Source organism: Myodes glareolus, chromosome 2 (genome assembly GCF_982192425.1).
Source record: "Myodes glareolus chromosome 2, mMyoGla1.1, whole genome shotgun sequence".
Taxonomy (NCBI): Eukaryota; Metazoa; Chordata; class Mammalia; order Rodentia; family Cricetidae; genus Myodes; species Myodes glareolus.
Window position 1 is genome coordinate 87,568,509 of NC_142027.1, and position 144,179 is coordinate 87,712,687.

The following is a 144,179-nucleotide window of genomic DNA, read 5'->3' on the forward strand; positions in this document are numbered from 1 at the left end:
TTTAGCCATCGGTAGGGAGAATCCAGTGTTTTCATGTATACACTAGCACATTTTTGGTGTTTTCAGTGTAGGACTTTACTTCTTGCCAATAGAGATATTCGTAACTGTCCAAATTCAATCACAATTAATTGAAAGCTCCTAACTGTGTGAAGACAGAGAGTAACTAGAATCAAAGTATTAAAAACGATTAATGAGTAGTTTGACTTACAAAAGAATACAGTCATCATGACGGAGTGTTCAGCTAACTCCCTGCTGGGTTCTTCTCCAGTCAGTGCCTACACAGCAGATGGGCATGACATTTTCTGAAAGCAACGTCTCAGTGGTAATGGGGACAGAACCCTAGCTGCTGTGCTTCACACACCAACTGGGCAAGTGATAAAGACACGGGGCACGCCCAACTAGCAACAGAGTGCAAAGTGAATGGATTTTAAAAGACCCAGAAAAGTAGAAAATTAATTGTAAAATAGATTAAACAAGGCTTAAGCAATTATTGACCTTTAAATCACTCACAAAATGCACTACAATTTTTTATTTAGTTTACAGAAGGAATCTATTAAGTACAGGTTGCAGAAAGAAAAAGTTTAGTACTATTTACATTCATTTTAAAACTCTGTTCTATACAAATTTAATTCTGATCAGTATGAACAATATTTTCGTAGATCTACTGCATATAAAGCCTCTTCATCAACGCATTAACAATGAATAAAGTAACCTGATTGCATTTAAACAAAGATGACCATCGAGACCATTGACACTTAATGCTGCTGAGAGCTAAGAACCCTCATTAAATACAGAACACAACGCAGCCTGCAACTTCATCTTTAAAAAGGCTGGATAAAGTTATTGATATGGAATACTGGTCTATATGCTACACGCCAATCTATATTTGCATTCTACAGTTAGATATTTTATGTTTTTTTTATTAAATATAATCTACACATATTTGTAATTTCATCCAGGAATATTTCTTCCCAGTGAAAAAAATATAAAATCTTTTTTTTTTACAGGTTTAGATGAAATTAGCTCATGCTTTAGTGCTGTGCAAATTGTTTATTTATAGCATATCAATTTTTAAATTATTGGTAAAAATAAGAGTGGTGCTACTAATCATGTATGCCTTAAAAATCAGCTTGTGATCTTAATACAACTGCAAGCACTGATTCCAAATGCAAACTACATAAAGTAACAAAATTAGTATCTGGAGACTGTTTAAAAGGATTCCTCCGTCCTAGTGAGTAAGCATAATGCAGGGCGTGGTTACGGATGACTGACAGTGGCGGGAGTTTCCAATTTTCTGATATTCAAATACACAATCGGATCTGCTGCTGAGGCTTCCTACCGTTTCTGCGCAGTGACAGCCCCTGAGCGACTGGCCCTCCACATTAAGGCTAGGGACACACTGCTGCCTGGCCTCTGTGCTGTCTGGATGAGCCCCTTGCCAAGAGGACTCAGGGCGTAGGCAGCAGAGGTATTCTCTGCAGAGTGCTGGGGGCAGCAGGCATGGCTTTTCCTTTGCTGCAGTGAGGACAGTCACGCCCAATTGGATATCCTGTGAGGACAGCCACAGTGGCTGACTTTGGTAGACTTCACCCAGCATTTTGGATCCCTTCCCATTTTCCCTGTGCGATTGGCCTGGTGACTAACTTCAGTGATGCTGAGTGTCCTCCAATGCAGACGGTCACGGGGTACTTCTGGGCACCACAGGCGCTGGCAGATTCTGCTGATGAGGAAAAGAATCTTTTTTCACTGCAAACTGTACTTCAACACTTGATTTCTGACTTGTGCGGATGAGCCTCTGTGGCAGCAAGGCGACTTCCCCTGGAGACCACTGTGCATTTCAGACTGCTCAACACAGACAAGAGAGACAGGAATAAAGGACCAGATGAGAGTGTTCTTGGTTCTTTTTACTTTATAAGAAGAGATGACAGAGTTCCCGAGTAATTCAGCCCCATGGATGTGCAGGTGACTGTCCTATAGGTGTGGGACGCTGTTGAACCTCCTCTGTCCCAGCAGCATCAACAGACTCGGCACATGCTGGCGACACGTCACAGGATCACGCAGCAGTTGCTCTCCCCAGTCTTCTCCCGATTCCTCTGGCCTGGGGAAACAAAGGCAGCCTGTTTTAGCCAACTGGGTCTCGGGTGGAGAGGCAAAAGAAGAGGCATAGTCAAAACAGCCTGAGCTTGGCCCAAAGCTTGCTTTAAAAAACTACAGCCCTGTAAATAAGAAACCTTTTCATCTTGGCATGCTTCAAAACCACCTGGTTACTTGCTCCATAAGCTCAATTCATATACTATGAAAACTTCCTTCTCAGCAGAATGTCTAAGTGGAAGCAGGCATGATGTCTTGATGGCTCAAGTTAGGCATCTTCCAGGGTAGGCTTACCTTGTGAGTTGGGCTCTGGCAGGGTCTCTCTGGCCACCAAATGCATCACCGTTGTTTTGCCAAAAGGAAGTTTTAATGCTATATAAAAAAAGAAGGAACAAACTGTTACACACACGTCATTCTGTGAAATCACTAGCCAGGGATGAAAGCACTTAGAAACACTGCCGGTTTCTGAATGGCTTCAGGTTGTGGCTCCTCCACAAGGGGACATTTCCTCATCCCAGGGGAGTGTACAGTTACAAGTGACTCTCATAGCTTCAGCACTGGAAAGACTCAGGAATCTGTCTTATCTGAGAGTAAGCACATACTTCTACCTATAATCTCACTGCACTAGTCTGTGCCCTGCTTTTCAAGGCATGCTCTATGCAGATCTACCAACTGCTAGCTGTCCGTGCATTGTCACTGACTCACAGCTGCATGGCTGGCACTTCTCTTCTGCACCCAACTCAACAGCAAACAGGAGGCACAGCTACTGGCAGCAGAAGGTAAAGGAGAAGCCAGAAAACTGGAATGCCCTCCTTCATGGAAGACCTTTTTATACACAGGGCAACATCCAGAAGATAGGATTTCAACTTATCCTTTACACCACCAGCATTTCAACTCCAAAGTTACACTGGTGGAAAATGGTTAAGTGCAGAAATCTGCATTTAAATGATTATCAGGGTTGGGGCTGGACTGTTAACTCAGAGGCAAAAGACTTGAACAGCATGCATTAGGCCCTACACTCCTAGCCACACAAAAGTAAGTAAGTGAATGAGAATGAAGGAGAGTGCCCTGGTGATGACCCACTCTCTCTGGTCCCCAGAGACTGTCAGAGGGTCAGCTGACCATCATCCTCACAGCGGAGCTATCATCGTGCCTCTCCTTCAGTAGAGTAAAATTCCATGTGATTAACTCAAAAGAAGGGGACTCAGGAATGTTTAAAGAGACCCAATGACCACAAATTTAAACTTGAAACTGAGTGAATCACAGAAATTCACAGAATGACAGAGCCAGCTGTATGGACCTGTAATGTGGGATTCCCCTTTCTATTATGTGAATATGTTTTATTACCACTGGTTAATAAAGAAGCTGCTTTGGCCTATGGTATGGCAGAATATTAGCTACATGGGCTACTGAAGGAGAAAGATGCTGGAACCTTACCAGTAGGCCACTGCCTCATGGTGATACACAGATTAATAGAAATGGGTTAATTTAAGATGTAAGAGCTAGATAGAAATATGCCTATCGGCCAAATGGTTGTGTAATTGATATAGTTTTTGTATGATTATTTGGGTCTGGGCGGCCGGGAAGCGAATGCACAGTCTCTACTTACATACCCGTAGTCTGACTACTCAAGAGGCTGAGGTAGGAGAGTTGCTGGAGCCTATGCTAGGCTAAGTTGCACAACACAGTGAAACCAGGTCTTAAAGTGGGTGGGGAGAGGCAAAGAATGAGCAGGCCCAGCCCTCCTCCTGTGTCTGCCTGCCCCAGTGGGAAGGCTGTCCACCTGCCTGGAGCCTCACTGGTTCCCCTTCCCCACTGCTTGAACAGCACCTACAACAAGGACTCCTTTTCTTCCCATAACTGGGCTGTTCTTTTCTCTGAGCTGGTGAGATGGCTCAGCAGGCAGAGGTACCTCAGCAAGAAGCCTGCCGACCTGAGTTTGATCCTGAAACCCAGGTAAAGCTGGAGAAGAGAACTGACTCTATCAAGTTTCCCTGTCCTCCATAGCAACAAAATAAAAAAATTAAAAATACTGTTGTCAACTATTTTTGATTCTATTAAAAAGCCTACAATTACCTCTGCCTTTGATCTGTAGCTAGGTTCTAAATCTACTTCACAAGTTACTGAGCAAGTTCACACTTTCAGAGCAGCTGTGGAAATACTGGAAAACACCTGCCACTGCTGTACAGGTGACAAAAAAGGAAGCCTGCAGCCTAGAAAGCAGACAGCGGAGTGCTAGCATGTGGTCCAAGCAAGCACCCAGCGGCACTGGCCTGTGGAGTGCTAGCATCCGGCCTAACCAAGTCCCAGGTGACACTGGTCAACCAAGGGCTACCGTACTCCACACCACCTGTCTAAATCATGAAAGCTGCAAGGCCTTTAATTTGCTTCCAAAAAGATTGGTGGCCACACAATGGTCACAATGAGAAAAGTCATTTTGATGATTATTCTAAAAGTTTTTAAAAAATAGTTTTAAAACTGTAATTTAATGAAAATGAATGAACCATCTTGATTTTAGCACAAATCCTATGAACTTTAACCTGACCCCAGGACACTGGGCTGGCAGAAACTGCTTAAGAGACCACTGTTCAGAGGGAGATGGAGACTCACTCAGAGTCAAGAGTCAATCCAACCAAAAATCAGTTTTTTTTTATTTATTAATTTTAATTCAAGGTCTTGTTTGAACCATAGGAATTAAAAAAATAAAAGATGGCCCCACCATTAATATATGCATAAAACATTCAGGAGGCTAACAACAGCCAACTCTCACCACAGGGTTGATCTAATTAGGCAAAACTACAGAGAAGCAAGCCAAATAAATTCTACATCTAAATGGCAGTTACTTCTTATAGACTACAGTAGTTTTTGGATCAAATTTAACCCTGTTACAAACTAGGCTACATGTGAGCCTAGACTCGGAAGTAATTCACTAATGTGCCCCTGTCAGTCACTGAAGTCACCAGCTCTAACCCTCAAGTCTTTTTACAGAGGACTTTATTGTCCCATGTAACAGAGCAACCTGAAGAGGGGGCAGGTAGGTGTCTGGTCATATTCAGTGCTGTAGAGGTTTATTAGTGCAGATGCATAAAAAAGCTCAACACACACACAGTAACCAAATGCTAAGAACAATCTGCCTGAGGAAGAAGAGAGTGCAGCTCTCAAGTTAGGCTTAGAAGACAAAGTGGCTATGTTGAAGTGAGGATCACTGTGTCCACAGCAGCTACTTACTTTATACCCACACAACAAGCAATTTCCCAATTCACATGAGAAGTTGCTGTCCTAAGTGTGTCTGGTCTGTGATGGGTTTTAGCTTAGGAGCATCACATCTAGACTATATCATCCGGTAGCTCAACAAAATTCACCTGGAACACAGTAGGTCTGCACACTGGCAGGCAGGGCTCATCTGACAGGGAGAAGGCACACCCAAAGCAGGGGACCTCAAACTTGATTCTCAAGTCATCTTTTTTAGTAAATGTAAAGGCACTGTCATTTAAAATATAGCAGGAGAGAATATCAATTACCTCCTAACGTGACGTTCCCGTGTAGAAATCTGCCTTGGTAGATGAGTCGCAGGATGTTCGGGCTGCTCACCTGTTCTTCTTCCCAGTCTGAAAGAGACGAACTGGTTAGGGGCCCACAGCACAGCAGGGGCTGTGCACTGTCACATTCCATGGCCCAGAGTGTCCACCGCCCAGGCACTGCAGCCCTTGCTCCTTCCACCTTCCTTAAGAAGTAGCAAAGAGCTGCAAAACACTGTCTGCCTCTCAAAAATCTGAAGTTAGACAATGAGCTGGGGAAAATCTGTCTTAGTTAAAGGGATCTATCATTTGAAAATCAATTTCCGTTATCAGTAATTAGCAGAAAGTTACAATGTTTCAGTGCCTGGCTCAAGGGCAGTAACAAGTTCCTCAAAGACTTTCTTAGGGCTCCTTACGTTAGGTGCTGAGGGATGTATTGTCATGTCTTCGCCAATTGACCAACATGACATGGAAGCTGGGACAAACTGCTGCCAGTGGTAGTACGGGTGGCTCAGTAGCTACTGCGACTACCATCTGAAGACCTCAGTTCACAGGACTGCTGCTCAGGCAGGATATGCTTTCAATGGCAGTTCCCATCAGCTTGCTGCTGCAACAACTGAAGCTCTGTGTTTAGTTAAGATTTGAGAATTCCTATTTACCTTTCTCAGTAACTCTAGGTTTGCTTTCAGTGGGAGATAATGGAAACAGACACAGTCTAGAGTAATGGAAAGGAAGGGAGGCAAGCTTCTACCAAGATTTTGTTTTGTTGAGTGTTCAAAACAACTTATGTGCATGCACTTGACAACATCACCTGGATCCAGGTACTCAAGTCCAAGAGAGTAACTCTTACTCATTTCCAGGCACCTGTGCTATGCCTGCCTTCTCCTAGGCCCCCTCTTTTCCTGGGCATTCTGACTGCACTGTGTCCTCTAGATCAGATCAGGTGATCCACTCTGCTTCAATACGAATTACTCTGCATGTACTGCCTTTAAAATCATTGTTTACAGAGTATGTATGGCCAAGCATTCCTTTGTTATACAGACTAGTGACGGTAATTTTAATCCATACAGAAGAGAGGCTGGAACTGATTTTGCTAAACATATAATACAGACTCGGTATGGTGGCACATGCTTGTAATCCCAGATACTGGAGAGGTTAAAGCAGGAGGATTCCAAGTTTGAGGGCAGCCCAGGGAATTTAGCGAGACTTTCTAAAAAAGAGAGCAAGGGATACCGCTTGGTAATCGGGTACTTGCCTAGCATGCACAAGGTCCTGGGTTCAATCTTTTATACTGGAAACAGTTAAATGAGACGGGCTAAATCAGTGGTACCAGATGGCACATGCCATGGGCAAGCTCTAAGGACTTACTGAAGGCAGAGCATCACTAGACAGGGAGGAGCTACCACAGACACACCCCCAAAGTGTTCACTGTGGTGGAGCTGAAAGAATGCAGAGATTTCGCTCTTTCTGGACCCTGTTCACAGAAGGCATGCAACATAAACTGCAGGTCAGCTTTGTTTCAAGCTTCTTTTTCAAAAGGCCACACATGGAGGAGCCCACGGGGCCTGCTGCCACAGTAAAGAGTCTCTTTCCTTCTGTGTTTTGGTATGAAGTTGATTCACATGGAGGTGGATGTGCACTGAACACCCTGCTAGGCCTATGGCAAACATGGCCTCTGTACCCCTTGCTCCTTCACTGCTTTGTGGTGAGAAAGGCAAAATCTAGGGGAGTGGCTCCGTCAAGAATCAGTATTATGCCCTCAGTACTTCTTCAAAACGTGTCAAGCAAGTTGGGGACAAAGAACCAAGCAGCCTGTACTCACCCATGGGCCAGTTGTCATACACATGCTTTGCAATGTCAGAGGCAGAGTCGTTTGGAGAGAAGAGGAACTCCTTCGTCTTTCCACTCACCAAGATGAGGCGCAAATTAATCTGTAAGTAGACAGCGATGCTCTGAATAGACATCTCAACTTGAAAACAGGATGGTTTGTACAGGTTTTCACTGACACAACATTCTGAGTTGTTGCCAGTGCCACTGTGGGTTTTTCATTTCAATTTTTAAAATTATTTAAGTCATCAGACAGAGTCAGAGTTTCATTATGGCATTTTTCATACATACATCATTATACTTTTTTTTCTTATTCTGCCTCCTGCTGAAATGTCCCTGCCCCGCCTCCTGCCATCCCCTGAAACTCTAATAGGTCTCCTTCCTCTCCAAAAGTCCCACCCCCTTCTACTTTCATGTCATATTACTTACACAAATTCTTTCAGAGTAGTTCTTATAATGGGATTGGTATATAACTTTTACGTCCTGTTATTTACAATGAGCACGCCGCAGGTACAATTGTGAGTAAAAGCAAACCAAAATCAAGGGTCCTGGGGAGATGGCCTGGTTGCTGCAAAAGCATAAGGACCTAGAGTCAGACCCTGGGCTGCTGTCCAGCCAGTCCAAGCTAATGGTGAGTCAGAGCTCAGTGAAAGACTATCTCAAAAAAGCAAGGGAAAAGGATGGAGGAAGACACTTGACACTGACCTCTGGCCTCGGCATGCACACAGGTGCATGTACACCCATACACATGTACACGCACAGAAAACCAAAGCCATTATGCTTCCGAATATATAACAGTGTCCCCAACTAAACTGCAGCTTATGACTGCTATTATAGAATTTGCTTTAATTCAAAACGTAATAAAAAAAAAACCCATCAACCTTAGAGGACCTGTTGCTAAACAGGAAAGCAAACAAGAATAATCCATCAATTTTGTTCTGCATTTCTTAGATTTTGTCAAAAGCCAAAACGTACTCCAACTAAGCAAATATTTTGAAAAGTTCACTGTTTTACTACTGTTGTTAAATTCACTGTATCTACTCATTTCCCTATAAGACACAGATGTAGGTATGGTTTTCTACATCTTCAGGTCTCTATTTTAAAGACTTTAGTGGGGCTGGAGGTAAGCTAAGCAGTTCAGAGCACACACTGCTCTTGCAGAGGACCCAGGGTTGAATCCTGATATCCATGAGAGATGACTCAGAGTTGACTGTGACTCTAGCTCCAGGGATTTCAATGCCTTCTTCTTATGGACACAGACATGGACACACACACACACACACACACACACACACACTTTTTTCTTGTTTTAAAAAGACCTTACTAAAAAGTTGGGTCTGGTCCCAAGCTGAACATTAGACATTCTAGTCTGGCTTCTTTACATATGACCAGAGAATGTCGCTGAATCAAGGCGACTGTGACAAGGCCCAGGTTACCTTCTCTCCTCTTCAGTTACTAATATGTACTTTCTAAAAATTAAAGCAATCAGAAATTCTCTAGGTCCGGGAGTCAATATATGCAGATCAGCACTACCACAGCACTGCACTCCTGCTTTCCCCTTTAAATCAACCATGGCGACACCACCTCTGGTACCTAATCACACAGAAAATACGCTGAAAATTGTAGAATATCTACCCTTGAGAATGGGTACTCAGCAATGCAGAATCAACTGGATTCTTAGACAGAGTGGACTTAGGTTCTGAATTAGAATTTGTATTCTAACTGTATGGAAACTCAACAGAAGAGTAAAAGGAACTCTATGGTACAGTGAGAAGCTTTCAATACATCAGTAAGAATTTAGAGCTACTTAAAAAATGAACTTAGACTAACAATCTTAATATAGGAAAAGAAATGAGTTGCACATTGTAAAGAAGCTCATGCTGAACATACCTCCCCTAAAGCTGAACCTTTCTGAATACATTTCAGACTGCGGATCCTCAGCTTAGGGATGGCCCACAAGTCAAATCTCAGGCATGCTTCAAACTCTGAACTATCTCTGGCCCCAACCATTCAAAAAAGGTCCTCTCAACCTGTGCTATGCAGAAATTGTCTCACTGGAACAAGCTCAGGTGGCCATCTATAAGACTTAAACTGTTAGTTAATCCCCAGCATTTTCTTAAGACATTCTTCTCAAGACTGAAAAAGTAAAAAGCTATCACTGCCCCCCCCCACGGTGTGTGTGTGTGTGTGTGTGTGTTAAAATGGAGAGGGGACACATACACATGGGAAATCTGTCTTCCTCTTAATTTTGCTATCAACTCAAATTGCTCTTTAGTGTTTTGTTTTGATTTTTTTTAAAGAGCTATGCATATGAATATAGAAATGTAACATTTTAACACCAAGTTATAAAATATTCCTGGTGTCCTCTCAAGATTCTTCACTGAGCCTAAATTAAACATTCTGGCTGAAGAAACCACAACACGCACATGCGCACCCTACTCTACAAATACACATTGTGTTCTCAGCACTTTCCATTTAAAACTTGCACCATCATGAACCAATAAGCTGATAATATACTTTTTCACAGTTCACAACTGTCTGTTATCTACTCACAATACTAGAATCTTCTGCCCTTTACATGTATTTGGTACCATCTTAAAAGAATTATTTTTCTTGGATATTTATGGGTGGACACACATTTTTGGTTACACGGCCCTACTAACCCTCCTTACTTGTCTAGACCATTATCATACCTTTAGTATCCTGCTTCGCTTCAGAAAACACCTAAAACTAGAGGAGTCTGAAAGTGGCTTGGGAAAACTATAGAAATATAGAAGCAGGAGACTATGACAACTCCAAGGCCAGGAATTTATCAGTCTCACAGTTATAAGTAGCTAAACCTGATGGAGGCCGCGTCAAGGAAATTAGAAACAAAATGGTAACAACACATGGAAGCACTGGGCCGCATAAAGTAACTCGCTGCCTGAAGCACCTGCGGTGCCTGGCACAGGTGGGTGCCTAGTCAGTTGGCTGTAAGGATCCCCACGGAGATGCAAACTGGAGAGATCATAAGGAAGGCATGAAGGAAGCCACGCCTCAGAGTTCCTGATACCAAGGTGTACAGGGGTGAGTGATAACTTCTAGGAAGTGCTCTGGGTGCATGTGTACTCCTCAGAGTTTGTGACATGCCAGTTAGACTGCATGCTGTCACTGAATGAATATTCTGCAAAGTAAATCCATTTCTATGCTACCATGCACGTATTTTGACCCAGCTTCTAGATGAAGACAGAATGATTATTAATATAGCCAACTTGGTCCCACACCAGAAGTGTAACCTGCCTCGTACAAGGCCAGATAGTCTGGGGTTGTTAACACCGACAGAGGAAAATACTGAATTTCAACCACTCAGATGAGCACAGCACGCAGGCTGGCCAGCAGTTAACTGTTCCTGTATTGTAATAAAAATCTACTCAGGAACAACCGCCCCCTAGAGGTAATAGAGTCCTCCACATGGCAACAGGGTAAAGACTCTTCTTTAAAGCTTATGCACAACACACTTCATGCACATGTCGAATAAATGTTTATCGGGACAAAATGACTTGGTATGAGTGGAGCAGAATGTACCAGAAATCTCAAGAGGTGGCATTCAGAGCTTCCAGATGAACTGCATGCTGAAAAACTACTTCTGAGGTAAAGCAAGGCAAGATGACTGTGACCACTGCTGACTGTTCATGGTCCACAGCCACTGACTACAAGGCCAATGGAACAAGAGGCCCCAGACTTTCAAACCACCATCCCTCTCTGAGAAAACATAAATTTGGAGACACCTCATTTAAAGCTTAATCACATAATTTGTTTAAAATGATCAGGATAGAAAATTTAGGTGAGTCAAAGAATGGAAGACAGACCTGACTAGAGAGAGGACCAATAGAAATGAGACCGTTATGTAGGTAGACAATCCCCTTTAAGAGGAAGCAGAAAAGGAATTCACACTTCCTGATTGAAAGCCTGAAGGGGTAAGCAGTAAGGCCTGGGCTATGTCCCCAAGTTTCCCTTGGGAAACAAGAGAAGCACAGCTGCCTCCGTGCTGTGGGTCTCCAGATCCCATGTGCCCTACCCTGCCACCATACTTTGATAAATGGCCGTGGCCAAGTGGTGAGTGGAAAGACCCTAGATGACCTCTTAGCAAGTCACTTTTAAAGGCACTCAGCACAGCTCAGGGGAATTCTGCTGGGTGAGGGGAGGACCCCAAAGGTCTACACTGTGTGAGTTCACTTAGAACCTCTTCTACTGACAGAACTGGAAAAGGAGAGCAGGCCAGCCTTGGGGAGGAACGAGGAGAGAGCTGTATCTATGGAAGTGGGCAGGGGGAGCTGTGCATCTTCCTGCTCTAGGTCATGATGTGCCAGTGTCCCAGAAATGACATGTGATAATGCTACACAGAACTAAATACACTCATCTACCGCATCCCCGTGACATAGCAAGACTGAACACCCCGTGAATCTTACCAATATCTGATTCTGGTAGTGATGTCATGGTTATTAAAGGGTTACCATTAGGGAGACCCAGGATTTGTTATTTCTTACACGTGCGTGTGAGTTTTAAATTATTTCAAAATAAAAAGGTTCTTCACTTAGGTATGCCAGTGGTGCCTACAGTTGGTATTGCCTACCATTGAGGGAGAGAGGGAGGCAAGTGAAGACTAGCCTGGGTGATATCTCAAGAAAAATCAAACAACAAATAATGCAAGTACCCAACTTCTTAAACATGTACATGAGATTTAATGTGCATCTGTTTTGATTATTTTTCTTATTTCCACTTGAAGATGACAGTATTTTTAAGTAGTTACTTAATTTAGAAAAAAGATGCAAGCCTGTATTAGTGACTTGTCTTAAGACAATATAGTAAATTGAAAATAGATATGTGGTTTTCCTTTCTTTAGAACTGAAGGTTAATAAATAGCAGATTTTAAATTTTGTTAATGCTTCTATAAAAGCAACAAAGAATGAGGGAGAGTGTAAGATTGATTTAAAATAAAAATTATCCAAATACTTCTACAGTACTAAAATATGAAAGCTATGTATTTAACAAACTCATTTCCCATCCACTCAGACATCTGGAACATACCGTTATGTGTTTGCATCATGAAAAATTTAGTATAAAAGTAGAGTTTCCTAACCTTCATTAAAAGAGTTATTTTAATTATATGTATTTGAGTGTCTATGTGGGTGTGTGAACACGAGTGCTGGTCCCCGTGGAGGCCAGAGACATGAGATATCCTGGTGCTGGAGTTACAGCAGTTGTGACACAACTGGTGTGTGTGCAAGGGACCCAACAGACATCCTCTTCAAGAGCGGTACAAGTGCTTACACATTGGGCCATCTCTCCAGCCCCCGAGTCACAGTGCTGAAGACAAGAAACACGCCAAGGAGTGAAGAGAGGAAGGAGGGCTGTCCAGGATGTGAAAGTAGAGCTGCTCACTAAGGATTTGTTGAGTGCGCTTTAATAGGAACCAAAGAGGAAGCATTTATGGGTTGAGTCCATAGGAGAGCACAGCACAGAAAAGCCTACCGTGTGCCACTTACTGGGACATTTCACATCGTATTTAACCACTCCATCTTGCCCACTGCCAAAGCAGAGAGAGACCACAGCCTCACTTTACAGCCATGGGAGGGCTGGAGGCAGTGCCTCACAGTGCTTGGTCCCCAGGCCCTGCTTTTTATTCTTCACAATCATTCTGCCTGTTTAAAGCACGGGCATCTTCACTCAGTCCTTAAAAGCACCAAGGTCCTACTTTCTTCAAAGCCTCCGCACAGGTCGTCCTTTACCTGGGATGCTCAGCATTTCCCACCCCAAGGACACACCTAAATATCAGTGCACAGCTCTGCCAGACTCCACTGCCTACGACCAAACTGCTTCTGTGTGCTTCAGAGGGGAGAGCATAATAAGTAACCCAGTCTCAAAATGGATAATCACTGCAGATGATATACTAAAACCACATTACGGAAAAGAATTTCAAGGAGAAACTGGAGAAGCCCAGTAAGTGTTTATAATCCCCATTGAAAAGCAGCTCCAAAAATATTTGTGCAGTTTATTTACTCATGACATCTATGAATGTATTTAAGCTACATATAATACACCCGAGTTCCTGCCTGTGGCCTCACCGACCTTCCAGTAGACTAAAGCCCAGAGACATGACTAACCACACTGGCACCTGCTGACTGGATGTTCTCAACATGGTTAGCACCTTAGGTGACATAGATTCTAATCATACGTTGCATATTAAGTCCTGAAAGTGGGATGTTCACTCAGTGAAGTATCCTGTTTCAAATTTTAGAAACATCTGCCTACTGTAAGTGGAGATAAAAGATCAGAAAGGTCTCTAACAAGTTCTTTTAGAACAATGGTTCTCAACCTGTGGATCGTGACCTCCTCAGAGCGGCATATCAGATATTCATGTTACAATTCATAACAGTAGCAAAATTACAGTGAAGAAATAGGAAAAAAAATAATTCTCCGGTTGGAGGTCCCAAAATGAGGAACTGTATTAAAGGGCTGCAACATTAGGAAGGTGGAGAACCATGTTCTAGAAAGTATTATATTTCCCCATTTCCTTGTAGTGTGTATTTCCAGAATCACATTCCAAAGAGTATTTTATATTTCCTGAACTGTTCAACTATTTATTGATTTATAAAAATTCCAATCACAGCACAAACAAGAAGCTATGAAGCTGTGAAGATGAACTGATGGTAACAGTGGCTAGCTTACTTGCTTTCATATGTAGATTTATTTTTCTATTGCCAGAATAAAGAAAAGAGGTGTTTATATGTGCAGTTTAGACTTTATATATGTAGTACAAAATAAAGTATCTAATATGTTACATGGTAAGTACTAATTCCCTATCAACATAGATTACTGAACATTGCAATAACCATATTCAGCCTAGCAAGTCACTAAACATTACTACAAAATATTCTTCTTTTAAGTACTTTATAATATACATTTATTTTGAAATAAGTTTGGGGAACTCTGGTAAAATTAAAATTCTATGAGAAGATTGACAGTGAATAAGGCTTGGGTATTTGTGTGTGTGTGTGAAGAGAGAGAGAGAGAGAGAGAGAGAGAGAGAGAGAGAGAGAGAGAGAGAGAGAGAGAAAGAAAGAGAAGGAGAGGAGTCGAGGGAGACACCACATACTGGGATATGTACACTGTGTGAAGATGGAATGCTGTGATTGGTTTAATAAAAAGTGGAATGGCCAATAGCTAGGCAGGAGGTATAGGTGGAACTTCCAGACAGAGAGAGGAAGTAGGAAATATTCAAGGTGAGCAAGGGAGATACCAGAAGATGCAGAGCAAGCAGGATGTGCAGGAGGAAAGGTAAGAGCCATGAGCCACATGGCAGAATGTAGATTAATATAAATGGGCTAAATTAAGTTACAAGAACTACTTAGGTGCCAAGCCTAGGCTATAGGCCAAGCTTTCATAATTAATAGGACGCCTTTGTGTCATTATTTGGGAGCTGGCAGGACAGAGAAAGACAATACAATCTGCCCCCTTTTATAGGTCAGGTCTCATTGGCCTGGCACTTTCAGGGTAGACTGAGCTGCCTGGCCAGTTAGTGGGTCTGCCTGTCTACAACTCCCCAGGGCTGGGAGTGTGTCAAACAGCTAACTACTTCTTATGCCTTCTCTTACAAGTATTTTATATCTCTTCTAGCCTCAATGCTTGAAAATTCTTGCAAATTACTACTGGAAATGTAAAATTTAAAAGTTCCCAATGTTATAAACTTATAAAATATGTTTCTAAAATCACGTTCTGGCTCTGCAGTGCATTAAAGCCTGACTACAGGCTATTCCTTTAAGATCCGCACACAGGACACCAACTAGCTGCTTCAAACTCATCCTAATATGCATGGCTTTTACATACACTGTCAACTAAGGAACAGATGTGAGAGATACTTACCTGCTCTGGGAAGGACATACAGGGAAGCCTTTGTCCTAAACAGGATTCTTACATCCCACAGTTCACTAGAGAACGGCTGTATATTCAGGACAGCTGTCCAGGAAACTAGGTACTGAGGATACTAAGTAAAGACAGGAGGAAGGGAGTTGGCAAAAACATGGTAGTAGAGAGCCCCTTGTCATACACTGAAATGTACTCCAGAAGGGGGACAACTCCCTTTCTCCTGCCTGCCTTCTCTTAGAGAAACACAGCAGTCCAATTTGTGTGTGTGTGTGTGTGTGTGTGTGTGTGTGTGTGTGTGTGTGTGTGTAAGTTGGCCTGAAATCACAGGAAAGGAAATCAAACACTGTCAATTGGCACTGAGGTTTCCCTTATGTATTCCCCAAATGACTCTAGCAGGTTGTATTGGTGTACTTTCTCCAGTCCATCTCCAGCCACTTAGTCACACAGGCAAATCATGGCATGACATGGGAGAGAGCTCTCAGGGACCAGTCTTAAACTTGTCTTGGTTTTGTTCCATCATCAGGTCTTCTACACCATTCCCTTTGTCTCCATCTCTTCTACCCACTCAGATCATCACTAAGCTCGCAGCGCTACATCAGATCGGACAGTAAGGGAACTAAGAGGCCAGCCATCAACAGCAAAGCATAATGAAGACCCCAGGTTTCTCCTAGATGAGGGTTTGCTGCGGTGCTCCTTAACTACGGCCAAGCCCTCTCTCCATTCCCCTAGGACTTCCTCAATACCTGACCTCAGTCTTCAGTCACACAGAGGGTTTACTTTTTCTTTCTAAGAAAACAAGTTCCGAAGCAAAAAAACAAACCTCTTTAATTTGTGACATACAAACTAAAATCTAGTCTTGCATTTCTCTGAATCATGAAACTTCAGAGGAATAAATTCTGAGAGAAAAAGAATTATTTACTGTAAAAGAGGTTTAGAAATGTACTCCCTTAAAAATCGTTAACCAAGTCCCAAGCTGTGGTGCTAAAGTGTATGAGGAAGCCAGGAGAGATTCACAGAAATGAGCATCAGAAAAGGTTTATTATCTAGAAAAAAGGAAGTTTAGTTTTTTTGGTTTGTTTTTTGTTTAGCATTATCAGTTTTGAAAACTCAATCTTAAAAATTTATTTCTGGTAGCACCAAGCATAATTATCATCTATACCATGAATTTTGGAGATGAGGTACCTTTGAACACATTGTTTCTTGATTAAATCTTGCTATCAGAACAAAATAGGGGGGAAATGCATTTTAAATAATCCATACAGTCACTGCCTAAAAAGAGAAGGCATTAAAAAAAAAAAAAAAGACAGACTTTCTGTCCTGGAGTCACTCTGTGGGCGAGGCTAATCTGAAATTTAGAGATCACTGCCTCTGCCTCCCAAATGCTGGAGTTAAGGGCATATACCACCACAGTTTTTGATTGGACGGGTGAATCAGTAACAGACCACGGTATGTCAGATTACAGCAGGATTCAGTGTCAACAGTTCAGTGACATATGCCTTATATATAAGAGAGTAATCTACTAGAAATCACTAAGAAAGTATTGTTTTCTACTACTTTGCTATTAAGCATGATTAGGTAAAAAGAAATCTCACTATTCTACATGCATTCTAGGATGCAAACTCTGACAAAGACCACAGTGATAATAGAAGACAGTTGCTCTGAGAAGTTTAAAAACCATCTAATTCTTTACATTATGTCTGTCAACTCATTATTCCAATGTGCTAGCAAGCACTCCTATTTATGAAGATGTTCTGTCTGGCTATGAAGAAAGCAATTGTTTCACGCTGCCTGCACTCTACAGTCCTATTCAGCTTGCATGAACAATTTGCATCAACCTGTGACTAGTGATACTGTCACTTAGTGGTGCCCCAGATAGCTATGACCTCATGGGCTCTTAATATTGAGGCTCTTATTTATTAATTAATGTCTCTGGAACATTCGTAAATTCTATCTTTAATACAATGGTGTTTTATTTATTATCATTAATTAAAATTTAAAACCCAAATATACTCAGGGTAAGTATAACAAATTATTCAGCAGGAAGGCTCATAAGACACAAACAAGGACAGAAACAACTAAATAATGGACGCATCAATGTTACTATGTAATATTAAATACAATCACTGGGAAAAATGCAGCACAAAACTGTGCTTCTGTGGGAGCTTCCTGAGCTAAGAGAGCTGCCCAGCATGAGCACTGGTGCCAGTCAGGGAGGTGACTGCTTTAGACTATCATTTAAAGATCCCTGAATCATTAACTATACTGCGGTCACGTGGTGATGGTGCACACCTTTAATCCCAGCACTCAGGAGACAGAGGCAGGTGGATCTCTGTGAATTTGAGGTCAGCTTGGTCTACAAAGTGAGTTCTAGGACAGCCTGTTACACACAGAAACCCTGTCTTGAAAAACAAAACAAAACAAAAAGTTATTCTTGCTACAGACAAATTCAGCAGCACTGAAAGCATTCATCCTAAAGTAGAGCTGAATGGAGGAAGCAGGTTTGTTTCCAAGAGAGTCTATCCGTAAAAGTCGGACATGCTATAATGAAGGCTAAAAGTAAGACATAAAGCAGTTCTCCAAGTGAAAAGGAACAGGGAGGGTCTCTGAAGACCACAGGGGTGATGTGTCAATCACTTGCTGACTGACCCCTTAAGTTGCTGACAACAGGCCAGTAATTCCAGTTGAACCACTGCATATAAGAGCAGGACGGTGAGGCAGTGGCTTGCCCTCTGACTAAGATGGAAGAGCAGCACAGTTGGAAATCTGCCCCCCACCTCCACTCCCAACCCAGAAGTGCAAGAGCAAAAGGGTAGGATGCGCAGTGTGAGAACAGAGGGGGCGCCACCTCCGCCTGCATTGGCTTCAGAATAATCAGAACCCTCTTAAAGTGGTGTATAACCCTTTGTGGATGGACCATGTTGGTATCTTCAAATCACACTTGTAAGTGAATTAACTTGTCCCAAACTACTTCAAAGTCTCTAGCAAGGATGTAGCATCAGTATCTAGGATCACTTCTGTACATTTTGTGAGTGATACTAAGTAGGAAAGGTGTCTGTTTCTAAAAGAAATAGCTTTAACACTTTAATTCAAAAGAAATGAGTTGTTTCCTAGCTCTTATGACAGCTAAGCAAAGACCAAAGAAGGAAGAATTAAAGACACTGCAAATGGAGGTGCATGGCAACACGAGAAATGGGGCTCCAAGGCTGCCTCTGTGCAGAGAAAATGTCACTTCCAAGTCTCTCTTAATTTTGGTCCTTTACATTAAAACCCGACTTACAGAAGAAAAGTTATAAACCATGACATAGTCCTCGTCTTAAAGTTAGCTCTAAGTTTATTCCAGTCTGTGTATGTTATCACTGATCGGGGCTTTGATTAGCTAGTCATACCTCCATGAACAGGACCAACTAAAGGCCAAAAATATTCAGAAAAAAACTGCATCTGAATTAAATACTCAGGCATTTTTCCTTGTCATTACTCCATAAACAATAGGACAAAGCAGTTATTTATATATTTCACATTAGCTGTTGCAAGCATCTACTGGGGACTCCACTGCATGGAGAATGTGTTAGGTTATGCACAAGTACTACCATTTCATAGGGGTCATCAGATTTTCAGGGTCCCACTGGGGGTCTAGAAACTTCTCCTCCTACACCAAAGTACAGTTGTAATTAGACTTTAAATTACAATTATAAACTGACATTCTATTTCCTTTTAAGGTATTTTAATGATCTGACCAAATCTTCCCAAATAACTGAAGATTCTTTCCAATGTAATAAACTAAATTTAAGAGCACAGGAGATCTTAAATTTTAGTGAACACAGCATTGAAATCATACTGAAAAGATCAGTAGCTGCACTGCCTAGTTTCATATCAACTTGATGCAAACTCGGTCATCAGAGAGGAGGGCGCTTCAATGAGAAAATGCATCTATAAATTCAGGCTGCAGGCAACCCAGTAGGACATTTTCTTAATTAGTGATATATGGGGGAGGGTCCAGCGCATTGTGAATGGTGCCATCCCTGGACTTGGTGGTCTGGGTTCTATAAGAAAGCAGGCTGAAGAAGCCATGAGGAGCAAGCCAGTAAACAGCAGCCCTCCATAGCCTCTGCATCAGCTCCTGCCTCCAGGTTCCTGCCCCATCGCTTTTGATGATGAACTATTATATGGAACTGTGAATGAAATAAGTCATTTCCTCTCCAACTTGCTTTTGGTCATGGTGTTTCATCACTACAAGAGTAACTCTGACTAAGACAGTCCAATGCTTGTTTAACATTGCAAGTACACAGAGCAGGAAGCACAAGAAGAGATGGCTGAGCAGGAGGAAAAGGAAACCATTGCAAACACATCAGGACGACTCCAATCACAGAAAAGGGCAAATAAGAGTTGGCGCGGATGTGGAAACTACAGCCCTCAAATGCTGCTGAGTGTGAAGGAGTGACCACTCTCCACAACAACTGCAGTTGCCCCCTGTGATTTAGGACCGCTAGACGGTGCAGTCCACTCTCCTGACTGTGCTAACAAAGCAGAGGGCACAGACACCTTTACCTGTTGGGGATGTTTTATCTGATGACTCCGAGTAAAATGACAAGACAGATTAAATTTCTTAAAATAGAAAATTAAAAACAAAAAGGGGGAGGGAAGACAGTGAGCAGGCTAAGGGTATTTGCTGTAACTGTGGGTGACATGAGGGTTCACCAGAGTAACTTCCACTTCCAGCAACACTTGAAACTTTCTACAAGGAAAACAACTGAAAATTGTTGTTAGAAGGTGGCTGATGATTTCCCAGGGAGGAAAAGACCTTTTTCTAGAAAGAAAATAATTCTATCAGAATTTAGGGACTTTTTCTATGGAATTCTTAGATTGCTACAGTGTCTCTAGGACCCAGGAGGCCTGTTGGGTTAAAGATGATTCCTGCCTACTCAAAGCCAGCTGTTGTCAATGACTCCCTCCCTAAAGAGACAGGTTCAGTACCTGCCATGAACCTAAAAAATGTCTTCCCTGCTATAGGCAAGACCCTGATTACCAGCTGCGGGGAACTGTCAGAATCACACTTCCCAACAACTCTAAGAAAGCTATGAACAAAATCTCTCAAGGATTCCTTCGCTATGGGTGGTACTCACTGTAAACAACTATTCAAACACACACAGGGACACACTCATACCCACTTTGCACATACTCACAAACACAAAATCTCTCAAGGATTCCTTCGCTATGGGTGGTACTCACTGTGAACAACTATTCATACACACACAAGGACACACTCATACCCACTTTGCACATACTCACAAACACATACAGGCACAAATTTCTCTGTTGACTGGAGGAAATTCATAGACTTCTCTTGTCTATGACACTGACTAATTTGATATTCATTCGAATCTTAAGATACATAAACACTTTCTGATAAAAACTGTACATATAAGCACTGAATTTTCTAGAATATACATGTTTTCAATATTTCCCATCTTCCAGGGCCTCAATTCTCTTAGGTAAAATAACAAATGATCTGATCATGTCAGTCTCATAACTTGGTCTGAACTCTATCACTACAGGGCAGAGGTATCATTTGCAGACTGTTTGTAACCTCCTACAGGACACTGAATTTAACTAGTATCCTCCAGAACTCATTTTCTAGATTTAGAGAAATTACAGAAAGACATTATGTGAGGGAACACGAATAGAAAGAGAAAACGGTTTGGTGCCTTTTATTCAAACAGTGACACAGCAATTACAAATTACTAACAAACAGTAAAAATATTTTCTGATGACACATCTTATGAAATAAACTGTAAAGAAAATGTTTCTAATGTATTTTCTTGTTCTCCATATTTTATTTCCTGTTTTCTGTGGGTCTGTAATTGTTTGCTGTAGACACAAAAACTCATCCGTCAGACAGATTAAAGGGAGGCTGAAAGAAAACTAAGAGTGAGGCACTCGTCAGATGAGACATGATGCTCACAGTCAGCACAGCTGTGTGTGGGGCCAGAGAAACCCAGTATTAAGGCAGTCATTGTGTCTGTGTGCGGCTGTCAGTCTGACAGGGTTAGCTGAGCCTCCCAATGCACTTCTTCTCATTGGGTGCAACAGCGAAGAAAGAACGATTCTAATGCTAGAACATTTTCCTAATGCTGTGACCCTTTCATACAGTTCCTCATGTTGTGGTGACCAGTCATAAAATTATTTTGCTGCTACTTCACAACTGTAATTTTGCTACTGTTATGAATCTGCGTTGCTACAGAAATGCAGGATATCTGACATGTAACCCCCAGGCTGAGAACTGCTGTGTTAGAGTGAGCGAAGCAATGTCTGTCACAGTTCCAATGCTGACATAACTTGCACACTAGTCACACTTGGGAACACTTATAGAAGTGTGTTTACTGAAAGATTAAAAGCCATAAGAAACTTACTGTGAAGCTTACATCTTCAAAGTGTTGTGAGTCTAGATTTGTGTGTGAAGAGTAATTAGCATCCATGAGAATGGCTGCCCCTTACTCTTCTTACCTGACCCTCCTGGTCTAGCATACATTTAGTCCTGTAAAACCTGAGTGCAAATTAAGTAGGCATGCACACTAAACCTCCACAACTAGACTGCAAACCCCGTGAGGGCAGAATCACAATGCATTTGACTCCTGGTTCTTTGCTCCTTTTTACTCTTCTTCCCACTATTAGCCAGTTCTTCACAGTATCTGTGGTAGCACAGGCAATAAATATCCTCAGGAAACTCAAACAAGAACTGCACCAGCTGATCGTCCTCCCCAAAGTACGTCAATAAAATCACCAGGGGCCATTTAGAGAGGAAGGGAAATGCCATGATTGCCATGGCAGACTGGGTCTCCCACAAGCCTCAGTGGCTGAGTTCCCATAGTAAACACATAAGGTCCTCTTAAGAAGCTAGCAGCACCCTACATTTTCAGTGTCTATAATGGTCCTTTGGACCACCTCAGTATAAATAAGCATTCATGAAGCACATATGGTTAGAAAATACAAAGAAGGCAAGAGCCTCTAGTGGTCTCATTTGCTGCAACACACCAAGATATAAAGACTATTACTTAGGAGATAAGGGGTATCTTTTGCAGAGTTCTTCATTCTTTTAAAACTATTTTTTCAAGACAGGGTTTCTCTGTGTTAACAGCCCTTGATGTCCAGGAACTCATTTTGTAGACCAGGTTGGCCTTGAACTCACAGAGATCTGCCTGCCTCTGCCTCCCAAGTGCTGGGATTAAAGCTGTGCGCCACACCACCCAGCCTCTAATTTCTTACTGGGTAATGTTTTGAATTCAACTGAGATTTCCTATTCTAGATTCATGGACACTAAAGAAAGTTGTTAGAGAAAACCCCTAGACGAGGGGACACACATTGTAGAAAGAGAACACAGTTCAGTGTCTCCTCTCTTTAAACACGGGCATGCCAATTACAAATTACTGATAACTAGTAAAAAATGTTTTCTGAAGGTTCACCTTATCAAATAAGCTGTAAAGAAAACCTCAAGTTTTAGGATCTATTTAGGAATTCACCAAACTTCATCATTTTAGTAATGTATGATGTATTTTAATTGGTGGTGATAACAGCAGGAATCATAATACTTATTGTTTACTCTAATGTTTGAAACTGCTGCCTATAATTATTCAAGGTAAAGATTGTTACCCTTGTTTTCCATCGACAAACTCCAGCTTCAGTGAATTCAAAGTGGAATATCCACTGCAGCTCTGTCTTACATTGTTGAGGATAAGCCTTTAATATTAGCACTCAGGAGGCAGAGGCAGGCAGATCTCTGTGAGTTTGAGGCCAGTCTCGTCTACAGAGTGAGTTCCAGGACAGACAGGGTTGTTACATGATAGAGGGGATTTTTAAAGGTATTTAAATCCTTGGAAAAAACCCAGTGACCCACCCTTCTCTTTGAGGAGCATGCTGTGTGGTGTGTATCTTCTCAGAACAGTCACCTACAGAGTCTCCCCTACTTAGTGCAGCTAGAAGAGCCACTAAGAAGCTCTTCTCAGAAGTCTGTCTTCACGTATTCTTACTGTATGGAAGGATGAAATGAGTGTTAACACTCAAGATGTCAAGCTGTAGCTGGAAAGATGTGCAACCATGAGGACCAGCAGAGCCCAGCACCCACATCACAAGTCAAGCATAGGCTCATGTCATGCTTGTGTCCTCAGTGCTGTGGGGTCTTTCTGGTTGTCAGCCTCGCCAAAAAATAGAAGCTTTGGTATGAAGAAGATTGCCTCAAAGAGGGAAAGCAGAGACTGATAGAAGACACCACACATCCTCCCAGGCCCTGGGCCTCTGCTTGTACAAAGAGTCAGTTGTACTTGCACACACACACACACACACACACACACACACACAATAATTTTGTATATGTGTATAAGAGTAAAGATTTGAGAAAACTACGGGCTTTAGAAACACACCTTCTATATCAGCAAATTATATACATGGTATCCAATGGATAAACTGCTGTGGAGAAAAACAATTCCACTAATGACAGTTTTCATGTATAAATAATGACTGACTGACTCATTAACCTTTACATTGTTCCTTTTCAAAAAGGAAAAGACTCAGAAAATACCTAATGCCAGGCTGGAAAACAGGGTTCAACACTCTGCCAATTCCTACTGACTTATAATAGCTTCCAGAAAAGCAACACAACAAACTACTCCATTAAGGATCGGATCCTGAAGCCATCCTGGGTCAGTGTAAACAAGCTGTGATTAACAGTCATGCCTGAGATGATCACAGTGTAGTGCTGCAAGGCCATTTATGTAATGCCAATTTACAAGGCAGTCATTAATAATCTACTCTATACCATTAAAATCACCTCCCAAAGTCCTTAGCAATTTGAAGAAATTACATTTTATTTATGTTTTTGCATATGTGAGGGCACATGTATGTCAGGGTACAAATGGAGATTAGAAGAGAACTTTCAGGAGTTGGTTCTCTTTCTACCATATGGGTCCTAGAGATCAAATGAAAGTCATCAGATGTGCTGGCATCTTTAGGCACTAAGACGTCACTGGCCCCTAAGATGGAAAAAGACCAGTTAAACACTCAGTGTGTGGCTACTGTCCCACCGTCCTACTGCACACTGCGGCTCTACAAAATATCTGTATGCGTGTCAGTCCACAGGGTGCCACCCCCTCACTCCTCAGCTTGTAGGCCACTCACCAAATAGGTCTATCTGAATTATGCAGGAAGCAGTGACTCCAATCCCCAGTTACGTCTAGTTGTAAAACTGCAAGCTAGGAGTTATCCTTTTTTCTATCAGAAAAGTTAATTGAAAAGAAATAGATTTCTTTAGGGCCTGGGACACAGTTCAATGTGGAACATCTCCCTAGCGTGTGTTCAATTCACAGCACTGAAAAAGATTTCCAGTTACCTATAGAACATTAAAACACAGCATATTTAATTCAGTATCAATTTGTCTTCAAAATAATATAAGTACTCATCATCCATTCAGGAGTTCTTTGTAGCATCTGTCATAGACACACTGGCAACATGGAGTGAGAAGCAGCCACAGGCCTCTGTCAACACGTTCACTGTGGATGCTGTGTGGCCATGTGGCAGGGAAGGCAAGCCTTTAGCCAGGCAACCGCACACAGCGCTCCAGTGGAAACCACAGCCTTCTAGAAGAGGGTACTTGGGAGGAGGTGGACAAAGCCTTTGTTCAGGCAGCTCTAAGGTCAGAAAAGGGAGGCAGTTGTGACTGCACAACACCATACTGCAGGCCATGAAGACTTCAAGTTAGGAAAGGAAAGTACTTGGCACATTTGGGGAAACAGACAACAGTAGCAACTTGTGGGAATTCACATATTTTTTTTTAAACAAAGAAGCAAATTACTGTCAGTAGGAACCAAAATCTGAATAAATACTAAAAACCAATGTAAGCTAAAGGCAAGTACATCTTGATAAAACACAAAAAGTTGTAGTCACTAACTCAAGTACTATTCTTTAATTCACTCTGTTTAATTCACTGTTTCAAATGAGAATAAAGGAGCCTTCGGTCAGTGCAGTGCTTGTGTGCTTGGGGAGGTGAATTGGAGCCACCTTTTGAATCCTGAGGTAAGTAGCAGAGGAAAAAGACATCACAGAATTAGTGACACTTCTCTGAGTATCTAATGAAATGAGGTTCAGAATTATAAAAGTAGCTATGTGTTCCAGAAGATTAACTTCTATTCTGAGTAACTGGCCTACTCTAAGGGAAAATAGTACCTTTGAGGTCCCATTTATAATGTTTCTAAAATTAGAATATGTAATTTTGCTACAGGTTTTGTGACCTAGTTCCTCAAATATTACAAGCAATGAAGTTTGTCAACAGTTACATATTTTAGTGTTTACCTAAAACTGTATTCACTTACAGATTTTTATCAAGAAAAACAAATATATTTTACCAGACAGCAAGCTTAATTTAGAAAAGAAATTCATGGCAGTAATGTAAAAATGCTAAAAATAAACCAGAAATTCCTGTTGTTCACATAAAGAAACCATTTTCTACACAGCGAGAGACACAAGTGCATAATGAAAAACAATGATAATTTCATTTCTGAGGTGCCAGGCCAAATATTGCACACAGGCAGAGGAGAAAAGACCAAGACAGTTTACAGTCAGTCAAACACGGGTACACATCCTCTCTGAAGCACTGCACCAGACTCAGGACTCAAGAATGACACATTCATGATCTACACCTGTGTCGTCAGGCCCTGTGGCAATGGCCTAAATTTGGTGAAGGTGGTTTGTGGGGCTGCTGTCTGCACAGAAAGCTTTACGGTGGACAGTGCAGCACTGCTGCTATTAGCTGGGCACATGTGCTAGCAGTCAGACAAAGTTCCAAGACAGAATAATATAGTCTTTACACAATACATTCTATTACCTAATTTTAATGTCTACTTCAGGGAAAAAAAGCTGTCATGTCTTGTGAGCTGTCTTGCCTATTTTAGAGAACTGGCCCACACTGGTAGGTAGGAACGACTCAGGAAGGCATCTGCTTCTGCATAGAAATGTTATTAAAAGAAAATCAATTTCTTCCTCTTCCATTAAATACATGTTGAATAAATATTTAAAGAATATTATTATTAGCTCCCAGATGACATGGTGTGGACCATCCCTAAGCTCAGGAGCAATTGCAATGTTGCTGCAGTGTGACTAAGAACCAAACAGAGTTGTCAATTGTGGCACACTGCACAGCAGACCCCCAGGAAAAGGGCTCAAGGGAGACTCCTCTTTAGGAGCTGCTGAGAGAGAAGGCAAGGGGGAAAACGCTCCTGATGAATCAACCTACTACAGACTTCTGATATCCCATAGATGGACTGCTTTAAAACAAACACAAGCATTTGAAATGGTCATGAATCTACTATAGAGTCAAGAAGCTAACACAAAAATTCCTGTACCCAAGTTCATGCTTTCTGACATTAAATTTGTTAACGTCCTGAAAAAAAGTAAATTTGAAAGCTCCAGGAGCCAAACAATATTCACAATGCGCAATTAGAAAACAAAAAGCCTCATTTTACTTTTGTTCATCTAAAGGCCACTTTAGCCCCAAACACAAGCTGTTTTCTCAGTCTACAACCACAAACAGCAGCTAGCAACGTTTGTGGGGTACAAACATCTGGGTGAATTCTTGGTGTACTTCTCAGGTTGCACACAAATAAATTCATATGGGGGCTTCAGATGGGTTCCCCAAATACTGAACAACTCTGACGTAGCAGGTTACAGTCCAAAGAGAAAACTACCAAAGACATCTAGAAGCCCCTCCTTCCTGCAGTAAAGGACAGGACTTACCTTACTTTCCGGGGCTACCTCAAATTCGATAATCTACACACATTTGTAATGTAGGTAATTTCAGCATCCTCCCATAGTTACCATTTTTTTTTTGATTTCCTCCCCCTACTGTCAGCAGGGTTGACTTAGACTAATGACATGTAAATGAAATAGGAATGAAATCATTTGAACTGTGGCCCTTCTATAAACACTGCAATAGCAAAGAATTTTAGTATTACTTCTATGCTATTTTGTGTATAGACCCTTTCTTCTCTCCAAGCTACCTGGCCTTGGGGATGCTGTCTAGGCTGGGAAAAACAGCCATGACCTGTGGAGTACTTATCTTGGGAAACAACCATTCTCACAGAAGCTATCTGTCGGGACTATAAGTGCAAAGGTCTTGCGATGGGCTGAATTTTTAATTGTCTAAACTACCAGCAAATACGTCAAAAGGAAAAGGGAAAAGGATACTCCATGTTAACCTCTGAGAACGTCTAGGAGTGTATTTTATAAGTCTGGTTACAAGAGTCTGTTTTTGCTGCTGGAGGGCAGAGATTGCTGTAAACTGGAATCATCTAGACTGTCTTCCAAGACGTAAAACTCCATAGAACTCAGGTTTTATTGACTGCTTGCTATGATTCCCCAAACACAAATGCTCAACCAATGCTACTAGGCTGATTTCTCAGTTATTTTAAAAAATAGGATCTGTAACCCAAGCCTTACAGTAGAGCATAATTAGAGATGCTTTTTAAAGTTACATCATCAGAAGATTAATACTAGAATCAAGTTTGTTTAATGAAATATTTAAATACAAATCCACACACGCATATATGAATGAATTGTGTATTACATGTGTTCAATTCCTCCTCCACAGCTGCCAGTTTAGCAAATTACTGTGGTTCATTCAGCAACTGTAGCTGAGGTCCTCATTTCAAGTCCCCAGGATAGCACACATTATGTGCAAATGCACTCCCCAGAAGCTGCACTACACCACCACTTAGCTGGGCAAGGAAGGAAAGTAAGAGAACAAGACCAGATCACCCCTCACAGGCTTTCTTCTTCACGATCAAGACATCTAAATTTAAACCGAGGGGAAAGGATACTATCACCCGCATCCTTTTCAGTCAGGAAGAGAAAGTTAATATCTATAAAGCCTTCACACCACAGGAACCCAGAGATACTTCCCATCAATTATTTAAGAAACAGCTAGTCTCTTACAGAGCAGAGAAAAAAGAGGGTTAGGTCACTTGATCAGAGTATAAACACTATGTGCTTCCTTCCTTTTCCTGCCAATAAAATGGCAGAGGCCTAATGAGTTCTCAAATAAAGCTAATCAATCATTTTAAGGATATTTCTCTGGCCAAGATCTATTTCTCAACAATGATGTTTTTCTGTAACTGTTAAAGTTACCATATTTTAAAAGTACTTATTTCATACAACATGTATGAAACAAATGTGTTTGTGATCAATACTGAGTATGTAACAGTTCGCATACTCAGACAGCAGACTTAAATAAAAACCTAAGAACTGGAAATTCCCTCTGTAAGGCTCTCCCCCTTTCTCAATGTTCCCTAAACAAAAGCCACTTAAAGACATTCTCAAATGTTTCACTTTTCAGAGCCTTCAATTCAAATTGCTAAAAGACAGTGTGACTATATAAGCTTTGTATCTAAATTCTTGATAATATTAATGTTCATGATTTTTAAGGCGTGATTAGGGAATTATAGATTTTTTGGTTTTTCAAGGAATTATAGATGTTTTAAAATAACTATAATACAGTTATATAATCATACATTTTGTTAGCTTTCTTTTTAATGCACATTTTTCAAAACCATTCTTCCATCAAAAAGGCCACCATTTTTTGTAAAGAAAAAAAGTTAGAAAAGAACCATATTGGCAAATTAGAAATAATTCAGAAAGAACCCCAAGGATGTGCTTTCACTCAAAGAATTAATAATCAATCTTCATCAATGTCAAGGAACAGACAGCAAGATCTGAGACCTGTCACTGGAGAGAACTCAAGGACATCCCACTCCCAAACTTTTCTATAGGGAACTACAAAGCAAATGTCAGTCTTTCAAGAACCCCGAAAGGTTCCATCTCCAATGGTTAGATAAAGTCTAACAAGGTCTCTTATTTAACTCACAGCACTAACAGAGCCTGCTTTCTTGCTTTGTGGGGGTAGTTATAATAAAGTTCCCAGTGACAGCAGTATGTCAGGAAACTACAATGAGGTTTACGAGGATCAACAGTCTCAGGGAGAGACCCTCCGCCACTTTACAGTAGAACAGATGGTCCACAGTCCTTGCAACCCATGAGCTTTTCACTCATGATTCCTATTACTTGAAACTGCATTTTATATTATGTGTAACTTTTTTCTTGTGAGCTACTTTCTACTCTATTTTTGGCCTGTTGTCCTAAAGCCTTAACAATGAACAGCACTGAAAACAGTCCCGTGTGCAGTGGACTTTGACCACACGCTAAAGACCCCAGGCTGAGCCATGTAGCTGTTCCATTTCTGTGTTACATGAGCGCTGTCTCTGATGTTTGGGTTTCCTTCTCCCAGACAGGGCTTACTATGTCCTGCAGCCCATTCTTTGGCTCTTGTCCTCCTTGTTCAGATGTCAGGGCTGACAGCACCACTCGCAGCTTAATGCTGCCTACCTTATCGTAATAAATAGTTCAGTACACCTTCCTTGAGTCCTACCAAGTTCTGGAAAAAATGCCTGGGTTTCAATCCTGGCTTCATCACACAGCAGCAAGTTGCTTAAAAATCTCTTTTCGGTTTCCTTACCTGTAAAATAGAGTAATGCTACCTCAGAGAATTGTAGGAAACGTAAGTTAACATGTATAAACCACTTGGACTAGTGCTCGCTGGCCCATCAATACCTGCTCACTGAACTGTATGTATTTAATTGCTGAAAGTAATGTGAAGCAAGGAGATGTAGATCAGAAAAGGATCTGTAGTAAAAAGCTATGAAATGTTTACCATTTCCTTACTCTGTTAACAAGACAAGGATGTGATTACACCAACTGCATTACAGAGTCTCCCTTACGCCACTAAATTGACCACGGAGAACAATGGAATACCCAACTCTGTGACACAGAAAAGACACACACACACACACACACACACACACACACACACACACACACTTAAAAACACTTTAAAAAGTCAGACACCCACTCACTTCATTGAGAAGGCTGATTGTGTAAATCACATTACTACCTTATCCAACAAAGTAGCCAGCAGCACATGTTCCTATTTTCACTCTAACTAAATACAATCCTCCATGACACTAGCCAAACAACAAGTGCTCAACAGTCTCAGGCGACTAGTGACTAGTTTACTGCAGAGTTACAGGGCTAGTTAGCATTTCTGAGTATTCACTGTGCTAGGTACTGATAAACCAGTCTGCCTCCATCTTGAAAGCCATCAAGACAAACTAGGTCCATCCCTGTTTATGATTAAACCCGTTTCTTGAGGACTGAACAATATCCCACCTGTAACCTTAACTGCAAATAATTCTGTACTACCTATTCCAGGAATAACAATCATGTCTTGTTTCAAAAAGTTGTAATGGCCATCTTGTGACCTTTGTTTCAAAAGGTTATGACTGCCTTGATTGCTTGTTTCTATGACTGCCTTGTATGCCCACCTTGCAACCAACCATCTTTGTTTCAGGAGGAGGTTGTAACTATCTTGTTGTGCTTATGTTCTGCTCCTGTAACCCCACCTATTTTGCCCACCAAATCCTCCATTTGGAAACCCCCAACTCCTGAGCTACAAAAGCTTTGATTCCCACACATCCAATGCTGACCTCTCGAACCCCGCCTTAGGGGAAAATAGTCCTGGTACAGGAATAAAAAAGCTTGCTTAATTAGTTGCTTGTTTTAATTTGGAGATGATAATTTGGGTTGGTGGTCTTTCTCTTCAAATCTTTGAATTAACAGTACTATAGCAAGCACAGGCAGGGGTACAGAAAGGTAAGTCATCTTTGTCCTTAAAGCACATACGTACACTCTGTCTAATGGGCAAACAGCAATATTTACAATTGCTACAATAAAGGTAGCTGTATTGAGAGCAATCATTTGTGGTGCCTGCTCTGACTTCTAGAACAATGAGCACCATTCTCATCCTTTATCAACTCCTGATCCTGTCTTCATCCTGCAGGCTGGACTTTGTTCATGCAGGCTTCCACAACAAGTGATGCTGTTACTGCTCTCTACATATACACCCCTGAACCATCAGAACCAGAGATACCAATATCTGGGCAGAATGTTAGTTCTGTCCCTCGGGTGCTTTACACTGAAGGGAAAAACCACCCTGCCACTCTGGTGTTTTTCTTGTCTCTCCGAGGAGACAACTCCAAGGAGACAGCCTTGACCGCCTGTCTCTGCTGGATTACGGTTCACAACGTATGACGTACTAAGTGGCTGATGCCTGGCCACACTATAGATAAACTAACACTGCAAAGGAGGAGAGGCACATTTTAGGCGGAAAGGGAAGACTAGACTGCAAGGAGGAAAGAGAAGGAAAGAAAGAAAAGCAGAACAGCAAATGGCAAGATTTGTGGACAAGCAGGGCAACTGCAGGACAGGAGACAGGACTGTAACCCCAAATGCCTAAGCCTGAATGCTTCCCTGGCTAGGAGCCTAGTCCTATTAGCCAGTGAATGAAGACCAGTCATTGTCAAGCAAAACAGTAGATAATGAGGCTTTCAAAAAGAAAACCTAGAGAAATGATGCAAGGCATATAATAACAGAAAGAAGTCTCCTGGAGGTTAAAGGTGGTAAGAACAACATAAGAGAATTGATTTAAGAGACTTGGAGGAAAATAATTGGCTCCAATCACTGACAGGCTCTACCTAGCACAGTGGCATCTAAATATGTTGCTGCCAAATTAATGAGGAAAAAAATGAGATCACTTTATATTAGTAACAAACAAAGCTGGACACATAACAAAACTTTAAAGGACCGGCAGAAGAAACAGTGAAGACTGGGCTACAAGGGACCAGTGACATCATACCTAACTTTCCACTGAAAACTACAACATTCTGTGATCATCACTGTCACTAATAATCTGGCTCTTTGAAAACACACACACACACACACACACACACACACACAGAGAGAGAGAGAGAGAGAGAGAGAGAGAGAGAGAGAGAGAGAGAGAGACAGAGAGAGAGACAGAGAGAGAGAGACAGAGAAGGCAGGAACAAAGGCATGGGAAGATGCCATCGTCTCTAGACCCTTGCCAATGATTAGGAAAGGCCCCAGAGGAAGTGTAACCCATTTTTACTGGCTCAAAAATACAAGTTCTGGGATTCTGTACTACCAAAATAGCCAGAAATGGAGGACCCCATGGTTAGTGGCCCATATCTTTAACCCCAGCACTTGGGGGGCAGAGGCAGGTGGGTATCTGTGAGTTCAAGACCAGACTGGTCTACAGAGTGAGGACAGTCATGACTACACAGAGAAATCCTGTCTCAAAAAATCGAAAGAAAAAAAAGGAAAGAAAGGAAGGAAGGGAGGGAGGGAAGAAAGGAGGAAGGGAAAGGAAGGGAAGGGAAGGGAAGGGAAGGGAAGGGAAGGGAAGGGAGGGAGGGAGGAAGGAAGGAAGGAAGGAAGGAAGGAAGGAAGGAAGGAAGGAAGGAAGGAAGGAAGGAAGGAAGGAAGGACAGACGAACAAGTGAGCTAAGAAGGGCTCTCACCTAGCCTCACTAACTATACTTGAAATTTAGACTTTACCAAGAAGAGGCATCTTGGTAAATACACCAAACTTCAACTGAGACCTTAATAGGGCCACACACCAGAAGAGAGAATATCAGAAGAAGCTGATATTCGGCCACATGTCATATATCAGTCACAGATGTATGCACTTGAGACTGTGTCTCTAACTGCTAGGTGAGAATATAAGACCCTACCTGGAGAAATAGACATATTCAGATTTTCTATAATTTTTCATCAAAATCCAAGGAAAAACAAACAGATAATTAAAAAGAAGAGCATAGAAACATTTCATAACAACGAGTAATGAACCCAAGAAAACATGAGCTCATCATGAGAAACTGAACCTACATGTGCTTTAGGACTGCACATACAAAACTGAGTAACTGGGTACTGGAAAGAGAAGATAAATGAGCCACAAGACAGGTTGGCAGAAAATATCCAAACAGTGAAAGGACACAATATTCATATAACGCAAGTCTAAAGTATAAAGGGGACTTAATATACTTAATATTACTTAATGTAGGCACACCTATAAACATGGCACTCAGCTGAGACAGGAGGCTCATGGAATTAAGTCTACCTAAAGCTACACAAAAAGACTGTCTCAAAAACTAAAGGAGAGCACACACTAGGAAAATTTCCAAGTGACAAAAGGTAGCAAACTCAAGGAAGGTTATCTACAAATTGCCAAATAACTACCAGAAACAGCTCTACACAAATCATAAAGCCTGAAAACAAAAGACAAATAATAATCCCAAAGGCAGCAAAGAGAAACACTAGCCACAAAAGGGATGAGAGGTGCACAGGCTGACTTGAAGGCACAGGGAGGCCACATGCACTAGGACTACCCTGAGGGCACTCAAACTACAGGGCCTAAATTTAAAGATCAAAGAAGATGCACTGTTAGCCAGACACAGAGGAGACTTGTACAATACAAGCAACACTGAAAGGACTTCTTTAAGTGAAAGCAAAATCACCCATGTGCAAATGTAGCAACACAGAAAGAAATGAAGATCCCAGAGTATAATTGCTGGAATAATTTAAGTACTGATTTTTAAACAACTGCATCACTGCTATTACCATTGTTACTATTATTTCAACAACAATGTCTTTGGGTTTAAAATAAAGCTTAAAGAGGAGAAGACTGGACTAAGATGTAATAAAGTCCATTGATTACTTAGGATTGAAGACAGTAACTTTAGCCCAGGCCCAGTAAGGCAAAGAGCATGGTCATCTTCAGCGTAAGCAGTGAAGACAGTAGGAGGATTGATAACAAACACACTAGAGAGCGTAGATTAAGTACTTTACGCTTCCAAAAAAAAAAAAAAAAAAAAAAGCAAAGCAAGAAATAGGAAGGACTGACGGTGGGAGTGGAAAACCAACCCAGAGAAGGCACTAGTAGTTATCACACTGGAGCAGAGCCCACTGGGTGATGACACTCAGATTTATTTCAAGGCCAAAGAAAGTTGTAGAGGCCAAGAAGGAAAGCAGAAAGATGGCAAAGGTTGTAAGTAGACTGCTCCAGCAGGAAAATGGAACACCCATGAATGCATTCTCAGCCAATAACCCAGCCTCACTGGCACAAGGCAAGGTCTGAGGACTGAGAGAGCATACAGTCAGCAAAACCTGGAAACTGTAATGCACTTCTTTCTACTGAATGTTGAGGGGGGAGTCACTAGCAAGCTACAGAGTGTGAACCCTAGAATCGCAAAGCAAAAAAAAAAAAAAAAAAAAAACAACAACAACAAAAAACCCCTGTATATTTACAGATAAAATAGATTAGGCATGATTAGTAAATTTGACTTAGTTGGTATTTATGGTACATCACACCCAGGTTCCAAAAACTACAAAGCAGGTTGACCTCAACAAATGACCATTTTGTGAAATCATAGGACAAATGGTTCCAGGTAATAACAGCATTAAACATGGTGTAAAAAACAAAACAAAGAAAGTCGCCAATGCCAAAATGCTATCTAACACATTTCTAGGTAACTCATAGGTCAACAGAAACACCAGAGTGGAAATCTTAAAGCATACTGAATTATTTTTTGAAATTTAAATACACTTTGATTAAAGGATAATAAAAAGAATAGAGACTGAACTTGTGTGATCTAGCTAAATTTGTATTTAGAGGGAGATTTCCTACATAAACAACGTATGAACTAAAATGGGACTGGCTGGTAATGAATGAATGACTAAGAATAACAAGGTAAATTCTGTTAAAGGAGAAGGGGAAAGATCAAACAGAAACTAGCAGAAAATGAACTTTAAATTGGCTTCCTGAAATCACCAAGATAAGGAAACACAAGTTACTAGTAAGCAAATAGATTTTAAGAGCAGGAGTCATCAAAATGACCAGAATACTGAAAAAATTCAAGGTGAGGTGAAATTCAGGTGAACAGTCAGAACCCTGAAAAAGCAAAACCTGATACACTAAGAGTCCTGCATGTGCTGAAGAAACAGTACCAATAATCTCCAGAGAAAACCCCAGATGGTCCTGCTGCTGAATTTCTTGGAACATTTACAGATGAAATAAAATCAATATCCACAAATTCTTCCAAAAAAATTCAGAAACATTTCCCAGATTATCTTATGAGGTAAATATAACCTTGACACTTAGATCTCCCAAAGATTTTTTGTAAGACATTAAACCTGCTAATCAACCTTTTCCATGAACAAAATTATAAACATTTGATGTGATGGATAAGTTACCATACTGAAAAATGTGAGGCTGAAGAGATGGCTCAGCAGTTAAGAGCACTTTGCCAGGTTCCGTTCCCAGCACCCACATGGTCATTCATAACTATCAGTACATCTAGTTCCAGGGGATCCAATGTCTTCTTGTAACCTCTTCAGGTACCAGGTATGTATGTGGTGTGCGCATGCACACATGCACACACACACATATAAAACAAATAAGTAAATCTGAAAACAAATTATTTTTAAAAAGAGAATGCAGCTAGTCATAGTGGCACATGCCTCTCTAATACCAGCACTCAAGAGGTTGAACCAAGAGGATCAAGTCTGGGCTATTCAGACACATTGGAGATGTGGTCTAAAACAAAAACCAAAGGGAAGTGAGGAGAAGGCACAGTGAAATGGCCAGAATCATCTGGAAGCCTAGAATTTTTTTTTAAATTATGAAATTGGTACCCTCTCCATCTACGACTCAATAAATTAGCATGTCTGCTGGCACAGTAATACATTCCTAAGAACTTTATTTTAAGGATTACTCACAAGGCAGGAGACATGTTTGGTAACAGCCCTTATACTACGGCTTCCCACAGCTTTTAAATTCCTGCTGTGAGCTGAATGTGTCCTGAAGAGCCAAGGATAGGCACTCCATCCCCTAATGGGGCACTGGGAGAAGTGGAGACTTCAAAAAGGGACTAGGTCCTCTCCCTACTCTTTCCATTCTCCTCCTCTTCCTCAGCATCCATGTGTTCTCTAGATTTACAGCTACAGGAAATGGAACAAAGCAAGGTTTGCAAATATACAATCAGCTAAAGAACTGACATCTATTAGAATCAGCTTAAAATTACAGTGTGGTTCGATCCGTATTTGTATGGATGATGTTTATAAAATACGACTGCATGAAAAAAGATTATTTCTAAGGCAATATTTACTTCTCTATTAAAGAAATTAAACATAAGAAAATTTTGTCTAGACATAGTGAAGTATTGTCTAAATTAAGCACTAAATTGAGATATAAAGCCAAACTTCAACAGTTTTCTTCACCAGGAAGAACATTTTCTCCTTAAAAGCTAGTCATTACAAAAAGAAAATCCAGTCATGGGATATTGCCTAGAGAAGAGAGACAATACAAAAATGCTAGTGGGCTTGACTCAGTCAGACAGTCCACATTGTAGATAAGAGACTATAGCATGAAGATGGAAGAAAAAGGCTCGGTAGCACTTAGCTCTTCACATGTCAACCTACGTGCTACATACATGAAGTATTCCAACAGGCAACCATACAGGAAGAGTTCTACCATGTAACAAATGTGAACATAAGACTCAAGGTGCCAACATACTTAAAAGAAGCTCCAAGTCCAGCAATTAGTGATGCAGCAGGCTGTTCAAAAATCATGTGAACCCTGCCGGGCGGTGGTAACACACCTTTTATCCCAGCACTTGGGAGGCAGACGCAGGCAGATCTGTGTGAGTTCGAGGCCAGCCTGGTCTACAAGAGCTAGTAGTACCAGGACAAGCTCTAAAGCTACAGAGAAACCTGTCCTCGAAAAACAACAACAAAAAATCATGCCAACCCCAAAGTCACCAAGCATGCTGCACAACACGGAATTCATCTCAACTCTAAACAATCAGCAGTGATCCGAAGCACTGTCTGGGAAGGAATCTGAGGCGTCAGAAGGAAATGTGCCTGAGGAGCTCAGCAGTATCTGCCAGGGTAGGGGAGGCACAGAAAGCCCATTTTGATGCCATTAGACCCAAATTCCCATCGAGACTCACTGCTCCTAGCTATGAAACCTCAAGTTTCTTGTCCTCTCTGATCCTGGGGTGTAAGAAAGTAGCATGAACTCTGTTAATAATCCCACTGCAAGTTTGGAGGACGAAAGAGGCAGCCAAGAGAAAAGCAACAGTGAGATTTTCTAAGGCCACACTACAACTCAAAATGACTAGCAAGTCTCCTCTCAATGTGGTCCCTACTTTCGACACTGTCTCCCCAGCCTCCTTATTCCCTGCCATCCGAGCAGACTGCTGAAGGACCCAGTTAGTAACCTCCCTCCACTTCCTGCATGGTGATGGTCAATCTTACTCTCTTCTAGTACTGAGTGAGAGTCCTCAGGCAGAAACAGCCCAGGCCCCTCTCCTCTTCCAGAGACTGTAGTTCCTTAAGCAGTGTCCTTGCTGCAAAAGCAAACCCTAAGTTCTTTCATTACATGTATCTCTGGTGGTCTTTTCCAGGTGGGCACAAACAATTTCTCCACGGGTGTCTATGCAGTGTCTCTGTAAATGATACCATGAAAATACCAAGTATCCTCTCAGTAAACAAGTATCCAACAGTTTAAGATCACTATGAGGTCAAGGGAAAGTAACAGCTACATAGATAGGATGGGCTCAAATTTGTGATTGTCCTGCCTCAGCCTCCCTTTGGCTGGGATAACTGACATGTTAAGAGCTGTCCTAAGGCAAAATGAAAACCCTAGCTCACAAAGATGCGTAGATCAGGAGCAGAGCACATCACTTACTAGCTCACAAAGTCATCATAGTCTCCATGCCATTACCAACTTTATCTTAGAAGCCAGCTATCTAATGCAATTGTTAATAAAATTTCATTTTTCCTGATGGCCTATATTTTTGAAACTAGTTTTGTCTTTTGTTTCTGATGAGTCAAAATTCAATGGAGTTATTTGCAGATAAGGCCTTTTAGCATACAGGCTCTTGGAATGTTCTCTCTACAGCACTGGATCTTCAGAGCAGTAAGACTTTCTCACTTTGGATTCAAAGTCTTTGAAAGTAAAGTTCTGCCGTCATTCGAACACTAAGTCAACAGCAGGTTCTATTAACTAGATGCCGTGGTGATCAGTCACAAAACCCTCTGAGCAGCTGCACTTCTCCTCGTCCAAGAGTTCCTATACTTTCCTCAGCAAACTCCATTCACAGTTAATCTAGAGAGCAGAGAGGAAGGAAGGCGGAAAGCTTACCTACACTGTGGGGCAGAAGATATCCAGAAGGACAGCAAGTTCTAATCGTTTTATTCTCAGACCTTGACTGACTTGCCTCACTTCACTTTATAAAGCAGTGATCCAAAACGGGCAGAAAGCTCAGGGCCTCACATTTGCATACAGAAGTTTGCAATTACAGAGTCTGCAGCAAACTCGGAACACAAGTGAACAGCATTCAAATGTTGGCTGTAAGCCATCAAAACTCAGCTAGACAAGCTTGTGGCCCACATTATAATCACAGCACTAAGACTGAGGCAGGAGGATTACTACTATGAAGCCAACCAGGGCAACATAGCCAGTACTTGACTCAAAAAGTCAAAACAATGAAAGTACATGACATTCTATTTTATCCAAGCAGCAACTCAAAAGGATTGTACTGGCTGTTTCAAAACACAACCTTCATGAAGGGGGGGGGGATCACCAATCCAAGGTGCCTGCCCGCGTTATTATGAATTGAGGTCACTTCAATTTCTTCTCCCAAAGAAAGGAACTTGAAAGCCCAGTGGTAGTGGTAGTGGTATACACCTTTGATTCCAACACTTTGGGGGGCAGAGGTAGGCTTCTGTGACTTGGTGGCACCCTGTTCTACAGGGTGAGTTCCAGGACAAGGATACAGAGAGCCCTGTCTGGAAACCTCGAGACACCCTCCCCCCTTTAAAAGGAACCTGAAAACCAAAGCACATGTGCTCCATATTAGGAAGACTAGAAGAGCCAGCACGGTTTATCACTAATATAAGGACATCCAAGCTTTAATATTTAACAGTGTGCTTTCCACATTCAAAGTGCTAGTCACAGCAGACAGAATAAACTTCTGATCTATAGTAGGTGTAGAATGCTTTTCCTTTTCTCTAAGCAACAAACTATACCACTCCATAAGTCAGAAAGTTTTAAACACCAATCTGATTTAGAAATCAAGGAAGACATAACACTCTAAGACACCGGTCCCGACACCTGACCAAGTATAAGACCATCAGCACAAGCTTCAAAGACACGATTTAGAGAAAGGAAAGTCCACTTGGACCTAGAATGAACTAAAATCCATTTCAACTCAAAAGCTGGGAATCAGTCAAGTAAAGCCTGAGAGAAGCACTCAGCAGAGAGATGCTGCTCACTGCGCTATCATCAAGTCACGCTGTGGACTTGCGAGCTGTACTCATTTGACTCCTGGGCTTGAGTCGCTCTCTTTCGACTTCAATCGAAAAAACACTATATGTGGCAGGAGAAAGAAAACAATAAAGGAACTGTACGCAGGAGGGAGTCTGGCATTTTATCTCGGATACTTTTCCCATAGTCAATTCTGTTCTCAGGATCTTGTTCTAGGCATGGCTCCTCCTCACAGGTCATTTCACTTTAACTTAGGAAACTGATCAAAGTTCACATTGAAAGAAAACTTATTTTAGTTATTTCCTGCCCACTAGAGGGCTCCAAAAATATTTCTTTCGTGAATAAAAGAAATAAGACAAGCATTACAAGTAAATTATTCTATTAAACACATGAAAAGTACTGACAAAACTGTCATGATATCTTTGTCCCCAAACTACAATCTGTTGATCAGTAGCTGTCATCAACCTAGCAAGCAGTTAGATACAGTCTGAGATCACTGTCCTCAAACAATTTCTTTTGCAGATAGTTTCTTTTTCTTTCTGTTTTCTCACTATGTAGCGCTCATTGGCCTAAAACTTACTATGTAGAACAGGCTGGCCTTGAACTCACTAAGTAGCCCAGGCTCGCCTCAAACTCACACGATCTGCCTGGCCTAGCCTCCAGACCACTGCACTAAGGGCAGCGCCTGCCACACCCAGCTCACTGATGGTTTGCAGATAGTTTTTGATGTAACAGATGTCATAAAGTAATAAAGTATAATTCTAGTTCAAAGTCCTAAGTGGTCTTGCAAGTGAAGAAACATTTTTACGTACATGTGTACACGTGCTGAGACATTTCCCAGTCCAGAGTGAGGTCATCACCTTCACCTGGTCCCCTCCCCATTCCTCTCTTCACAGTAAATGTCTTTTCGTGGGGCAACTCATGTCACTACATAAACATAAATAATGGCTAACGTTCAAGGAAGACCACAAACTGAACTCAGTTTTTAAAAACATAAGGGGAAGTACCATTTAAATATGATGCAGTCTAAGGAAATTCTGCTCCAATATTTTCAGCTTTCTTCCCAGACAGGTTGCTACACTAAGATATCAGTAAACATACTTCCAACTCTATCATTTTTGACAAGAAAAAAACCCAATATCTCCTGTAAATACACTTATGTTTCCAGAACGTGCACATGTGCACACGCAGTATGTGTGTGTGTACTGCAGAATGGTGATTCCTTGCAAATTATTTTATGGAACGTGCAACAAATGAACTCATTAAAGAGGCACTTTGTCCTTCTAAATTTGGATTATAAAAATGTTTTTATAGTAAAACAAAAACGTACTTAATATTTAAAAGCAAATTTTAAATGAGAATTCTATTCAAAATGTAAACTGGTGTTAATATATGGGTTGCAAAATGAGTCACAATGATAGCCATAAGAAGACTTTACCCAAATGTCAATTGATTTAGCAATTATCATCTGTCTGGAAGGAATTACCGCAAATGAAACAGAGCAGGGGTTCTAACATCAGAGCTCCACCCCACCTCCTGGGCAGGATGTTCCTAGGGCTGACAGCACCATTAAGATGTAAAGGAACAGAAGAACATTTGTTTCTCCGAAGCACGAAGGAGCTGTCAACACTTGAAAGGTTCACATTACAGCACCTAATAGAAAGGCGATGCTGCACTTGCAAGTTCAAGTTCAGAGGTCTGTGACAGCTCCAATCCTAATCAATTTAGAGTAGGTTTGCAAGGAAATGTTACTTTGTGGGAATATCTGTAGGAGTAAAGAGATGGCTTTCAAATTGAAAAGTGGTAAACTGTCCTCACTTTAAGTCACTAATGCAAACTCAAATTGTCAGTTATTGGCATGGGGAGTTTAACTACGAAACACTAAATCAACAACTTCACACCAGTATTTAATATTATGTACGTACATACATACATACATACATACATTTGGGGAGGTTAGGAACTTTCAAACAAAAACACTTCTGAGGGAAAAGTAAAATTGAAGTAATGTAAGATGGAGGTTTAAAAGGTCTTCACAAACAATCGTATCCTCCGGCAAGATGAATGGGAGACACAAAACCCACTTAGAGCCTGGAAGTCTGCACAGCGTCAGGCTACCTCTGAAGAGCATCACCAGGCATGCTATGTTTATTACATAATACTGCTTTGCCCTTGCATATCACCTTTAATCAGGGATCTCAAAGAACCACTGAGTCATCAGGGTCTTAACACACAATCTCCAACAGACAAGCAGTTATAGTTTGTAATTGCAGCTATTAATAAAACCGTGCCCCTACTTCAGTCCCCCAGTCCCAACACAGCTTCCAACCTTCAAAGAAAACATTCCCCCAAAACACCTCAATGTGTGCCAGATGCTGTACGCCCCACTTTTTTTTTTTTTTTAAGTCACTGGGTCTAAAGAAAGTAGTGGTACTGCTTTAATGACACAAATCTATTTCATTACAACTTCTCTGACAGAATAAATGGCACTCAGGTGGGTGTAGCCTGCACTGTGTTGATGATGTAAAATGGAGGTTTTACAAAGAGCAAATCTTTGCCAGAGGCTATGAGCCCACAGATCACTCATCAAACAGGGGAAATAGCATTTGCAGTTCTGTGCAGAGACCTCTCCAGGCAACTTTGAGAACAGTGTAAAGGGAACCATGGCAGCCACTCTAGCAGGCAAGAGACCATTCCCTCCGAGCACTTCAAGAAGGAAGAACAACTAGAAGGACTGAGCCGGAGTTTAAAGACTCCGGAAGCGAAGGCTGTGTGCGGTGAGGCCGCCCAGGAGACAGACCCAGTGGTTCCTTTGCATTTGAATGGGGTATTAAGTGGAAAATCAAACAAACAAAACGTCTGTAAGCCAAGGTCAAAATACAGTTTAGTACAGTTTAGGGTCACTTTTCTTTTAAAGACCTGTAAAAGAGGTCTCCCCACCCCCATAGAAATATTTGACATTTTAAAAATGTAATCATTAGCAAAGTTCAATTTTGGTTTTGCACTGTAATACACAGACATTTAAATGTCAACTTGATATAAGTGGGCATGACTACATTAACTTCAATTCTTTCATAAACAGGATTATTCACCTCCCTGTTAAATGCCCTGGGGACTGCAAAGTGTCATTTCACAGTCCCACAAACCCACCCCTCAGCCCTGTAGGGCTACAAAGTAACTGTCGGCCAACACACTCACAACCCTAACCTTTAGAAACCCAAGGGAAAAGACTCAATAAACAAGAGCACTTTTTGTTTCCAGTTCTAGATGCCCAGTGATCCAGGCTCCATAAACATGTTTCATTGGTTTAAACAAACAAACAAAAACCTAAAATGCAACCCTGCTAAATATCTGTTACCAAGAAACCTTGGGATATCTATATAAAAAGGGGTCCTTTATGCGATCAGCCTGAACTCGAAAAACATCCTAAATAGCTCGGGTCACCAGAGCTGTTCCAAGGTCTCACAGTAAGACTCTTCCAGAGAGGTGCTCCTCAGTCCCTGAAACGTAGCAGGTGTGCACCTACTGCCCGAATGATTTTGTCTGTCACTGAGCGAAATCGCCTCCTCCTGCCCTAGGCATCCAGCACGGCGCCCGTCCCCGGCTCTGCCCACACTGGCCCTGACGTTTCCCCGAGACGTTTAAATCCAAGCCTAAAGAGCCTTCTAGCAACCCGAGAGGAATTTCCTTCGCTTCCAGCTGCATTTCCCTGCCTCCGGCGACTTAGAAAACAACCAAGCCAGTGACTCCCTGTGGTTTTTTTTTTTTAAAAAAAGCAAAACCACACCAAAACCCAATGTTTCCTAAAAATAATAATAATAAATACATAAAAAATAAAAAAGGAGGGGGAGGAGGCCAGAAGTGCCAACTTCTCCAAGCCAAGCGGGGTGGCTTTGACACCAGTGCCGTAACCCCCCACCACCCCGGCCCCAGGAACTTCGCCCTGACGCCGGTGTCGTTTTCGGATTAAAGCAGATTCGAAACCACAATGCAATCCGAACGTCAGAACTTATCGTTCACTTACCATATCCGCCGGGACATGACTGGACATCTTGCCTTTTGAGAGTGGCCCAGAGGTTTACGCAGAAAACAAAAAACAAAAACAAAAAACCAAGAGCAGAAGTGCTGGAGCTACGGGAAATCAAAACCCTTCACAGTTCTGATCGGTCTGTCGCTGAGCTTTTCCAAAAAGGAGGGGAAAACAAAAAAACAAAAAGTAGAAGTTACGTGGGAGTCCAAGAGGTTCTGGGGCGAGAGGCGCGAGGGGAGTCGATCGTCAGTAGCAGTGGCAGCGCTGGGACCCGCCGCGCCAGGTGGACCGAGCCGAGTGACACACGGACATGGAGCGGGGTGGGAGGGGGTTAAATGCGCCGTCCTCCTTCCCGGGCCCAGGCGGTGATTCACACGCGCTCGCGACTCAGGTCCTCATTAAAGCCCGGCGACGAAGTGTACAGATAACTATGTGCCTACACATCGAGCGCGGGGCTGAGGGCGGCCGGGGCCGCCGAGAGGCTCAGCGCGCGCCGCGGGGCCGCACAACCGGGCCGCGCGCAGCCGCGCTCAAGGGCATCCACTTCGCCGGCAGCCGAGCCGAGCCGAACCGGGCCGAGCCGAGCCGAGCGCAGCGCCGGGGGGCTCAGGCCGCGGGCGCCTTAGCGCAGCCGCGCGGCTCGGGCTGCATCGCGTCCAGGCTCTGGCCGCCTCCGCTCTGCTGCCTTCCGCGGCGTCTTCCGGGGGCTCCTCCCTCAGCTAGGGAACAGCTCCCTCTCAGAGCCCTGACTCTCCGCCTCCTCCTCCACTTCTCAATCCCACACGCCCTGGCCTCCTCCTGTCATCGCCTCAGCCCAACATGGCGGCGGTGTCAGCGGCCGGAGCCCAAGAGCCGACTTGGGAATAGCGCCCCCTCCTCGCCCTCCCTCCCACCCCGTCCGCTCTCGTTTCCTTCGTCACAACGGAGCCCTCTCCGAGCATCATGGGAAATGTAGTTCGTGCACGTGAGGGGAAGGGACCCTCAAGGGCGTCCACGCTGGCATCGACGCCACGCCCCCGCATAGCAACAGTTGCTAGGATAGAATAGCTCCCTTGTTTCGCCTTAGCTTAGCTGGTCTGCCCAGGAGTTAGGACCTACCAGTGTCCTGAAATGCTATGATCATGGGGTTTGTTGGAGGAAAGCAACTTGCACGGAGAGAATCCCTCGCGCACGACATAGACATAGTTAAACTAGGACACACCTTGGTGCAGGAGCATGCGTTTTAATTATTGCAAGTTCGCCACATCCTGCAGTCTCAAACCATTTTATTGAGTGAGTGAATCTTTAGGTCTCCTCAACCTGACAGTTTGAAGATCTGAAGAAATCATTGATTTACAATCAGGCCATGTAAGTTCAACAGAAACAAGACTCTCATGAAGCAGAGGCAATGTTTGAACACACTTCCTGAAGACCCAGGGCCATAAAGCTACAATCTAATCGAAATGACCAGAAACTGTATTGGACACAATAATGCTACCATGCGCGATCTGTAGCAAAGTCTACGTGTGGATTCACCCACTTGCCAGCCTACCCCCTGTTTAATCCAGTGATGTAATTGTCTTATGAGTTTAAAACAGCATGATATAATGCTGGTGTTGGGAGATTTAGGCAAAAAAAAAAAATGCCTACCACAGATATAGGATTAGGATAGAGAAACCACGGGTATCCAGTTGACCCTTGTTCATATCTCAGGCCTTTTGGAAGGGCAGTCTCACCATGATACCTCCTCTCCCACCTCCAGCCGTGTGACCTCACCTGTGAAGCAGCCCTGCCTACCTTCCAGGGCTCAAGTCTGAGTACCGTAGAAGATGAGTTCATGCACGGCACATACGTCATTTTGTAAATAACAACACATCTTCTGACGTGAACTGTTGCTACTCATTCCCTCTCTCCACAGGTACTCCTCGGCCGCTGGGAGCTCAACCAGGAGCTATGCAGTCCCTATCCTCAGGGAGCTCGTTGTCTAGGAGCCTGTGACATTCCCCATAACCATCTCCTCAGTCAGGTTTTTCCTCATCGGATGGGAACTCACAGGACACAAGAGTACCTACCTGTCCCTTGAGTAGCCTCGCTGAAGACATTTCATGCACTCCTAGGGGCCTGTATCACAGAAATAGAGACCCACTGAGGCTTCCATACTCTCGCTCTTTCAGCATCTATGGGTTCCATGATTTGCCACAGCCTCTGTTAATATGGTCTCTCTTTCTCTGTGTTTAATAACCATAGGACCCTTCTCCACCATTTAAAGACACTTGCCAAAGTTAATTCCCCATTCCACGCTTATTTTTTTCCGTAGTTTTCCTGAGCATGGATCTGTCAGACCTAAGCACTATCGAAAGGCAAGAGGCAGAAGGAGGCAGAACAAAGCAAAGCCCTCCACCAGCCCCATTGCCAGGGATATAATGACCCCTACTTCGAGCCCAAGACCGGCATTTCTGCTACAGGATGCTGTTTGCCACTGCCCCTTCTATATAAGGCCACATCTTTCCGAAGTGAACTCACTGAGCCTGGTTGCATTTCTAATTACTCGAATATTATTACCAGCAAAACTTATAGAAACCTTTCTCAGACATAATTAAGGCATGAAAGACTGTTCTGTCTTTATTGTTGGGCACCCAGGCTCTAGAGAGCAAAGGGAGAGCCTGCAGAGAGGAGCCTGGCCGTCCACAGCAGGGAAGGGTAACATCGTCTGCGCGAGAATCTATTGCCAGCCTCACTCGGGAGGAAGTGAATGACACAGCATTTTTGACATGGAAAAATGAACCTCACAAGAAATCAAAGCGCTAACTCTGCCACAAATGAGTTGCGTGGCCTTTGCTAATCTGCTCTGTCTTTCCGAACCTCTTCCGGGGAGCCTCATCTCCAAGGGCCCTCCGAAGAATCTGTGATGACACTGTGGTCTGTCAGAAATAGCACCCTCGAGTTTGGAGAGATGAAAGGGTTTTCTGGAGGGGCATGGGGATGAAGAAAATGTCAGAAAATGAGGTGATGGCAACGGTCACAGCTGGGTACGGTGACAGAAGCCTGTAATCCCAGCACTTCAGAGACCCAGGCAAGAGGATTGCCTGGAGTTTGAGGCCAGACTGGGCTGCATATTAATAACAGGACAATCAGGGTTACATAACAAGACCTTGTCTCAAACAAAACAAAACAAAAATTTGCAAAACTGTGAACACTCTAGAAACTACTGAATTGGGCACTTTAGAAGTTCTTTTTAATGCTTTTAAATTTTATTTGCGTGTGTGTGCGTGTGCGTGTGTGTGTGTGTGCGCGCGCGCACGCATGTGTGCCATACGCATATGGCTACCCTCAGAGGCTGTTCAAGGGCATCAGACCCTCTGAAAATGGAGTTACAGGCAACTGTGATCTACCTTTTGTGGGTGCTGGGACCTGAGTCTGGGTTCTTTGCAAGTGCAGCCAATCTTAACCATGGAGACATCTCTCTTGCTCTAGAAAGTTTTTGTTTCGTTTTGTTTTTTGTTTGATTGAAACAAGGTCTCTGGGTAGCCCTGACTTGCTAGAACTTGCTCTGTAGACTACGTTGGCTTTGAAGTTTGTTTTTCTTGTTTTGTTTTTTGTTGTTGTTTTGTTCAAGACAGAATTTCTATGTATAACAGCCTGGCTGACCTGGAACTTGCTCTTGTAGACCAGGCTGGCCTCGAACTCACAGAGATCCATCTGCCTCTGCCTCACAAGTGCTGGGATTAAAGAAATGTGCCACCACTGCCCGAAGTTAGTTTTTAATAGCAGCAATATACACGTAAATACAACTGACCACCATAACCGTCTTAGTCATACAGCTCTGTGACATTAAGTCCATTCATTGTGGAGGACTCCTCCTCTCCACCCCTCTACTCTGTCTTCTTCATCTCCATACTCAGTAGTCAAAAACTCCCCTACCCTACTCCTTACTTTCTCTTTATACGATGGTTGTCAACTCTATTTCAGTACCTCCTGTGAAGGGAAAGAGCATTTTTTGTGAATGACCTCTTTCCTTAGGCATAGTATCTCCTAGGTTTATCCATGTTGTTGTCTGTGAAAAGTTCGCCCTCATTGTTACGGATAAGTTATATTCCATTGTGTGCTTATCTATGGACAGACCCTCTCACTATTGAGAGCTGGCTGGATTTAACACTCTCTTCTAGGCCATATCTGACTTTGTGGAAACGGTTTTGTTGAGATATGACTGCCTCACAGAGGGTCTAAAGCGAGTCTCATCCCAGAGCCACTCTTTGTCTTCCCAAGGAAACTGGATGAAAGTGAGGCTGGAGAGCAGGGTGGAGAACAAAGTCCGGAAGGCCTTACAAGTAGGCTAAGAAATTAGCATAGGAGAAAAACCTGCCAGCCAGGGCCGCCTAGAAATGGCAAGAGCCACAGGTACAGTCACAGAGACACTCCAGGGTGTCTGAAGGTGACCTGTGGCTCATGATCTACTAAGCTGCACGTGCCTGGGTGGAGATTTGAGATCATTGAGCAGACATGCGATGCATGGAGCAAACAGCATTCACGGAAAAGCTTGTGCTGTGTGAATGGTCCCCAAAGCCTCTGCTGTGTGACATGGAAGCTCTAACCCATTGTCTAGTGCAGCTGCTGTGTTTCTAAGTGGCTCTGCTCCCGCCTGCTTTATCCTCTACCACAGTCCTAACAATCTGCCCCAGTTTTTGTGACCATCAGTTTATCTCTCTGATCACTTTCTTGTTCTAAGACACAAAGGCCTGGAACCTTTCTGGACATGCCCACCAGACCCAGATATCCACCTGGATCTAAATATGGCTACAGTCAAAGAGTGGCCTCTCTGTTGCCGCTGACTCAATTTCCCAGTCAGGCCGTGTTGGGCAATAATTTAGGCTGGGGAGACAGTTCAGTCAGGAAAGCATCCATGGGACCTGGATTAGACCACCTGCACTCACATAAAACAGCCCAGGGCTCACAGAACCCTAGGGCAGGGGAGGAAGAAAGACAGACCCTCTAGCCAGCCACTGTAGCCAATGGGTGATCTCTGGACTCGGAGAGTCTCTCTCAAAACCTAAAGAGGAGGGTAAGGAGATTGCTCAGTACGGAAAAGTATTTCCCACAAAGTCCAGGGGTCCGAGTTCAGAGTCTCAGAACCCATGGAAAAACCAAATATAGTCACTTAAGAGGCTGTAAGAGACTCAGTGGGAGCTTGGAAGCTCACTAGCCAGCTAGCCTGAGTTATATAAACTGGAAGAGACCATCTAAAATAGTGGCTCTCAACCTTCTAATGCTAATGCTAACCCAGTTTCTCATGTTGTGATGTCCCCCAACCATAAAGTTGTTTTCCTTGCTACTTCATCACTGTAATTTTGCTACCATTATGAATTATAATGTAAATATCTGTGTTTCTCACTGGCCTTAGGTGACCCCCGTGAAAGGGTCCTTCGACCCCCAGAATGGTCACAACCCACAGGTTGGGAACTGTTGATCGTTCAACAAGGTGGAAAGATGAACACTGGCTAGAAAAGATCTGGTGATTGGCCTGAATGCACAGGCCAATACATTCAGGAGCCAACAGCACAAGAGTATGCATGTGTACTCACATACTCGTACATCACACATGCACACATACACGCAGACACATGCACACAAATCATGCATATGCGCATATACACACACACACTCTTCATATCACATGAGTGAGTATAAACTCTTGAGTCACACATGGGTACACACACATACACACTCATATACTTCCACATCATGCACGTACAGACACAAAACACACATATACACTCACATACACACACACATATTTAAAAAAGTGGAAAGTGTTTAAAGAAAACTCCTGTGACATCCACATACATGTACTTGCATAGACAAATAAAACAAGCATAGAATCAAGGGGCAAATGAATCACAACCTCCTGCGAGGTATTTCGTTATGCGGTCATCTCATGATGCTGTTCGCTGCCTTTTACAAAAGGTTCAGACAATAAGACAAGCCCCCAAGATGCAGAGAAAGGCTTTCACAGTGCCTGGGGGTGAGGGGACCCAGTGGACATACCACACACCGTGGGGGTGGGAGGATCTGGGCTTGGAATATGGCCTGGGCCACCTCTATCTGAGTGTGTGCAATGCGATCCAGTCTACAGAGCCCAGAACCTACCACGGACCAGGATTTTCCGGTTAATGTAAGCCTCCTCACTGAGTCAAGCCAGCCTAAGAGTCACTCCAAATATTTAAGTGTAAAGCCATCTCATGCTTATGCAATGACCTAAGACGTAGAGACAAAAGATTCCATGAGTTTGGAAGCCTCTCTCCATGCTGTGAGCACCCAGCTTATCAGGACAGTCCCCACCTCACTCAAAACCTTTTGATGTCCCCCATTCCTCTCAGAGAGTAACCCCCAAACAGCTCATTTGAATCACTGTCCCTCGTGATTGCCTCCTCCCTCTAGCCTTTCCTAACCCCAGTGTAAACCCCAACGTCTAATGGCCACTTCCCCTGCTTGCCCCGCTTGCAGGACCCCTTGAGACTTGGCACAGGCTTTCTCTTCCTGGCCAGCCATCTGTTCACTCATCCTCCTCAGGCCTGGATGTCACGAATCTCAAGGGTGCTTGGCCTTGTTTCCCTTGCCCTTCCAAGTGCCACTGCTTGCTCCTATGACAGCGTCCATGCCCTCATGACATTGTGCTCGAATTTTCACCTACACCTGTGTCTCCTACAGGATCTCAGTAAAGGACGGTGGGGACAGGGACTTGGCTGGTATCAGAGAGAGCTCACTGTCTTGTCGTTAGATACTGAGGAGGGAAGAGCAAAGAGCGGTGGGACTTGATTCTCCTTGGACCGCTGAGCTACGGCCACGGGTACCTTTACAAACACGTAATGGTTTAAGCTGGGTGGTCCAAGAACCCATAGACACGAGAAGAGGGTTGCTTGTGTTTTGTCCTATTCCAATGTTCCGCAATGTATTTCTTCCTGACATGACCCCACCTTTCTCTACACGGTGGGGTCACCGGAACAGCAGTGCCTGCTGGGGAACGAAGCTTAGCAGTGACATCATCTCCATCTTTTTCGTTAAAACAAATGAGGAAATGACGACTTCTTGAGAAGCAGTCACATTTTTCTCGGTGAGTTTTCAGGCACCTGAGAATGTGTTGCCTCTAAGGTGTCCCGAGAAGCAGAGATGGAGGGACTCCTTCGGTGTTGTGGATTTGTTGAGTTATTACATAGCTTTATAAAAACTCATGACAAATATGTCCCCCAGTATAGAATTTACTACCAAATCAATATCATAAGACACAATGGTCATTATTCATGGTTTGCACTGCCATAGCGATCATCCCACAATTATAAGACGATTTTCTGAAGGCGTGTTAATGCCAAAAGTAGTAAAATTCTACTCAAGACGTTTTCAGACTCTGTGTACGCAATATACTCCCTTCAGTGTAGGCAAACAAATTCTCCTTAAGACTAAGGTTGTAGTTTTGTTTCTCGTGGGCCCCAATAAACTCTATCCCGACCATGGTATGTAGTTTTGTGAGTGTTTTATTTCTATGTTTTTGTTGATAGAGTTATTATCCATCACTATTCTGCCCATTCAAATTTTGTTCTTCTGCAGTCCCCAAGGGGGACGCCAAGTTCTAAGGTTCCATAACCCCAGTGCTTGAGAAGCTAAGATAGGAGGGTAACAAGTTTGAGGCCAGCTTGAGCTCAAATAAATACATAAGTGAATAAAGCTACTGAAATTACATTGATATTTAAAAGAGCTGCTTTGAGAATCATGGTATATTTCTCCAAACCCAGCTTACCCTTGAAGGTTTTTCATTGGCAAGAGGTCATGACAGTTGAAATATGACTACAGTCAAAGAGTGGCCTCTCTGTTGCCGCTGACTCAGTTTCCCAGTCAGGCCGTGTTGGGCAAGGGCCCACGTGTCTGAGTGGATATCATGACCGTGCTTCCTAGACTGAATAACCCAGTTAGCATGCACCTTCTCCAGCTCACCGACAGAAACATCAGCTCAGAGCCGATCCTCACCAGCTCACGGGGCAGGGACACAAAGAGCTGATCACCCTCAGTCTGGCTGCCGGGAACCTGCCTATCAGATTACCTGCTCATCTTTTCTGAAAGATTCAGTGATGATTAATTGATCAGCATGTCAACCTTTGACTTGATGCCACAGAGAAGAAAGGACCTGCCGGGGGCGGGGGGGACTATTCTAAGAGTGTAGGCCTGTCTTTCAAAACATGGTTGACATTTACTAGATGTGGAAGCTGGGTAACTTCCACATCAATCAATGATTTAAAAAGTATTAAAATAGATCATTTCTTCAAAACATACAAATTTGAGTCTGGGGAGATGGCTCAGAGGCTAAGGGCCTGACTGCTTTTTCAAAGGATCCAGGTTCCATTCCCAGCACCCACATGGTGGCTCAAGGCCACCTGAACACCTCTTTCAAGGGATCTGACATCCTCTCCTGGCCTCACTAGACACTGCACACACATAGTACACACATAAATACGTAAAATAAAGATAGTTTTGAAAATCATTCAGATTTAAAGCTTAGGACATTTTTCAGCTTGTCATAAGCATTCAATAAGTTACTGTTAGAATCGTCTTAATGAAGCAAGCTGCTTCTTTTTACATGTGCTAAGACCTCAGCCGAGTCAGCCCCTCACACTGTGTTTTTACCCACTCCTTCAAGTCCAGCACAGTTCAGACTCATGCTGTCTGCCTTCCCTTGTAGAGATAAATAGGAATGTATTATAGAAGATTAGTTCAGGGCTAAAATGGTAAGCAAACAAGGCTGGGAACATACATTAAAACTGAAAGCCCCATGGAGGATAGCATCAAGTCAGGGATTGTAGGGATCTGGAGCATGTGCTTGGCCATTGACATCCACCCTTACATGTTGTAGTCCATAGGGAACCTTCCCCTCTTCCTCCCAGGTCCCCACCTCTACCCACTTTAGAGATCCACTCTGTCTCAGAAACTTTTCCCAACAAACCAGCTTTCCTCTCTCTTATAACTGCCTGCTTTCTTTCTCTCCTGGCTCTTCCACTGAGAGTTGACTGTAGCATGCATAATTCAACCAAGGAAATGGTAGAGGAAAAGGGAACACGATTGATAAATATGCCAGCAAAGTGGGCAAGCTGGCTCAACCCCACATAAACTAGGGGATTCCTCCTTAAAATGGAAACACGTTGCAATTGTCTTTTTAAAAAAATACAAACAAAAAACCAGACTAACTTGCTTCTGGATGCTCTCCTCCTCTCTCCTCCCCTCTTGTTCCTATCCTTAACATCAAGAATCTCAATCAGCCACTGTCCATATCCCAGGTTTTCACATTCATGGAGTCAACTAACTATGCATTGAAAAATATTTGAAAAAGAACGCAGAGTTGCATTTGCATTGAATAGGTGCACACTTCCCTCCCCTCTCCTTTGTCTGATTCCCCAAATACCACAGAACATCTACTTGGGCAGTATTTCTACCATGTGAAGTCTTACCTATAAATGACAGATGATTTAAAGTACATGAGAAGATGTGTGTAGCTTGCTAGACAATACTGTGAGCTTTTATAAGGGTGCGCGAGCATCTGAGGGTTTGGGCATCTGCAGTGATTCTGTAACCACTCATGATGAAATGCCTTGCATTCTTCTGGGACTCAAAGCTCCTGTATGGCGACATACAGGAGGGGTCACCCTGAAACCCACATGCATGGTGTCCCCGGGAACAGTGCAACAGCCAAGGTCAAAGCCATGCTTTGGGGCTCTACCCTTGAGCCCCAAATGTCAAGGAGCATCTGACTTCTCACATCCTGCACACTTCACTTAGCTCATGAGCTAAGATGCTCAACTGCCAAATACCAAGGACATCTTTCCTGTTTTGTCACCCTTGGATCACTGCCCCAAGTTCTTGACATCATGGGCCGCTCCCTCACCTGTGAATGAGCTCTGGAGTCGGAATGAATTCCAGCTTTGCCACTCACTGGCCCCATGGACACATTTACTGAATCTAGGTGAAATGTGAGCGTCTAGGCTGTAAAATATGGCCATCAACTGACTCTGTTTTATAGGGTTTCCGTGAAGGCCAAAATAAGTTGGAAGGCATTCAGCACAGTGCAGGAGAGATAAATGTTAAATCATCATGATGGTTATCTTTTTAAGAGGGGCATGGGGTTTAAATGAGGGCCCCCTTTTCTTGTTTTTTAGACCACCTCCTCCTCCCTTCTCCTTCACTTTCATTAATGTTTATAACTGTACTTGGATGTGGATGTTCTCCATCCATGTGGCTAACTGTCGACTCTTCTCATCCCATCCCTCCCTTCCTCCCTCCCTTCTTTTCTCCTCTGTTTGCCAGTCTGAACATCTTCCACTCCACAAGCTGCCAATATCTCATTGACGCTGTCTGATTTCACGACTCAGGCATAGCCTAGCCCCCTGGGCTTCAGCCAGACACCCTGGCTTCCTACTAGACCTTTTATGAGGTTGTCTGGCTGGAATCCCAAAGCCAACACATTGCAAAGCAAAGCATCCCACATTTGTCCTAAGCCTCCCTCTCCACCTTGTTGTTCAACTTCCGTTTCCGTAGCATTTTCCCATGGCTCAGCTCCAGCACCCACATCCTACCCAGTCTATCTCTTGATATATCCTATGCTGACCAATTGCATTTCATTGGTCATCCTTAATTTCTTTTCATCCTTAATTTCTTTTCATCCTTAATTTCTTTTCATCCTTAATTTCTTTTCCCACCATTTTTCCTGGGATCGATCGGCACCTATAATGTGCTCCTGTGTACCCAGGCTCATACCATCTAGTTAAGTCTGGGTGTCAGAGGTCCCAGGTACCAGACAGAAGGGTCACTAATCTGTGTCCAAATGTTGAAAATAAGGCAACACAGTTTTCACATAGAAAGCGTTCTCAATTTACACAGTTTCTCTTTATTTAAAAAGAAGATTTTTCCTTTTTTGATTTGTGTGTGTATATGTGTGTACATGTTCAGTGTATATATGTGTTTAAGTGTGTGTGCTCATGTGTATGGAAGTCACAGTCCTGGGTGTGCTTTCCCAGGAACAACATCTACTTTAAAGTTTTTGTTTTTGCTGTTTTAAGGCAGAACGTTCTCTCTCTCTCTCTCTCTCTCTCTCTCTCTCTCTCTCTCTCTCTCTCTGGAACTCAATAGGTAGGCTATGCTTGCTGACCAGTGAGTCACAGGATCCCTATATCTCTTCCTTGCAATGCTGGGATTGCATGTATTGGCCTTAGCACTAAACTTTCATATGGGTTCTGAGGTTTGAACTCAGATCCTCCTGCTTGCAAGATAAGAATATAATAACTTAACCACACACAGACAGATGCACACACACACAGACACACACACACAGACACACACACACACACAACCCTTCCTTCCTGTCTTTCTGATATTAAAATTATTGCTTTTGAATCTTGGACCCATCTATAGTCCATCAGAGATGGGAGAAGGGTTCATAGTCCCAAGACCTGACCTTCCAGGGGAGCTAGTGGAAGTTAATGGTTGCCAGAGAAAGTGAAGTCTTTTTCTTCAGTGGTGTAGCTGCTGGTTAGTTGCAATAAAGAACTCCCCTATGTTCACACAAGAAACCCTGATTAACCTCAGTGGGACACACACACACACACACACACACACACAGAGAGAGAGAGAGAGAGAGAGAGAGAGAGAGAGAGAGAGAGAGAGAGAGAGAGATACACACACACATATAAACACCCACACATAGACATACACATATACACATATGTAAACACACACACAGTCACACATATACACACATAGCTGGATGGCGGTGGTGCATGCCTTTAATCCCAGCATTTGAGAGGCAGAGGCAGCAAAGGCATGTGGATCTCTGAGTTCGAGGCCAGCCTGGTCTATAGAGTGAGTGCCAAGGCAGGCCCCAAAGCTACACAGAGAAACCCTGTCTCAAAAAAAAAAAAAGAAAACAAAAAACCAAAAACATAAACACACGCAAACACACACACACATACACACACATATATACAGACACAAACACACATACACACAAATACAGATACACACATGCACATACAGACACACATGTAAACACAGATACACATATCCACACACATAGACACACACACATAGACATACAAAAAGGCACACATATCCACACACACACACACGCACACATATCCACACACGAGAGTAGAAGACACATTGGGAAGAAGAGGTCAAGTGGGAATGGGAAGGAGACAAGAGAGGGCAATGGGGAGGTGAATCTGATTAAAATATATACGTATATAGGTATGGCATTATTAAAGATTTTCTTGAGCCTACATATAAATAAACATATTGCACAGAATACAAGTATATTATCTGACAGACGTCCATCATCCTGTGGGCCAAATGATCTATATGAAGGACCCCAGTCCCAATTCAGGGCTACCTCCTCTCTGTCAGTCTGACTCCAATAGCTTGCGACCTTTCACATCTGCAAATTCCACAGCCCATTGCAAACACTGTTCTCGTTGCTGGTCCTACCTAGGCTTGGATGTCCCTGGTCAGCTTGGTGGTCTGCATGTGGCTCACATCCATGATAGCAGTCCCCCAGTGGTCTGACGAAGGCTATTATGCAATTTGTTTTTAATCTGAAAGGACATTGATTCAGCAACAATGACACATTTTAGAATTATAACCAAGTGAAAAACAGCCAGTTCCTCAGTGTTTCCAAACTCAAATCAGAAACTTTGCAGCAAATGGATGGGTTTAGAAGGTGTAATAGTGGAGGCTGGAGAGATGGCTCAGTGATTAAGAGCACAGGCTGCTCTTCCAGAGGTCCTGAGTTCAATTCCCAGCAACCACATGGTGACTCACAACCATCTGTATGGGTTCTGATGCCTTCTTCTGGGATAAAGGTGCACATGCAGATGAAACACTCATTAAAATAAAACATATAAATCTCTTAAAAAAAGAAGATGTGATAATAAACAAAATCAGCCAGTCTCAGAAAGAAAGAAACTGATTGCTCTCCCTCATATTTAGATCCTAGCCTATAAGGTTTTATGAAAGATCCTAGCCTATAAGGTAACCATATGAAAGAATCTAAAAGCCCAACTTTGCTGTCAAGGTTTAAGTAATAGTAACTGTTCAGGAGATGCTGCAAATTGGATTGTTAAACAGACAAGATAAGAAAGTGTTAAAAAATTGGTTGAGTTTGTTTTGTTTTTTTGTTTGTGTTCTTTGTTGTGTGTGTTCTTTTGAGAGTCTCCTGCCATCTTCCCGTTAAGAAAGCATTCCTTCATTGCATTCATTGCATTGTCTCGGAAGCAGGAAAAACAGAAGTGGGGAGGGGGTGGGATGGAGGATAAGGTTGTGGAGGTGCAAGGGTGGGGATCGGCTTGGAATGGGGTGTGAGTGGGAGGTTGCTGTTTGGGACTGAGGATCAAAGTTGACCTCTGCCCCCGGAGGAGGCACAGCCTGGCAGTTTCAAAGTTCTGCAGGGACTTGGTAGGTTTTTCTCCAAAGGCTCCTTTCTATACTATTTTCTCTATTGTCACCTGCCTGACCCCAATGGTACACCCAAGTGACATGAAAGTACAAAGACTTCAGTGGGGTGCTCATGGAAGAGACGGCAGCACTGTGACTGGGTCTTTCTCTGTTGGTTTCAAATTTAATTGTATATACAGGCAGGTTTGTACACGTGTTTATGTGACCACCAAAGCCAGAGACATCGAATTCCCCTGGAACTGGAGTTACAGGCAATTGTATGGTATCGGACATGGACACTGGAAGGCAAACTCAGGTCCTATGCTACACCGTAGGCTGTCTTGAGGAACCATCTCTCTAGTCCCTGCTTTTGTTTGATCTTTTTTATTATTTCGTTTTTACTCTGTCTAGGGGTTTTGTCTGTGGGCACATCTGTGCACCACATGTGTGCTTGGTGTCCACAGAGTTTCTGAGAGGGTGTTGGATCCCCTGAAACTGGACTTACAAACTGCTGTGAGCTGCAGCATGTGGATGCTGGGAATCGGACCTAAGTCCTCTGTGCGACAGCCAGTGCTCGAGACCATGGAGCCATCTTTCCGATCCCTGTTGTTTTAAAAGCCAAGAGACACACTTCACCATGCAGGGAACGCATGCTCAACAGTGCTACAACAGGCCAGAAGTCACAGAGGTTTAGATTTACCTCGAAATTGAAACACACAGGTTCAAAACCAACCTCAGACTCGAGAGTAAAGGTTCTTTATTGTTCACAGACTATTCAACATGAGGGGTTTCCCTAAAAAGACCATTCTTTTGTAACTATACAATACTAGAGTAATTTGCACAAGGCTATATTAGGTAGCATCCTATGCTGATCAGAAGATGTAAAACTTTAGCCCCAGGCATTTCCACTATAGTTAACATGTAACAAATTATCTTCCCCTAGCTCTTAGTGAGCTCAGATCCCACTTCACCCCAGAAACTTCAGGGTGCAACATTGAATCCAAGTTGAACACTAACAGAAATAGAAGGTAGTGAGGAGTGATACACTCAGGCATGAAGTTTTCAGAAGAATAAGCCAACTGAGGAGAACAGCATCTGACATGAGCAAGAGGCAAAAAGGGCATGGGTACCCACGCCGACCTTGTCTCTCCTCTGAGGACCCAAGAGCAGATGCTGACTCTCTCCATCAGTCTTCTGGTCCTCAGCTCCCATGTTGCAACTTGCTTCTGAACTGCTTAGTTACCTTGTTCAAGAGAAATCACACCCATTCCAAGGGCAAGGATGGGAACCAATGCTTGAGCCCTGTGCATACCTCTCATTCCTCCTGCGGCTTCAGAGGCTTCAGCAGAAGGGAAAGAGCCTAGAACAGAGGTTCTCAGCTACTGGGTGACAACCACTTTGAGGGATCAAATGTCCCTTTCATAAGAATTTCATATCAAATATCCTGCATATCAAATATTCACATTATGATTCATAATGGTAGCAAAATTACAGCTAGGCAGTAGCAACAAAATAATTTTAGAGTTGGGGGTCACTGCACCATGAGGAACTATATTAAAGAGTTGCAGCATTAGGAAGGTTGAGAACTATGGGTCTCCTTCCTCAAGGATCTTTGGCCACCTGTCCACGAGGGAGGGGGGAGCAGAAGTGGGGAATGGGGTTCAGACGGCTTGCCCTTTCTGGGAGACAGTTTTCAGTGTAACAGCTCAGGTTTCTTCCAGAGTGAGGGGAATGTATAGGATGGGAACAGTTGCTGGGGGTTCACCTAATTTGCCTTTGACAGCATGGTCCTACCATACAGCTGGTGCACAATACCTACCTATCCTATGGGCAGCATAGGGAGAATGTCCGCAGGGATCTGTGTCAAAGGTCTCACCTGAGATAGGTCAGGCCTCCAAGCTTAGAGACCCTATCCAGATAGGGAAGGAGTCCTGCTGGAAAGGGTGTCGAATGGTCCCCCATTTTGTGAGTTGTCTGGACATGGTGGACTGTAACCATAAGAACAGAGTGCTCCAACAGAGGACCACTGGCCTAGACTGTGCCCTGCAAACCTTCCTGAATCCTACCACAGATTTACCATCGTGTGTGTGTGTGTGTGTGTGTGTGTGTGTGTGTGTGTGTGTGTATGTGTGTATGTGTGTGTTGGGTGATATGGGATATGTATGCTATGCATATCATTGGTTAATAAAGGAACTGCTTTGGGCCTATAGCAGAGCTATAGGGGAACAGAGCTCAGCAGGGAAATCTAAACTGAATGTTGGGAGAAAGGAAACAGAGTCAGAGAGAAGTCATGTAGCCCTGCTGGAGACAGATGCTGGAACCTTGCCGGTAGGCCACAAGCCTCATGGTAAAATGTAAAATAATGGAGATGGGTTAATTCTAGATGTAAGAGCTAGATAGCAATATGCTTAAGTAATTGGCCAAGCAGTGTTTTAAATAATATAGTTTCTGTGTGATTATTTCGGGGCTAAGCGACTGGGAATCAACAAGTGGCCTCTCTCCCTCCAACTGTTGGGGGCAGAGGTCGTGGTAAGCTGGAGGTGGTGAGGACGAATTAAGAATAAGAAAAAGAGGAGTAGAAAGAAAAGGAAGGGAAATTGATGACATTGACTAGATCCAAGTGACCATCCTATATCCGATAGTGCCTGGGGCTTTGCAAACTGTTTCATGCAACCAATTCAGCAATATCACCATGTCAGGCAGTTGCAAAACAATTTCCTCTGAGATTAAAATATTTCATCCTGCAGGAAGCTCCTTAAGCAAGAAGGCAAACAACTCTAAATAGCTTCAGGAAGTTCCTGAAACTGACCAGATTCACTGGCCCCACCTCCTGCCAGAGTAAGCAATAAAAGCTTAGAGTTCCCTCAGATGGAAGGAAACTGAGCTGTAAAGAAGGCTTTGAGGCCAGATCAGCTGCCAGGGAGACGCCAAGCTGCCTGGAAGAGGTTTAGGCCAGAGTCACTTGAAAAGGACACTCTCCAGCTGGTTGATCTGCCTGCAGGCTGTGCAGTGTGCTTCAGGTTCCCAGCTTTGTGGCTGTCACCTGTGCTCAGATGGGCTTTGGTGATGCAGCTGTCTTTGAGCCATGTATATACCTGTAAGTAGCCCAATGAAACTCATTGGTTTACCAAGTTTGACTCGGTGGTATCCGTACTTTGGTCTGTTGTGGGTTCCCTGTCTGGGGTGAGTGAACACAGTGTGTCATGGCTCCTCAGGAAACATGTTGTACTAATATGTACATGTGTCTATTAGAAATGACGGCTAGAGACTCAGGCAGCTCTCCTATAGTTCTTGGAGTTCACGCTCAGATCTGTTTCACTCAGAGAATGGTGGAGAAGGGCACAGTTAGAAAAAATACCCTTTAAGCAGAACATGGTGGCACACGCCTATAATCCCGGCCCTGGGGAGGCTGAAGCAAGATGATCTCTTTTTGTTCAAGGACAGACTGAAGTACGTGGTGTGCTACGGGACAGTCTAGAACAGAGTGAGACAGTCTTAAAAGGAAAATGAAAATCTTTTTAGAAGTGCCATATGGCCATTTGTACTGACTCAGTAATGCAGAGTTGAGTTAAGACCTCAGAGCGCAGGCTTCCCATTTGATCCCTCATGCCTGGAAGTGTTTCTCTTCCACAGATGGACAAAATGGGCAAGAAGTTTCCAGGATCCAGAATTAAGTTATTAGCATAGTGAAATGCTGCCTTTTGGGTCTCTTCTTTTAAGGATATGATATATTCATCAAATCCATTTCTGGGCTTGCCTTTTTCCTAGAAAAGTGTTTCTGTCTTTATAGAAATATGATCTTAGGTGGCTCTGCATTTGAGGTAGTTTTATAAAAAATATAATCAATGTTTATTGTTTATTTAAAAATGAATTGCACCACTAATATTTAAATAAAACAATTACTTCTCCTGGCATTCTAAATCAACAGACCCAGTGACTTTTTACCCTTTCTTCTCTTGCCCTGACCCGAAGACATGAGTAAGTAGCTCTTTTGCCATTTAAAAGTGTTCTAATGGAGATGCTGTCACATTTCCCACTCAGGTTTTCTTCTGCACAACCCACTGAGCCAATTGAATGGTGATGGGCTGTGCTTTACCCCCAACGTGGTGGTTTCACTGGGCTTGTATTGCATAGTAATTAGATTAATGGACTCACCTACTATAAATAAGGTCGCTCCTTTGGAAGGGACCAATTTGCCAACACAAAAATACTTTGAGGAGGGTTCTGCTGTTATTGTTGGAGATGTTCCTCTTTTCCAAAAAATTAAATGCTAATTATACCTGAGTATGGGCATGTGTTTGTCTTGTTTTCCTTGGGAGTTCAGATGTGTGAAGCCTCAGGTTGACACACAATGAGAGCCAGGAGGTCCAAGTACAAAACAAAACTTCTTATTATGAACCACAGTCAGTTCATTGTCAATGGTGTGCTGTGATGCCCCCGAACAGCTGCTGGGTGAACTTCTGTGCTTTCAGAATGCTGGAATGCCCCTGAACTGGCTCCGTGCCCCTTCTTATTTATAGCAGCCTCGATGTGTTTATTTTCATTCTTGTAAAAACTTCTTAGCTGACAGCAAGATGTGACAGAGCTTTTGTATCAGGGATAGAGACCTACCAGTTTTGGAAAGAGCCAAGTTTTATGGGATAATTCACCATGGAATAAAAATAGGACATTTAAAAATATTTATTTTTATGTGTATGAGTGTTGGCTTGCATGCATGTATGTACGTGTGTTGTATGCATGTGGCACCTCAAATGTCAGAAGAGGGTATCCGATCCCCTAGAACTGGAGAGACACTTGTGAGGTGTTATGTAGATGCTGAGAACTGAACCAGGATCCTCTGCAAGAGCAGCAAGTGCTCTTAACCACTGAGTCATCTCTCCAGCCCTGGGGATTTTTTTTTAATCTTTAAAAAAAAATGTTGTTATTTTTGTTTGTTTGTATTAGCCTACATTTTTAGTTCAGCTCACTTAATTGGCTGTGCTAATTAACATGCCCAACCAAAACAACGATTGAGGAGGTTAGTTTACACTGAATAATTGGGAGGACTTCTCTGAAGAGGGGCAGTTACCCTGAGCACTATGACAAGAAGACAAGTCACAGGAAGATGAAGGAGACATCTGAGGTCCAGAGAGCCTGGATGAGAGTAGAGCTTCTGTGAGATTGTTGCTGAAGCTGTTGGGATAGAGCCTAGGTCCTGGCAGCAAAACAAGCTAAGCTTGGCCAATCATCCTTAGTAGATCCTTAGTAGAAGACACATGCAATAGTAAAAACCAGAAAAAAAAGAAAAAGAGATTGATTCAGTGTGGTCATGTCAGGAAGAGGGCTAAGCAAAGAGGTCCAGTGAACGACTCCCCCCCCCCCCCCCAACACTCCCTCTCCCGCCAAGTTCATCCTCGGGATCCTATCATAAAGTTCAGGTGTAATACAATAAAGATTATGGTAGCGAAGCAGTCCTGAGCCAAGGTGTGGTCCCACTCATCATTGACCCGTCTTGGTTCCAGTCTTGCCTGCAAGGTGGTCAGATAAGGTATCAGAACTGTGTAGAATCTCTTTCTAGAAGGCCAGTTACTCTTTTGACTAGCAGCAGGCCTCCACCTTTCCCCTTCCCCCATGAAGAGACAGTTAGGAAATTTCAGTTCCCTGAGGTCTGTTGCTCCGGCACCTTGATAGTTAAAGGGAAGGGCACACACGTCTCTGTAGAAAATTGTCCTTTCTTCCAGGACTGCTTACAGTGTCACCCAGCAAACCTGCTGGGGGCAATCACTGTGTTCTTCCCAAGGAAACCCTGACCTGCTCCCTCCCCATGCCCTGATGCACAGTTAAAAGCACACTATGATTACTTGGCTTAGCAAAATGATAGGATTTTACAAAGTATGTAAGAATGGTCATTTAAAACTTGTTGCTGAAAAAAAAATCTACTAAAGATAAAAAAAGGGTGGAGTGAGGTAATGGTTCAGTGGTTAAGAGCCACTATTGCTCTTCCAGAGGACCAAACACCCACATGGCAGCTCGCAACCATCCGTAACTCCAGCTCCAGGAGATCTGACACCCTCTTCCGGCTTCTGTGGAAACTGCATGCACATGGTGCACCTAAATACCTGCAGACAAACACTCATGAAATCAATCTAAAATTCTTCTTAAAAAGAAAGGTATAAATTTTCCTAGTAAAACCACCAGCAAGGGATAAAATTGAAACCAAGTAGCTGGCTCAGTGCACTCAGGATGTGGCAGAAGCCTGCAGAAGCCGGAACTTGATAATGTGTGCGTGAAGGGCATGGGTACCCCCAGAGAGGTCAGAGGTCAGCATGTCAGGCAGCTCCTTGACAATCTAGCAAAAGGTTTGGGTTGATATTCCTGCATAGGGAAGCCATTGGCTGTTCGCACTGGCCTATTAGCTTTTGTCCCTGAAATAAATACCAGAGGTAATAAACCTAGTAGAAAAGGTTTCTTTTGGCTTTTGATGTCACAGTTCTCAGCCCATGCTCTCTTGCTATTGGTCTGTGTGAGTCAGCACATCACAGTGTGGCGTGTACGGTGGAGCAACAAGGCTCATTTCATAGGAAAAAGAAGATAGAATCTCTGTCCCGTTATCATTTCTAGTACCCACCTCCATTGGCCTAAAGCCTCTCATTGGGCCCAACCCCTTAAAGATCCCACCCTATTCTTAGTTGAATTGTGTTAGGGATCAAGTCTTTAACACCTGAACCACTGAGAGACACGACACCCTGGATTCAAACTGTCGTGACAAGGCAGTATGTCTGGAGCAACATATGAGCACTTGGAGATGTTTACCATATTCTAGGTGAGTATTTATGACCACGAGTCAATGTATCAGAGCAGAGAATAAAAGGGTAGTTAACAGTAACTACGGATGGAAGAGTGGAGGCACCATGACTATAGGCCCAAGCTTTCACTTCTGAAGTGACCACTGTGTCCCGGTCACCTAAGATATAAGGATGTGCCCTTAGACATTGGCCCCTGCTCTGCAGCACCTCTGACAAGTAGACATTGACAGGTACCCTGTTGGGACATTGCAGGCAGGATTCTCACCTGGGAAGGGAACTATGAAAGAGTATCGAGGTTGAGGTATTGGTGCCTGACATATCTTGCTCCCCAGTCTCTTCCCTGCTTCCTGCATGGGAATTAGAGAGCCAGACCACAGTCTCTTGCCTAACAATGTAGAAGAACAGACCGGATTTTTTTCATGCGGGCTCTAATTCTCTTCAGAGACCTGTCTATACTGTATGTCTCTGGTGCGAAGACACCAACTAACCCTCATTGGCACCTTGGTCATGCCATTGCACATCTCTTGGTTCATTACATTAATAACTCTCCTAATATATGTCCTTTCACTTGATAATTTCAGTGTCCTCAACCTATTATTTCCCCTGTCCAAACCATAACATGAGCTATAGTAGCAAGGTTTGAAATGTCTTAATTTGATTGTGGTCGTCATTGCATCATGTGTATGTATGCCAAATTATCAGGAGGTGCACCTCAAATATAGTCAGTCTTTATCTGTAGGTGGAGTTTTTCTGTCCCACAGCAGCTATCAAATAAGCTCACTGAGGCTTATATTAATTATAAATGCTCAGCTAATAGTGCAGGCTTATTACTAACTAGCTCTTACATTTTAATTAACCCATATTTTTTTTCTATGCTTTGCCACGTGGCTTGGTACCTTTCCTCGGTATGGCATGGTCATATTGCTTCTCCCTGCCTCTGTTCGAGACTCTTCTCTGACTCTGTCCTTCCTCTCCTTATCATTTTCAGTTTGTCTTTCCCACCTAGCTTTATCTTCTTCAGCTATTGGCCAGTCCACTTGTTTATCAAACCAGTTATAGCAACATATATTCAATGGTGTACAGAAGGATTATTCCACAGAATTTATCTGTAAATTTTTTGTGTGTATTTGTTTTGAAGTAAGAACTCACTATGTAGCCCTGGACTACAGCTCTGGACTGTCCTGGAACTCACAGCATAGACCAGGCTGGCCTCGAATTTAGAGATCTGACTTTCTTATGGGGTGGGGGAGGGAGGACCTCCACCCAGTTCCCAAATAAAGACATAGAGTGTATTCTTAGTTACAAATGCCTGGCCTTAGCTAAGCTTATTTCTAGCCAACTTTTCTAATGTAAATTAACCTGTTCCTCTTTATCTACTTTTGCCTTAGGTTTTTCCCCTTTCTTTCTTTCTTTCTTTCTTTCTTTCTTTCTTTCTTTCTTTCTTTCTTTCTTTCTGTATACCTTATCTTCACTGCTGTGTCTGACTGGCAGATGCCTAGCCTCTATACCCGGGCATATCCTTCTCCTTCTTCTCCTTGTTATCTTCTTTTGTTCCTCTTGAGCCTAGGTTTTGCCTTCTATTTTCTCTCTGCCGGCCAGCCCCACCTATCCCTTCCCTGCCCAGCTATTGACTGTTCAGCTCTTTATTAGACCAATCAGGTGCCTTAGGCAGGCAAGGAGAAACAAATGCGGCACAACTTTACATAACTGAACACATATCCTTACATAGCTAAACAAATGCAGCATAAACAAAAGTAACACACTTTTATGCAGTTAAACTAATATTCCCCAGGATAAACAAATGTAACACACTTTTATGCAGTTAAACTAATATTCCCCAGCATAAACAAATGTAACACAGCTTTGCATACTTAAAATAATAATCTACAGCAGAGATGCACCTCCCTCTGCCTCCAGAATGCTGAGATTAAAGGCATGAACCACAATGTCTGGTTTATTATTTAACTTTTTTAATAAAGGAAACAATGATGACTAACTGGGCAGAAGGAAGCAGATGAGGACAGGTGACTTCTATATGTTTAAGGCAGAGACAACTAGATCAGTCACACCATCCCCAGCAATGTTACCTAGTAGTTAGGTCTGTCATGGTTTCCCATTGTGTATGGAAAGAAATTAGGAACCAGAAACTAGCAAAGGAAAAATAAGTTATTTATAGTTTGACCAAAACTGGATAAGAGAGAAGTATAATTTTTGTTTTACCACCACCATGGCCACTTGACAGGAAGCCCCAAGGAAAGCTAAAACAGATGTAAATTTAAGTGTGAGACATTTTGACCAGCTCTTTCCTGGGTAGGGGAGGTGGCCCTGGGTTATAGCTATTCTCCACTACAGAGAGGATTTTTAATTCAAGTTTGGGTTGAGGAAAATGGAATCTAAAAGATCATCCATTATGAGGGGGCTGGAGAGATGGCTCAGCAGTTAAGAGCACTGACTGCTCTTGTAGAGGACCTAAGTTCAGTTCCCAGCATCCACATAGAAGCCTACACCCATCTGTCATTCCAGTACCAGAGCATCTGATGCCCTCTTCCTGCTTCCGTGGGAACTGCATGTGTGTGCTGCACAGCCATACATGCAGTCAAAACACTGACATACGTAATAAAAAAACAAATAAACTTCAAAAAAGATCATCCTTTATGAAAAAGAGAAAGAAACAGGTTTGGAGGGGTGTGGGGTCCCTCTCTTTCGAGATCTGTCTGGTAGAGTTCTTTATCTGTTAGACCATTCCTATGACAGACGTAGGATAGACGTCTTATGGTGTAGGAGGTCCTTCTGTCTATGTGTTGCTTTCATTGGTTAATAAAGAACTGCTTTGAGCCTATAGCAGGGAAAAATAGAACTAGGAGGGGAATGCTAGGCTGTATGTTGGGAAGAAGAAAGATGGAGTCAGGGAGAAGCCATGGATCTGCTGGAGACAGACACTGGGAATTTTACCTGGTAAGCCACTACCACGTGACGATATACAGGTTAATAGAAATGGGTTAAATTAAGGTGTAAGAATTAGCCAATAAGCTAATGGGCCAAGCAGTGATTTAATTAATACAGCTTCTGTGTGGTTATTTCGAGGCTAGGCTATTCTGGCGGCCGGGTTGAAGAAGCAGGCCCTCTTCCCACAGTCTTATGTATCTTTTCTTTGGCGATCAGCTTCAGCTCTCAACTTCAACAGGCCACATTAATACAATCATTTTCCAAATAAAAAGTAATATAACAAGTTGGTAGAGTACAAAGATCTCTCTAGAATATTCTCCCTTCTAGACAGGGGTTCAGCCTAAGATCGCAGTGACGGACAGGAGAAAAGTCGGCCAAAAAAAAAAAAAAACAAAAACAAAAACAACAACAACAAAAAAAACCAATGGTAACGTCTCGAGATTATGTGTTGACATTTGAGAGATGCTCAAAACACCTTCAGTCATGATGAGGGACTCCAGCTTAATCAGTACCGCTTTTGCCTGCAGGTCCGTCCGGGTGCACAGAGTCCGAAGCTCTCCCTTTGTCTCCAGTACCACGTAAGCAAGTTCCCTTTCCCCTTGGCCAAAGTCTCTGCACTTTTCTCCAGGGGAGGCCATCATGGCTGGGATGTGTGAATCTGGTGGTGAAAACGGCTTTTCGATCTGTAAGGTTCCATCTAGTCACAGGCGAAAAAAATTCCCATTTGGTCTGGTGACGCCGATCCCAACGTGAGGGTGGGTCTGTTTGACCTCGTCAGCCAGGGCTGATTTCAGCGAGACTCTGAGAAGCTTGATCTTCTTGTGTCCCCTTCTAGGCTGTGCTAATCCTAACCTCAGGGCAAGCAGCATGCCTACCGGAGCTCAGTTCGGTTCTAGTCTCCATTCCAGCAGAGTTCCTGGTAGACTCTAGAGTCTCTCACTCAAGAACAGGGTCCCCTCGGATGCTCAGCTTCCATGGAAATCGTACTTAAGCCTCCTTTGGAACTCTCTTCTGTCCGCGGTCCCCTTTAAGCTGTTGTTTGCCAGAGCGAAGCCACCTGCGTTTCCCTGAAGTAATAATAATATTTTAAAAAACAACTTTGTATTTCCTATTAAAGTGTAACCTTGAATGATTAATGGTCATTTAACGTTGCATGCAGTGTACCGTGTCCAGTCATGTGATGCCAAAGGACACGTTCTGAGAAATGCATGGTCAGGCAGTTCAGTCCTTGTAGGAACATCATAGATTGCACTAAGCAGTTCCGGTGGCACCAGCGATATAATGGGGGCACTGCCACTGTATTTGTAGTTTGCCGTGGACTGCAGCGTCACAGGGAGCGTGACGCGTTACTTCTCCTGAGTTAACGTTTTGGTTTCTGTTCTCCATGGAACTGGACTGCGACCACCACAGCCCCTGGGGATTTCCATGTGATACCTACCGGACTTCTTTGACTCAGCCCTTTGCAAAAAACGACAAAAGGGTATAGTAAGACTCCCTTAGGGGCTGGCCAGATGTTGCCAAGCTGACAACTGAAGTTCCATCCTGGGACCTGCATGGCAGGAGAGAACTGACTGCTGAACATTGCCCTCTTGCTGCCTTACGCAAGTTCTATGAACACATACACAACCTATAAATAAACACGTGTAATGAATAATAATAATACAGAGACTCCCTCAGTGCTGACATGGCATGGGCATTAGTGTATCTCTTAAAACTTGGTTAAAATGAACAAATACAGGGGCTAGAGAGGTAGCTCCGCAACTAGGAGCACAGATTGCTCTTGCAGAGGGTCTGGATTTGACTCCCAGCACCCACATGGTGGCTCACAGCCCTCTATAACTCCTGTTCTAGGGCATCTGATGCCCTCTTCTGTCTCTAAGGGCAGCAGTTGTGCACATGGTGCCCATACATATATACATGCAGGCAAACTCATACACATAAAATAAATGCAAAAACCTTTAAAATAAGGAATAAAGTTTAATATATTTTAGTTGAAAAGGCAGATAGATGGAATGAAGGATATTTCCCAGTAGAAGTATCCATCATCAATATAAACATAACTATTCTGCCAATTTTAAATGATCAAGCTATATATGTAAGAATATAGATACTGTGACATTGCTTTACAAGAAAATAACATGCAGTCATCGATGACTGATGTTTACAAAGTGTTGCAATGCTCTCAAATGGTGACCGTAGCAAAAAGGGTCAGGTGCTAAATTATCCATATAGCTGGAGCTTCAATATTTAAAATAAGTTTAGAAATAAGCATAATGGAAGGGGTCATGGTAGGGTTAGGTCTCAGGATAGAGTTTTCTTTTCTGGCTTTATGTCCTTTCAACTTTATTGAATACAGATGTGGATCTTTTGCATTTGTGATTATTTTTAAAGATTTATTTATTTTTATTTTATGTATATGAATGTTTGCTTACATTTATGTATATGCACCCTATGTATGTACCATGGGGTGAATGTCCGCACACATACACACATGAAAAAATAAATTAATATAATAAAAATTAAAAATAGATTTCACAATATCTTTGGAGTTACATAACTAGGTTCTTGAGGGCTGGGGTAGAAATTATGTCTGAATCGTGTCTCTCACTTCAGGAACATTTCTGTTTTGAGGACCCAACAAAGAGGGAGCTGCTGTGGGACACTGGTCTGTACTCTTGTCACTTGTATTTTAAATAAATGCTAATTGGCCAGTAGCCAGGTAGGAAGTATAGGCGGAGTGACCAGGCAGGAAGTAGAGGCGGAACGATGAGAATTCTGGGAAGAGGAAAAAATTCAGTCTGCAGTCGTTACCCGGCACAGAGGAAGCCAAACACAGAGCAAGGAAGATGTGACTGCCTCGCTGAAAAAGGTACCAAGCCACGCGGCTAACATAAACAAGTATTATGGGCTAATATAAGTTATAAGAGTTAATAAGAAGCCTGAGCTACTAGGTCAATCAGTTTTATAATTAATGTAGACCTCTCTGTATTTCTTTGGGACTAAACAGCTGGGGGACCTGGTGGGACAGAAGCATCAGTCAACAGGGAGATGCCATTGTTTGCCTGCCTGAGTTTTGAGTCTTATTTCTGTGACATGAAATTCCCTGAAATTTCATTAGAAGGTGGTCTTAGCCATTGCATTCTAGTAATGGAGGCATTCTTCACATAGTCACAGAAACAATGAACCATTTCAAATACTCTTGCTCCTGATTGCTGGAAACAACATCTTTTACACTGGAGATGCTCAGAAGCCTTCCATTTCCTGCCATTGATCTCCTAAAATGCCCTCTTGCTCAGCTTCAAGCCGTCCAGCCCATGGAGGGTTTAGAAAACCCAAAGGAAAGTTCAGAGAGCTGGGTTGAGCTAAGCGGTTGGCATGGAGGTTTCCATTTAAAAACACACCACCTAAAAGAACATTGAACTAAAACCCTCAGTTTAGACAGATATTGGGGCAGGCTTCCTTTTCTTCATAATTCTCACAGTAGGATCCCAGCAAGGAACTCCTTAAGCATCCTGGGTCTCGGCCACCAGCTGGACATGTCCTTCATTCCTGGGACAATGACGTTCACTGCATCCTATCTTGGATATGGGGAGGGAAATTCTTTTTGTGTTCTCACCAGCAGGTTTCTTTCAGTTTGTAGAAACTCTATCAGCATTTTTGTGAAGGAGAAACAGCCCCTAGACAAAGGGGCCACATTCTTTTAAAGGTCTAGCAAAGACAAAGCCGAATTCTTTTCCTCCCTAGAGGACCTGATGGCAGCAGGACAGGACAGGAGCATGGGAATGTGTGGTACAAAGGACCAGTTTAAAGGGCACAGACCTGCCCTGCTTGATAAGATGGTTTTATTTTTAGTTTTCTGTTCTCTGGGTTGGGGAAATGTGTATCTCCAACTAATTGCATCTTTTTCCATCTTAATGGTTTTGATGGACATTGACGAAGGTGGGGATGGGTGGGTGGGGTAGGGTGAGGGGTAGGCTGAAGGGTATGTGCTTGACTGTCCAAGTCTAAGTAACTTCCTGCCAGATAGATTTCCCAGCTCACGCTATCGCTCAGCTGCTGAATTAGCTGTCCCTGGGTGAGATATGGAATACTGGGGGTTTTGTTGTCATTGCTTAAAACATTGATTTATTTCATTTTATGTGTATGAGTAGTTGTCTGCATAAATATGTGTGCACCGTGGGCCCACCTGGTATCCCCAGAGGTCAGAAGAGGATGTTGGGTCTGTTGGATCTGGAGGTACATACAGTTGTGAGTCACCATGTGGGTGATGGGAACTGAATCCACGTCTCCTACAAGAGCAGCCAGTGCTGTTAACCATGATCACAAGCATTCGGACTCTTGGTGGGTTTGCTGACCCACCAGCCCACCCCCCACCTTCAACGCCCTCCCAGTAGAACATTTCCATCTCTAGCCATCTATCACCAATTCCTCCAAAATACGAATGCAACGAGAGCTATATTCTTTTGATTGGTTCTATTCTTTTAATTAAAATTAAGCCCAGAGACCAACTCTTAGATTAGCAAATGCCCATTTTAAGCAAACCTGGGGGATGGAATTCCAGCACGGCCAACCCTGGGCATTAGGAAGTAATTATTGGCTTTGTAAGAGAATCCTTCACTTTGCAGAGGAGTAGCAAGGGGATTTGCTAGAAAGTTCGATTGCATCTAAAATAATTGGGCTTGCCTGCATTTTTCTGAAGGCCTCCCGTTGGGCAAGCATGCAGTCCCCTGCGAATGGCCAAAATGCCCAAAGACACTAACCACCTGCTAAAGAGGATCAGCTGTTGTAACTACTGCGGAGATCAGCTGATTGGTGGCAGTGTCACTAAAGAGCAGACAGATATTCCCTGTATTGCACTGCACTGTGTTGGCTGCAGTTCTGTTGACTGCAGGTGCGTTGCATGTACCATGTTGACAGCAGGTGTGTTGGCTGCAGGTATGTTGCATGTACTGTGTTGGCTGCAAGTGTCTTGCATGTACCAGGTTAGCAGCAGGTATGTTGCCTCCAGTCATGTTTAACAGACTGTATTGACTGCAGGTGTGTTGCATGTACCATGTTGGCAGCAGGTATGTTGCCTCCAGGTGTGTTTAACAGACTATATTGATTGCAGGTCTGTCGGCTGCAGGTGTGTTGCACATGCTATGTTGGCTACAGTTCTGTTGGCTGCAGACATATCACATGTACCATGTTGGCAGCAGGTGTGTTTAAGGAACTGTGTTGGCTGCGGGTTGGTTTGTCAGTACCGGAGATCCCTTTAGCATGGGAAGCTAAATCCAGGTTGCATTTCGGAGATCTTGGCTGTGTCCATCTGGTCTCTCCAGGCTGCAAAGGAGAGTGAGTTCTGACCCAGAACCCTGAGATAGGTGAGAGTTCTGGAAAGGGTCCAGCAGAATTTAAAAGCTAAACATTTTCAAATAATTCCCATTTCTTTCCAAATGGGGAAAGTATGGGTGAGTGAGCTCGTGACAAATTTGGAATGGCCAGTGACTTGTACCTCTAGATGTCAAAGCTTAATTCTAGCCATTTTGTTTTAGAAAAAAAAGAATAAAGTATCATTTTCTGAGCCAATATCCTGGGCATTTTCTGTCTTATTTAACATAAAACCATGATTTGATGAACCCAACAAGTTAAACCATGTTTGAAAGCAGCCTTTATTTAAACCTAAGCTTACTCCTTTTAACTGAATTTTTCTTCCTAATGGCGAGAATTTTACATTAGCAAAGGGAAAATTATTTGAACTCATGGGTAATTAAATATTGACTTTAGTGCATCTAAATTATTGCTCATCTTACAAAAAGATTCGAAGGAGTCATTATTATGCATACTGTGCCTTAGAATGAAGATTAAAATCTCATTTCTTCTTCATTTTTCCCTCCAGCAGAGTCTTAGTGGCCCTGCCTCCTCTTCTCCTTTTTTGATGCATCCCAGAGGACATTGCAGGCTTTTTCCCAGGTGGGTGTCCCGAGAGCTAAGGGTCATTATTTTGTCACTTGAGTGGCTTTCTTGCTCCTAGAAAGCAGTAAGTGGGCCCACACCGAGTCCCCCTTGTGAAATCACCAAAGGCCCATGGCAGGAGCCGGTTTCCACCTACACAATTTCCTGGAGTCATTTTGAAAACTCTCTGTGGTTGGCCTGGCTCACCCTGCCTCCCCCCACCCCCAGACACACAGCTTGCTTCTTACATCTTTACCTGCCTGCCCAGGTCCTTACCAACCTGGGATCTATTTTTAGCCGTGTAGGTCATGACCTCAAGGTCTGATGTGCAACAACGTGACATCATTGCTAATTAGTTTCAGTTGTCATTGCTCTGTGGCTGGCTCATCCACCGCGCCTCTGTCTTCCACAGGACTGCCTTAACAGTCATGGCGGAGGATGCCTTAGCCTCTTGCACAACGCCTGGAAGAGTGACGACACCAGCGGGTGTGTTTCCCAGCCCCCATCCTAGCTCTGTGTGCCTGGAGACTTGGACCTCGAGAAAGGGCTGTTCTAGCCTGCTGAGCTCAGGAGTCAGGGGCTTAAAACAGGAACATAAGATTATTTCCCGAACCCAAGATTATTTGCTTTCTTTCTTTAAGGTTTGGGATTGGTAATATAATTTTTTAAATTAAAATATCATTACATTATTTCCTCCTTCCCTTTCCTCTCTCGTCCTTTCCTTAACATCCGCCCCCCCAATTATGACCTCTCTTTCTCATATATGTGCATATATATACATATATATGTTTGTGTGTGTATCATATGTGTGTTATGTATAAATACATACATATCTAAATAGAACCTGCTGAGTCTATTTAGTGTTACTTGTGTGGATATGATATCAGGACTGGCCACTTGGTAGTGGATAGCCAGTTTAGAGGTTCATCCCTGAGGAAAATGAATTCTTTTGGTGTCAGCATCCTTCAGTAGCCTTTAGTTTTTTGTCCAGAGGCAGGCCACTGCAAGATTTCCCCCTAACAGACATTTCTTATGGGAAGACTAAGCGGGGGAAATAAGATAAACATACACATACATATATGGGTAAATTTGAATATGAGAGAAGTTATTATACATGTAAAGATGGATGTGCTATGTGTGGATACTATAATATACATGTATTTATATATATATACACACAGATATATATTTTTATTTTCTGCCAGGTTTCTGTCTTTGTAACTGTGGAGGGTAACGGGGTAAAAGAGAAACAGAAAAGGAGAAGAAGGAGCTGATACAATGGGGTGTTGAAAGGAAGATAAGAGTTTAGGGCAGCTGGGGATGCAGGGGTGGCTGTGGTTGGTCCCTGGTTTCCAAGGTCAGCAGGGGATTCAGGGCACTGATATCTTTGAGGAAGTTGGTTTATAGTTACGTGTCTTTCACAAGCTGTTGCCTTGGGGTCTGGGACACGAGCTCAAATTACTGTTGCTACTGGAGGTGAGGCTACTGATGGAGGCTAAGAAAATGCGTGTGTTTGTTCAGTCTGTCTGGTGATCCGGGCTGTAGCCGGTATTTCCTGGTAGAATGGCCTGTCAGCCTACCGTGAGTTCTGATGTTAGAGAAAAGCCATTCACATAAGCAAACTCTGCCATTTTACTGAGTATTACTCTCTTTGGTTTTGTAGATTTGAAGAAGTAGGAAACACAAGACTGTGCCATCAATAGTGTGAATCCTAAACAGAAGGCTCTGGCGTGGGGGGGGGGGGTGTCAGCTCTTGGGAGAACTGGCTGCAAGGGGTGGTCTGGAAGTTGTTTTCAGAGTGGTTTATGTATGATCTAAGCTTGAGTACAGGGGTTGAGGGCTGTCTGGTGCATACACTGGGGGTGCTAAGACTGTCCTGCATGCGTACTGGACACGGGACCTTCTTTTCAATCAGTTTCTAATGTCTGTGGAAGAAAACTCATGTGATAAATTTGTGGGAACTTGAAGGTTTTCCAGGTGTAGCTTCCATACGTCCGTGCTCATTCAGTTAGTGAGTACATGTTCTTTGCCCAAAATAATGGGGTTTGCGCTGGAGAGACGGCTCCATGGTTAACAGCAATGGCTGCTGTTCCAGAGGACTGGGGTTTGATTCCGAGCACCCACATGGTGACTCACAACTGCCTGTAATCCAGTTCCAGCAGATCTGATGCCCTCTTCTGGACTTTTTAGGCATTGCATGTATGCCTGTACTGCATGGACATAAGACAAAAATACATCTTTTAAAAATGTAAGTAACAAAATAATGGGACTCAATATGGCACTCTTGTGTATGTATAATGTGCGTTTGCTCACATCTGTTTTCAGTCTCAATTCCTCCTATTTACATTACACACACGCGCGTGCGCGCGCACACACACACAGACACAGAGAGAGAGAGAGAGAGAGAGAGAGAGAGAGAGATTCTGTATATGAAAGAAAACACATGCCACTTATTTAATCTTTCTGAGTTCCACTCTTCCTGAGTTCTGTGTATCCCATTTTAAACAATGCTGGTAAGCAGTGTAAGGAGAAAGTTGAGATAACTATCTGGAATCCCTAACTGAGTCTGACATGTTCTGTATGTAAACTCCACACTGTCTGACAGCCTGCCGAACTGTATTTCTTGTACCAAATGCCAAGAAGCTTGCTTGCCTGACAACCCCTGAAGTAATTGCCTTCCAGATGCCTGGGTTAGCCATTCTGCGAGCAAACTCATTGAAGCACTCCCCTCCCCACCCCCATTTATAGTCATGTAATTGTTCTTATCCCACCAGCTAGCCAGTCAGCTGTCAGAACCCAAGGGGCTATAGGATGAGTAAGCCTGGATGCAAGTACCAACGCTCAGTGCTCAGAGTATACCCTGCATGTACTAAACTGTGCGCTTGATCCCAGCACCAAAACATACAAATAAGCAAGCAACTAAATGGGTAAATAAATAAATAGCCGTGCCCAGAAGTTGGAGGATGCTGGTGCAGAGACAGGTAAGGTAGACAAGAGCATCAGAGGGTAGGGACTTATGTGAGAAAGATTTTTAAAAATGGTCCAGAAGATAAAATAATAACTCACCTCGTCACTACTTTGACTATGGTTGTCTGTACATTTTTAGCATAGTTAAGATAAAGTTTGGCTCTAGCTAATAGGCTGCTCATAGTGGCTTCATCAGGAAATACGTGTTCTCTTCCTTGTTCTATAGTACTGAGCAGTGAGTTCTGAGCTAGAGTATGCCGGTGTCATGGGAGTCTCCAACTCCCCCTCACCTCATGGAGAATTTCCATCCTCTACATCATCTCCTAACTCACGATAGCTGCTGAAGCTTCCACCATTGCATTTGCCTTCTCATCAACAGGTAAAAAGGAAGGGGGGGAGAGGCATAATGTTTGCTTCTGTTTCTGTTTATAGTTTAGTGGCTAGAGACAGACATGTGTGCTTACATTTAATTGCAGAAGAACTGTCAACAGTGGTGTTTATTTGAGATAGTCACATACATAGCTTAAAAAAAAAGTGGGGTCTTGCTGGGCGGTGGTGGCGCATGCCTTTAATCCCAGCACTTAGGAAGCAGAGGCAGGTGGATCTCTGTGAGTTTGAGACCAGTCTGATCTACAGAGGTAGTTCCAGGACAACCGAGGCCACACAAAGAAACCTTATCTCGAAAAACAAAATAAATAAATAAAGAAAGGAAGGAAGGAAGGAAGGAAGAAAGAAAGAAAAAGAAAGAAAGAAAGAAAGCAACAACAATATACCAACAAAATCAAACAATGGGGTCTATTATTACAGGAAAAGGTGAGCGAAGATGCTGGGGGGACACAAGTCTCTGCTATAGAACTACCTTCCCACTGAGGGTAGGGACTCACCATGCCTCAGTCCCCGCCCCTTCCCCCCGTTTTTATAGACAGTACTGGCTGAAGTGTACAATTTGTGTCCTTGGGGGCATGAAATTGGGGGCTGTCAGCCACCAGGAGTGTTTGAGGGACCACAGGGAGCCAAGTCACAGAGATGGCCCTTGGCAGGAAGTGTCAGAGATCCTTAGAAAAAAAGGACGAGGCGGCTTTCTGCTGGCAGTTTCTGATGGGTCCTGGTGGTGTCCATTACACGGGAGATCAGGAAGTTGTGGGCACAAGAAGGGAACTCTGTGATCAGATCCGTCTTCAGTCATCGGGACGAAAGCCAGGGAGACTCCGGTCAGTTACCTCTAAGTCCCAATTTAAAAGAGCTCTTTGGGTGTGTTTAAGGTATTCACGGCAAAATATGTCTGTTTGCAGCTTAGAGGTTTCATTACCCCCAGTAGAGCATTAGCAGCAGGTGAGATGTGACCCGGTTCTTTCTTGACTCTGCTGTCTCCAGCATCAAAGTCCCCACGGACTCTGTCACTGTGGGCATCGCTCAATGGCATTTCCATCCTGCTCTTTCTTCCCTTTTATGCATAAAAATGAAAGACATGGAGTTATTTCAATGTTACAATCTATAAAAAAAAATAGGGTTATCCTGCCAACATTAATCTATTTCCCCATTTCCCACGTCCTTGTCTAAGATTCTGCAATTAGCTGAGTAATTGGAAATTTACAATACCATAGCCAATACAACTGAGCTAATGTTATTTTTATATGTAAACTTAGATGTTCTAATTCCCTGCTTTTAGTGCTTTATGGCTTTGTTATTGCCTTGCAAGGGCTTTGTCGTAATATACAAGAACATTTGTAACGGTCATGCCTACTGATAGCAATTTTTCTTTTATCTTACAGTAAAACAAAATAATAAGCATTCGGGAGATGAGATTTGGGCTTGGCAGTCAGCGTTATGGAAAGACTATTGGCGATGTGAATAAAACCCGCGGCTTAATGCCTTCTCTTCTCATTATCAGCAGGCACGACTGTTGCTTTTATGTCTGTAGGTAGTTTTTGAGAGGAGCATAGCACCTTAGGCCTAGTAGGAGGTGGGTGACCGAGGATGCTAGATGTCTGCCCTGTGTGTACAGGAGGAAACTTCCTAACCTCTGTTGAAGCCAGGTGCAGCCATTGGACTAAGCGTTGTGCAGGGAGAGGAAGGGAGCAGCTTCTAGAGAACAAGGGACTGTGGTCTCCCGTCCTTCTGTCTCCTATGGGACAGAACTTAGGTCCTGAATCTCAGAGGACCAGGAACCTTCCTGTTAGTTCCAGAGGCCAGCTTTATCTTTCCACGTGTGCATTGTTGTTGTTTCGTACTACTTGATATGTGCTCGGGTCATGTGAGAAGAGCGGATCTCAATTGAAGGCTTGTTTCCACTGAGTGGACAGGCAGGGCAGTCTGGGAGGCATTTCCTTAATCAAGCGATTGTTTCAGGAGGGCACAGGCCACTGTGGATGGTGCCACCCTTGGGCAGGTTGGTCCTGTGTTATGTAAGAAAGATAGTGAAGCAAGCCAGGGGAGCACCCCCGTGTTCAGTGCTCCTTCTCCACGGTGCAGGTCCTCCTCCAGCTTCCTGCCCTCATTGCCTTCAGTGATGGAGTGTGATCAGGTCACATAATTTAAACAAAGGCCCCTTTCCCCAGTCTGGTTCTGGTTGGTGACTTTTCACAGCAATAGAAAGCTAACTAGAACAAGGGAGAAATGAAGTTCTGTCTTGGGCAGGACACTGTTCTTTGGGGGCTCCTCCTGAGTTTGTGTTCTGTGGTTATCACAGACTTTCTGAGGAACAGAGGTAGTTGATTCCTCCTCCTGGAAGCTAGAATGGCTGAGAACTTGGTCTAGCATCTTTCTGCTGCATCTGAACATGGCTGAGTCTTCCAAAGAGAGGGATGGGGACTGAATTCGTCTTTTCACCAGAAGCCCACTCCTGTGATGAGCATCCCAGGTCGTAACAATAGCATTTGCTAGAATTTGGAAAGGGAGGCTCACTGTGTTAAAGGCTCAGTTGCCAGCGTGTGGGCTTCTAGGAAGTGATTTGATGGAGAGTTCTCTGAATCAATGGGTAGATCTATTGATGACACTATTGGGATGTGGCAGAAACCTTTAGAAATTGGATCTACTTGAAGAAAGAAAGTCCCCGAGAGTACGCTCTTAGGGGTTATATCTTGCTCCTGGTCCCTCTGTTCTCTCTTCCTCCCGGACGAGGTAGTCAAATGTTCCTAGCGAAATCAGCTAAGGCCTAGACATACCCAGGACACACATTCTTTAAATATAACAGCACTTAGGTTGTTTTAGCCAACTTCATCAACGGACATGTGCAGAACAAGCCAGTTCACCCCATCAGTGGCCCTTTGGTGCCACCAGCTCAAAATCTCCTAAGTAGAACATAGTAACTCCTCCCAAGAGAACAAGAGATCTGCAGAGATATGCGGTGGCCCTCTGAGCCTGTGCAGAGCTGAAGCTAGCATGCTCTTCTGACCACCTGATCAATAAGCAACATCTCCTCTCTCCTTCCCTTCCTTTCAACTTCCACGCTGGCAACCCATCCCACAGACAAAGCTAAGTTTTCATCTTCTGGTCTCTCTGCCAGTTGACCCTGTGACAAAGCCTCTCTCTCTCTCTCTCTCTCTCTCTCTCTCTCTCTCTCTCTCTCTCTCTCCCTTTCTCTCTCTCCCTGAAAGCAAATGTGTGCCACAGTATTATCTTCTGTGTGTACCAGGCAGCCTGAGCTAGCTTGCTTGCTTGCTGGATATCATGTTTGTCTTCTCTAGATTTTTCTGGGTTGGAAAATAGAGAAGCTTTAGGTCTTCATCATGTGTGGTCTCAGAGTCCATGTGTTTGGTGATGCAGATTAGCTAGAGCGCTGCTGCAGGCATGGTGGAGACCTCAGAAGGAGCCACACTTAAACCATCTCAGGACACTAGCAGGATCCTGTCAATCTCCATCGGTTTGGGTTTTGTAGCATTTTTACTGGGGGGGGGGAAGATTTAACGAAGATATTGGTCAAGATGCTCAGCCCCTTGGGGTTGAGGCAGGAGTGAGCAAGTTAAGTCAAGGCTGGCCAACAGAACTTTTTGGCCCAATGGGTGTGCTCTATGCCATTTACATGTGACCGTCAAACATTTGTAGCTCAGGTGACTTTACAGCTTATTAAAATTTAACTAGTATAAGAAACCGCGTGTGGCTAGTGACAATGCATCCAATTGTAGGACTTTAGACTATTCCTCTCCCGACTTAGCACAGATGTGCCAGAAAAGCCAATACTTCCTGTCAGAAGGAGAACCTGAGGTCAGGTGGTACAAACGCTGCCAAAATAGGTGCCATGAAGGAGAGGTGGCACAAGGGGTCCACGCTAAGAACAGAGGAAGGAAGGGCAGGGAGAGGCTGGCTGCGAGGCTGAGGCAGAGTGCATGTGTGCAGCAGGAGGATGAACTGGCAGTCGTCCGTCCACCAGGTCTTGTATTTGACTGCTTTGAGGTTATTAGAGTGTCCAGACCTGATGATCAGAGCAAACTGAACACGTTTGATGGTGGAGATGTTGAGACCATCAGTCTGAATGCCCAGCAGTTTCTCTTGTGTTGATACTTAGCTACTAAAATAGTTGCCTAAATAAAATATTTATAGGTTGTCCTTGGCGTCCACAGCTGTCCCTTGGTATCCTGGGGATTTGACTCCACATCCCCTGACCCCAAACTCCATACTTGCAGGGTATCAAAATCTGTGAACACGCAAATTCCTTATATACAATGGCATAGTATTCTCATATAAATTACACAAGTCTTCCTGAAGGTTTCAAACATTTCTTGGCTCCTTGCAGTACCCAATACTTTACTTACAGTAAGTGCTGTGTAAATGGCTGCTGAGTCGTGTTATTTAGGGAATAAGGACAAACAAGAGAAGGCCACACATGCTTGGTATATATACATATCCTTTCCTTCTGTAGTTGCTTGTGGAGCCCACCCACGAATAGCAAGGACGGACTGCGTGGCTTCTTTTCATTTTTTCCATGAGGTCTTTTAAAATTCAGATACGAGAAAGTTTATTTTGTTTACGAATCTGCAAATTACCAAGAAGAAAGCAAACAAAGCCAGAACCTTCATAATTAAAGGGCCCACTTTGAGTTAAAAGACTTTGTAACACCCTGCGACTCCTCCTAAGTTACCTTTTCTGACTCTCTGATAACCAAGTGGAACGCTGCCTTAGAGCGTTCATCAGCCCATCCCACCTGGCTGTGATTGGCATTGCCTGTTGCCTGGAGACAGGCTCCGAACTGCTCATTGTTCCAAATTAATGGGACAGTACAATAGCCTAGTGTCTCTGGGATCTTGCTGCTTGGTGTGTCTTTACATTTATCTGTATAGATACCAAGCACAATCGACAAGGACTTTAGGAAGGAGGAACCCTGGGAGCGGCTGTCAGCACTGAATCGGCCCTTTCTGGTTCTCAATGTGAGGCTGTCTTTGGAAGAGCAGTGGGGAGGGGGCAGGGAAAACGCAACCGCACACAGACCTGGTCTCTGAAATTTCTTACAGCTAAAGGAAACCATTGGGATTGTCAGTTCCTACCCGAATCTTAGAGCGGTTTAGGATCTAGGAGAGAAAACAGTTTAGTTGACTGTGTCTCTTTTCACTTCTGTTTACTCAGAAAGGAATGGGATTCCTCCCAGAAAGACTCGGATTAGTGCATGTTGGCCCTGTCTCCCTGTGGCAGGAGAAGGAAGAGCAGGAGTGTGAACTAAAAGTTTTTAATTTGTCTCTGACGTGCCACCATCAGCTGACATCAGGCTGATAGACTGGACCGTCAATGGGTGTAGAAAGGTCTCTAGTCTTGCTACAATTGATCTTGGGCTATCTGTAGACACCTTAATAGCCTTCATTGCCCACTTCTGTGCCTGATCCTTGTGAGTGTCACGTGCAACATCTTGCCACTAAACCAGCCCAGAAGTTATGAAAGTCAACCGATAGCACCTGAGGCCTATAGCAAAGATTTCTACACTTTTCCATGTCCCGATTTGCTGACGTTTCCACCAATGTATTTGAAAAGTGTGTTGATTTATAGCTTCCTTTGTTCTGTTACTATAAAAATGTCATGAAGTAGTCAAGTGGTGGTGGCGGCACTCGCCTTTCATTCCAGCACTCGGGAGGCAGAGGTAGGTGGATCTCTGTGAGTTTGAGGCCAGCCTTGTCTATAGAGTAAGTTTCAAGACAGCCAGAGCTACACAGAAAAACCCTGTCTTGGAAAACAAAAAAGCAAACAAAATAAAACAAAACAAAAAGTCTGTGTCCTGGGACCATGAAAACTCCTCTTTGGCTACAGAATAAACCATCTTTTATCTCCTTTAAAGAAAAAGCTGTGATTTTTGGTTTATTTAATTATTATCATTATTATTTTTATGTCATCATTGGGAATGAGCTGGACATAAGAGAACCAATTCTTTGCATGCACATGACTGGCAAGGAAATCAACGTATCCATGCAATGAAGGGGGAAATGCCCCCAAAGAACTGATTTTGGTAGCCCAATCCCTGGATCTTGTTATGTGGGTTTTGTTCTTAATGATATGATGTTGGGGTCCCCCAGCAGCCTGCAAGCCAGGCAGAGGCTGCCGCCAAGGGGTGCAGGTTTCCCCGCAGCGAGCGGCAGAGCTGGTTCCGCCATGCGGCCCAAAGAGCAGGCCAGATAAAAGACTTACAGGACATAATAAATAGATGTAAGGGTAAACATAAAGCTAAATATTTATTACTTAAAGAAAAGGGAGACATTTATTACTTAAAGAAGAAGGAGACAAAGAGACATGGAGATAAACATAGAGAGAGATAGAGACACGTGTGCACACACCAAGAGACGGGAAACAGAAGAGAGAGAGTTAAGATGGCGGCGAGGGAGGTCAGAAGTGGCTGGGAGTGGGAGTGGTTAGCTCTTAAAGGGACCAGACCCAAAGGAATAACATTGGGTCCTTTGGGAGCCTGGTGGAAGGATAGAGGCTCCTGTGTTACCTCCTGGATCCATTCTCAAAATACTTATTCAGATAGGCTTCAGTTTTTACATGGGAAATGCTGCTCAGATGATGGATACATGCGTTCCTGCGAGAGGCCTCTGTTGAATGAATGTTACCACCACGGAACAAGTCAGATGGGGAGAGAATGGTACCTTTAGCAGCAGGTCGGAAGCTGTGGGTGTGGAGATGGATGGGTGGGATGACTTGGGCAGGCAGAGAGAATGGGAAAAAGAGTCTGGAGCCTGCAGACCACCTGTATTGATGCTATCTGGGGGCTGGTCAAAATATGCAGAATGGCGCCTGCCTTTAATCGGAGCACTCGGAGGCAGGAGTAGGCAGATTTCTGTGTGTCTGAGGCCAGCCTGGTCGACAGAGCGAGTTCCAGGGCAGGCTCCAAAGCTACACAGAGAAACCCTGTCTCAAAACAAAACAAAACAAAACAACAACAACAACAAAAACAAACAAGCATAAAAATGCAGAATGGAAGCTGAGGATGAAGCTTCATGGCTCAGCATGTGGTTGGCATGGATTTGGTCCACATCATTACACACACCAATAAGAGCAACAAAACAAAACAAAAACCTCAAACCAAAAAGAAACAAAACCCTACAAGCCTGGGCCACAGCCCAAGATCTCTGGTGACTTCCTTGACCTCGTCAAGGTTAAGACGCGGAAATGGTCTTGTGGGAAAAGTGGCCTTGAACGACAGTCAGTGTCTATCCATGGCAGAAACACACCTAGACCAATAAAGAGGGCTGTGAAGCCAGACTGCTTGTTTTTCATGTTTCTGGTGCCCTTTGAAGGCCAAGCCCGGGGGCAAGAGGAATGCCACCCCTCAGCTTCCTCACCCTGTACTGGGGCCAGTATTGTAACTGATGCTTTGGAAGGTCAGAAAGGCCCAGTCATGCTAGACAGATTTTGTTGTTGTTTGTTTGTAGGCGAGATGATGGTAAACAAGTCTCCTAGCTCCTCTGGGCTCCAGTTTCCATCCTGAGTAGGAACTGGGCTGAGGTGAGGGTTAGAAGATGTGTGCTGTGTGTAACGTCCCTCCAGATGCAAGGATGCAGTCATTTACTGTCTGTCAAGGGTAGAGGGCCAGGCTTGCAGCTAGCCTCTGTAAGAGGGGAACCTCCACTGAAGGGAGGGGGAAGTGTGCAGATAGACATTTGGACCACCAAGGTTTGCCTTGAAGGCTGGAGACCGTCAGACCACCCTGCGAGTGCACAGTGCACACGCGATAAGGTGGAAGGTCAGTAGCCCAGGTCATCCTGGCCTTTGTCTTGCTCATTCAACCTCCACCCAGGGACAGGATTAGACCACACAAGAAGGGACCTTTGTTTAGTTTGCTTAGGGGTTGGGGGTAAAGAACACACTTGTGTAATTCCAGCTGGTATGCAACCAACACAGCAGGGCTCCCCATTCTGGAGCCAGCCTTCTGTTCCCACTCCACCCCTGGTCTCTCTCATTTCACTCTTCCATCTTAGAGGATCTTTGAGCTAGCCAGCCTGTGACTCAGAACTGTCACTCTGAAGCATCCTTTAACACAGGCTTTGCCAGAGCCTGCACCCGATAGCTCAGGACCCATCTTACTTTCTGAAGACTTACAAGGGACTCCTCCTAGGCCTTGTCTAGTGCCTGAGGGACAAGGAACAGGACCTTGGGTCTCCTGGGGCTGTTGGGGAGGTTTTGCAGGTGTCTACAGCAAACATGACATGTTTTCTCTATCACTGAGTCTTAGCCTCAAGTACATTGACATGACAGGCTAGTGCCACTACTGTTTGGGGACTCCTAGTATCCCTGGAAAGGCCTGAACATGGCACTTGCTCCCAACTTCCCTATGTCTGTTAGTGGTATAAGCCACCGTGCTGAATGTTGCTATTCTCTGTGGTTGGTGGTTTCAGATTCTTCTTTGTCAGTTTCGGATCAGAATGACACACCGTGGTGTCAGCACCGCCAGCCCACGTCTCCTTGGCCCCTATTCAGTACCCTTGGAGCTCTGTGACCACGTAGCTTCCTTCAGCCCTGAGGACAAAGTCCACAGCATCTTTGTCCTTCTGCTCCGTACATGTCCCCATCTAAAATTATAGTTGCTAGTCTGGGACCCAGATGGAATTTAGAAGGACAAGCTCTGCCCTTTGATAATTTGTTGTTACATCTAGAAACATTCATAAGAGCCTTTGGCAGCAAGATGTCCTCTCAGAGAGACCAGCATAAAAGTGGCGTTTTGTGGGTTGATGTATGTGAGCTTGCTACTGAGTGGCAGAGAAGCCAATTCAAGAGTGTTAGTTTTTGCCAAAAGCAAGTTTTAGTGTGGCATCCACTGGTAAAGAGGTCAGGAGCTATTGCCAAAAAAAGATCCCCACATCTGTCTCCTGGGTCAGCTGGTATCGGGTAGAAAAGGACAGAGGAGAAACTGCCAGGCAATTAGCTGTAACTTTCAGATACTGTGTTAGCCCTTACCCTGCCTCTTCCCCTACCACATGTTTTATTTGGGGGAGGAGCTAACACACTGTAGGACAGATTGTGAACCTGTGATATTGAAAGTCTATAGCCCCTGCAAGCGACCTTGAAAAGCTGGCTCTTGACCATCACTTATTGGAGCCAGAAGAACACCTTAGTTCTTAGTTGTCGGAGGAATGTGCACAAGTGTGTCCAGACCTCAGCCAATTTCAAGACACCAGCTCTGATTCTCAGCTCCGACTGCAGTCATGCGATCTATGGAGGGAGACCCTCATCCTGGCTCATCTTGGCCGGCCAGGCTCTGCCAAGCTGTCCTATGTCTTTGGGATTGTGTAAAGGATTTAGTCTCAGGAACCACACTAGTAACTGTTTCAAATAAATGCACGGTGGTGGTGTCCCGGGATCCTAAGCACCCTGCTTCTCTCCATATCCTCTGGGAGTTCTAAGGAAGACTCGACAGAATGCCTTGTGTCATTTCTCAGGGAGACCAGACTCTTCTATAGGAAGAGTCTTCTTCTATAGGAAGGTCCTCGCTAGCCTTGAGGACCAGATGACAAGGGTTTCCTTCCTCCTGGGCAGGATCAGGGCCTCTTATTTTTCAGAAGAAGAGGAGAAGGAAGAAGAAGGAGGAAGGAGAAGAAGAAAGAAGAGGGAAGAGGAAAAGGAGAAAAAGAGAGAAGAGGAGTAGGAGGAGAGAAGGAGGAGGAGAAGAAGAGGAAGGAACGCTAAGAGCCTTCCCTTGCATTGTCATCGGCTGTGTGGGCACCCTGTACCCTGGTATTATCTACAAGTCCGTGCAGGAGTTCTCCAAAGAAAGGTTGCCCCTGTGACATTGTGTCATGCTGAGCTCATTGCTCCCACTTTCCAGGGAGGCACTGCTTGGGGGTCCTTTGTGGGATATCAATGACCTCAGCTGTGGTCAGTCCCGAGAGCCCTGTCATCTTGGCCAGGGCAGAGGAGGTGGTGGAGAATCCTCCTCTGTGGGGGCAGCTCAGGCTGCTCTGACGTGGTTTTGTCCTTCAGAACAAAAGTGTCCCTTGATTTAAAAGAAAATACTGCTCTGGTTGACCCTCTGTGGGTGACAAGCAGCCCATTCACTTTCTGGCGAGCCCCTTTCTGTGGGTCCATTGTCAAAGACCAGAGAAGGGTAATGTAGGTTAGGAGGGGGCTACAAGCAGCAAGTACTTTAGTATGAGGGAGCAATCCCCTCCTACCCCTTCCACAGGTCTGCGCTAATGAAAAAGGCAGCAACTTCCCTTCTGTGATGTGGACTGTTTGGACCACTGACAGTGACTTAATGTTGTCCCTGACCAGGTGACAAATGATTGCAATAAAAGCAAAGCTTGGTTCCTTATTTATATTTCTCCTCTCACCTAGATGCAAACAATTAGATCTCTATCCCCCCCAAGCCACAGTTATAGAGTAAAAAAGATAAAAGGGCTCAACACAGACAGGAATATTATTTGGATAAGACCTGGCCCTGGTTAGGCTCTGCCTTGTTTCTCACTAGAGCAGATGGCTAGAAACCAGTTTTTAAGAGGAAAGAAGACAGGCGTTAAGTTCCATCATCTCAACACTGGTGCCACTTTCTGTGGCTGACTTTCCCAATTATAGGCTGGCTTTGTCTACTCAAGGGGCCTGCTGTCCCCTCAAATGAATATGGCTCAGACTAGACCCAACTTTCCTCTCCAAAATGGCACCCACTCCTAACCTTCTTGTGTATGCTAGTGACGCCAACTATCATCGCTGAATGTTGTCATTCTATGTCATTAGTGATTATAGAAGCTTCCCCCTTCCTTGTGTTCCCCAGATGTAAGACGAGACCTTATTGTTGCATTACAGCCATTGGCCCCTAGCTTGTCACTCATATCCAGTCTTTTCTCATTTCAATCCTTTCTAAACAAATCGTGCCAATCATATCCCTGCTTCTAGTGGACATGTGTCCATTGTGGGCATTTCCTATCACTGGACATCCTCCCATACTCTGGACCATGCCTTCGTAAAGCAGAAGATTCATATTCCCTAACTCCCTTGCAGCTAAACTACAGTGATATCATTCCAGTTCTGACTTCATGATTTTTCCTCTTTAATCTTAGTTTTTCTGCATTTGTTTCTACTTTGCTTGAACCATTTATTGTCTGAAAAGAACCACCAGGAGATAACTTTTCATTCTGAAGACATTTTTTGCTTTAGTCTGTGCTTCCTCCCTTCCTTCCTTCCTTCCTTCCTTCCTTCCTTCCTTCCTTCCTTCCTTCCTTCTTTCCTTTCATTCATTTTTTCTTTCTTTTGTTCATTCAATCTTTTTCTCTCTCCTTTCTTTCATTTCTTTCTTTCTTTTGTTAATTCGTTTTTCTCTTTCTCTTTCTTTCTTTCTTTCTTTCTTTCTTTCTTTCTTTCTTTCTTTCTTTCTTTCACATAGAGATTAGCTGAAGCTCCAAAGAGTCCCAGTGATGCTGATATTGTCCTATACAGACATGAAACCCACCAAATCATGTGTAGGAGAAAACTCTAAAATATGAAAGAGTTTATTTGTTAATTTGTTAACATCAAAAGACATTTTTGATGAAGTCTGCACACCCTTCATAGTCTCATATCTATGATTTTGTCTTACACATCAAATGCGGAAATGGAAAGTGAAGATTCAAAGTTTAACCAGTTGCAAATAAAACACCTGAAGTGTTTACTTTCCTCTTGGCCACCATACGCTTGCTCTGTGGTTTGCCACCATATGCTAGGTCTGTGCGATTTGCCAAGACTGTAAGAACTTCCTTATCTCAAGCCATACTTGACCTTCATGTGCGTTTTCAAAACCCTCAAAAGACAAAGATGTCACTGACCCCTCGACAATGTCAACAGAAAGGGTGCTACATCAATTGCTGATGTCACATTGATAGTGTTTGGAATCCTGAGCATTCACTCCCTTTGTGAACTGAAGAAAGAGGAGTTTCAGGTCAGAGCAGGGGCCTCCAGATCTCACTGAGCCCATGTGTGGAAGCAGTTTGTCAGAATAAGTCCCTTTGCCAAACACGGTCTATGGAAGGCTTTGACAGGCGCCATTGTCTGTTTTGGGGGGCTAACACTACTCATGCTTTGCACTGGCAGATGGCGTGCTGTTTCCTCTGGCTCTGAACTGCAGTGTTCCCGTTGGCAACAAGAGACTCAACAACTGCCCTGGTCTCTTATCGCACGTCATGGAGATTCTGCTCATTTTTTGTTCCCCTTTGTCCCTCAGTGTGAGATCTATTCACAGTTAAAACAATTTCCTCTCTGTTGGCAAAGAACGCCTTCTCCTTAGCGGCTATGGTTAGCGTCGCCGATGCCTACAGTTCCTTTAAACTTTTTATCTTCTATTTTCGCTCGCCACAGATACCACAGATATCGCTGCCGTCTGGCCGTGCCAAAGACATCTTTGAAAATCTGAGTGTATCTGTGAGGAAAACCAAGAAGTTTTGTTTTAAGGCAGTGATTCTCAACCTGTGGGTTGCGGCACCATGACATATCAGATATCTGCATTGTGATTCATAATAGTAGCGAAATCACAGTTATGAGAGAGCAGCAAGATAATTTTATGGCTGGGGGTCATCACCACGTGAGCAACTGTCTTAAAGGCTGACAGCATTTGGAAGGCTGAGACCCACTGGCCTAAGGTAATAGCTTTAGACCACATCGTATAAGGGGTTTATGTCATATCAGTTTTATTATATAAATGGCAAACACCATGAACAATCTATTGCTGTATGTTAGTTTTCTTTCACTGACTAAAATTTTAAAAGAAAATTCTAAGCTTTTTATTTTTTTCCTTTTTATTTTATTTTTTTAAAAGGTATGTGTATACGTGTGTGCCTGCATGAACTTATGTGCACCATGTGTATGTGGGTGTCCAAGGAGGCCAGAGGTCACCAGGTTCCCTGGGAATGAAGCTACAGGCAGTTAGGAGCTGTAAGCACTGGCAAATGAACCCATACCCTCTGCAAGAGCAGTAAGTACTCGTAACCACGGAGCCATCTCTCTAGCCCTGTCTGTTTTTCTTAAATAAATTCAAAATTGCTTTGTTCTGTGTAGATTAATAACCATGGCCATATTTAGACCATTGGTGTTGTCTTCATAAATCTTACTGGAATTCTGCGACAATTCATTTTACACACTAAAAAACTAGTAATATGTATGTGCAACATAATAAAAAACATTTTTGTTAAAGTATCTGTGGATTAGTCAGGTAGTGGTGGCGCACGCCTTTAATCCCAGCACTTCGGAGGCAGGGGCAAGCGGGTCTCTGTGAGTTTGAGGCCTGCCTGGTCTACAAGAGTTAATTCCAGGACAACTAGAACTGTTGCACAGAGAAACCCTGTCTCGGAAAAAAAATATCTCTGAATTAAATATAATTAAGTTGCCATATTTAGCTACAATATAGTGTATTGTATATGACATATATATGTAGAAAAACCACCAAAGACTTCCCCTCCCCCTTCATTCTGATGAGAAAAATGTCTATCATTGTGTCTTAAGGAACACTGCTTCTTGGTGAAGGAAGAGCAATGTCTGCATTTACTCCAGATTTCATTAATAAATTCTATCTCATAATCACTGAGCTGAACTTGATGACACAGGGCCTGTGGAGTCAATGAGATTTGACAAAAGTGGCATTCAGCGTCTTTGGATCCATTTCAGGAACGGTCAAGCTCGACTGCGTAGCAGGGACGCCAGCATTGCCAGGGCTGAGTGGGTTCGTTAACGGATTAATCATCTACCTCATGCATACTTGAATGAAGCTGGAAAATCCTGTCATCTGGTTGCCAGATGCTGGCAAACTGGAGAGGGAACACTGGAGTTCAGGAGTTCAGGTCATACTTCAGCAGTTTGACTTTTGTTAAGCTTACGGCTCCCTCAGACAGGGATAGATCAAGCACATGTGCATATGAATGAGTGTAGAGACTTTTTCTGTTTGTTTAGAAATCTATTAGAGTATGTCTTTCAACTTCAGGGACTCAGAGTCCTGTGTCAATCATCCTGAAAGACGTGATTCTAATCCTATGACATTACAACTTCACTGTGATACGTCCAAGAAGATGGAGGAGTGACCCCGGAGGATCCTCACGTATGTAATTGTTATCAAACTTGGGAAGGTCAAACGTTGTGAGATCCAGCCACCCATCCTTGATAAACCTATTAAAGAAGCAAATTAATAGTGGAAAAAGAAAAAAAAAATGGGAGATTCAGTCAATGTGGCCACTTTGGGAAGAAAAAAAAAAAGAGATCCAATGACTCCCCAAGTCTATCTTCAGGGTTCTGAGGTGAGATTAAAGTTTCAATAGGGGTCCAAGGGCATGCACATCTGGGCAGGCACCTCCATTCTTGCCTGGCCTTCCGGCTCACCCTGTAAGGTGATCTGGGAAATTGTTAGGACCCCAAGCAATCTTTTTCTGGCAGACAAGTTTCCCTTCTGGCTAGACCTTTTCCTTTTCCCAATGAGAGTTCCTGGGTAAAGCAGGTTGTTGTTGGTGCACACTTTGAATCCATCTTGAAGCAGAGGCAGGTGAATCTCTGAGTTCAAGGCCAGCCTGGTCTACAGAGAGAGTTCCAGGACAGCCAGAGCTACACAGAGAAGCTCTGTCTTGAAAAACCAGAGAGAGAGAGAGAGAGAGAGAGAGAGAGAGAGAGAGAGAGAGAGAGAGAGAGAGAGAGCGCGCCTAACCTTCTTGGAAAATTCCTGTTTCTTTGGAGTCCATTGTTTCAAACAGTCTGATAGAGGCCAGGCCAGTTACATAATAACCATGAAGTTGAACCATATCAGACCATATCAGAGATGTACTGTTAGACTGGAGACCACACGCAGGACTGTAAGCTCTGGTCATCTATTCTTGGAGGAGATTATCAACCATATATCTGAGTGAGCTCTTAGTGAAGTGGCTGCCTCTTGTCCTTCCTCTGTCACGCTGTTCTGGGTTTTTTAGTGTCAAGGTTAGGATCACAATAACACAGCCAAGATCCCTCGGCTGGTCACCACACCCATACAGTTGAGTCACTCAAAGGGATAGTCTCAGAACAACGGCTAGAGGCCCGAGACTGAGCAGAATGTTAGTTCTGCTACCTGCAGGTAGTTTGACATTAGACAGCTATCCTGAGTCCTGTCACCGACACTGCATAGGTATCTTGATTCCTCTCACTTCCCATCCTCAAATGAGGATATCATTCTTTGAGGTGTTGCTGGAAAGAAGTGATGAGGTCAGACATGAACGGACTGGGTGTCTCTAAGTGCTATAGGTGTTGGCTGAATGTGCATTCCAAGTCATGAAACACTGGCCCGGCATTAGTGCTGCTGAGTCTGGAGCGAAGGAGAGGGTCTGGGGGTTGCACGACAATTAAGGATGCCTTTGATTGCTGCTTCCTTGGGGAATTCTTTGGGCAAAGCCTCAGGGCACTAAGTGTTTAGGAGACCTGCCTGATTTGGCTTAGAAGCCTTGGAGGAATCCTTGTAGAGGAGCTTAGCTGGCCTTCAACTCCCCTACTGAGTGAATACGAAGCTTCAGGAAGACCTTTGCAGATTTCTTTAGAGTGAGAACAAGCCCCTGGAAGTAGCATGAATTTCCAAGATCCAAGACACTTGAGCTTGAATTTGCTGGGGCAGTCGCCTTAGATTGTAGGAGCCACACAGCGGGCAGTTTCTTCCCTTCCAAACATCAGATTTTACTTGACTTTCTGGTGAATCACTGCTTCCTCAGCTGGAAAAGGCCTAGGGTGGATGAACCCTGCTGCTATTTTGATTGGGCAGGTGCAGAATCTTTTATCAGTTGTGCTACTAGGCCTGTTATCAACCTCACTAGCTGGTCATCTGGGGAAGTGTGAGGGACTGCATGGAGTACAAACAATAACAATTTATTTGTCAGAATCCTGGACACTGGGGAGTCCAGGGAGAAGGTCTTGCTATAATCAGTATCTAGTGAGGCTCTCTTCCTGGTGCATAGACAGCTTGTCTTAATGGTGGCTTCACAGTGTAGAAAGGTGAGCCTGCTTTATCACTGCCTTGATCAAACACCTGACAAAATCAACTTCTGCCCATGATTCAGGGCTAGAGGGAAGGTTTACTTCTGTTTACTGTCTGTCACAGTGTTGGGGCGGTGTGAGCACAGCAGCTCAATCCTGGGGTCAGGAAGCAGAGAGAGGATGTGGGGATGGGGTGTGGCCAGTGGGGACTATCTGGCTTCTGTTTCCTGCCTTAGTCTATCCAAGGTTCAGCTTAATGGCTGGAAAAAGAGCTCTCTTTCCTTCTAGTCAATCCTCTCTGGAATGGTGCCCCCACCTGCGTGTGCTTTCCTAATCTTAGGCTCACTGGAGCCCAATCAAGTTGACAATCAAGATCTCGAGAAGGAAACGGACTCTATCTCAGGAACTTTTAAAAGGGAACTAATCCTGGTCATAAGAGCACCGCCCTGAGGACCTATACCTCCAAAGGGGTCACTTCGTAACACCACATCCTTGGAAGTGAGGATTTTATTGCATGAGTTTCAGAGTAGAGTCTGGGAGCTGGGGAAGATTCAGTTCACCACAGTGAACCAACACCTCATCACCTCTTCTGAATAGTAGGGAGAGTGTCATCTACCCCTCTCAGTTATGACGTGGGTCAGTGGATTGGGAGTGTTACAAAGCCTTTATGTGGGATTGAAGAGATGGTTCAGCACCTGGAACATTTATTGCCCTTACAGAAGACCTGAGTTTGATCCCTGTATCCATGTTGGGTGGCTCACAACTCCACTTCCAGAGGATCTGATGCCCTCCTCCGGTCTCTGGAGATACTTACACTCATATGTTCATACACACACACACACACACACACACACACACACACACACACACACGCTTTAAAAATATTTTTTTTAAAAAATTAAAAATCAGAATGCAAGATCAATGACAGCCAGGTTGCAAATGTAAGGAAATCCTGTAGAGAACAGGAAAAGACCTTTTGGTACTCTGCTTCCTCCAAGAGACACTTGGTGCTCGGGAGATACACCACGCACCTTTCATCGCTGCTCTTCAAACTGGTGCACCCCCACGAGAGCATCTGTAGCCGCCTTAGGGCTCAAAGATTGCTTTCAAACATTCCTTTTAGCGAATGTGACATTTCGTATTGCAGTTTTAATAGAAAATATATATCTAGATTTTGTCCTGTTCCACGGTACAAAAGTGCTAAAAGTCCTGGGAATTGCAAAGTGGTGAGTGTAGCTTGTCTGTCACCGGAGCTCCTGGACAGCCCCAGGATGGAGGCTGGTGGCCGGGGAAAACAGCTCTGCTGGTGAGAAGAGTAGACCGTTTGGCTTCCCTCCTTAACTTCTGACCTCTGGGAAGAGGGGGCTAGAGATCCACATGGTGGTGGCCCCATAAACCATAGTCACATAATTAAAGCTCCAGAAAACTCTGGAAGAGTGAGATTTGGGGAGCCGCTCCGTCCATTTCCCCTTCTTATCTTCTTCAGTTTGTTTTTGTTTTGTTTTGGTGTTTGTTTTTTTGGGGGGGGCAGAGGAGTAAACTCCCTCATTATGTAGCTCACACTGGCCTTCAACTTAACATCCAGAGTTCTGAGATTACAGGTGTGTGTGTGTGTGTGTGTGTGTGTGTGTGTGTGTGTGTGTTTGACCATGTTCAGGTTCTAATACATTTTAATGTTTGCTGCAAAAGACTCATAATAGGTATTAGTTAATTTCTGTGAGCGTACATGGCCTCTTGTAAGATTACTTTTCCAGAGGAGCAAAGGAGAATGACACCATAAAGCTGCTGATACAACTCTCGGCTCTCCACGTCTACCCTCTAACCCATTATATCCCCTCCCTCCATCATATTTTGTTGGCAAAACATGCTCCAAGTGCTTCAGTGTACACCTAGAATGTCATTACGCACTGAAGTGATCTTAAGTCCGGATTAATGATAACGAAATGTCCAATGAACTCTGTTGTTTCGAAACCCATGTAGGGTGTCATTCACTCCCCTTCTTCTGCTGATAGTCTGTGGCAGATGTACTTGGCAAGCTCAATTAACAGAAACAGGGCTTCACATTGCTGTGAATATCCAAGATGTTCTCAATATGAAATTATGGCTTTAATCAGTAAACAGCAATTCTTGGATAGTTTTAATAGCTGAGGGAAAAAAATCTAATAACCAGAAACAAAAAATTGAGCAATTTTCCATGGTGTCTTGAGCAGAGTTACACAGAGCTCTCACTAGTTTTAGCATGCTTATACAGATGGAATCAAATCCAGTGTGGTCCTGAGAGCCAGCCCCAGGAAGCAGTCCCATGTGAAGCAGAGAAAGCCTCCGGGTTGGCCACCCTGGGCCCAAAGGCCTCTGGGATGCTACTGAGAATACAGCATCTGCCTAGGCCAGGGCATGATCTGAAAACCTGCCCACAGAATGGATTGTAAAAGTTGGCTGCAAAGTCTTTTTCCCCATCAACTTTTCCCTCTTCTCTTGGCTACTGATGACCAGGCCTTTCTTGGAAATAGTTTGCTTTATCTGATGCTCCAATCTCAGTTTGGTAAGTCTTTGAGTGCTGTTCAACAAGGGCCCCTTCAATAGTTAGTGTTTGTTTATTTGTGTGTGTGCATGTGTGTGTGTGTGTGCATGTGTGTGTGCCTATTTGTCTGTATGTATGCCAACACACGGGCGCAGTGCTTGAGGAGGCCAGAAGAGGACGCAGGATCCCCTGGATCTGGGGTTACAGGCAGTTGTCAGCCTGTGCTGATATACAAGGCAGTTATACAGCCAATGTGCTGGGAGTGCCCTTAACCACCAACCATCTCCCCAGCCCTTATTTACTTATTTTTAATGGAGAGAAGTCACACAAATCTGACACATATGATAAAACATTTTGAAATATGTAGAAATTAAAGAATGGCTAAAGAAGGCTTATTACCTCATCTGTTACTTCTTAAGAGTCAAAAACACATCATATACTCTTCCAGCAATTTTCAAGGATATAGGTGGGGTGTGGCAGTAGCTGCCTTGTTGTGCAGTAGAGTTTGAGCTTTTCCCTCCTTAAGTGGTGTGTCTTTTGACTCCTACCCCATCCAGGATTTGACAATGGCCATTTGGTATCTGCTTCTTTGAGCTTGGATTTTATTTCTTTGTTTGTTTGGTTGTTTTGGTTGTTGGTTTTTGGTTATTTAAGACAGGGTTTCTCTTGTGTGACAGCTCTGGCTGTCCTGGAGCTGACGCTGTAGACCAGGCAGGCCTTGAGCTCACAGGGATTTACCTGTTTCTGCCTCCTGAGTGCTGGGATTAAAGGTGTAGGACACCAACGCTCAGCATTGAGCTCAGATTTTTAACGAGTTCATAAGTAAGTGATATTACAAAGCAGTTGTCTCATTTCTTCTACCATAAGAAGGTCCATCCATTCAAATGACAAGATTTCCTTATCTTTACTGGCTGACTACTGTTCTATTGTGCACGCATGCTACATTTTCTCCATCTGTTAAAAAGCATGTAGGGTGAACCCACCATTGATGGTATGAGTGGTTGTGCCACGCACATGGGGGTGCAGATGTCCGGTCTCACACTGACTGTGGCCTATACACCCCAACTAAAGTTGCTGGTCCATACGGTGGCTCAATTTTTAATTTATTGAGGAACATTCCATTCTGGAATGATTGTACTTATTTATGTCCAGACCATTTTGCACAAACTTTCCCACTCTCCACATCTTTTTAGTTGGTTTTACATTGGTGTTCCAATAATACTGTCAGAAGCATCTATTTTGGCTTATTATTTCAAAGGATTTCGGTCTATCCCAGAAGAGAAGGCTTGGCAAAGCTTTAGTTCATGGTGGCAGAGACATGAAGTAGAGGTTGTTCACCTCACAGCAGAACAGAAGGCAGAGAAAATAGTTCCAGAACCCTCAGAGCCTCCACGGTGACTCACTTCTTCCAGCAAGGGTCTAACTCCCGAGGGCTCCAATGCCTCCCCAAACCATGCCACCAGCTGGAAAACAAGAATTAAAGCATGAGCCAGTGGGAGGGGCAGTTCACGTTCAAAGTATAGCATTCCACCCCTGCCCGTCAAAGGCTCACAGTCAGCAGAAGACAGCTAGTTCAACTGTAAGAATCTCCTTAAGTCTTAATGGTTCAAATGTCAGTATTCAAAAGTTCAAAGTTCAACATCTCTTCAAGGCCAACTCTTAACTGTGAGTCCCTGAATAATAATACGAGATTTACATTACCCAGTATACCAGAATTAGACATTGCCATTCTGTTTCTTGGTCCTTTGCCTTGTCCTGCATGACTTGGTCCCAGAAACCTAACTGGGGTCGTGAGGGAATGAAGAAAGGATGGACACACAGACACATGGACAGAAAGGCTGGAATGAGGTGAGCTGCGGTTTCTCTGTTGGAGCAGCACCACTGTACTGCAACCCGGAACTTGAGCGTGTTTATTGTGCACAACACAGGGGGAGGAGTTGGCTAGCCTCAGTAGGAGGTGTCTATGAGGCAAGCTGTCTCCGGTTGTAGCCATCAGGGAGGAGCAAACTGGTTGCTAGTTTTTTCACATGCACTGCCAACCGACATTGCACAAGGGCCAGAAGAAGGTTTTGCCGATACCAAGCCCAGCTTGGAGAAAGCTCTGTCACTTCCCGGGTCCTTGTCAACGACACGTCTTCACTCAGGACTTCGTCCACTCTTTCCACACTCTTTTGTGGCTCCCTAGGAATTTTAGGATTGCTTCTTCTGTCTCTGTAAATTAGCATAATTTTCATAAGGTGTACATTGAACCTGCACATTGATTTGGGTAATATGCACATTTTAACAGTATGCTAATAGCTCAGTTTTATAGATGCATTGAGACAGGAGAGCCTGAGTTCAAATTCTAACGTTGGGCATTACTTGAGGTACAACCCTAAGTTAACCTTCCTATGTTTCTCTTTCTGTACTGCAAATTAGGGTAATGAAACCCATAGTAAAGACTGGACTCTCTCTCTCTCTCTCTCTCTCTCTCTCTCTCTCTATATATATATATATATATGTATATATATATACACATATATATATGTATATATATATATATCCACACTCATATATATTAGTATAATGATTAAAGTATCTCAAGTGCTCATAAGCAATTGCATTATTTTCAGTGGCTCTGAATAGCTGTCAATGTTCATTTTTGGTGAAAAAATTTAAATAAATCAAGAGGGACTGGGGAGATGGATCAGTCAGTAAAGTGTTTGGCATACAAGCACAAGGATCTGAGTTTGAGTCCCAGCACCCATGTAAAAAAAGCCAGGCATGGTAATGCATATCTATAATCCTGGCACTGGGAAGGTGGAGGTAGGAGGTGCCCTGGGGCTTTCTGTTTGGCTAGTCTAGCTGAACCAGCAAGTGCCAGGTCCAATGAGAGACTGTGTCTCAGAAAATCAGGCATCAAGAGATTAAGGAAGGTAGCTAGCATCAGCCTCTGGCCTCTACATTCACATGCAGTCTCTCTCTCTCTCTCTCTCTCTCTCTCTCTCTCTCTCTCTCTCTCTCTCACACACACACACACACACACACACACACCACACAGGAGCACTTTCATGCACACACACACACACACCACACACACACACACACACAGGAGCACTTTCATGCACACACACACACACACCACACACACACACACACAGGAGCACTTTCATGCACACACACACACACACCACACACACACACACAGGAGCACTTTCATGCACACACACACACACACCACACACACACACACAGGAGCACTTTCATGCACACACACACACACACACCACACACACACACACAGGAGCACTTTCATGCACACACACACACACACACCACACACACACAGGAGCACTTTCATGCACACACACACACACACACCACACACACACACAGGAGCACTTTCATGCACACACACACACACACCACACACACACACACCACACACACACACAGGAGCACTTTCATGCTCACATACACACACACAAATCATCTAAGTAAGACGTGCTTGGTAATTGCAAGCATCACCTTGACCCTCCATGGGCAATCTCTAAGGATGGTCACCATACAGACAACAAAAGCAGCCTCGCCTGAGCCATTTTCATAACTTTACCCAAAGTGCAGCTCTTTGGACAGGGTCCAGAACTGAGCCCTCAGGAGGCAGCGCAGCAAGCAGCCAGCTGTTGTCTGCATAGCTGTGGTTAATCTCTCAGCCACACCCCTTTGGACATTCCTCTCCAGAGAAGTCGAAAAACACCAAGATGTGTCACATTGGACTGCAGCATCAATGCTTCTGACCCCAGATTCTGGGGGCAGCTCACATCCCAGGCAGCCTGGCCTCCCCCACAGCTGTGTGCAGGCCCATTAATCTGAGAGGAGGGCTGGCTTGCAGAATTACCACTTTCTCTACAAAGGATGGTGTAGCAAGGGAGAAGGGAGGAGAGAGAAAATTACAGAATGCCCTTGCAAGCAGGAAGTGTTTGCTCTAAGCTTGTCACATGGCTCAAGCTACCTATCAGATGACATTGTTGGTAATCATTAGGGGTTCCCAGAACACCTTTGGCAATCTTATACTGGGCCCCAAGGACTGGACCTTTGCCATTTCATAAGAGCACAAATGAAAACATTCTGATCAGCGAACAGTAGCAAGAAATAGATGAGTCTCTTCTGCTTCATTCTAGAAGCCAATTGGAAAGAACAGCCCAAATTCACACAGTACTGGCTAGAGAAGGCCCCACACTTTTGGGCACCAGAGTAGGAATGCTACCGGCTCTGACAGGAACGCTGCAGCCTCCAGTGGAGAACTGGAAGCCCCGGCTAGGGACAGGGTCTCCAGGTACTGCTTCTCTGGAGCAATGGCCTTCTCCCTCAGCATTGTCTCTGCTAAGGTTCTGGTCAGTAATACACCCCCCCCCACCCCCCCACAGACACACACACTCAACACCCACACACACACTCAACACACTATGTACAACACACCTGTGCACCACAACACAGGCCCCCAAGCTGGAACAGCCGCAGAGGAATCAGAGACGTGTTCAAACTCAAATACCTGGGTCCCACCTCTCTACCCTTCAGATCCTTAGTTCTGGGGCTGACGCTGAGAATTCTAAAATTCTGTATTTCTAGCACGTTCTCAAGAGATGCCTTCACTGCTGGTCCCGGGCCCAGGCTTCGATAAGAACTGCTTTAAACTTGTGCACACATTGGCAAGTTGTGGCGTGGATGGGTGAGTGATGAAGGCGTGCCTGGATGGACAGATCACAGGCCTCCTTAGTGGTTCTCTTTAACAGTAAGGCTAATGTTTTCGTTCTCTAAGCCTACCTATAGCAACATACACGTCCTCTAAGAAAAGAAGTCTATTTTCCCCACTCTGAAGTTAATCTTTCTCATCCTGCTGGACTACATTTCCTATGATAAATATCTCCGTCTCCCTTGCTGATTCAGGGCACACAAAGTCCTCAACTGTGAAGGTGCCAGAAGCTCTCTGGATTCAAAGTGTGTCTATCCAGATGGACAGACTGGGGAGCCAGGCTTGTCATTGCCTTCCCTGCTCTGAGAGGGCCCAGCATTTCATCTGAACATCAAAAGCAGACCAGGATTAAAAACAAATGAGCTTGCAGCTCAGGAAGGGGTGCCAGGCTGGAGTCTAGGACTCTTTAGCCTTGAGAAGGTTGGTCTTGGGCCGTTGGCAATCTGGGACTTTGCCTGGAGGGCCTGCTGCTGCTTGCCTGTCATTTGGCCCTGGCGAGAGCATTTTCTCACTCAAATTGGGCCACGCCTCATGCTCGGTAACTGTAACAGCAGGTCCTGTCGGCCGTGGTTGTTTCCCAGCTGTCTGGAGACATGTTTCATAGCATCAGGTTTGCTCACATATCCTTTTAATAATTAATTATACTTTGTCATCATAATAGAACTCGATATTGCTGTAGATGGGGTAGAAAAGAGGGCAAAACCCTTCATTTCCTCTCCCTACAAGTAGCACAACTGTGGCTGCAGTGCAGCTCAGTGGTCAAGCACTTGCTGAACAGAGACGAGGCAAATGAGAGCAAATCACTCCAGCAGCTTCCTCTGTCGGCTTTGCAGTTCAGATTCCATGCTCAAGCATACTTGTGTAAGTGGTTACACACACACGCACACAGACACACACAGACACACACACAGACATACAGACACACACAGACACAGACATACACACACACAGACATACACACACACAGACATACACACACATGCACACAGACATGCACACATACACACACAGACACACACAGAGACATACACACATACACACACATAGACATACACATTCACGCACACAGACACACACAGACATGCACACACATTCACACGTGCACAGAAATACACAGACACACACACAGACATACACACAGATACACATAGACACACACATGCACACAGATACACACAGACACACACAGACACACATGCATGCGTCCTCTGCAAATCATGTCTGCAGGAAACAATCTAGGAACTATTTTTTTTCCATGTTGCCTGGCCAATTGACCTGCAATGAACAATCTCTTCTGTTAACTTCTCGGGTACAGAAAATTCTCAGCTACTAAGGTGCCAGAAACCTTCTTTTTCTGGTTTATAAAAAAAGATTAGTTTTATAAAATAGAATTGAAATGTTTTAAAAGCAGATTTAAATGAAAATGCGATTGTGTAGACTCGTTCCTAAGCTGATGTTAGAACCCGTCGTTTCCATCTGAATGATAATTATCTTTATTCTCCAGTGAGAACATAAACTCTTTTAAGTGCCCAATTTAAAAAAAAAAAAGAAAGCCTTCTTTTGTTCCTTCTTAGGTTTGTGACAACCTACAACACAACAATGAAAATGAAGACGGGACTGAAGGTTTGAAGGGTAGCACTGAATTGTGTTCAGGATGAGGCTCCAAACTTGTTCTAATCCGCTGTTACAAAAAACATCAGACTGTGGGACTGGAGAGACGGCTCAACAGTTAAGAGCACCGGCAGCTCTTCCAGAGGACCTGGGTTCCATTCCCAGCACCCACACGGTGGCTCGCAACTGTAACTCCACTTCCAAGATCTGACATCCTCTTCTGGCCTCCTCAGGCACCAGGCAGTCATATGGCACACACACATACAGGCAGACAAAACAGTCATATACATAAAATAAAAACAAATGTAAAACACACAGAGACACATAGACAAGTCAGTTAGAAGCTTGTGTGAGAAAATGCAGTCTAAAATACAGTCACCTCTGAGGCCCAAGTCTGTGTGTCTTCATGACACCATCCCCAGACTGTGAATGGTACCCACTTCTTTCAGGGTACCAGCCACCAAGGTGGGCGTGTTCTCCACTTCGGCAGAGATGTGGGATTTCCAGGGAATCTGAATGTGGCTGAACTTGGCTTTCTACACACAGATGAACGATCACTCTTCTTCAAATTACCTTTAAATTAGAGCAGGCCTCATCAGCCAGGCAGACGGTAATTTCCTTTCCCAGTGAGAGCTGGCTTAGAGTGTGTCTGTCGCTCGTTAGCACCGGGAGGGAGTGACTGGCGTTGTACAGGCTGAAGTCGCCACCATTAAATCAGAAGCAAGAATTGCAAACACTGATCAGTGTGTGTGTGTGTGTGTGTGTGTGTGTGTGTGTGTGTAAAGACAGAAAGAATCCATCTCTTAATAATTTGAAAACACCACAGATACATTTAAAAATCCATTATTTTTTATTTTATGTGTATGTGTGTGAGCCTGCTTGTATGAATATGTACTATGTGCTTATAGTATCCTCAGAAGCCAGAAGAAGACCCAGACCCTCGAAACTGGAGTTATTGGTGGTTGTGAGCCTCTATATGGGTGTCGGGAACCAAACCCAGGTCCTCTGGAAGGGCAGTGAGTGCTCTTAACCACTGAGTCATCTCTCTAGACCCTAGAAAACTTAAAGACAAAAAAAATCCAGCATAGTAAATGAATATCTGGTGTAAGCATCTCTACTCACTCAAAGCACAAAATAAGCATGCATCACCCAAGCAAAGAGCTGCAGGCTCAAAAGTCCTCTGAGAACTTGTCATCCCTGGGACCTGAAGACGATCTATTCCATCTCATCCCAGAGAGGCTGTCCTACTTGTGACGAAGAACTGTAAATGTGGGGTCTTTACTGCAGTGGTCCATTGCTTCACAGCTCTGGTATCTAGATGCTTCAGATCAAAGTGATTCCTTCTAAGATCACAACACCCTTTACCATGAAGGCGGGTCAGTTGTGTCTACAGGTTACGAGGGATGAGCCACCCATGCTTCTCCCTCAGTTTCTGACTGCAGTTCAGTAGTTTTTGGTGCTCCTTGACTTATCGATGTATTGTTCCTGTCTTTCTGGTGGTCTTTTCTGCCCTGTCACCACATGGCATTCTCCTGTGTCTGGGTACAAGTGTGTTGCTTCTTATGGGGATATCAGCCACTGGATCAGGGCTCTCCCCAATCTAGTGCATGAATCAAGGGCCACTGAGACAAATATCTGAGGAAAATAATGTGATCTTTTTGCTTCCTGTCCTAGAGGCTTTAGTGTGGCCTTTGGCTTTCCTGACATCGTCCTTCCCTTGACTCTGTTGCTTTTGGGCCCATGCTGAGGCAGAACATAGTGACATTGGGCATTTGTGACAGAGGCTGCTCACTTCAAGACAGGAGGCAGTAGAATGGCTTTCTGCTTCTCCCCTTTTATTCCACCCAGACCCCCAACCTATGAATGAGCGGTGCCCACATTCAGGGTAGGTCCTCCCCTCACAGACATTCAAGGCTGGGCCTCTCAATCGAGATGCTTCGCTGTTCAATCAAGGTGACCATCAACATTAGCTGTCATATCTAGCAAGCATTTGTTCGATAGCATCGCAAAGATTCCATTTCCATATACACTCACATCTGGAGGTGTGCAGGGTGAGGATGCGAGTGAATCTTTCCAGGGGTCACAGTTCAACCCACGACACTATTTACTAAAGAGCGGCCAATAATCAGTCGAAACAGCTCATCTGCAGAGCTGATGGCTAAACGCGCGGTGATGCCTTAGGATCCTACACCACAGACCCTTGCAAAGGGGCCAAGACAGTGCCGAATGCTCTGAAGCCATCCAGCTTCAGCTTCATACAGTACATGGTTGTGGACGAGTGCCCAGTTTCCACCCTTGGCCTTTTTAACTAGAACTTTCCCCATGGCTTCCTGCTGCTTCTCCTGGTCATTCTCCCCCCTAAGGTTGATTTATCTTATTTTATGTGTATGAGAATGTTTGTGTGCATCTACATATGTGCAGTGCACACATAACCTGATGCTTGTGATGCCCAGAAAAGGTCGTTTAGATCCCCTGGAGCTGGACTTATGGACAGTTGTAAGCTGTGTGTGGGAGCTGGGCATCACTGAGTCATCTTCCCCGTCAATCTCTGTTGCTCTTTAAACCGATACTGAAGCAAAATTGACACACACTATGAGGATGCAGAAACAAACAAAATGGTGCCTATTGAAAACTAAATGTGAGTAATGGATTTACCAGTTTCCCCTCATCTACCAGTCATTGTTTAAGCTATTCGTTTGTTTGTTTGTTTGTTTTTGTTTGATGGTGTCTCACTATGTAGCCCTGGCTGGCCTGCAACTCCCTGTTCAGACCAGGCTAGCCTTGAACTCAGAGATCTGCCTGCCTCTGTCTCCCAAGTGCTGGTGGCCCCACAAATCTAGACTTAATTTCCCATCAGACTAGTTACCTCTCCCCCAAATCTCACATACACCCCAGTTCCCTGGACAGTGGTGCAATCCAGATCAAATGGGGTCACAGGTGTGAGGTGAGCTCCCCAGGCGTGCGAACGCAACAGGTTTCCATTAGTCTGATAATTCGACCTTGCAGCGGACAGGACAGTGAGCTGGCAGACTCAGGGGGTTTCTGCTGACCTGGTCTACTTTTGCACCAGGCATTCTAAAGTTTTTTTTTTTTTTTTGGAATATATGAAGATGCTTCATGCACTGACACTTGGATGTAATGTGTAGAATGGAGGCAGGTCCTCCCTCCATCTCCCTTCTCTCTAGCTAGTTGCATGCTATCTGGCTGCCATCACCAAGCCTTGGGGGTTATGGTGGATGCCTAGTGATTAGCTCTGGCTGTGACAGGTCTCTGAATAATAGTTGTTATCATTTATGGGCGCCACTAAAATGGAAACCTTATCAGTGTGGAGCATTAGAGGAGACCAAATGACCAAAACTTCAAACCTCCTCATCTCTGAAGGAACCTTCTCACAGTGTCGCATCTGGACCGAAGGCAGCAGGCTCCCTGTGAGGGACCGTGTCTGGTTCCCAGAGATGGGGTCAGAAGCAACTGAATGTCACAGCCCGCCTTTTGCCAAAATGATCGAAGACACGGGTCTGGAGAGTAGAGGGCAATTTTCTCAGGCAAAGATAATAAACACGGTGACCGTCAGAGTTAAACAGGGAGAGAATGGCTTCAGGTGTAAAACATGAATTCTCAGGATCTGCATACGCCTAAAGGCTTCGTGTTTAATAAGCATGATCAAAAGAAAATTTCCCCGGGGAAATTAATATCTATTGGTTCTACCCTGTGAGCCAGTCGGAGCTGTTGAAAGATTGCTGACGTGACCCAAAAGCTTTTCTGCACTGGCCATATGTGATTGGATTATATTGAGAGGCAATCAATCATGCACTTACTCAGTTTATCATGATCAAGTATATTTTTCAACATTCATGAGCTTTATTTATACACTTTTAACATGCAGAAAGGCAGAAATATACTCTATTTTCTGATCAAGTCTATCATTTGGGTTTAATCAAAGTGAGGCAATGCTTTCTAGGGCCCTGTGATCAGGACACTCTGAGAGCCACTATGCAGCAAGGTCTCCCATTTTTTTTTTTTTTTTTTTACATTCAGAGCAGTTATGGCTTCTGCAGAGCACAGCTGGCCATACGCATGCATTTAAACAGCTGGCCCAACATTCAGAAGTGAAACAGCCAAACGCCCAAAACAGAACCCAGTCAGGAGCAGAATAAAATTGTTCCCGTGCCCAGCATTGAACAGTGAGCTCCCATGGGCAGTAAGGGTGACTGTGATGAGAAGCTCCGAGTCACCCACCTCTCTGTGGCGCCTCTCAGAGCCTTCCCTCAACCACCCGACCCATCTGGCTTGCTTCCTCACCAGATGGCCAGCGTCTCTCTTCTCTGTGGAGGAGGAGTCTGGGAAGGCCAGATTCCCCTCTGCACTGCAGCGTCCCTGAGGGCAGATGGACTTAACACGGCTTTTGAATTTGGTTCTGAGACCTGATGAGTCAGTCCCTCCCTTGATCCACCTCCTCTGGCTCTCCTTGGACTTCGGAGAGTCTGGCTAGGAGCGTTTTAGGGTCAAGGTCTCAAAGGGGAGCTAGGGGAAGAGTCAAAGGCCTGAGTCTGAATGCTGCCAGACTGGGCCAAGGTGGGAAATTAAGCAGTCTGTACTGTAGAGACGGACCTCCCGTGGGTACGAGGGTTGAAGCTTACTGGGCTAGCCGCAGATCAGGGTCAGTGGGAAAACAAGTTTGTGTCAAAGACGCCGCTACCAGTTTCTCCCTCGGTCTCACTGAGCCCTAGGAACCCTCTCCGCAGCGTTAGACATCTCTGGTCCCTTCTAAACTACAGCACACATCCCGGCGTTGTTCCATATTCCAGACCTTCTCTGACTTCCGCATCTGTGCGCTTAGACCAGGCTCTCTGTTCTCTGTATTGGTGAGGAAATGATGCCTTCTGGGTACTCCGCGAGGCCTTAATGTAAGGCATTTCATCCATCAGTTTCATCTGTACCCCATATTCCAGACCAAAAAGAAAGAAAGAAAGAAAGAAAGATAAAACGCTCAAAGAAGCCAACAAATTCATTGCTCTCACAAATTGCTCCCTTAAATGGAAGCTCTTCTGGTTCACACTGCTGTGAAGCCTAGGCTTTCCCCCTAGTCCCCTGTATATGGGAGGGACCTTAGCAGCAAACTGTGCAACACCGTGGGGTGGCTGCTGAGTGGCGGAAGAGCTCAGGTCCTGAACAGTCCGAAAAGCGCCAAGACCTGTGTATGGGAGCCTCTGATGACGCCTGCTCCTGTTCTTTCGGTTCGAGTTGCTCCTAAAGACGTCTTTCTTCCTCCATGAAGCCTTCAGAGTTGTCCCCTTGGACTTCTAGCCTTGGTACCCTGCGTACCCACGTGGAGTCAATCAATGAAACCTAATGAGCATACTTGCAATTGGCGTGGTTTGAGGAAGAGGCCTGGAGTCAGTAGCTCTTCACTAGGAGGGGACAGAGTTCCACCAGGCATCTGTGACTGGGGCCTCTCCAAGCCCCAGAGTGATAACACCCACGAGGTTCTAAAGGCAGCTCACTCTGCTATTTCTGCACATTAAGCAGTATGGAGAATTAAAAGAAAAAGTAAAGCCACAACTGTGGGATTGAGGACACAAGGGATAAGAGTTTTTAAAAGAAATGCCATTTCAAATGTAAAGGGCCAGAAATAGATTCTTAATCTCTGCCCCATGATACTAATTGCCTTTGTGTTTTCAATTTTCACTTCTGCCAAAAAAAAAAAATCAAAAAAGACAAAACAAAAAACCCAACCCAGATTAATAGTGTTTTAAATTTTTCCTGTTCTTTTTTTTTTTAAAAAAAAACATTTTATTTTATGTATAGAGGTGATTTTCCTGTATGGATGTCCACCAGGTGTGTTCAGTGCCCCTAAAGGTCAGGAAAGGGCACCGGATCCTCTTGAACTAGAGTTATAAATGATTGTGAACTGCCATGTGGGTGGTTGGAAGCAGAACCTGGGTCATCGGAATTCATCTTAGTTGTTGCAACAATAAGAAATATAGTTATCAGCCACACTAACATTCTCCAGACGATGTTCTGCCAATAGGTGTCAACCCCTTGATCTTGTTATCAGTCATTCAGGCTGTGGGAAAATCCTTTTGTACACTGTGAAGATGTGCTGCTCTCATGGCCTTAATAAAGAGCTAATGGCCGATAGCTAGACAGGAAGATGTAGGTGGGTCTTCTTTCTATGCGTTGGTTGGTTAATTAATAAAGAAACTGCTTGGCCTGATAGGTCAGAACATAGGTGGGTGGAGTAGACAGAACAGAATGTTAGAAGAAAGAAAGCAGAGGCAGGCAGACTCCATGGAACCAGCTGCCAGGTCAGACATGCTGAATCTTTCCTGGTACGCCACGACCTTGTGGTGGCATACAGATTATTAGATATGGGTTAGTCGAGATGTGAGAGTTCGCCAATAAGGGGTTAGAACTAATGGGCAAGGCAGTGTTTAAAAGAATACAGTTTCTGTGTAATTATTTCGAATAAAGCTAGCCGGGAGCCAGGTGGTGGAACATAGCCCACTGCTCCTTCTACAGGTTAGGTGGGACTTGTGGGCAGAAAGCAAAAAAAGGAGAAGCAGGGTAGAAGAAGGGTGGAGTTGCCAAGAGACATGGAGAGAAGGAAGATGAACATGCCATGCTTTTTTAAAAAAAGGTACTGAGACACGTGGTAGCACATAGATAAGAAATAGGGGTTAGTTCCGGTTGTAAGAGCTACTTAGTAACAAACGTAAACTATTGGCAGAACATTTATAATTGATAATAAGCTTCTGTGTTGTTGGGGAGCTGGCAGTCCCAACAAAGAGCTACACCTACACATTAAACCAAAGTTAACTCCATAAGGAGGAACCTAGCCCCTTGTCTCTACATCAGGACATGAAGGAGAAGCACTGGTTGCTCCACGATGAAATAAGAGAACTACCGGAAGCTTTCTTGGAGACTGTCCTGGATTTTCTTTTCTTAACTTGACACAAGCTAAAGTCATCTGGGAAGATGGACTCTCAATTGAAAAAATGAATGCCTCCATCAGGCTGGCCTGTAGACAAGCCTGTCAGTCATTTGCTTGACTAATGATTGATGTGAGAGGACCACGCCCACTGTGGGCAGTGCCTCCTCAGGGTAGGTGGTCCTGGGTTGTAGGAGGACATAGACTGATCAAGCCACCGCTAGCAAGCTAGTAAACTGTGTCCTTCCATGCTCTCTGACTCAGTTCCTGCCTCCAGGTTCCTGTCTTGAATTCCTGCCCTGACTTCCTTCACCTGGAAATGTGAGCTGAAATAAACCCTTCCCCCTCCCCCATGCTTTAGGTCATGGACTTTATCACAGCAACAGAAACCTAACTAAGATGCAGGCTATGATTACCAAATCTGTGTAAGATGATGTAGGTGGGTCTTCTTTCTATGTGTTGCTTTTGTTGGTTAATTAATAAAGAAAACTGCTTGGCCTGACAGGTCAGAACAAGGTAGGCAGGGAAGACAGAACAGAATTGTGGGAGAAAGAAAGCAAAAGCAGGCAGACGTGATGAAGTTCTGGCCCAAGATGGATGTAGGTTAGAATCTTCCCGGTAAGCCACCACCTCATGGTGACACATAGATGATTAGAAATGGGTTAATCAAGATGTGAGAGTTAGCCGGTAAGAGGCTAGAGCTAATGGGCTAGGCAGTGTTTAAATGAATACAATTTGTGTGTTGTTATTTCGGGTGTAAAGCTAGCCATGTAGGAGCTGGGCGGGATGAAAAGCAGGCCTGCTTGCCTCATCACTACATTAAGAGATATTTAGCAAAGAAAAACCAGCCTACAATTCACAATTCCAGAGAACCTAGACAACAAAGAGGACCCTAAGAGAGACATACATGGATCTAATCTACATGGGAAGTAGAAAAAGACAAGATCTCCTGAGTAAACTGGAAGCATGGGGATCATGGGAAAGGGTAGAAGGGAATGGGAGAGAAAAGGAGGGGAGTGGAGAAAAATATATAGCTCAATCAAAACATTTTTTTAAAAAAATAGAGTTATTTATATGGTGTTGGTTTGCCATGTGCTCCTTACTCCACAAGCATTCCCCTTTAATAACTGGCAATATTCCCAAACACTGAGGGCCTCAGCATGCCCCTGGCCTTCAAGGAGCGCCCTTCAAGAAGCCCCCTTGAACATGCAGACTTTTGCTGTTGCTGAGACCATAGCTACAGGACTGTAAGGTAGGGGTGAAGATGTCCCTAGGGTTCTTTAGGAAGAATAAGCTAGAAAATCCCAGCACAAAATAACAGTTCAGCTGGTCACAGAGCATGGCTTCTAACTTAGAATACCAGTTAGAATTACAGCAAGGAAAGGGTCCTCTGAATGGGTGTGACTGTCCACGTGAGACAGAGAGAGGGAAGGGTGTGGGTGAAGTAGAGATAAAGTGGTCCCATTCATTCTAGTTGCTGCTTCTCTTACTCCTTGGGCTCCTGTCCGCCATAAAAGGAGTGCGCATGCGCAACCCTCAGGAAAGCTCCTGGGTGGTTGATCTGGAGCCCCAAAGGCAACAGGAAGTAGCTCGGGTTGGAATCAGACTGCCCAGTATGGAAGATGTACAGTCTTGGTTGTGGCCTCCTGGGACTGGTTCTGCGATGACCATGTCAGGTAGGGGTGAGAGGGCTCGTGATCACTGCATTCTGCTCCTTGTCAATCACCTGGGGGGAAAGGTTGGGGAAGCATTACCTCTCTGCCACGTCTGGTCACACTGTGTTGCTACAAGCCTCTAGGGACCACACCTGATGATGCTTGCTACTGAGTAAGATAAGAAAGATCTCTGATATTTGGAGATCAAGTTGAGAGCAAGAGGCACATGTAAAATAAAAGTCAGTCACAATAGACTGTACTGCACATCACATACCTTCACTCAAATGGCATATTCTGGAAAAGAACTAAAGACAAAAAAAAAAAAGGCAGTGGCTGTCAGGGGATGGGGGAGGGACCAACTTCACCAGGGCCTGAGGGATTTGGGAGGACATGAAAATGTGTTTCTGGTGTTTCTTGTTCTATTAATATTTCTCCAAACTCATGTATCCTAAGAAATGGATCCTTAGGGAGTGGATAGTACGATATGTACTGTCACCAGCTGTTTTTAAAATATATATAAAGAGAAAATAAGTTACATCAGAATGCAGAGTTACAACGCTTTGATGTTCAAAGAGATGAAGGAGGCAGTAGCCAGCCTTTCCTGGAAGAGTAGGGGAAGTGGGTTGGGGAGACTCCAGATAATGGAATACTGAATTTGTGGTCCTACAGAGTGGCAGGAATATGACAAAGGGATAGAAGGGACTAGGACAGGCGAGATATAGAACTTAGGCAACCCCTCTGTGTTATCCTTGGGTACCAAAGCATCCATAGGGATCCTAGCATGGACAGCCCCATAGGTGATGCTTGAGAGAGGGGCCACGCCCCTCCCCAGCCTGTGTACTAACTTGACGAAACTTGGGAAAGAATAGAAATGCATTCTCATGGGCTGAGAGATCCACAGCCAAGGTCCTGGCAGGCTTAAAAACCAGAGAGGGATGCCCTCTACTCCCAAGATGGAGGCTTGATGCTTTGTCCTCCTGTCCTCCAGGATGGAGGAAGCAGAAGGCTAAAGCACAGGCATCTAGATGGAGCATCTTTTATTAGGGCCTGAGTTCTATTCATGAGGGAAGAGCCTTTATGGATTAATGCCTTTTGTTTTGTTTTGTTTTGTTTTGTTTTTTGAGACAGTAACAGCCCTCGCTGTGCTAGAACCAGCTCTGCAAACCAGGCTGGCCTTGAACTGGCGGGGATCCACCTGCCTCTGCCTCCTGAGTGCTGAGATTAAAGTTTCTGGCTAGTCTAATGCCTTCTTAAAAACCCCACTCCTTAACCATGACACTTTTCAACTTTGAAAGAACTAGGTAGCATAAAATGAGCTGTTTAGTCCAGTTAAAGGCATAGATCAGCAGGACCTTTGTGGTGTAAATAGAGACCAGAGGATGCTTACGCTTGGAAAAAGTTTGGGGGCCTGTCTAGGCAATTTAGAGACCCTATCACAAAATAAAAAAAAAGCAAACTTTGGCAACAGACACAGCTCATACTGTAGCGGACTTGCCTAATGTATGAGAAGCCCTAGGTTCGATCCCCATTACCACAAAAAGCCCATAAATTTAGTGGTACTAAGTGCATGCGGAGTGCCGCCGAGCTATACTAAGCAGAAGACAGCCCTGCACCCTCTAAGCAAGGATGCTACCTCCCTGCCTACGCTCCTGCAGTCACTGGTACCATCTAATCTAGTCACTGTCTCTGGCTGTTTTGTGTAAATGGAATCATTCAATGCATGTCTTTTGCATCTGCCTTTTTTCATTTAGCATATTTGTGTTTTGTATTTAATGAGGTTAGTGAGCCCGTGGAGAATTTTGTCATCGGAGACGGGTGGGGGAAGGGGAAGAGAGTCTTGTGAAGTGAAGCATCAGGACTCATTATGGGCTGTCATGAGTCTCCAGACATCCCACCCAGGCTGCAGCTACCCCCTGGCATCTCAAGATCACCTACACCTCACCGGCACCCTCACTGGGCCCAAGGGCTGACTGAACCCCTTCCCCAAACAGGTCTGTTGCACACTGTGCCCTTACCTGCTACAAGATCAGAAAAAGAATTTCTTAAAAAAAAAAAAAATTAAGTGACCAAGCACTGCTAATTAGGCAACCCAAGAAGCCAGGTTTGGAGTTAATTAGCCCTTGAATTGTCAAGACTAATTTTGTCCAGGGAGTTCTGACATTTCTAAGAATAATTAAGGACCAGGTTGTCACATTTCACAAAGGCCCAACTACGGAGTGAATGGTCTCCCTTGTTTTCCCTAACGCATAAAGTCTGGAAACATGTGGAGAGCTGTACCTGGTGCTAATTGTGGATTCTTGGATGAAATGTTATATTTCTCATATATATGAGTATATGAATATACATATATATCCGTGAGATATAATGACCCCATTAATGGGTGACACATTAAAAATATCTGAAGTCACTGGGGGTAATAACAGCCGGTGGATGTTCACCATGGGCTTATTGTCTGCCTGTCACTGTAGTCTAAGGGCCGCAGGAGCCTATCAGGTAGCTGCTGTTCTTGTCTTCAGTTAATGGAGGAGAAAACCGAGGCACGGGAAAGTTATGTGAGTTCTTCAGGGCCACACAGTTGTCTGACGCCACAACCACCTCTGTCTGCCACGTGGTTTTCATCACCCTTCTCTCAGACATACACATTGCATGTGTCTCTGTTCAACAAGACAGACAGCCTTTCTCACACACATTACTACCCTTCTCTGAAAGTACTTATTAGCCTCAGATTTGCATCCAGTTTTGTTTTTTTTATATTTTTATTTTACTTTTTGTCTATGAGTGCTTGCATATATGCATGTATGTATACGCACCACATGTGTGCCTAGTACCTACAGAACTGGAGTTATAGACAGCTGTGAACTGTCATGTGGGTGCTGGGAACAACGTCTTGGTCCTCTGTAGGAGTAGCAAGTGCTCTTGGCTGCTGAGCCATCTCTGCAACCCCCTGGTCTCTTATCTTTTAAGAATCATTTTTAAATCAATAAATGAATGCATCTATATTTAACTCATCTTATACTCAAGTGATACTGTAATGGTATCTGCCACTGCCTTTATTCACTCATTGGATGTCGGATGAGCATCCGTAGTAAGGAAGAGAAGTTGCATATAGAGGAATATATTATCCTTGAATTCAAACACACGTAATAACACATTATTGTACTGTTTTCCATCAAGAGATGGTTCTGGTTGAGTAACACTATGTCTGAAATATGTGGGACCAGAAGTGTTTCTGATTTCTGGTATATTCATACAAAATGTACTAGTTGGGCAAACCTCACTCAAACCCCCAAATCCAAACTCTACAGCACGGAGAGCAGACAAGCACTTTACAAACCTGGTTTCAGAAGGACCCCACCCAAGCCCCTCAACCAAGATCTGTATCTTCAATCTAGGACCCTACCCAACCGCCTCAACCAACATCTGTATCTTCAATTTTAGGAAAATAAGAGTCTGTTCTTTAAACCACATTGCTATGACAGTCCACCCAGCTAGTGGAGCCTTGGAAAAAGAGGATTTAGACATGTGAAATATGGGCCTGTGGAGATGAGGTACATTTGACACAAATGGATTTTTTTTTTCTTTTTTAGTGGATAATGGGAGCCAAGGCAGGTTTCTGAACAAGAGCCATATACAAAGCAGTCTTTCAACCCTGTTGATTAATGCAGCAAATATTTATTGAGAATCTGCCCCACACCAGGGATGATCTGCCTGGGAACTACAGCAATGCATGTGACACCCTGAATGGGTGGTGTCAAAGGAGCTCACTGTAGAAGAAACAGAAACCAGGTTAGACTGGGGAGAGAGTGGAGGCTGGGGAGTCTAGTGAGAAGCTTTTCATCCTGGCCTCCCTTGGTGTTTTTCAATCTGCCTTTCTTTTTTTAAAAAAACAAATAAAGAGATTTCTTTTATTGTTTTTAATTCTGTGTGTAGCTTGTGCATGTGAATGCAGCTACTGATGGAGGCCAAAGTTGGCTCTTCCTAGAACTGGAGTTACAGGGGGCTGTGAGCCGTGCATTGTGGGTGCTGGGGATTGGACTCAGGTCCTCTGCAAGAGTGGTGTATGCTCTTAACCACAGCCCTCACCGACCCACTACCACCAGACCAACCTCTGTTTGCTTTTGAGAGTCTGACATGAAGCCCAAGGAGTGGACTGCCATCTTTGACACCCCCCCCAACCCTGTGTCTAGTCACAGCCAGCACAGACGCCATATTCCCTCTCCACAGCTGCACCAGCCAGCTGGAGTTTCCCCTTCCAAACCTGGTTTCAAGGGAACATGAATTTTAGAACAATTACCCTTGAAACATGATTATAAAATGGAGTCATCTCCTCCAGACTCCATCATTTAGAGGTTCAGCGGTGGCCCCACGCCTCTGCTGGGGCCGGTGCATGTCTGTACCCACAACAGGTATTGAACAGGATCACCAAAGGGGTAAGGGTTAGGCAAACTAAAGCAAGCAGAAGATACAGCTAAAACATTACCAATGCCGTAGAAGAAAAGGAACAGTGTCAATGGTGATAATTCTTTCCTCAGTCTGATGGCAGGACAAACGACAAGCAAAGATGCCCACATCCTACATCCTAGAGCCTGCAAATAGACTTCAGCACTTGGGAGGCAGAGGCAGAGGCAGGTGGATCTCTCAGAGTTCAAGGCTAGATTGATCTACAGAGAGAGAGAGAGAGAGAGAGAGAGAGAGAGAGAGAGAGAGAGAGAGAACATTGCTGACTATGCAGATGGAGGAAGGAGCCCTGAGCCAAAGTACAAGCGCAGTCTTGAGAAACTGTGAAGACCAAGAAAGTGAGGGGCAGGGGATAGTTCTCTGGATCTTCCAAAAAGAAGCTCAAACTTGCCCTTGATTTTAGCCCACGGAGACCTTTATCAGATGCCAACCTACGACTCTGCTGTATGAAGTCACTGGTGGAGCAGTTTATGACGCCCGCAGGAAAAGGAGGTACATCTCACTTCATGTCTCGATGCTCCAACAGCCAGGCCTGCTCATTTGCATAGTGTATGCCATTAGAGTTGGTGTCAGAGAATCTTCCTCTTCCCCAGGTCCTTATACTCAGGGATAGGCTAATTGGTCTTGTTTTCCCTTTTAGAGTCTAAACTCTTCATGGGCAGAGCTGAGTTATTTACTGTGGTATCTCTAAGTCCATCCTAGTGCTGGCCACGTGGGAGATCCAGTAACTAAAGAGAATGCACAGAAACCTAAGGCTGCACAGGGCTCCACAGGACCCCAGCAGGACCTCCAACGACAAGCATCAGAGCTGCTTTTCAGACACAATGGGGTCAAGTCTGATGTCGTCATTGATGTATGTACATATGTCGTGTTGAGTTGTTAACTGTAACCATGACAACAAGAAATTTCATTCTCACAGAGAGAATAGCAAGTCATTCAGACCTTTGTCCAATGCAACCCCAGGTCCCTTTTTCATAAAGAACGTTAACATCGTTGACAATGGCTCTTCCTGTGTGGGCCATTGAAGAACCTTCTAGAAAAGGCAGGGAGCCCAGGGAAAAAGCTTCCCTGGGCATGCTCCTTCTGAAATTACATTTATTTCTAGAAAGACATGGCCATTCACAATTTCTCATTGTTAGGGAGAGCTGGTGAAGCTGCTTTTCAGAAAGGCTGGAGGTAGGCACTGAGTGTATAACTATCACAACTGCCTCCCCATTGTGCCGTTAGTTAATTATGTTCAGCTGGTAGGGGTGGAGAGCCTGGGCACTGGGAGCCAGAGAAGGCCACACAGCTGAGGGTCTGCAGTACTCTTGCCTTCTAGGCAGGAATGTCACCTCACCAGGGCTCTCCAGACCCTTGGTATTCTTGCAAGACCGAACAGCCTCAGGTTGACACAGAGAGCCTGTTCCTAGAACGGCCACTGTGCTTCTGGCAAGGCATTGAAAGGCCCAGGGCTCTTTCTCCACTCCTCCACGAGAGCTTTTGGATAGCTGCTCTCCTCTGAGTTGACCCTGAGAGTTTATGTCCCTTCCTCTCTCCACGCCTTGAACCCCACTCATTGGAGACCTATGCTTTCTCTCTCGCTTCAAGACTTCTTGAAACTATTTCCCATCTAGAACCTCGACTTCAGGTAATAATCCAACTCTGGCTGCCGTCATCCACAGAGAGTGCCCCCCTGACTGATCCTTTTGGACTTTTCACGAGGTTCATGCAGCCCCCAGAGCTGACAATTCTCGGCAGTGATGGGTCCTTCACTACACTTTGTAGTATTAAGAAACTCCTGTGTGGGTCAGAGAGGTGACTTCTTGGTTAAGAACACTGGTCACTCTGGCAAAGAACCTGGGTTTGGTTCCCAGTACAAATATGAGGGCTCACAACTGGCTATAACTCCAGTTCTAGTGGATCTGACAGTTTTCTTATGACCTGTGTAGGCACCAGGCACACACCTGGTACCTGAAGATACACGTAGACAAAATACACACACAAAATAAACAAATCTTAGCTAATGATAAGATGACGACAGCGGTGAATTTCCATGTGCATTTCTGGGCCAACTGACTTTCCTTCTTGGGACAAGAATGGCAAGTGATGGACCTACATTTGTTCCCAGAGGCAGAGAGGAACGACTCTTCCTTCTCTGTGTCATAGTGGTCCTTTATTATGGATTCAGGTGACTCTAATGTGCCTCAGGCATTGGCAGGCACAAGACGATCAAGCCATCAGTAGGTAACAGGAAATGGATGCTAGGCTATGCGATCTGGCAGACCGCCCCCACAGTGTTCCTTCCTGGTTCATGTTTTAGTGCGTCTGTGACTGTAGGTCTCTGGTGGCAGCATATCAAAATCGGGAAATATTTAATAGCTGGCTAATCTTTTTGACTGCTGTAAGTCAATGTGACCAGGAAAGAAAATTCGAAGGCTGGCAAATGAAGCATCTAGAAAGAGCCCTTTGCCATGACCAACCATATACCTGATGACTGAGAGCGCCAGGCTGAGACCACAGCAGGAGGAGCCCAGGACCAGGCACATCTCCCACCTTGATGGGAGGACTGCGGTGGTACGGAGCTTCTAGAGCAGGCCTTGCCACAAACAACCTTGCAGAGCCAGTTCTCAACAATTAGGGTGGGGGACGGCCTCACTAAGTCCAAGTGCAAAAGTCCCAGAATTCCAGGTTCTGATGGAAGCTCTCCAGTGGACATGCAAAGAAGCCATTCCCAGGACAGCATCCTGTGTTCTCTTCTGTTAATGACAGAATCAAGTATCGTGTGTCATCCTAGACGCTGAGAGAAAGTCCAATGTCTGAGTAAATATATGAACAATAGGAATCCTAAACACGGAGAGATGGCAGCTGTGCACTCTTTCCATTTAAGAATGGCAATGGCGAGCACGGACAGTCGGGAGTGCTGACCCCTGAGGGTGGTTCGGAGGTACAACAGAGCCAGGGCTGTGACTCTCGATAGTGACATAGATTTTGTGATTGTGTGCAAAGAAGCTCCTTGCAAGCCCACACCTCAAGGACTGGATGTGAAGAGCCTTCCTGATGTCTCAGGATTCCTTGCCTTTCTCCTGAAGTCCTTGGGAGCCCAGTGGGCTGACCTGCTTTGCTTCCCAAGGGTCCTCAGCCTACTGCCGTCCCTCCCAACTCACTGGCTGGATCACACACTACTCAGGAACATGTAGAAGTTCACCATCATCTCCTAAATTCCATTACTGCTCCCACAGGTTATGGCAGTTGACATTTCTAATCATACGGCCTTTTAAAAAAAGATTTAGTCGTTTTTAAATTAAAATTGTTTTTAAAGATTTATTTTTATGTGTGTGTTTTGCCTACATGTATAGTATAGATGTGTGCTATGTGTGTGCCTGATGCTCTGGATGTCAGAAGAAAGCCTTGGATCCCCTGAACTGGAGTTACAGATGGTTGTGAACAACCCATGGGCACTGGGAACAGAACAGTGGCCCTCTGCAAGAAAAACCAGCGCTCTTAACCACTGAACCATCTCACCAGTCCCCCTCCTCCGCTTTCTTTAAAATTAAAAACAAACTCAATGAGTGTTTGCCCACATATATGTATGTGTACCATGTGAGTACCTCGTGCCCTTGAAAATCAGAAGGCAACAGATCCCTTGGAACTGGAGTTACCGGCAGTTGTGAGCCACCCTGTGGGTGCTGGGAATTAAACCAGGGTCCTTTGCAAGAGCAGAAAGGGCATTTGTAACTGTAGAGCCACATTGCCTTTTTCTCTTAACCTTCCATCATCTGGGCTTTTTGCCCATTCTCAGTTTGTTCCCCACATCCTAAGCTGTCTCCCTGGGACTCCCTCGCCTACCTCCACCTCATGATATCACTGTCTCAGAGGATCCAGAGTTCATCCTGCGAGGGCTGTTTGGACTCCTTCTCCCACTCCTGTGGCTCTGATACACTGTGTGGTCCTGTGACAGTCGCTGCGGGGCGCTTTAGACCTTGCCACTCCTCTTGGAAGGCAGCGCTGACAGTCAGCCCCCATGCCACTCACCTTGACACCCCCATGCCTCCCTGATGTTGGTGCCCACCATCTCAGATCTTATTTGTTGGCCGTGGGCGAGTGACTGTGACTACATTTCTCGAAGCCTTATCTGTGAATTATGGCTAATAATAGTATGTCCTTCTCGGGGGTCACGGTCAGACGCAAACAACGCCAAGTGCACAGCTTGACACATTCGAGCGGTGGTTCCACCTACTGTCAAACAAGAGCACGTCTTATTTAAATCTTTAGCTGTTCTCAGCTTTGGAGCATTTTCCCTCCCAACTTCCTTGACTGGCAAAGAAAATAGAGCTCCCTGTCTTTCGGTGCCCTTCACCCTCCTTGTGCATCAGAATAATCAGGGAGCCCCTAAACATGATCATTTCCTGAGTCCCACCCCCCCAACATCCCACAATGGGAGAGTCTCCGCTGATCATTTAATCCCCATGGACTGTCAAGTAGGGTCAGGATGAAGAGTCCTTCTAAATTATTTCTGCCACCAGCCCCTTTGTCCCTTTATTTTTAGAACTATAATTTTGCAGGGGACCAATTTCCAGATTTTTCCCACCATCAATTTCCAGAAATGAGCATTTCTCCTCACCCCCTAAGCTCTCCTCAATCACCCCCTCTAAGTGCTTCTGGTCAAGACTCAGCATTTTTAAATACTTTCTGGTTCCCCCCTTTATTCTCATAATAGTAAAAAGTGTGCTGAGAGTTAACTCAGCACGTAAAATGCCACATGATAAAGCAGTAGCGGTGAGTGGCCGGGGCTGATGGACCACAAGCGCGGCTAACTCTCCATTTCTCATCTCTCCTTCCAGCCCTCGGTCAAAGGTGGACTTGATACCACCATCATGAGAGGGAAAGAATTGAGGCAGGTCACATATGGGGAGTGGTCGGCCTGCCCGTGCCTGCCTGAGCCGTGGCACCTGACTGGTTCCCCAGTAAACATAGTGAAGGCCAAGGAGATTGAGATGCCCATTGCTCTCTATCCCTTTACGATCCATCTGTAACTACATATATGAAGTTGCTAATCCTTACTGGGCATTGAATTTCAATGGGAATTTGGCCAAAGTCAAGACTGGAGAAATTCAGCCCCATGGCGGCCAGTTTGGAGTGCTGACGCAGGGCCTTTCTGCTGACTCAGTTTTCCCTCTGGGCTTATGTAACTCCAGAAGTTGAACTTAGGAGTTCTAGTGCCAATATGGAGGGAGGAGGTAATTTGAATTTGAGACAAGGCAGATAGTGTCCAAGGCAAAATAAAAAATAAAAAAAAAATAAAAAAAAATTCTATGAGTGAGGAAGGATGAGAGGGACGAAGGGAGGGAATGAGGGAGCAGGTGCGGGGGAGAGGAAAGGAAGGAGGGAAGAAGGGAGCGGGGGTGTTTTGTAGCCGTGAGTAGAAACGGATGTCCCATTGTAAGAAAACCACTGCGGGCTTATGTTGTCGGGCATCCTCTCTCTGCTCACCTTAGACATCCTCCTCTTACATTTTTTTAAACTCTTATGGCTCAGAGATGGCTTCTCACATCTGCCGCCATCTTGCCAATCCACCATGGCATGTGCTTTCAAAATCTACACAAAAGGTCCATGAACCGTCAAGGTGATGCCAAGACCTGGCCCCCTTTACTCCAGTCAAGGACACGATCCCCCACAACCCTCACTCTCCCAAGGAGGAGACGCAATCCCAGATGGAACTTCGAGTTGTCAACACGTTCCAGCCCTCAGTTGACTCCGGACCTGGTTAAGCTTCACGGCGTCGTGGGACCTGACCTTGAGAATAATTTTACAGGTGGAGAAAACGATGCCTCCGGAAAGCTGAGTAAGCCACCTTGATCACGTATCACCCACAGCAGAGACGGAGCCAGCACCTATGTCTGCCAACAGCCCCGTTTGCTGGTTTCTGTCCCCGGGCTACAGAAGTCCAGTCTAGCATCAGGACCATAGAAAGCAGGAGGATCTATTCCTCAGTCACACACCCTCTGGCTGGGTGTCAGCTGGGGTAGGGGTGCTTTTGAAAATTTTGTCTAGGTACCGATTACACAGACAGAACAAAACAGCCAGCCAGGGAGGAATTCTTAATGTATGAAGTCATTGGCTTCCAGATCGTTCTACCTGCAGAACAAGGTTGTTGTGTTGGCTGCTGCAGAGCAAGCTCCCCAAAGGCTTCTAGATGCAGCAGAGAGAATGTAAAAAATCTACCAAACATCCTGCAGCTTCACTCAGCACTTCAAACTCAAATATTTGTTTTGTGCATCAGGAAATGGCTCAGGGCACTGGTACCTCTCACTAAGTGCGAGATTATGAGGTCATGTGGCCAGCTAAGTGCCCAGAGTGAGTCAGGATTTCTCTGTTGTGAAGGCCCCTCCTCTAATCCACACCTCTTAACAATGGCACCCGAGTCAGAACCTGTCTGGAGTCTTTCTCCAAGCTAGGCGTTCAACCTTCCTATTGCCTTCCTTAGTCTCTGGCACCAAACACTGTCTGTCCTCACCCTGGCTGAAGACTCTGCCCTAAGTCCATCTTTGACTTGTCACCCAACCGAGACTTAGGGCAGTCTGTTCCCAGTTTCATGATGCTGTCTGATAACAAGGCTCAGTGCCCGATGATGCCAGTCTTCCCTGCCCTCCCCTCAACTTCTCTTAGAAAGGAAGTCCAAAGCAAGAGTCTAGGCATAGATTAGACCATCCTCCCTCACATCCTGGGAGGGGGGGGTCCCACTTGCACATGTAGGATTTCCGGCTACAGGCAGGTGATGTTCCCATGAGTTCTATCCCATTCCTTCTGGTCGCATCAGACATGGACCCACACACAAGCTGCTGGCCAGGCGAATGAGGTGGGGAGGACCTGCCAGACGCCTCCTCAGAAGGAATGCAAACACAGCCAGAGGCGAGAGGTTGCTCTCGGTCATCTCAGTGCTGGGTCTAGGGTTCACCCAGAGCCTCCTCCCAACCGGGCAGGGCGCCTGGCGTCCTTCCAGTAAGAAGGGCTCCTTTGGAAAGAGCCTCCTGGCTGCTATGGGGGTTGGGAACACCTAGGCTGCCAGTTTGAATCCAGCTTAACCTGCAACTCTAGCCCTAGGAAGAGCAAGTTTTCCATTCTATAACAAAAAACAAAACAAAAAAGCCCTGTACCCTGCTGTTGAAGACCAGGTACCTCCAAATCTTCCAAACTGGAAGTCACAGATGGTGAACCCTTTACTGAGATGGATAAAAATGAGGATTATGCAGGAGCCAGGAAAAACTCATCTACTGTGCAATTCTGTCTCTGCCTCACCTCCCCCCAGTCAAGACAAACGAAACCTCAAAGTTGCTGAAGCAGCTAGATTTCCCTGTCAGGGTTCCCTGTCATCTTTCCTAGTCACATCACAAGACTAAGCGTCCAAATTGTCCATTAACCCAGCTTTCCAGGGGGTACTTCCTAACGTTGACCAATATAACGAACTTTATAGTCATCATACTGTGAGCTGGCGCTCCCCCAGACCCCGCGTCCTCACCCTCACTACGCAGAGAAGGAAGCCAGCATCTAGGAACTGGCCCTGGTTTCGAAACCCTTTCTTTCTGTGGTTCTCTTGTGACTAAACAGCACAGTGACTTCCCCAGGCGAGTCTTGTGGACCAGTCTTGTGGTTCAGGAAGAAGTAAAGCCCTCCCACTTTAAGGCTTCAGTGTAACAGACACCCTGCTGGACCAATTACAACCCACTTCTCTGGAACTGCATACTCGCTGGCATTAATTAAACATACAGAAGCGTTTTCTTCCGGTAATGAAGAGACTAATGCAGAGGAGTCTCGCTAAAGGCCGGCGCATGGTATTTCATAAAGGGTACCTTCTCCACACCCAGGCACTGGCTTTCAACTTAGGCACTTCTCCCTTCGGGCTCTGAAATGAGATGAAGCTCTCTCGGGTTTTGGGGTTCTTTGTACTGAGTGGGAAGGGGGTTCTGACACAGGAAACGTGGGTCGCCCAGGCTAGGGGCTCTGGAGAGGGCTACCGGGAAAGTGACACAGACATAGCATGTACACACTCCTGTCATCCACAAATGCTCATACATACCACACCCACATTCATACATAAAGATGCAAAGATACACGAACATGTCACACAAATTTAAGCACTCACTCACTCACACACACACACACACACACACACACACACACACCTTCCAATGCCACACACATGCACATGCAGTCACATACATGCCGCAAATGTACACACACATGCCACCCTTAAACATTCTTTCTGTTTGTCTCCTCTCTGTCTGCCTCTCTCTCTCTCTCTCTCTCTCTCTCTCTCTCTCTCTCTCTCTCTCTCTCACACACACACACACACACACACACACACACACACACACACACACACAGAGTTGTGGTTGTCATAGACCCCAGTGTTTGTTCCCAGTGGCTGGCTGGCTCAGCAGAAAATCTGGCTGAGTTGCAAGATACTGTTTGGAAGGTGGGCGTTGCTGTGTGCAAACACACATCTCAGGTCCAGGAAAGTACCGGTGGAGGGAAGCCAAGACTCACATGCTTGGGTGGGGTGGGTGGGGGTTCTGTGTCTTCTCCCCTCACAAGGATAACTTCCAAAATTGGCGCAGAGTTTCACCTATTAACCTTGATGACACTCACCGTTTCTCAGCCCACAGAGCCTCAGATGAACCCTGGTGGGTGCCAGCCTGCTGGGCACACCCTCTGCTGTGATGTAATGTTTTGTTGACAACATGTTCTGAAAGCACCCGTGGGTAGGCAGCATAAATTGACAATTGGAGAGCAATCGTAATTTCAGCATGCATGGGGGAGTCACAAATTAGAGCAGGTCAGACCTTCTTAGAGTGAATGCCCCTCCTTCAAATGACGCGTAAGTGCCCAGTGGCTTTGGATGGTGGGAGTCACTCAGGAGTAGATGGGAATCCTTGGATTTGGTCGAAGGAAGTGGCAAACTTAAACCTTCCTTCAATAGTTTCAATATTTCCTCACGTTTTATTTAGCACAGCTTAGATCTCTGGAGTGTAGCATCTTCACTATGCCGATGACATACTAAATGATTGCACGTTTCAGTGGCCCTTGCGCCGGTACAGTGCCACACACAGAGGGACGGATGAGAATTAGATGGTTCTGCCTCCAGGAAACAAAGTCAAAAAGAAGATCAATGAAGTTTTACTGCAAAATTAGCTTTAACTGTGATAAATGACAAAAGATTGAGGTAAAAACAGTGTATTTGAAAAGCAAAGGTCTCGGATTGTCAGTCTAGGTTACTCTCATGTATTTTATTTTTGCTTATATTTATTTGTGTAAGGGGAGGCTACTTGTATGTTTCCTGGCCACCCAGACCCCCAGAATACTCACACAGAAATCTGTATTGATTGCAATATTGTTGTGCCAATAGCTTAAGCATATTTTTAGCTAACTCTTATATCTTAAATTAACCCATTTCTATTATTTTTATATTTTACCATGGTGGCTCGTGTCTTTCTTCTATGGTGGCTACATGGCTTCTGCCTGACTCTGCCTTCTTTCTCCCACCTTTTAGTTTAATTTTCCCCACCTAGCTCTATTCTGCCTTGTGTGGGCCCAAAGCAGCTTCTTTATCAACCAATGCTAACAAAACATATTCACAGCACACAGAGAGGAACCCCATATCATATTTGTGTGTGTGTCCCATATGTGGAGGTCAGAGGACAGCTTGAAGAAGTCAGTTCTCTCTGTCTGCCACGTAGGTTCCAAGGGTTGAACTTCATAGCACACGTCTTTACCCACTAAGCTATCACATTTGTTCCCCCTCCCCAAACACTTCAAAGCAGTGTTAAACCCTTCAAACTCTCCTTTGAGATGTAGCAGTGGCCCTTCTGGGAAGAGAGAAGGGGCTGCTGCCATGTCCACTCAGCTGCTTGAGGACCTGGAAGCACATGCTGATCTCCAGCCAGCTCCAGACAAGCATGAATTTGTTTTCTCACTTTGCTAGTTCTCTGTTCCTTTAACAAAATACCTAAAAAGCAACTGATATTTATCTTTGTTCAGTGTTTGGAGTTCTAGGTTCATGTTAGATTGGCTTTGTTGCTTTGGGCCTGTAGTGGTGTGTGAGGGGGCGCGGGGGAGCCATCCACCTCCTCTGTGGAAAAGAAAGGAAGAGACCAGATTCCCCCAGTACTTACCCTTCGAGGGCACCCCAGTGATGGCTTCCTCCTCTAGGTCACCTCTAAAGGTTCCTCTGCCTAGAAATAGTGAAGAAGGTCGAGGGCCAAGCCTTTACCACAGGCCTTTGAGGGATATTCCAGATACAAATCATGGTAGCTTTAGACTCTCTAAATAGTGGGGCCTCCTCCCTGGGGTCACAGACTGGTGTAGGAGGTCCTTCTGTATGTTTGTTGCTTTCATTGGTTAATTAATAAAGAAATTGCTTGGCCTGATAGACAGAACTTAGGGAGGCAGAGAAGACAGAACTGAATTCTGGGAGGAAGAGGCAGAGAGAGAGAGAGAGAGAGAGCCGCTATGGAGCTGACTGGTCAGACACGCTGAATCTTTCCCAGTAAGCCACAACCTCGTGGTGACATACAGATTATTAGAAATGGGTTGAATCAAGATGTGAGAGTTAGCCAATAAGAGGCTAGAAATAATGGGCCAGGCAACGTTTAAATGAATACAGTTTCTGTGTGATTATTTTGGGTATAAGCTAGCTGGGCAGCTGGGACCAAAAGCAGGCCCACTCTCCCTTCAACAACAGACATTATAGGTATCTGGCCCGTAAATGCCTTTGCTTTAGCTACTCTTTTCAAAAACGATCTCATTTAGTGTGACCCCCAGAAGCTGAAACCATTTGCATATGAAACTCGTTTTCTTTCAGACAAATGTCTTGCAATTGCTCTCAAGTTGCAAGCAGGGTCGATGAAATGGGGGGGTGTGGCAGGAGGAAACCAGGTGGTCAGCCTAAAAATAAATGTAAGGGTTTTCTACAAGGGCTGAGAATCTCACCTGCCTGCGAAATGGAGTGGCTTTGAGGGTTAGCCCACCACCAAAGCTACGCATTGCTTCAGGATCCCCATTCCACAGGTGTCATAGACACCACCAGGGCCTCCTGAGAAACAAGCAAAGACAGAAGCCCAGGGTGCTCAGCTGCTGGGATATGGTAAGGAGATCAGAGTGAAGACCATCACGGCTCTTCATGAACTCAACTCACACCTGTTAAGGAGGGATTCTACCAGTGGTGTCCTTCAAAAAAGACACCAGTGAGAAGTAGTGAGCTTTTCTTTCCCTTCCTCCTTCCCTCCTCCTTCTGCTCTTCCCTCTCTCCTCCACCCCTCCTTCTTCCTAGCTCCTCCTCCTTTCCCTCGTCCATCTCCCTCATCCATCCCTGCCTCCACCACTACTGCTGTTTCCCTTCTCTCCTTCCTTCCCTCTTCTTCTTTCTCCTGGTGTGTGCACATCTGGGGTCCTTGAAGAGAAGTAAAGGTTCTGTCTTCCTTGTCCTTTCTGTTTTCTAAGTGGATAAATCCAGACGCAATAGTATGCATGAGGGGGTCCCCCAAAAGACTCTAGTGTAGAAGGCTTGGTCCCCAACTGGTGAGCCAAACACAGAGAGGTAATTAATTGGTTCATGAGAACTCTGACCTAATTAATGGATCAATCTACTGATGGAGTCATAACCGAATGAATTACGGGGAAGTTGTAGAAATTGAAAGGTGGAGCCAGATTGAAGCACTTAGGGGAGGATCTTGTCTCCATTCTCTTTGTTCTGACTCCCTGCTGATGGGTCCCCCTAGGAGCATCTCTGCCTCGTCTTGTCCTGTCCTCTCTACCTTGACGCCCTGCCTCAGGCCTAAAGCAATGGAGCCAGCCAAGCACTACAGCTTCTGGGTCTGTAGGACAGACACATCTTTCCTCCTCTATACTGTTTCTCTCAGGCATCTCCACAGCAATGAAAAGCTGACTGACATAAGATTGGCACCTAAGTCATCATTTTAGACCATAAGGTGACCTTGGGAATGGAGCTGTGTGTGGTAAATTAAAAAAAAAAAGTATGAGGAACATAGGTTCTTTAAAAATGTGTGTGTGTGTGTGTGTGTGTGTGTGTGTGTGTGTGTGTAGGCCAGAAGTAAGTGTTGGATCCCCTGATACTGGATTGTGAGCCACCTAATAACGATACTAGGAAGAGAACCCAGGACTTGTGCAAGAACAGCCAATACTTGTAACCACTGAGCCATGGCTCCAGCCTCCAAACAGGTTCTTCTCAAAGAGTTGCCAAATGATCCTTGGAGCTAATTTGTGGACCTTTTCACTGTAATCAAGATTGCTTTCCCTCTTGTTGAAACCATTGCTATGCAGGGCTTTCTCTTTATTAGATTAACTGTCATTCTAGAAGACATGGCATCCGAAGAAGGAGGCCATAAGTGCAGAAGAGCGACTTTGATAACTGCCTCTCTCTGCCTGCGTCCCCATATTCTTGCCTCCTCCTAGCACTTCGATTGGCCCACCTTATGGTATAGAATCTATATTATAGACGATAGCTGTGACTGACTGAGCCTCAGCTCTGCATCAGGCATGATCCCATAGAACACTTGCTGGGCTTCTGTGACACGGACAGTATTCGGTGCCCTAATGGCATCTCCCGTAGTTAATTGCACAGCCCTTTTCTGCTCTAGTGACTGTTCTCTGCATGGTAACCTGATGAATTCTCTGGTATAAATCTCTCCCCAGAAGCCCTCTGCCTACAGTCTCTGTCTTTGGTATTTTAGTTGGATGATACAATCACCTCAATAGTGGCTAAAAACCCCAAAATTTCTGCCTGTGGTGATGAAGAATTTGAGAAGAATGCGAGCTGGTAGTTCTCACTCAGAGGTCCCTCTAGCTGTTGGCAAGGGTCGGTGTGAGATGTTCCTCATAGTCTCAAGCACTGGAACACAAGGTCCCCGGCTGGTGATGCTGTTTATTTGGAGGAGAGAGGGTGCAGCCTTGCAGGAGGAAGAATGCTATTGGAGAGCTTCAGGCCTGTTTGAGGCTTGCAGCTCAAGATGTGAGCGCTCAGCTTCCTGCTCCTGCACCACCACTGACCCTTACCCCCTGGATCCGAAAGCCAAAGCAGACTCCGTCCCTTAAGTCGCCTTGGTCATGGTGTTTGAGCAGAGCAAGTGAAAAGTGGCTAAGATAGCCAGTTACCGTCTGGGGACTTGAGGAGCCTCACAACCAAGTCCTGAGGCAGCCCATCCACATGCCTGGGGAGCCGGTGCCCACTGGAGGCTGAAAGCCTTCATTTCTTTCCAGCAGGGCCCCTTGGATGTAGGGTATAGAACCCAGCTTCCCTCAGAGAGTGCCATCCAAGATACTAGGCTGGAATTGGAGTTGCCTTTTATACCCTCATCTCGGAAACCATAGCCCTTCCCTTCTTGCATATTCTACTGGAGGAGGAAATTGCAAATTTCTCCCCTGCTTCAAGGGGAGAGGACATGGGAATCACATCTCCAAGGAACAGTGGGAGATAGCGACTGTGGGTGGAGTACATAGTGTTTGTGTGGATGCGGGAAACACAGAGCCTGTGTCCTTAACCAGCGCCGTGTGACCCCGCACGGGCCACTCCACGCCCAGAGTCCATTCTGTTTAGTGTTCCTTTCTGCCACTTCTGCCTTTGTTAAGACACGAGAGGGTGCCACACTCATTGCCTCAGCTACCAGCAAGTGTAAATTTTCAGTGGTTCTTTAATGGGAAGGAGGCTACCGGCTTTGAGCTTCTCACAGGTGGGGTAGTTTGTGTCCTGATTCTGCCCAAGGACTCCTTAAGGACCCCTTCACCCCACAACCTTCTATCACCCCAGGACTGAAAGTCTAGCCAATTCTGGGAAGTGCAACATCTAATTGGCTACTCAGTGTCACACAGAGATAGAATCAAAATTGACCCTTAACATACCGTTTGACAGCTCGTTCATGGAGAGCGTGGAAAGCACGCAAATGCTGGGCACTGCAAGGACAGGTGTGTGGGTTTTAAGCCCATTCGCAAGCACGTCTAAGCCCGGGGTGATCCGTGTGAGAAAACGAAGGATGCCACCCCCCCGGTGGGGGGAGGGGCACAGGTCTGTGGATGAAAGGGGCTGGTCTAGTGAAGACCCTCCCAGGACAGCTCATGATTCCACTCAGACCCTAGTTCACCGAGGGACCTTGGCTGCGTCCCACCTTGAGATCAGTCTCTTTGTTGGCTTAGGCGCCTTAGACTCAGAACCATCGTACCTCCGTGAGATTGTACTGGGGTCGTCGGCAGAGGGTCCCACGTTCTCTAACCAAAGCTGTGCCCTGAGCACAGTATTACTCTCTCTTCATTACGTGATGTGCTACATATAGGAGCTTAATAGAATGTCTCTTCAACAACATTCGCCGGGGAGGAGCAAGTGGCCCGGTGGCTGCAGGGAAGAACCTGTGTTCGGCAGCGCCCAGAGTTCCGCTGGGTAGTCACCTTACCCTTGAAAGAAGCTCAGGCAAAAAGGAAGACTATGGTCCATGGGCCTGGATGAAGTGGCGCTTTCCCAGGAGAGTGGCTTCACTCAGAAGGGTTCCTTTAGGTCAGAAAGTCCCCCTTGGTGTTGGGTCACCAACCCTAGACTGTACGATGGAGTTCTGGTACACCCATCGTGACAGAGCTTTTCACTACTTCCCAGAACACATTGGTGAATTTTCTCGCCACCTTCTGCTCTGCTGACTCCTAATCCACTCTTCCTAAACAAATCTTGGGCCCTCCCACTTAGGTGAACGGGTAGAACTCATGCCCTGAGTTTTGTTGCTGCTCTAGTGAGTGGCATTGGCCACCCTGAGGAGATAAGCCTCAGGTAGGGGTGTTGTGACCATAGCATGTCCCTCCAGAAAGCCTGAAAATGATCTAAGATCCACAGACTCTGTCTTGGTCCTCTCTCATGATGGTGGGGGACAAACATGCTATCAGACAGAGCTTACATTGGAAGGAAATTTAATGGGAAGGGAAGGGCGAGAGGGAGACAAGGAGAGGGGGTGAAAGGAAGAGGAAGAAAAAGAGAAAGAGACAGATAGTAACCTTCCTTCTCAGAGAAAGGCAGAAAGAGTGGGGGTGGACAGAGTTTGTCTCTTAAAGGGACCTTTGCACCTGCATACAGACTATGTAGTAACGTAGCAGCCATAGGCCCCTGGGCTGGCCAGGGTACCGCCTGGGTTCATCCTGCCAGGTGACAGGAGAGCATAATGACTGAGTCCTAACAATCACTGTCATTCTGGGTCCCAAGCCAGAATGTTCAGGCTTTGGTACATCCCTGGTGGGTAGGTGGGAGGGGTGACCTCAGCGTCTGGACCACCGCTTCCCACTCCATCTGCTGAAGGATATAAAGCAAACCAGCAAGGGATGGAGAAAGTAATCTGGGAGATCTGGGCTACCACCAGGCATGACCGAGCCCAAACCCACTCTCCTTCCACCACGCCCTGGACGAGGGCCATGTCCAGTCTTCTGGTGTGCCTAACTACTAACTACAGGAAATAGAACGCAGCTTCTGCTCAGTTATCCTTTTGTTGGCTAGGAAAATCAACAAATAAATGAAGGAATATGGAGAAGTCCGCCAGTTACTTACCCATCTCCCATCGACACCCTTTTATTTGTCTTGCCAATTCTTCCCTCTTCTTTTAGTGCGGTCCTGACTCTCAACATGGCCCTCATTCATTCCAGCGCTCATGGTGCCACCCTTCAGGCCTGGTCCCTTTGGTTTTTCAGTGTCACCAGCTGTCTAGGTAAGAAACAGCTTTGCCGAGGGGTTGTCCTCTCTAAAGTCGTATCTTCACTGTGTCCTGTTGAATCCTTGGGCCTCCACTCCAGGTCCTATGATCTGCTGTTCGTGGGTAATGGCTCTAGGTTAAGGCAATCCTGGTAAATGGATGGGCACAGACTCTCTGCCCTAGGCCAGGCTGGCATATCATAACAAAACCTGCTGCACGCCAGACCAGTGTTTCCTTACCGTCAGTAAAATATCTGTGAGAAGCAACTTACAAGGAAGAAAGGTGACCTTGGGCTTATGGTTTCAGAGGGTCAGTCAGTGCTTGCTTGTCTCTGCTGATCTGGGCCCTTGGGAGTGCAAAGTGTCACAGAGGGGACCTTCTTGTTCAAACCCATGACATGCTGAAGCAAAGAGGCAAGGATGAAGCAATACCTGCCAGTGAACTAACTTCCTCCCACTAGTCCCCACTCCTAGGATTCCAGTACTACCTACAGTGGGATGTGCAGGGAACCTGGCCTTTAGCATATGGGCTTTAGGGGGAGCACGCCACACAACAAATAGAACAGAAAATCTTTTTGCAAAGTTTCATGCATTATTTTAATGTCCTGTTTGATGACTAGAATACTCTCAGGGACAGTTAGTTTTAATCTTTCCCCCTACTTCATTCATCCTTTTTAACTCACTCCCCCACACTTAAAAAGTACCATTTTTATTTTTTGTATCTGAGTGTTTTGCCTGTATTATATGTTTGTGCACTGTGTGTGCAGTGCTCATAGAGGCCAGAAGAGGGTGTTGTGTGTTGTAATCTGCTGGCCTGGCCAGTCACCTGGGTACCCTGTCCCTTTAAGAGACAAGCCCCACACTCTCTTTCTGTCTGCCCTTCTTCTGGAGAGATAGCGTCTGCCTCTTTCCTTCCCCCCTCTTCCCCTTCCCCCTCTATAACCCACTAAATAAACTCTATACCCAAGCTCTCTGCATGGCATATCTGTCTCTCACCCACCAAGGGGACCTGCCACGACCTCAATGGCCTTGGGTCACCTTCCACTGTCCCTTGTGGGACCAGCCTCAGGTCACCCCTTCTTATGAATGATAACATTGTGTTCCCTGGAACTGGAGTTATAGATGGTTATAAGCCACCATATGGGTGCTGGGATCAAACCTGGGTCCGCTGCAAGAGCAGCCAGTGCTCTTAACTACTGAGCCATCTCTCCAGGCCCTCCCCCTCCTTTTAGTAACCAAAGTGCTATTTCCTCCATCACTTTTTGCCAGTTAGGATTTAAAAATAAGAAAGGCAGTATGATTTGCTGTGTTCCTCAGCAACTGAACTTTACCCCACAGAAAACTCTCAATGTGATGTTAAAATTCACAGACAAATGAATTTCTCTAACTTAGTGGCTGCTTACATCTTCAAAGTGAGCCTTGACTCTCCATTTCTCCCAAGGTAGTTTATCAGTCTCCAGGCATTCTCTGGGTAACCCTCCCTTCAGGAAGCTATTTCAAACCACTGTGAAATTCTTAATTTAATTAACACCATCACTGTTTCCCAGTAAGGGGAAGATAAACTAAATTTATACCAGGAAGGAAGGAAATTAACTTCACACTGCTGGAAAGAGAGAGAGAGAGATCCGGGTTTTGAATCAAGAGGCTAAGAGGTCACACAATCTCAGTAGCCTATACACAATTCCCCAAGTCCTGACAGTAGCAATTTAGTGGAGTCTCAGCGCTGAGCAAGACCGTAAGGGGTGGGAAGTAACCGGAGCTTGAAAAGAGAGAGTGATGTCATAACAAGACACCAGAATGACACTGTGACTGTCCTGTCACTGCTCCCCCAGACTGGTCGTGCCAACACTTCTGAGACTTTTAGATCATTATTCTTTAAAGTGTGATTGGAAGACAACCAGAACCTTATTTTCAAGAATTACACATTTTTGGAGGATGGGGGGGTGTGTGGGACAAACATCCAGGACATTTACAGTAAAATATAAGCAAAGAAGAACAAAACAGAAGAATCCTGGCCAGCAGCGATTAGGGGTAAGGATGACAGGCTAGGACACCGTGTAGCCCAGGATGGTCTGGAACTTGATACCCTCCTGCTTTAGCCTCCCAAGTTTTGGGACTAAAGACATGCACCATTGTTCTTGGTGCAAACAGGAAGTATTTATTACCAAGAACAAAGACCAGGAAACGGACGGGTGATTAGGAATTTTGGAGTTTAGACTGTGTGCTCTGCAGACTGTGTACTCTGCTCTAGGATTTCCTCCTGACCTCCTTAGGTGTCATTAGCAACATTTCCAGGGCCTCTCTGGTGCCCTTGTACTCTATGAAAGAAATTTTCTCCCTGGAAATGTATCCTAGCCCATCTTCAGTTGTTGGAGCAAATCACCACAGACTGGGAAATTTAACAAACTCATTTCTTATAGTTCTGGAGGTTGGAAAGTCAAAAACACGAGAGGCCGCACCTAGCAAGTGGCAACGTCTTGCTGTACTGTCTATGGTGGAAGATGTGACATGGTGAGACAGGACAAGCGTGCCTGCTTAGGTATCAAGAGGCCCCACCCTTTTGACTTTGCCTAGTTCCAATCGCTTTCAAAGTTTCAACCTCTAAATACCATCAACACAGGAACTTTGAGATTACGTTTCTAACGTGTAGATTTGGAGGAACATACGCAAAACACAGCAGGGATTAATCCTGCCTCAATAGGAGCATGGGGTGAAAATCTGTGAATGCCCAACCCTGGCTGAAACTGGGAAACCTATTTATTCTTCTATGAGAAAAATCTGATAAATCCTGCCATCCCTGTGTAGATCCTAATTCCTTACCAGGAAATCTCTTGGTCCTATTTCACAATGATCCTAAGAAGGTCAACTAAGAGGTGGTGAATCTACCAAACCTGGCTCTTTTCATATAGTAAATAAATTTGACAGATTTTTGAGATCTTATGTTGACCTGGCCATGTGGTTGTGCTTATTGACAGAGGTGTCTGTCCTGCCCAGTCCCGCAGCTATTCAGTCCCAAAGAAACACACAGAGGCTTACATTAATCATAAACTAGTTGGCCTAGTATCTCAGGCTTTCTTATTAACTAATTCTTACATTTTAAATTAGCCCGTGATTTTTGTCTGTGTTAGCCACGTGGCTTGGTACCTTTACTAGTGAGGCATTCTCATCTTGCTTCCTCTGTGGCTGGGTGACAACTGCAGACTAACCTTTTCTCCTCCCAGAATTCTTCTATTCTGGTTACCCCACCTATTCTTCCTGCCTGGTTACTGGTGTGGGACAATGGTTTGTATTCTGTCAATTATATTTTAAATAAACACTGATTGGCCAGTAGCCAGGCAGGAAGTATAGGTGGGACAACCAGACAGGAAGTAGAGGCGGTTCAGTGAGAACAGGAGAATTCTGGGAAGAGGAAAGCTCTTTCTGCAGTGTGACCAAGCCATAGAAGAAGCAAGATGTGACTGTTTCGCTGAATAAGATACTGAGTCATGTGACTAACTTAGACAAGAATAATGGGCTAATATAAGTTATAAGAGTTAATAAGAAGCCTGAGCTAATGGGCCAATCAGTTTATAATTAATATAGACCTCTGTGTGATTTCTTTGGGATTTAACTACTGTGGGAACCAGGCAGGACTGAAAACCTTGCCCCATGTTGGGCGCCAAGTGATGAATGGACGCTTAAAAGAAATCCCACACTAGCTCAGAATTGAGAAATAGATAGTTATTTATTTAGGGGTAAACTTACAAATCAGAATTCTCTGCTTGAATGGTGGGCAGAGATCCATCAATCCAACAATCTGAACGAACAGCCAGGGCAAAGGAAGAAGGGGTGGATGCAGGCTCTGTATCAGTATATATGGTTTAAGATGCCATGCCCCAGTAGGCGGGTAACCACAAGCTGTAAGATTTCCTATAATACCTCCCCCGTTTGTTTAAATAAGAGAGTTCTAAACCTAATGCAAAATTATATACAATAAGAATAAATATATTATCCTACCCTTACTAGTTTAAGTCTTGTAAGATAAATAACTTGGCCAAGTCATGAGAGGACAGTAACAACAATTATCTAGTCTTCAACCCCATCAAAGATCTGAGAAGGGAAATAATATTACTTGAGTAAGTAGGAAGTGCAATCAGGCAACTTCCAAAATAGGCAGCAAATGACAGAGACAACTGGCTACCTGGGCAATCACCCAAAATCTCATTTGCAACGTTGAAGCAACCAACTTTGGCTAAGGCCTAGAATAACAGACAGACCATTTTTAAAGGCAGGAAAATTTTCAGAACTGTATTGCCCTGTCTTGACAAGATGGCTACTGGCCAATCAGCATTTAATTAAACCTGCACAACTGACAGAGACATTTACAGGGTACAAGACCATTGTCCCACAGCACGTACTGAGAGGGAAGCCATTCAGGGATCCTGCTGTGTATTCCAGGCAAGTGCTTGCCCACATCATCCGGCAGTGAAGATTTTCTTTAGAACACACTGGGAGAGTCAAGGGGATCTGCCAGGTCCTTGTGGGGAGGAGAATGGTGTGTCAAAGTTCACCCATTGACCTGACAAAGTTCCCTCTTGACCTGACAATGACTCCTTCCTACTGTGAGAGAAATCATTTAGTAAACATCACCATAGCCCCCAAACTGTAACACCTTATAAGAGGCCAGAGGGATTGTGGGAAGCTATTTAGTCCAGGTTTCCATTTCCAGGCAGAACAGAATGCTCGAGTTCCAGGAAGCTGCAAGTTTCTTTTGCTCCATTACATCGCCATATGCCTCCTGTTTTGTGTTTTATCTTTTTATTTGTTGGGCATGTTTAAGTCACATCCGGACAGACAAGCAGTCTCTCACTCCCTTGCCCAAATTATGCAAATTAACAATAACCCTGGTCTGGTCATGATTATTCTTGGCTGAAAAATAATTGTGTTGTAATATGCTAACCCTTATGCTAATATTCGTCCCTGAAGATATAAAGAGACCTTAAAATACATGGGAGAGCCCTTCGGGGACAGGATTATGAGCTGGGAAGCTGGGGAGGGAGAAAAATAAAACAGGATGGAAATGTCCACATGGCCCTTAAAAAAATATGACGAGATTGTGTGTGTGTTTTGTTAGTTCCTTTATATTCTTTCCTTTCCATTTTAAACCAACAACTACACGTTCTCCTTTCTGAACAGAAAAAAGAACACGATGGATAAAGAAAGAAAAGCCAGGGAAACATTCAGGGTAGAAAAGGTGAAGAGAGGCCCTGAGCACGGTTTTGCTGAAGCATCTTGGTGGGAGGATCACTGGGGATGCTGCTCAAGACAAGATGATTTGGGGCCAGACAAGCTCTTAGCAGGGACCAGGAGAGTTGCTGAATCAACCTGCATGTAGCTGCGAGAACAGCAAGTCTGAGCTGGAGCTCGGGGCCTCTGGGAGGGATAAGGTCCAGAAATGACAACTTTGGAAGGAGTCAGTGAGCCACAGCACAGACATTGTAAACCCCACAGCATGCCTGGTCTGTACCACTTTGACAAGGTACCGTCTATAACTCAAGATGAAGGGAGCGCCTGTCATTGGTTGTCTAAGGTCCAGGCAGCTCTCTGTGGTTGTCATATGGGAACGAACCTTCCGAGGTCCCTGCACTCAAGGTCTGCAGTGGTCTGAGGTGGGAGGCCTCCTCACTGGTCACACGCAGTGACAAGGGCGGTGGAGGACTATGGCTTCAGGAGCGTGGCTGGTGCCCTGCAAAGATGCTCCAGAGGGGCTGGGATCTCATGCGGTAGGGGACCTCGAAGGGATGATGGGAAGGCGCTTCAGACAGTGCCAGCCTGGGGCATCACCTCACGTGTAGCCCCTGTTGGAGGTTCTGGATTTCTCCTGAGTGGCGAACTGGCCTTTTCATTATACTTTCCTCTGGGTCTTGGTCTTGAGACCCTTTAAGGAATTCCCAAAAATGTAGGATTTTTTTTTCTCTGCCAATTTTCTTTCTTTCTCTTGCCCAGAGGCATATGCTATCATCAGCAAGTGGGTCCTGTATCCTGTACCTTCTCGAGGAGCCAGCTGCAGTCCTGAGTACCCTCATTGGAATGAATCGTCCACCAGGGGATATTGTAATATGAATCCAGAGAAGCCATTCCCAAGGTACTCTGAGGTCACTTCCAGTTCCCAAGCTCCTAGTCCCATCGGCAGAAGACAGAGTGTGCCCAAAGTGATGGCGATGCCACTCGCTGTGCCAACAGAGACTCTGATTTCTCAGTCCATAGGTACAGAGGTGGACTCTGCTTTCAACTCTTAAAATGAACACAAATAACATGGCGCTGTCATGGGTACAGATAATCCATACTCAGAGTGCTTCCCAGGGGACAGGTTTCCAGGTTGCATGCTGACATCAATGCGCTTGTTACCTGCGTGCAGGAGTGGGGGTGATTGTGGATCACAAGTATTTTTTAATTAGTTGTAGGCACAGATGTTTTTCTATTTTTTTCTAGCTTGGACTTATTTCTTTAATCACAGGTGCTGAGCATAAAAATTCAAGAGACAGATTTCCTTAGCTTCCAACAGTGTCTCCTTCTTGACTCCTGTTATTGGCTCATTGTCAATCCCTCCCCCAAAGAGAGGCTTCCTGAAGCCCTAGAAGTCTTGGCTATCATTTGGATCTTGAAGCCCCACCCCACCCCTGGCAGAATGCTCATGTGTTGAGGATTTGGTTCGAGGCTGGCACTGAGGGAGGTGGGGGAATCTTTAGGAGGCAGGGTCTAGAAGGGAGGTCCTTAGATCAGATCGTGCTTTTGCTTCCGGGCCATGAGGCCAGAGGTCTTGCTCCATGGTCTTACAGACATTGCTGTGGTGTACTGCTTGGTCATGAGTCCTAGTTGACAAGGTCAACCAATCATGAACTGGAGATCCCAGAGCAGCGACCCAAACAGACCTTTCTTCGTGAATTTATTGCCACAGACATTTGTTCTGGTGATGTCAGGGTCTGTGTGGCACAGGCCTCTGTAAGTCATTTCTGTCCCTGTCTCTTGTTTTCATATGCAAACCGGTGGGAAAGAAGCAAGACATCTGATGGGCTGTGCTTAGCTTCATAACAGGGCTCTATGCAGCCTTTACCAACCAGCCATTTAGGTCTAGGACCTCCTTGCTTGCCTTTAAAAAGACTCTGGAACTGAGTACGATCCCAGGCCCCTCCCGCTATGTTCTAGCAGATGTGACTGTACACTCAAGTAGGCCCACTGAGGGACCAACAAGGGCCACCCCAAGCCTCCTTTGTGTTCTTAGTTTTGTCTTGGAAGTTTTCTATCACCTGTCTTTTCTAAGTGGGAAAATCCCGTTTGTGTTGTTTCTTCAAGGCCTAGCTCAAACACTGTCTCCTCTCTTGGATCATTCCCGGATCACATTCCTTCTGCCCCTCCCCCCAGCCAGGATTTCTCTGTGTAACTCTCCTAGCAGTCCTGGGACAGCTCTATCCTGGAACAGGCTGGCCTCAAACTCACGGAGATCTGCCTGCTTCTGTCTCCCTGCCTGCTTCTGTGCTGGGATTAAAGGCGTGCACTACCACCGCCCAACTTCCAGGCCACATTCTTAGCCACACACATGTTGGACAGACAGACACTTATATGGATCAGGGTCTTATAACTGTAAAGGGCTCATAGAACATCCAGTACCAGCCTGTATTGAGTGAGGTGGGCCATGTGCACCATGCAGGCCAGTGACAGAGGGGGCACTGCACATTGGCATTTCTTCCTTTCCCTGGAACAGACAGACCATAAAGGAGTCTTTATGGGCTTTTGTCTAAAGCAGGTCCTAAGATTTTCATGTGAGAGACGCCTACCACTCCATGGCTAGAAAAGAAGGGAATGCCCTCATCCCTGAAGGTAAGGGACACAGAGAACCTAAGCAGGTCTTGCTAAGTCCCTCTGTATAACAGTCCGCTCTTCATCACACCTAAGACCCAGGTTTCCCTGCTTCATCGGGTCCTCGTCTAAAGGCTTCTGAGCCCTGTGCAGCACACACTGCAGAGCCGCGTCTGCTTTTCCATGTCGATCTGCCTTTTGTGCCAAGGTCACAAACCTAGCAATGGTTGAGGAAGCAGCAGTATTTTCCTTCCTCATCTGCTGGTATTTAGCATTCCTGGGAGAGGAAGTGGCACCTGGGCGGAATCAACTTTGCCAAGCCCTCAAGTTAGCTTACAAATCCGCTGCTTTGTGAGTGTATGGCAGGAAACCTGCAGACTCTCTCGCCACTAATGTCACATCTGCTTTACGAGGTGTTCGCAGGAGGGGCATTGCGGAGGGCTGACAGCCAGCGGCTCAACTTCAGGATTCTCAAGAGCACTGTCCAGTCTTCCGACTCTCACCTGGGAAGGTCAATTCTCAGAGGCCAGTGCCCTGTGCGCATCTACTGTGTGCAAGTTAATGCTTACACACGCAAGAGAAAGTGTTACGTGTGTGTGTGTGTGTGTGTGTGTGTGTGTGTGTGTGTGTGTGTGTGTGTGTATGTACTTCTGCCCCCGGTCAGTTCTTCCTTGGAACTCCACAGAGCTCAGGCATTCTGAGAAAAGTTGGTGAGAAGCTGCTCTGTGGATTAACCAATCGCTGTGTCATAACCACGAACTTGCACAGAGGGAGAAGCCACGTTACAGAGGCTCCCTGAAGGACAGACTCCACTGTGTAGGGGTGTAGTGTGGGGGAGCAAGTTCTGCTTTCCTCTACTGTATCCGAGGCCTGTACCTGAGCCTCCCAACCTGGTGAACCAGGGCAAGAAAGCGGGTCTCAGGGGCCAGGCCACATCATTCCCAACCAGCAGAAACTCAAGGTGTGCCCTGGGTGGGTCATCCTCATGAGAGGACCAAGGACAATAGTGGGGACATCTCAGTGGCCTGTGAGCCCATCTAGGAGCTCTGAGCAGGGCTTTCTTCAGGTCCCAAAGGCTCTAGGTTCCTATTGGCTGCAGCCCAGGTACTCAGGGACAATCTACCTTGAGTGGGCTGTCAAGTCTTTTTCCTCCAGGCAGGTAGCTTCCAATCAGAGAGCAGCTGGGAAGAGATTCCTCATTACCACATTCAGGAGGGTTGTGCTTCCCCCAACAGAGGCCTAACCCAGGTTTGGAATCAATTACCCCAAATGGATCTATCCTTGGAAAAAAGGAAAGGAATAGATAGGGTACCTGTCCGCTCACAGTTTCGGCAGACAGCAGGCACCTTCTGAGTGAATCGAGGACCCCAGGCTGCCTCCCCTGGCGTGGCATACCCATCCTCACAGTAGGTGACCCAATGACCTTAAATCTAGGTCCAGAGCTTTCCGTGACTGTCTAATAGCTCTTGCTTTACTTCTGACTGCCTGACCATTCTTCGCAATCCCAGCAGCCTCTGCAGGAGGAAGGAAAAGGCCCCTGGTTGGAGAACGCTCCAGGGATCAGTTTCCTGCAAATCAGGAAGGGCTGGGAGGAAACTCACCTTCAGGAAGGGTAAAGAGGAGTCAGCAGACCACAGTGGTCTCCCAAGACACAGAGGGCCTGGGGGCTGTTTTCTGCAGGGCCACCTGGGAGTGGGGAGTAAATTACACTTTGCTTGGTCTCTCTAAGTTCATTCCTGCCCCACCAACCAGGTCCAAACAAAGGGGGTCTGGTTTCTGGGGGTCAGTGATAGAGAGGTCACCCCATCCTATGTGGGCTCAAGTGGCCGTGTCCTCCCCCTCACCCAGCGGGCCAGCACAGGCCTAGGTCTACCCCACCTTGCTGTGTAGTGACTGCAGGAGAAACGGATGCTCACAGACTTATTGTTCCACAGGGAGAGAAAGGCTTCCACGATTAGACAAGCCAGGAGTGGGCCTCTGGGCTCCCCTTTCCTCCCAGTGGCCACTGTGGTTTATCTTAAAGAGATCAGATCCATTTCTGAAGGAGATAGTCTCTCTTGCTCTCTCCTTCTCTCCCCTTCTCCCGCCCTCCCCTCTCTTCCTCCCTTCCCTCTCTGTGTGTTTCTGTCTTCTCCCAGATCTGCCTGTGTTGCAGGACAACAAACCCAACCCCAACCCCATCTCAAGCATTTCTCTTTCTTGGTTCCTCTTAAGGATTTACTCAGCCACTGACAGCCCCGCCCCAATCGCCAGAACTTGCAGCAAGCCTCCAGACTTCTCAACTCCTCAGCAGACATCATTGCCCTCAGGACTCTGTGGCTGCCTTCCACTGTTTCTTCCTACCTCTAGCTCCCCATCCTGGAGAGGACCGTTTAGACTGTGGAATATTTGGGTCTCTTTTTATTGCTTGTTCTGTGGCACAGGGGATTAAACTCAGGGTCTTTCACACTGGAGACAAGCTCTTTTCCACTGAGCTATAGCCTCGGCCCTTCTGTATGTCCTCAGAGTCTCACTAAGTCGCCCAAGAGCCTTGGGCTCTGCTGGCCTCAGCCTCCCACGCAACTGGAGGCTATACCACGTGTCCCAGCCTCTCTTGCAATTTTAGCCTTGTGGTTCTACAGTTCACCATTTGTCTGGGCAGCTCAACATCTCTCCCCAAAGCAGACAAGGCTCTCGTAGGGAGCACTGGAGCCATGTCCTTCTTGATGTTACTCTCAGAGACCCTTTTGGCAGTGGAGGATCTCTGGAGTGGAACTAAATACAGACGTTGCTGCTGTGGACTTGTCTGTAGTTTTCCTTGTGACGTAGAAAGTGGGGGTCTCTGTACAGCTCCCTAATGACTGGAAACCAAAGAAAGCCCAGAAGAGAGTGGAGGATGATGGGTAAAACGCATAGTAGCAACTCACTAAATGTATTCAGGCCTTTGGGAACAGCTTCTCACCAAAACTACACCTGAAGACCAGATACAGAGGCTCATGCCTTGAACCCCAGCACCTAGGAGGCAGAAGCAAGCCAGCCTCCTTCAAATCTCTGTGAGTTTGAAGCCAGTCAAGGACACAATATATGTTTGAGGGGCTAGAGAGATGGCTCAGAGGGGAAGGCTCAGTGGTTACAAGCACTTGCTATTCTTTGAGAGGACCTGAATTCAGTTTCCAGCACTCACATCATGTGACTCACAGCTACGTATACTTCAGCTCCAGGGGATCCAACACTCTCTTCTCTTCTCAAGCAGGTCCATACATGGGACACACAAACACACACAGAAATAAATACCTTAAAAAAAGATATATATATATTTGAACTCAGCTCCTACTTTAATAGTGAGAGTTAATTTTTTAATTTATAAATATTAATTTTACAAGAGATTTCCTTATGACATTTTCATACACACATGTAATGTACATTAATCATATTAGTTATCTGCTTTAAAAGTCATTTTTACAATAGTTATTCCCCTCTTGTCCACAGTTTCCCTTTCTGTTATACAAATTACCTGTGGCATGGATCTATTAAAAGAAAAGTTCTCAAAATCACTCAGAAGCTGGAAAATGACAGCATCCTTCTCTATCTTGTTTGGGATGCGGGTGTGCCTCTGTGCGGCGTCTCCATGCTGTCTATGAAAGCTGCCTATTGGTCCCCTGGTCACCATCATTGCTACCCCAGCATCCCAGAGCATCCAACAGATCCAACAGAGTACCAACAGCATCCCAGAGCTTGTTTCAAGTCACTCACATCTCATCTAAAAACACTCCCAAGTGCAAGAGTCGTGCTGCTGAGAGTTTACTACAATTGCCTGTCTTAATATTAATTATAGCTGCTAATCCTTTCATGTGCCTGACTTACAAATGAAGTGTTCTACCAAAAAATTAAATGTTATAGTAAATATAGGAGTTGGTACCATCTGCAATTTCAGGCGCCCACTAGGGTCCTGGAGTGTATCCCTGATAAGGGAATGTTGCCTTTTACGGTGCGCCAGACTCTGTGATGAATACTTAGACATTAATTGGCTTATTTCTCCAAATATACTTATGAAATGTCATCCTTGCTGTGTTAAATTAAGAGACAGCAAGGCTAGGCATGTAGCTCGGTGGTAGAGCACTTGTCTAGCCTTCCCAAAGCCCTGGACTCACGCCATCCCAGGACCGAAAAAAAAAAAAAAAGTAAAGATCCTCCTAACATATGGAACACTAAGTATCTTGCTCATGACCTTGAAGTGGTGCCCCTGGGGTTCTAACCCATGTCTAGCTGATCCCCATGGATGCACTGTGAATCACTACCATCTGGTCAGAGCCCAGAATCTAAAGTCTCCCGGGTGGGGCTGCAGTACAGGAGAGGGGCTGTTAGGAAAGCCTGGGTTCAGGCTGGAGTTTCCCATCTTAGCACCCCCCCCCAGCTCCCTCCCGACATCTCCCTAGTGTCAGCAGGCACAGGAGAGCGAGAGGGTCTGCCACACGGCCACTCACGATATTGCTTTCTTCTTGATAAGGGTGTCAAGCCACATCCAGCATAAGCCTCACTCCAAATTAGTGAGTCAATACCTCGTGCTGTCGTTACAAATGTCTCTTGGCTGTGAGGTTTAGGAGAGTTTCGCCCAACAGTAAACAAGGCTCTCTCCTCCGTCCCCAGTGGCCAAGATGTTGAACATTCTCCCTGGTTTGGGGAGAGCTCTGGCAACAAGGCAGAGGGAAATGGTTCAGCATTGTGATTTCTGCTGAGAGACCCATGGCTACTCAGCCCACGGTGGTGGTGCCAGGCATCTATGGACACAATGCTTCAACCTGGGCAAACCTGGGCAAACCCGGGCAAGGATGCTGTGTGTACAGACATTGCTCCATTTGCTCCGAGCCTTTCCTTGAAACACGCCTAGATTCAGAGTCATCTGAGGCTTAGCAAACTATAGGTTTCAGTAAAGCCAGAAATACCAGCGCCCTCGGGGATTGGTGCTGTGAGATCACCCCCAAGCATTAAGGTATTTATGTGGCCTTAAATAGAAGAGCTTAGGCAACCATGGATATCAGAAGGGATCATAAAATCTGCTCCTCCCCCGGGTATTCACTAGTTTGTGTACCATGCTGATTTTCCCAGGACCTGTCTGGGCCCAGAGCACCGGAAGGATAGAATGTTCAGAAGTGGTTCTGACCACACTGGTTCTCAGGGTCTGGTCCTCCGGGCTAGGATTTTACAACCTGCTTTGTAAAAAGCTTTTGTTTATGCCAATACATTGGGAGGGAATATTCCAATGCTGGGATCCTCAGGAAGCAGATCTAGCAATTAGGTTAGAATGGGAGCATGATTACCCAGTTCCTCAAAGATTTATTTTTAATTGTGTGTGTGTGTGTGTGTGTGTCTCACTAGTGCGGTGCTTGCAGAGGCTAGTGGAAAGACATAAGATGCTCTGGCACTGTGTTTTCAAGTGGTTGTAACTTGCCAGACATGGGTGTGGGAACCGAATTCTAGTCCTCTGCAAGAATGGGAAGGTTCTTAACCACTGAGCCACCTCTCCGGCCCTCTGTTCCTGACTTTAAAGAGGCAGTTGCTCAAAATTCTCTGGGAAGTACGAGAATTTTCCACGACAAAGTGAATTCATGGTCTTGTCAGACAAATCTGAGGGAAGGAACAAGCAGGGAGGATAGTCATTAAATGACAGCCTTGAATTGTTCTTACAAAACACCATCGCTGGTTGAGTCCCACACAGTACATTTTTTTCCCATTTGTTCATTCAACAACCATGGAGGAGCCGCCTTCTCGCCACCATCCCTGTTTGTTATTGAGTGTAATAGAAAGAAGCAGAGGCGTTGTCTTAGTCCAGGTGGGGCTACTGCTGAATCTGGACCCCACTTTCTCTTTGGCACGGTAAGCAGTATGGGTTAGAAGGGCAAGCCAAAGCCTAGCAGGGACTGATCTGAAGAAAACCACACCCTTGTGTCAATATAGATGACATTGTATCAACACACTGAGATTAAAAAAAAAAAAAAAAGACTGCAGGAAGAGCTTAGGAAGTGAGAACTAGTTAAACCAAAATCCTTATTTTCGGAATATCTGGAGTTTTTCTTCCGGCAAAGCTTATGTGAGCCTATAGAGAGATCTGGTTGCTTTCAAAACCTCATATAATTGTAGTTTGTATTAAATAAAAATATTGTGTCCAGATAATAAATAAGGCAACTGCCTTAGTCCAATTTCCATGGTCATAAGAGAGTATCTGAGACAGGGTAATTCAGCAAAGAAGGACACGCGTTTGGGTCCCCAGTGCTGAGGCAGGGCAGTATGACGCCATGTTGCTGGCATTCACTAAGTGTCTAGTGAAGGCTTTGGGCTGCTCCACTCATGGTAGACAGTAGAAGAGGAACCAGTGGTTTGGGAGCTGGCACGTTCTAAGGGGACCTACTTCACAACAAACCAGCCTCCAAAGAGAGCTCTCACCCAGACCAGGAAGTCACTTGTCTTGCCAACTGCACTACCCAAGACAGCCAGACTTGGGCTTGAGTTTCGGAGGGCACCTACCATGTTCAAATCAGGCCTACCATGTGCTCAAAAGCAACTGGAAAATGCTGTTCATTGCAAGGCATTCTGAGCAAGATGGCTCATGACACGCACAGTACGGAGAGTAGAGAGAGGGTGTGTCTAGATACTGAGGACACTGAAAACCTCACAGA

General features: G+C 44.8%; 1 protein-coding gene and 1 long non-coding RNA gene across 3 annotated transcripts; both read right to left on the reverse strand.

Annotated features, from left to right (window-relative positions):
• Positions 1 to 514: 514 nt before the first annotated feature.
• Ubl3 (ubiquitin like 3) lies at positions 515 to 44,508 on the reverse strand. 2 transcript variants are annotated; one of them, XM_085685199.2, is made up of 6 exons: positions 43,643 to 44,508; positions 29,803 to 29,889; positions 7,432 to 7,540; positions 5,613 to 5,699; positions 2,386 to 2,463; positions 515 to 2,098 (listed from the first exon to the last, which is right to left on the reverse strand). In XM_085685199.2, exons 2-6 carry the CDS (start codon positions 29,842 to 29,844, stop codon positions 2,046 to 2,048), a joined length of 369 nt encoding a protein of 122 aa, XP_085541325.1. In that variant the 5' UTR covers positions 29,845 to 29,889; positions 43,643 to 44,508; the 3' UTR covers positions 515 to 2,045. The 2 variants fall into 2 exon arrangements, with proteins under 2 accessions (XP_085541325.1, XP_085541327.1); XM_085685201.2 differs by lacking the exon at positions 29,803 to 29,889 and having other exon boundaries at positions 43,643 to 44,502.
• Positions 44,509 to 94,886: 50,378 nt separating this feature from the next.
• On the reverse strand, positions 94,887 to 96,488 carry LOC146895536 (uncharacterized). Its single transcript, XR_014997382.2, has 2 exons — positions 96,296 to 96,488; positions 94,887 to 96,057 (listed from the first exon to the last, which is right to left on the reverse strand). It is a non-coding gene; the product is annotated as an uncharacterized LOC146895536 (long non-coding RNA).
• Positions 96,489 to 144,179: the final 47,691 nt, after the last annotated feature.

Coding starts and splice junctions, on each gene's coding strand:
- Ubl3 (XM_085685199.2), bottom strand. CDS start 29,844: ATGAAGCCAGGATTGAAACCCAGGCATTTTTTCCAGAACTTG. Junction 5,700..7,431: donor GTATGACAACTGGCCCATGG/GTGAGTACAGGC, acceptor CGTCTCTTTCAG/ACTGGGAAGAAGAACAGGTG. Junction 2,464..5,612: donor CGGGAACGTCACGTTAGGAG/GTAATTGATATT, acceptor TTTTTTATATAG/CATTAAAACTTCCTTTTGGC.